The following is a 138,865-nucleotide window of genomic DNA, read 5'->3' as shown; positions in this document are numbered from 1 at the left end:
TCATTGATTCTCTACATGGCAAGTGATGTTTTATTTTGTCTGCAACTATTATTGCTCCAAGTTTTTCTTGTTATTTTAATATTGCATTGCTACAACTAGATGCAATGTCTACTAGGCTTCAAAGAAGAAAAATTACTTGTTACGTACTTATGATTCTCTATTCACCCCATATATTAGGCAACTCTATGGAAAGTAGTCATGAGAAAGAATTCAAATGAATTGAATAGATGCACAAATTGGTGACTATCCTTTGCTGGACTAGTTTAATTAATGTGTTCAGTTCAATTTATCCTTTCAATTTAACACGTCTTTTCCCCATTCTGGGAAAGTATAGCAGCTAACATTAATGTGGTCTAGAGAAAATCCTTGTGCGAGGTAACAAATCCCACTTTTAAACATCCATTGGCGACCTAGAATGTTATTAGAGGGGCTGATAAAGATGGAAGCTTAAATGTCAAAGGCTTAAAACATTATAAACAAACACTTGCTATGAGACTTGCCTAGAGGGTCTAGAGTAGCACCTAAGTATCTTGGTTCCAAATGTTCAAACGTAAATATCACATTCTTGGTACTTGTCTTTCTTTCATTGTAAAATGGAAGAAAAGCCTCTCCACAATGGCTAGACACATAAACAAAGATTCATAAAAATGCAACAAAGGCTACCTTAGTAAGTGGGCAATAGAAAAAAGTTGGAATGGTCACCCCTCTCTTCACAGGGAAGAGTTTCTCTCTCTAAAAGAAACCCTACAAACTTAGGCGCTCATTTAGTATGAGACACTATATTTCAAGACTTGGATAAAGGTGCACCCAATGGAAGCTTAAAATAATCAAAACATTTGGTTATGATTATTACACAAGATCTATACTCCTAATTTTTTTATTTTCCTATTAATCCATCTCACTAACTCAAAGATCAAATCAAATAGAAATATACCCACTTAGCATTGCATTGTTTCCTCTACATATATGCCATTCTCAACTAATGAATTCAACCCCAAGAAGTTAAGCTAGAGTCAGGTATGGGTTTCCATTGGGTGGTCTACAACAAAGAACTTTCTATGTTTTACTTCACAAGGCAAAGTTCTCACAATTGACCAATTTAAAAGGGGGACAAATAGGCTTGTCAATTGCCTTTGTTGTCTCAAAAACTGGTCAATACAAAGCATGTGAATGTCAATATTGAAGCAATGCAATCACCGGACACTAGTTTCTTGTTTATTTGGAAGGAACACAAAGGCGAAGCTTTTAAAAGTGACCTTAATCCTTGGGAAGTAATTGTAAATAAGGTCAGTGTGCATACCATAAGCATTGGTTGGATCTATTTCCATCATTGAGAAGATATAAGAATTATCCACTTTTAATACCTAGGACCGCATAATGATTGGAAAGTGACAAATTCCTTATTAATACAAATTTCATTTCTTCTCCATCTTGCCTAAGATTTGGTGAACCCCTCATTGATGGTTGTATTAAAATCAATTTTGATGGTTTGGCTAAATACAATCCCAAAAAAGAATGAATGCATATGTATGTATGTATGTATGTATGTATGTATGTATGTATGTATCCTTTGTTCTATCGGTGACTGGTATGCCCTTTGCTAAAACTTCTATATACCATGCCATCCTCTAAGGCAAAGAAAGTGTCTTTGAGTTGTAATATTTGAGGGTCAGTTTTTTCTTAAGAGATGCAAGGGTATGGTCATGTCTTATTCCCTTGATCAACAATGATCCTTTGCAATTATTTGAAAAAAATGTGGGGCATTCCTCTAAGCTACTAGTATGCCCTTTTCATTTTTCTATCATGGAGTCAATGTTATCATATATCTTGCTAGAATATGTTGACTTGTATTGTCAAATTATTACCAAATCATTCTCATGATTTGCTTAGGGAAACCCAAAAGATAATCCACACAAACCCAACAATCATCATTTAGAAGAAATGCTTTGACCTTTTAAGTCCCATCTACATTTCATTACTTCCATACACTTCAATGAGTATTGATGAATATGACACTAAATAGCTTTCACACCTTCTCAATTCATATCAAGATGATTGTGTGATGTAAAGTCTTAGAAACTTGATATGGCATTAAAAAAATTAGAACAAATTAAAAAATAAATGATATATTAAAATTTAGGCAAATTAAATTAAATCAAAAATAAATTAATGAAATTTCATAAATTTGAATACTGGCGTGGAGATCTTGAAGATGGCAAAAATTTATATATTCTTAGCCTTAGTGTAGATTTCTTGGATCCACTAAATCTAAAAAATGTGAAGTTTTTGTACCACCAAGTTGAGTGGATGATACATGGTGTTCAAAATGTGTCCATATCTTTCCTTAAGTAATAAACTTGTTGTCTTGCAATTCGTATTGTTTTCTATTATGAATTGAACAACATTGTGAGATCCCATTGGTATAGATCAACAATTGAGAATCCAAAAATGGATTGCCTATTATTGTAGCAAGTTCAAACACTAAACTTGAACTTACAAAACACAAGATTTGTAACAAAATCATGAAAAGGCAACCCATTTATTCATTGTGCACAATACATGAAGTAATCTAATTTAGATACATTATTGAAGATGAATGCTAACACTAGCTACAAGAAACAAGTTCCAATCCAAATCTTGTCTCTAAATATTTTTAAATTCATTGCAAAATCCTCTATAAACATGAAGAAAAGACATCATAAACCAGCTATAGGCAAGAAAATTTTGTTCCATACTCTCTGTAAAAGCTTCTCCTAGCACCCACAATTTAGCTATCTCTCTTCTTCCACAAATCTGCTCTGTTTTTCCAACTTCAAGCTATGGTTTTCTTCTCCAAGTCCAAGCATAAGATTTCTCTCCCCCAAACAGTATGCTTTTTGTTAAAAATTCCTCAACTTGTGCATAGGAATCTCCCAAGTTAGATTGCAATCCTTTTTATTTACTATTTTCCTGGCACCACTATGCATTTTTTGCCAATCTTCCTCATTCTCCACTATCTCCTTCACTTGGTGTCTGGGGTTGTCCTGTCCCAAATTAGATGATGGAATTCCAATTTTCAACTCTCCACAATGTGTAATTAATGCCCAACTTTGCCAGAGCGTCAATTTTTTATTCCACAAGGCTTCAGATAAAAAGTTAAAAACCCAAAGTTTAAAGTAATAAAACTAGATGAATATGTAACATTTAATTTCCATTAGGCTGAAATATGAAGGTGTAACATTTAATTTCCATTAGGCTGAAATATGAAGGGTTACGAGTGGTGAAGAAAAGATTAGGAGATTACAAAACTTTTATCATCAAATTTGAAGAAGGGGAAAAGCTTAAAAGACTACAAAATGGCTATGACAGGTCAAATCTCCCTCATCCCTATGCTCTGGTTAGCTTTCATGTTATGTGTTACTTTAGAGTAGAGGGTAGGTATACCACAGTTCATGGGTATCACTTCCCTATTCTAAACCACATTAGACATAAGGAGTTAATCAATATTCCCTTTTTCCTCTTCTCCTTGTTGTGTCATAACATTAGTATGGGGTATTGCCTCCCCTTCATCAAGGTCTTATGTATGCCCTATATAAGCATGAGCTTGCCAAGAGTTTGCATGGTAACCATTTGCTAACCATTAACCCTAGCAAAACCTACAGCTTGGTTAAAATTGAACTACTCGAGAGTACTTCCCATTCTCCAAAAAAATCCTTTGCTCTCGGTAAGAAAAAAGGCAAACCCTACAAAAATCCCCCTATGCTTAATGAAGATGCTGAAGTGCTCAAACTCACTCCATAGAAGTGTAAATTTTCTATTGCAAAAATAGGTAACCCTAAGGCTAGGAAGTTGAACCTTAAATCTCCCAAACCCAAAAGCCAAGTTATAGATGGTGATGAAGAGTACAACTTGTAGGGTTTTGCTAAGAAAGACACTAGCTTGGGTGAAAGGTGGTTGGCTAGACTCAAGGAAAAAGATAAAGTAAAAGAACAAATAAGATTGTTGATGCCCCATCTTAGGAGGAGCACTTTCTAGAGGAAGAGGAGAATTTTGAAGACTTGGATTATGATGGTATTATTGAACATGAAACTAAATCTAAGTAAGGGGGAGAAGATAATGTTACTGTTGAACCCAACAATGATGCAGAGGAAACACAACCAGAGCAAGATATTGAAACTTTTGAAGAGAAAGAGGAAGATTCAACTAAAGAGTAAATCCAAGTTATTGGTGAGGAGGGAAACAAAAACGAGAATCTGGCCAACAATCTCAAAGTTCAGGTGGCTGACATGCAGGGGTGGCTCAAAGATGTGGAAACTAGGGCTAAGAAGCTCAAAATGGCAAAAAATCCATTGGAAAAAGCTATCAATTCTCTCACCATAATTACTAATGGCATCATGAGGAAATATCTTATGGGTCTAGTCTTGGGTCAGTCCAAATTAAAGAAAAAGTTGAAGAATGTTGGGAATCAAAAGGAGATTGAGTATGATGGCCATGCTTCATCTCAAGATAACAGAAAAAACAATCTATAGAAGTTGTCGAAGACTTGGGGGCTCATCTTTTACCCCCAAAATAAGGATTAATGATGTTATTTCTTTTCAAAGTTGGGTGGAGGTATGCAAGCTTGCTTTATGCTAGTGGTTTAGTTGGTAAAAGTTTGGCTAAGCTTTTTAAGACTTAGAGTTTTAGTATTAACTCTCAAGCTTAAGTGCCAAATTCTCGTTATGTTAAGATGCTACTCTACTATGATGTTGTCTATTATTTTTAGTTATTTGGTTAGTATTGTTAATGTTTTTGGTTGAGTAAAGGGGTTATGTATGTCTAGTTGATTCCATCTGCTTCTTGTTGTTTTGGGTTTAGTTGTTTCTACTCTATGATGCACCACACTATTATGTATTTGAGATTAGGGCCCATATTCCCTACTTAATTAATCAATAACATTTAATTTCCATTTTTTAAACAAAGGAAGGAATTGAAGAAGATAAAAATATGACAAAAACTTTGTCTGCAAGATAAAAGCCAAGAACAAAAAAATTAAAACAAAAGGAGAAAATCATGTTTTTGGATGTGCGGGATTGTGCACCCAGATGCTCATGCATCAAATAACCTAGGTAGGAAAGACTGTTTCATGAGTTGAGAATCTCATGAACATTCAAGAATGTTGTACCCTCCCTTAATCCACCTATTCTTCCTCCCTCTGGTTTTACATTCTACTCTCCTTTCTTTCCTTTCTTTCCCTCATTCTTTCTTTCATGAATTTGACTCCACCATATGCTTCTTACCACTCTATTCCTTCATCCTCAATATCTACATTGATGTCATTATCACAAGCATTGTAGAAATAAAAAAAATTCCATTTGTCATTCCTTACAAAATTCTTCCTCGACTTCTTTCTATACCTCAACAAAGTTAACAATGTCCTTTTGTGGTTTCATTACATTTTCCCATTTCTCCTTCTTCACTTCTTTGTATCATTTCACCCACACAAAAATCAGCCTTCATAGTAACATTGACAAATGTTGATAAACCAATAATTACCTTTGAAATCTCCTCTTTGGCTGCAACATCCTTTTCAAATTTTTCATATCCATTCATGTTATGCACATTAATTTCATCAAGGAAATTACACAATTCAGACTTTACCTCTTCATCCTTTGCTACAATCTCATGTTTGATCTCACCCATGCCTTGAGAAACACATGCTTCAGCTACAACCTCTTTCTTATCTTCTTAAATTTCCTCTCGTGTGAGGATATTTTCTTGTTCTCCAACTAATGCATCTTTCATTTTGCTTTCCTTTTCAATATCTTCAACAAGACAAATTATTGTCCTAACATCTTATGAATCAAGAGTCAAATTAAAACATGCTTCTTCACTTCATTTTTTTTTTTAAGTTTACTTGAAATCATACATATGTGTGCATTCCTTCCTACCTCATCTTGCTTGTCCTTCAGTGGATTCATAGCATACTGTAACACCATAAAACGGTTAGTTCAGGGGTTAGTCAAATCAACATAGAACTAAACCATTAAAAAGCATTATCAAGAAAGATTAAGCATAGAAGCATATGAGGGATAAAAACAAATAAGCATTAAGACTTCACTCATGATGCTCCCTACGCCATTAGCTCTCCCTTGTTCCTCTCCTCTCCAAGTTCCCAAATGAGTGTAGCTCTCAATAGCTTTTTGCACTATTTTTGGATGTCTTATGGAGATTAAAGATAGTTGGATGTGATAAACAAATACTTGCAAGTGTAGATAGTGATGTTATGAAAAAACTCTATGTTAATACCAATATAGCAACAATACTCTAACGCTTCCTTCTTTGCTTGAGAAGGGTTCTATTTATAGAAGAAATGGGGAAATGAAGGGTTAAGATTAAGCAATCTTAACAAGGGTTAGGATTGAAAGGCATTCAATCCATGTGAGACTTTCAACCCAATCCCATGTTGACAAGTGTCACCATGAGGAAGCTTGAGAGGAGAGATAAGGAGCATGCTTGAGGGGACATGATGGTTACCCTGGGGGGTTGGGTTAGGATTAGGTGATTGGTTATTCCTTTTATCCAAGGGATAAATGAATGTGCAAGGGTTAAATGGTTACCTTAGTCAAAGAAATAAATGCTTTGAAGAGACCCATGAGTCAAAAGGATGGTTAAGTTAGAGGAAAGTCTCTAACCAAAGGTAAAAGGTGAGTTAACCATAAATGGTTATGTAAGAGCCTTTAATGGTTTGGAAGACTCTAGAGGTTAACCATTTGAAGACATAAAGCCTTTAATGGTTATTGAAGACTTTGGAGGTTTTTGAGAAGTGACTTCCTTTTATTTAGGAATGTGACAATGATTAGGATAGGATTAGGCTAATTAGAAGGAGTTAGAAGAATCTAGAAGAGATTTAGGCATGCAAGTGGATTTTGTAGGAGAATGCAAGTGGGAGGAATTTTGGGATTTTCAATTGAAATAAAATCATTTATTTCAATTAAATGGTGTAATTTGCATTTAGATAGATATTTAAATAAATGTTAATTTATTTAAATGTGAATGTGAATTTTGGATTTTATTTAAATAAATCTTAATTTATTTACATGAGAAAGAGGAAGATAAAGCATTAAATGCTTGAAGACTTTGAGGGAAACAATAAAAGGCTTAAGAAGACTCTAGAAAGAAGCCATTAAGTTTGAAGACTTTAAGGGAACCCATTAAAGGCTTAAGAAGACTTTAGAAGGAAACCATTGAGGTTGAAGACTTTAAGGAAAACCATTAAAGGCTTGAGAAGACTCTAGAAGGAAGCCATTAAGTTTGAAGACTTTAAGGGAAACCATTAAAGGTTTCAAGTGGGTGAGGATAAATAGGATTTTAAATAAATTATTTATTTATTTAAAATAGTTGTGCAACTTGCATTTGTAGGAAAATGCAAGTGGGTGGAGGATAAAGGTGATTTAAATAAATGTTAATTTATTTAAATGTGAGAGATGAGATTTTGGGGGATTTAAATAAATATTAATTTATTTAAATGTGAGAGAAGATTTAATTAAACAAATATGATTTATTTATTTAATTAATGGTCTGAATATGGTTAAGTGAATTAAATCAAATAAATTGAATAATTTATTTAATTAATAGGAGAAGAGGGTTAGGATGAATTAATTAAATATTAATTTAATTAATTATTGATTGATGGTTAAATAATCAAATAAATACTAAATATTCATTTAATTAAGTGGACAGATTTATGTGACTACACATACATTTTCCTATCCTTGGTTATTGTACAAATATTTCACCATCATGTATAGCTTTGTAATCATATTGCCACAGCCTACCCAAAAGGATATGGTAAGCATCCATGGGCATTGCATCACACATGATTTCATCCTTGTAATTACCAATCTAAAAATTCACCAAACATTGCTCACTTTTTGGCAATTGGTGTCCCTTTTGCAACCAACTCAATATGGCTTTGGATGTTTTATTCTCTCCAACCTTAACTTCTCTACCATCTCTTGAGACACCAAATTTCCTATGCTACCATTGTCTAACAATTATGGTGCAATATTTCCCTTTTGATTTACAAATAGTCTTGAACAAACTCCCCCTTTGTATAGTTCTTTTTTTTTTTCCTTTGGTTTTAAAAGTACTCTCTTCAACATAAGAGTTTATCTATGCTCTGGGTTTATTGGTTCTTTTTCATCTTTAGCCTTTGTAGTGAATGCCTTTCCAATATTAACTTTCCCAACCTCCTAGCGATTGAGGAAACTCAAAATCCTTGTGGCCTATCTCTTCATAGTTGAAACAAACCCCTGAAAATCCCCTTCCTTTCACATATTGTTCTCTCCCTCTTGAATTTTCACCTCTTCCCCTCATATCTGAGCCATGACTTTTTTTGACTTCCCTCTCCCACCATTTACTTGTCATCTACCTCTGAAGTCACCTGAATGTCTTCTTGCTAACTTGTTCTTTGAGAGGATATTGGAAGCTTCTTCTATTGTCCTCATCATAACTAAGCTAAGTTCGTCTTGAAATGAATCTCTTAAACTATTCACACACCTTGCCACTTTTTCCTCAGCATCCTCAACATGTCCAACATGGATGCTAAGCCGATAAAATTCCTATGTGTATTCCATGACACTTGAATCTTTTTTGTTTTAAAGTTTGTAATTTTTTTAACAAACTAATGTGATAATTTACTGGTAAAAACTTAGTCTTCAACTTGGTTACTATTTTATCCCATGACTTGATGTTCTCCTTGTCTTTCCTCCATCTTTTAATTCATGCTTAATCTCACCACAAGGATGCATTTCCTTTCAACCTCGTTGTCTTCAATGGATTCCAAATCAAAATATTTGTCTATCCATACAACCCAATCAATGAGTTCTTCTAGATTTAAGCTCCCACTATAGCTTGATGGATCCATCCTTGGTTTACAACCCAATTTTGATAGCCCTTGGAGGAATCTATCCTCTTATGCAGCTCCTCCCACTTCGGCAACTTTTGGTATTTCCTCGTCTTCACTAACATCTTCTATATGTGCTCCTCTTAGTTGTGATGTTTCTATGGCCTCTAATCATGTCATTATTCTTTTCAACATCTCTACAGTCGTTCTATTATTTTCTCCCAATGGTGCCCTTCCTCTACCACGACCTTTGTGTGTCATGCCTTCTTCAACCCACTCTTTCTCTTTGCAAACCCAACCCGACTTTGATACCAATTGGTGCAAATCAAAAATTGAGAATCCAAGAATGGATTATCAATCATTCCAACAAGTTCAAATACCAAACTGTAACTTACAAAACAAAAGAGTTGCAATTAAATCATGAAAAAGCGAACCATTTATTCATTGTGCACAATACATGAAGAAATCTAACTGAGATGTATTCTTGAAGATGAATGCTAACACTAATGACAAGAAACAAGTTTTAATCCAAACCCTATGTCTGAGTATTTTTAAATTCACTTTGAAATCCTCTATAAACATGAAGAAAATACATCAGAATCCAACTAAAAGCTAGAAATTTTCATTCCATACTCACTGTAAAAGCTTCTCCTAGCATCCACAACTAGCCATCTCTCATCTTCTATCAATCTACTCTCTTTTTCCAACTTCAAGCTCTAATTTTATTCTCCAAGTCTAGTTGTGGGATTTCTCTCACCCTACCAACATACTTCTTGTTTGAAAATCCTCAACATGGGTGTAGGAATCTCCAAGGTTAGATTTCACTCTTGTCCATTCATTAAATTCTTAGCACCACTATGTAATTTTTGTCAATCTTCCTCATTCTCCATTGTCTCCTTCACCTAGTACCTAGGGTTGTCCTACCCCAAATAAAAAAAATGAAATTCCAATTTTCAACTCTCCACAATGTGTAATTAATGCCCAACTTTGCCCAGACATGGGATTATGATTTTGGAGAAAAAGTCAAAGTTTAAAGTAATAAAACTAGATGAATACACAACATTTAACTTCCACTTTTTAAAATGGACAAAGGGAGGAGCTTGAGAAGACAAAAAGGTGAAATAAAATTTTATAGCAAGACAAACACTAAGCACAACAAAAATTAAAAGAAAAGGAGAAAATCATGTTTCTGGATGTGTAGGATTGCACATGCACCCAAATGCTCCTCCATCACCCACCATCCTTTATGAGTATGCTAACAATGATGTTTGCACCATTCACTTGCCCCTTACAAGTTATTTCAACAACATTTCCCTTTACGGCACAGTATAACTACATTAAAGATTTGTTTTTGCAAAGGGTATGTTTATGTAATCTTTCCACCCATTAGAAACAATGGATACTCATTTTTTGGCACATGACTCTCTAAATAGTTTTTGTGATGCCTCTACAAAATATTTTTTTTTGTTAATAAGATGGTGTGTACCTTTGCACACTCAAAAACTATATAACCCATGAGTTTCTAACTAAGAGCCTTCACCAATTTCCACCAATATGGTGATCTCATGAGGACAAAAGAAGCTCATTTGCAACAAGCAACGTGCAATGACCATTGCCCCAATCTAGAGTGTCATTTCTAATGGGATTTCATCCTAATCCACTCTTTTGTAAGTAAGGTTGGTGTTATCTTCTTGGGAAAATAATGTAACAATGCAAGGATGCATGAAAATCACTATTTGGAGAAGTGGAGGATGACCTTGTAGGTGGTTTGCACAATTTGTTCTTGGCTAAAAAATGGGATATTGATCTTACTCATGATCTCTTGTTGCAATGCCTACTCCTTTCTCTTTGATATAATATTGGTCTATAAACTACTTTGAAATTTTAAAAAATAATTAGAATATTTAATGCTATCCTTGCCTTGCAAATGAAAAGTTCATTATTGAGAGAAGGAATTAATATGCTTTAAGCATAATCACACATGAATCAATTTACAATACATGTGGATTTTATCCTATAAAATCCCTAGTGTGGAGGGAAAACAATTTTTTTTGTAGTGACAAAGTGCTTTGCCAGCTCCCTTTATTACTTTGCAAAGAAATGATTACAATAAGTGGGCAATCTTGTCTTCTACTTATTTCTCCTACAAGAACAAAACATACAATAACTCCTAACTTTTCCAAGCATCAATGATTGAATTCTCTCATACAAGCCTTATTCTTATTTTTTTAATGCATAGTTAGAGTTTTCTCATAATAATCATTGGTTTTGGAAAATTTCAATCCAATTTTTTGACATCAAACTATGATACTAATTGGTGAGATAAAGGTTTAGACTACTACAATATAGAAAAATGAAATTTGAATGCAAATATGAAATTAAGTGTTCTTAATCTTAGATTGTACCATGAAGAGATTTAATGGATTTAAATCAACAAACATCATATAGCATAGAATTAGCATGGAGAAACCCTTGTGAGAAAATCCCCACTAAGAAGAGAGGCCAAACATTTATTAACTTTGAAATCAAGATCATAATACAATCATACTTTCATTCTCCTCTTTGCCTCCAATTTGGCAACACTTGTGTCCTTGTGAACAATCTCAAGCATCTAAGTCTCTATTTTTTTCTTGCAAATGTTCTTTCATATTTTAACATGTTTTACATCTTTCCACTATCTTAGGGCTTCAATTCATAAACTTTCATGAAAGGGGAAACTATTTGTGCTTTACAAAACAAGAGGAAGCTCAACAAGAACCAACTAAGCATCCACAAATTACTATTTATGAATTCCCACACCAAAGGTAACTCAATATTCATCATATTTCCTCTCAAACACCCAAACCTCGTGAAAAGCTTCCAAAATACCAAGAGTCTCTCAAGAAAAAACAAAAATATTTGACCTCGACCCCTAAGTGCCTAAATTGGGGAATGCTAAAAGACATTTATGCATAAGTCAAGGGTCATCCTCTACTTTTTCCTATATGCCTCGCTTGGAGGTGGAACTTTAATTAATATATTTTATCTTTATAGTCCCCTTTACCATTACCAATGTAACCCTCCTTTTGAATTTATTGCAAACAATAGGTGGGATCAAACATTACAAATCATTTTCCAATAACATCCTAAGTGTGAAGAGAGACTTTCCAAGGATGTTGGAAACATGTAAAATGGCATAGGATATATGAGGTAGATGACACCTAAATCCTAACAATTGAATATTAAATTGATGCTTTTGTAGTTCAAATTCTAAGTTTTATTGTCATCATGTTGTGGATGCTAATGCACCCAGGTGGTATATACTCTAATGTAATTGTGTTGTCATTTTCTAATCTACGTTGTATGCATCTGGTATAATTTGCAACGTTGTCAAATGCCTTGCTATATGTTTGAAACATGTTCTTTGTTCATGCTTTCTTGTTTCATATTCTTTCCAAATCCTTTTGGATCACAACTCCTTTCTTAGGAAGGCTTTTGGTCCCACAAAATCTTAATGAAACATCAAATGAGGAAATAGTTCTCCAACTCTCTTCGTAGAGGACCACTAGGCTTGTCCTACCTTCTAACCTTTAATTCCAATCTTCTCTATTTTCTAAACTATTTCTTGTTTCTTTTCTTTTCTTTTCTAGTTCCATGTTTGAAGCATGTTCTTTGTTCATGTTTTCTTGTTTCATATGCTTTCCAAATCCTTTTGGATCACAACTCCTTGCTTAGGAAGGTTTTTGGTCCCACAAAATCTTAATGAAACATCAAATGAGGAAATAGTTCTCCTACTCTCTTCGTAGAGGACCACTAGGCTTGTCCTACCTTCTAACCTTTAATTCCAATCTTCTCTATTTTATAAACTATTTCTTATTTATTTTGTTTACTTTTCTAGTTCCATGTCCTCATGAAGAATGTTCATTCCTTCTACACCCTAATCTTCCAAAGAGAATAGTACTAGCTCTTCATCTCCATTGAGCATATCACTCATAAAACTACAAATACTCACAATTTATAACTAAACATATCCTCATGAAAGGAAAAAGATTAAGTTTGAATGTATTTTCACCTTTGGCCTCCAAAAAATATGAAGGGTCTATCTCTTGATGACATAATTTTATTTTCTTATCCTTGAATCTGTCCCCACCCAAAGAAACCTAAACTTTGTCTCCCACTTTGAGTTTGTACCATGTAGATCATGTCTTTCTATATAGATTTGTTGTGTTCTTTTCAAATGTTATTTTATCTTTGAGTTAGATTTGTTTAATCATCTTCACAAATTTATATGCTTTATTCACATCATCCTTGCATCTGTTCATTTTTCTTATCAAAAACTAAATCAAGTGGATTATAAGGAAAAATATCCCAAACATGCTTCAAATTATGACTTGTTAGTAGAATAATGTAGTGTTCTATTATATGAAATGTTGAATATTTAGAAGAGATTCATAACATGTCTTTGGACACTTATTGTTGCACCTTAGATGAGTTACACTAGACTTGTGTTGACAACCTCTATTTGGTCATCTATTTGTGGTTAAAAGGCTTTTTTTTTGTTTAGTTTGGTGCTAATCATGCTCCATGGTGTAGACTAAAACTTATCAACAAACCATGTGTGCATGTCAAACATAATGGACTTAGGTTGCCTAGTTACCATGCATCATTAAATAATAATTCATCTACTTGCTTGTGATAGTCTTTTTGCAAGCCATTGTAATATACATTTTATTAAACCTAGCCTCTACCACAAATAAGTAATCATGTCCATATCTATTTCTACAAAAAACCCCGACAAAATCCTTAAGAGCACTTTCTCATGGTCCTGTACAAATAGGAAAAGACGTATACATTTCTTCTTTTCTTATTTTAGATTTGTTAAAGCAACATAATTTACAACTTTTAACAAGAGTTGCTAATCTCTACTACATTTTGTTAAAAGCTGCTAATCTCTACTACATTTTGTGCCAAAACACATATCCTTTCAAACGACCCATTTTTTTCTTGCAATAAAGTGACTTGCCACATTAGAGGTACACACCTCACTTAGTAGAAACCATTGGGTTCTCAACACACAACTTTTGTACCTTATATAGCTACACATCTTGAAGATATAATTTGTCTTCATTTTTCATAATTTCTTGTAATAGAAGTTTTTCATATTTTCACCTAAATTTTTATCATGTTCATATTCTTTAATATAAGCCTCCTTTGTGAAGGGCTTAAAGTGAATTATTAGTCATTGCTAAAATAGGTGTTTTATTAACATATCTACCACAACATTGTGTCTATTTTTTGTATTTGATTACCAAAAGAAACTAGTGAAGAAAACGCATCCATTTGTTGTATTTTGTTGCTTCTTGTATACACCTAAAAATGGTCTGAAGATCATTGATGCTCTGCAAAAAGGGTTAGAAAATCTGTTCGATGACAACACACACAAAAAGAGCAAAATGTTAGTGTTAGCAACAAAAGATTATTCTAAACAGGCATATCAAAAGAGATACCAAAAGCATGAGAGAATATTTAACTAGGAAGGTAAATATGATGAGACATCTCCAAATGCCTCCTAACATGCTCTTAGCTCCTTCTCCTTTGTTCCTCTCCTCTCCAAGTTCCAAACTAGTGTAGCTCTCAGCAGCTTTTTGCACTATGGATGCTTATGGAGGTTTGAGATTGAAGTATTTATTCTAAATGTGAATAAAAAGCTAATACTAGATGCTATGATGCTAAAATGATTTATTTTAAACCAAAATGACAAGATATTAGTGATTTATGCTAAATGCTCTCTAAAATTCTCTATAACTTAGATGCATACAAGTTTTCAGGATCTGGATTATGAAGAAATGGGCTCTATTTATAGGAAAAATGGAGCAATGGATGGTTGAGATTGAGTAATCTCAACAAGGGTCAGGATTGAATGATATTCAATCCATGTGAGGGCTTTCAACCCAATCCCAGGATGACAAGTGTCCATATGAGATAGGCTGAGAGGAGATGGAATGAGCATTAAATGCTTGATATGACCTGAGAGTTAACTTGGGAGTTAAGGTCAAGGTTAGGTTGAATGAATAAATTCTTTATTCAAAGAATAAAGTTTTTATCCAATGGATAAACTCTTGTGCAAAGGCAAAAGGGATAACCATGGTCAAAGCAATAAATGCTTGAGGAGACACATGAGTGCAAGTTGAAATAACCATAAATGGTTATGTAAGAGCCATAAATGGTCATGTAAGAGCCATTAGTGGTTTTGGAAGACTTTGGAGGTTAAATTGTTGAACACACAAAGCATTTAATGCTTTTCAAAGACTTTGAAGTCTTTGAGAAGTGACTTCAAGTAGGGGATGGATTGGGCTAATTAGGAAGGGGTTAGAAGAATCTAGAAGGGGTTTAGGCTTGCAAGTGGATTTGGTGGGTGAGGGAAAATAGGATTTTTATTTAAAATAAATTAATTTATTTCAATAAATGGGTGCAAGTTGCATTTGTAGGAAAATGCAAGTGGGGGTATAAATGATTTAAATAAATGTTTTATTTAATTTATTTAAAAGAGGAGAAGGGGATTAAAATGAAATAAATATGATTTATTCATTTAATTGATTTTGTGAATTTGGTATAATGAATTAATTAAAATAAATTAAATAATTTATTTAATTAATAGGAGAATGTTTGAAAGTGAATTAATTAAATATTAATTTAATTAACTGATGACTAGTGGATTTTTAATCAAATAAATAGGGAATATTCATATCAATAGCCCCCTTTGATTAATTAATCTGAATTAATTAATCCTCCCCCATTTAATTCATTTCTTCTAATCCCCTAATTAATTAAAATAAATCAATTTATGAATTGTTGAAAGTTAATTAGCCTTTTCATATTATTTGAATTTTTAAATTCAAATTTCCCACATGCCTCCTAACTTCTAACCACCTAACCTAACCATCCCCTAACCTAAACCATTCCACCTAATCTTGGGTTTAGCTAACCCTATCCTATCTTGCACATCCTAACCTCCTATGGGGTGGATATTCTCCCCTTGAGACACATGGCACGTATGTCACATGTCTCCTCCCTTGGACACTTGCCCTCTTATGAGAAAGATTCCTTGACACTTGTCACCACAGAGATGACAAGTGTCCCTCCCTCCAACCTCTTCTCCAACCTCCTCCAATTTGACCCTTGATATCTTCACTCAATCTTGACCGTTGATTCTTGCTACCTCACCCCTAGCCTTGGAAATCCTATAAATATCTCCCATTTTGGAGCACAAAGGATCCCATCTAATTCTCATCTTAAGCATTGTTATTATAGGAAGATCCCATCTCATCACCATCTCAAGCATTGGTATTATAGGCATATCATTTAAGCATTGTTATTATAGGCAATTACATCTTAGATTTAGCTTAATTTGATCATCCTCTAGTATAATTGTTTAATCATATAGAATAATCAATCTCTCGTCTAGCTTAATTGCATCTTCATTTAGCATAATCATGCATATCATTAGCATAATTAGCTTCTTGGATCAATCTAGCTTAATCATGCATTCATCTAGCTTGCACATCATATCATTTTAAATCATCCATCTAGGTATAGTCAAGTCACTGGGATTGCTCATCTACATCTGAGAGAAAATCCACACTCGCATCTCTTAGGAGGCGATAGGTCGCTTTGTCATGGTTTATCTTTCATTTGATTTCAATTTGCTAATGATACTTTTAATGATATATTGAGTGTTTGTGTTGCAGTTGCAGGTATCCTACTTCACACACATGACACTTATAATTTGCTTTTTACTTTTAAATATTGTAGTGTTGGAGTAATTAAGACATTATCAACCTTATTTAATTAATTAGGTTCTTTAATTACTTTGTTCGCTTAAGATAAACTTATGTGCTTTTTATCTTTTATTAGATTAGGCTAATAATATATTAACTTCACTTAGTTGAGCTAATCTTTAGTTCTTTGAGCTAATTTTTGTTTCACAATGTTAGATTAGGTTTCTCTTGCTTTCATTAAAGTGAGTTATTCATTCATTCATTTTGAACTATTCAATCTCATTACAGGTTAATCTAAATATCAAATTCCTATTTGGATCAATCTCTCTCAAGGTTGAATAGCTTTCATCATGGCTTCTTCTCTTTAGATATGATAGGTTTTTTGCTTGGAAGTAATTCATGGGCTTGTGGGGGTTGAACAAATTACTCCAAAATAGTATTAGAGCTTAAGATCTATTAAGTTCCTGTCCATTTTTTGAGAGATTTAACCTTTAGGAGAAAAATTAGCTCATCTTGGAGAGAGAAAAAAATATGGGTTCTCTTCATAGCAATAAAAATTCATATGGGTCACTCTTAATTTGCCAAACTTTGTCACATTTGGCAAGAAAATAAAAAAACATAAAAAGAAGCTAAAAATAGAAAAAATACAAGATTCGATCGTAACTTTTTCTCTAAATTTTTTTTAGGAAAAACGTTTATGGGTCCTCTTCACTTTGCCCCAAAAATTATTTAAGCATTTGTCAGATTTTGCAAAAAGTGCGTAGATTTTTCAGAAATCAAATTGCAAGGGTTGTGTTTGCAGGTTGTCAACTAGCTAAATTTAGCCTATTCTTCTTTCTGCTATAACTTGTATACTGTGTCAAAATTGGGCAAACAAGATATCATTAAAAAGATATTTTTGAGCGCTTTCCATGGTGGTGGTTTCAACATTAGTTTCAACTCTAAATTCCTACTACACTCAGTCAAAGTCCCTTTTTTCTACTTTTGAGCTCATAACTTTTCACCAATATCTCCATTTTTCTGATTCTTGTGGCATTGAAAAGTTAATTCAAATCTCATTAGATTTGTACATGCATTTTTTTCATATTTTTCTCTATGCATAATTTATTTAGATTTTATCATTTTCACTATTTGATTGATTACTTGGCACTTGAAATGGATTTGTTTGTTGGGGAGAGCTTTATTAGATCTTCTTTACATGTACTAAAGTTTTCGGTGTCTGATTATTTTATTTGAGGAGGTATCGTGGATTTTTCTATTCATCCTTATGTTGTCATCCTAACAAAGGGTAATTATAAGTCAGTGAAATTGCATCTTGACACGTCTTAGGTGGCTAGATATTTTTTCTTATTTGTATGGACTCATACATAAATCAATCACTTCAAGAAGTAGATCATCTTGGGGTAATATCATAGACCATTTTGTGATTTGTCCTAGTGTTGATCATGGCACTATGTGTGTTATTTCAAACCTTGAGTGTATACATGCACTTTGGACTAGACTTTGGGAGATGCATGGAGAATCTCATATCTCTCCTTTCTCAATAGATCTTGCAGTATACTATCTTATTTCACTTGCACATGCAAAATTTCATATGCATTGATGATGATACCTTAGAGGAGCTTGAGTATATCACAATTCTTGCATGTTCTAATGGATCAAAGACTTGTATTCATATTCCCACTCCTTCAATTTAGAAACCATCTCCATCCCAATCTACATATTCTATTATTTTTTAATGACCTTGACATTGGCTCATACATTCCCCCTATTGATTTTAGTTTAGCAGGTTGATAGTTCTCTTCTAGTTCCAGTTGTGTGTGATGACTTTTTGTCAGATATTGTAGGGTTATTTGTTGAATCACGCATTGTAGAAATTCGGGGCATATTTAAGGATCTTCACTTCCTCTTTGATGGTAACTTGAGTATCATTTTCATCCCATCATTAGCACCTTTTGAGGTCATTCATCAATTACCTTCATAGTTGTTTGTATTTTCTTTAGTTGATCTAGCACATCATGATCCAAACATGTGAACACTTGAGCAGTCTTCCATGGAACCCATCGTGATATTGTTTCTTCTATATCCTTTCATGGAGTTGCTTCTACCTTGGTCATTGGATTTGTTTCTTCTCAAGGGGAGAAACATTGGTTTTTCGTTCTTGGATCATCTTTAGTGTTCGTCGTTGAGAATTCACCTTCAACATTGGAACTTCTTCATTATGGGGGGGTACATCATCTCTTCCTTTTTCTCCCAGGGGGGGAATTGATTGTACTTTTGTGACCGATTCAATTCTTGGGGGTACATTTGGAGTCCTTTATGCTTAGTCAATAGTATTTTTTTTATTTCTTTTTTTTATATCTTTTGGAAAGGAATTTTCTCCCATTGGGTTTTCCTCCTTTTCTCTATTTGTAAGAGTTTCATTGATTTGTACATGGTTATCTAATCAAGCCTTGTTGTCAAGACTCATTCATGCTTGCATTTTGCAATCATATCTAGCTATTTAGATTATCCCTAAGTTAATCTTAAGGGAGGTGTTGGATTAATTAAGACATTATCTAATTATTTAATTAATTGGGTCATTTAATTACTTTATTCACTTAAGCTAAACTTAGGTGTTTTTAAATCTCTTATTAGATAAGGATAATAATAGATTAAGTTCACTTAGTTGAGATAATATTTAGTTCTCTGGGCTTATTTTAGTTTTCTAATTTTAGATTAGGTTTCTCTTTCTTTCTATAAAGCAAGTCATTCATTCATTGTGAACTATCCAATTTCATTATAGGTTAATCTAAATATCATAATCCTATTTGGATCAATCTCTTGTTAGGATTTAGGTATCATCAACCGTGTAAATCCTTTAATTTTTTTTTCCTAATGTCTTTTATAATTTACCCATAAGAGGTTAAACTGTTTCACCAATTATCGTGAAAGAGACCATGTAAAAGCAAGTTACCGTTACCATTTTGTCTTATGAGAAAAGGATAAAATAGCTAGCATAGCCTCTTGGAATCTCTATTTTGAGGTGTGTGGACACATGTTAGGAGTTTTAAAAGGATCTATAATAGTTATGACAATCAATATTGATCCTATGACAAGCAGTTATGACATTGTTTTCTATATTGGTCCATAGACAGCTGAATTGGCTTGATTCAATATGTCAACTATAAGAGGCTATTTTGGGAGGTAGCTATGGGATTTTCCATGTCATTTTTTGTCTATTGTTTAGTGATACCACAGTTGTTTTTATTCCCACAAACTCCTATAAATTGGGGCCTTGAGCTAGTGGTTTTTCAGTTCAGGTTGTTCATTTCCAGGATAACATAGTTCTACTAGATTCCATAAAGGTCTACAGAGAAGTGTATTGCTGTTGTAATATTATTTCATTATTAATATACTTTCCTCTCTTTTGGTGGTGGAGGTTTTTCCCATAAGGGTTTCTCCACGTAAATATGGTCTCTCATGTGTTTATGCTATGGTGTTCTTGTTTTGTTTTGTTTCTACAATCACTTTGATAAGGGTTAATTTTGTTTCAATATTACAATATTATCCAATTAAGTTCATATTGCAAGCTTTCTTCACCTTGTTTACAACATTTGATATTAAAGCTAATAGTTATGTCGAGATAGGGATGCTTTTCTTTGTTAGTATTGAAGGTTTTTTGTTGTAGTCAGAGCTATTGATTGTGGGTTTTTTGCATATTTAAGAAAGATTGTATAAAATGGCCTCTACCTCTCATCAAGATGTTGAGAAATTAAATGGCACTGGTTACGAGATGTGGAAGTTAAATTTGAGGAGCTCCTAGAAGAAAGATATCAGTGGTTGTTAGTTTTAGTAGATGAGAAACTAGAGAATTCTTCTTTGATAGATGATGAGGGGAAAAAGTTACACAAGAAGGCACGAGAAACCATTCGGTTGTGTCTCTCTGACTTTTTCCTCTTGAATGTCGCTATAGAAGATGTAGACACCTAAAATCAATATTTAATAAATTTAAGCTTGTCAACATAATTAATTGATTTAATTGTGTTATCCTTGTTCCTCTCGGTGTTAATTAAATCTAATTTAATTAATCCTGTCACTATTGTCCAATAATTAATTTATCAAATAAATTAATTATTCTCCTATTCTTCTAATGTTCCTCCAATAATTATTTCCTCTAAACCCACTCAGTTAATTAATTCTAATTAACTAACCTAGTCATGTGATTCCTACAAATCACTTTTCCTAATCCCCATCTAACCTAACTAATCCTTCTAGAATCTCTCATAATCATGCTTATCATTATCCTTCAATTTTATATTCTCACTCATGTCACATTAGCATTGAGCCTCTCAAAGAAATTCAAATTTCTTTGAATCCCTCCATGCATCCTTTATTTTGGAATTTTTAATTCCTCATTTTGAAATTCAAATTTCCTTTTCCCCCTCTTCTCAAGGAATTTTATATTCCTATTTATTTTCCCAAGGCACCCTTGATCCATGCCTTCCATCTTAAATCAATCTCAATCCTCCATAAGCAAATCAATCTTGGTCCTTCATTGGCCTCCTCCAATCTATAAATTGGAGGATCATTTCCTCACAAAAGGATCCACTTACTCTATAGCATTCTCATGTTGCCCATTTCTCTTTTATCTTCTTCCTATCATACCATTTTCATGTTCTCGTAATCCTTCAATCTTCCAATCCAAATACTATCAAATCTTATCAAATCCAATCCCTCTTGTTGAGCAAAGGAGAGCAATCCACATCCCCATCAAGGATCAATCCAATCAAGTGAGGAAGGGGTGCATTCTTCACTTCACTGAAGGTCTAATCCGATCGCAGGTGTCGGAACAACACGAGCGCTATAGACTTTGGCACGTGTGCACGCACTTTAGCGCGTGGGATTGGAGTTTGAAAATTTTAAGCTGCCCTTTTGCAGGTCTGCAGATCAGTGTGAGCGCTGCAGGAACAGCACATCCGCCTGCAATGTCATCTCATTCACTCTCCTCTCTTATATTCTTCCACCTATTTTTATTACAGAATCAATACTTAAAAACACACTAAAAAGGCTAAAAACTTAAAAAGCAAAAAAAAATATTAGTTAGTTTTGCGTCTAACTATCTTTTTTATTCCAGAAGTGTGCTTCAGCGCGAGCTCTCTACGAATAGTGTGGGTGCTCTCGCAGAATCTCGCCCATTTTTTTTTTAATTTTTAAAATTTCAAATTTTTGGTTGTGCTAACTTGCTACAGTGCATCCGCCTCAGGTATATTCTACTCTTTTTTTTAATTTGTACTTTTCTACATTTTCCGTTTTTCTCTTTTCGGACCCCCTGCAATGCGTACGCAGGCATTTCAGTGCCTGTGCAGGCACTTCAACGCGGGTGTCTGCAAAACAGCACAAGCATTGTTTCTGTAAAATTTTGTCTATTAATCAGATTTTTGAGTTTTATAAGTCCTGCCTGAGCGGTCAAAGACATAATAAAAACTACTAATCTGATATTTTGCAGGTTGCCTAAGGAAATCCAACCAAACATTGTGTTTTTCTTAATTTTTTTATTCTAGGCACCTAGATCTAATTAGGGGTAAAAGAACTCTTACTTTTTGTGTTTGAGAAAAGTGTGAAAGTAGGAGAGTATTCTCTTATCTATCTAGACAATCAAAAATCCAGACCTTTGGCACTTTTCTAGCTTTTCGTGTGCTTTCCCTTAGCGGGCTTGCCCTCTCGATTTTCTTAGGAATTGGTGAGAGTGGAATGACCCAAGTGAGTACAACCAGACCTAGGCATTTCGACTCACTATAATAAATAGGCCTCTTGAGACAAAAGTTTTAGAGGATGGATCTATTTGAAAGTTCACTCTCATATTCAACACTTTGTAGGGCCCCTTGATGTCTCATTCACACTTGCGTGACTACATCTTGCTTAATACTTTGTAGGGCTATAGGCCTCAATCGCGCTTGCACAGCTACAAGGAGTAAAGCTCGAACAGAAATCCATACTAAGAACCCTAGGAATAGAAACCACTTGGTTCACCTCCAAAAGGTGGATAATCTTTGTGCAAGGGAGGTAGTAACTTCCCCAAGAGACTTGTCATTTCATGCCACCATTAGCATTTGGAGTCAGCTAATACGGCATTGAGAATCTATTACATGAGACTCAACAGTCATATTCTGATTAGCTATTGGGTGTGTACCTGAGTCAACAAGCAAAGGTTTGTTAGACAGTTCAAATAACTGGAAGACAACTGAGAGGAGGGGTGAATCAGTTGTCATAGATTACCGAAACCTTAAGTAATTAAAACTTTAATACTTAAACCCAAAACATTAATATTGGAATGCTTAAACCAAATACTAGAATAGAAGTTAAACCAATTAATCATAAACAATAATCACATAATAAATATCATCCACATGATACCAAGATTTATATGTGGAAAACCTGGTAAAGGGAAAAACCACAGTGGGAAGCCTACCCACAATTAGATAATACTTCTGCAATAAGTATGAGAATTACAATTGAGGGGCTTGCACTTGCAGGAAGGCCAACAGCCTAGAGCATGCTTCTCATCACAAAAGGAGCCTCACTAACTACATATAAATTCATACTACAATTCAGAGAAGTGTTTGAACTACAAAGATAGCATCTCCTATGCCTTCATACAGCTCTGGTTAAGCTCAATACCAGAGGACTAAATCCTCTTACATAAACCCAATTTGATCACCAATGATCAACCAAATCCAATACCTGAATGATATTACATTATTCGCACATTACATATTCATATCCCATACCATGATTTGATCTACAATGAGATCTTACATCTATATATACAAACCCTAGGCCATAAACAATCAAGTCGGCCACCAGACAATAAACCAATTACATAATTACAAAACATGTCGGCCTTAGACCAAACAAATAATATCCAACATATAAGACATCCTAGAAACACATCAAGAGGTCCAATCCACACATTACATTAAGCCAGCCCATAACCTAGATCAACCGAGACCCAATATAGGTCTACACGCTAAAGAAATGATCCCCATCCACCAAGTCTCAAACATGATCACCAACATCATCCTGAAACTCCACCAAAAGTTGCACCAACACCACTTATGCATATTATTAAAGATCTTCAACAAAATCTATGTCGGTGAAACCCTCATCGAAACCAAAAGCCAAGCTTCTAAGAAAACAGGATAGCATCTGATCACTAGACCAAAACCAACTTACTGAATATGAACATGAGTATCACGAATAAGCCAAATCCATAACCAAACCATATGGAAACCTATTGGATCATGTCGGATCCAAACCAACCAGAAACCACTCAACCTATTGCGACCAGAAGGGTGTCGATAAAGCATCCAAATAGCTAGTGTTGGAATCAATGACAAAACATCAATGCAACACATAATCAATTCCTCCAAATGGCCAATAATCTCCCCCTTTGGCATTGATGGCAACACTAGATGTGAAAAACATCTAAGTACTAAGAATGCCAAACAAGTCTCCCCCAATGGAAAACAACCAACAATCTCCCACTCAAAGATATAGTAAACTCCCCCTGTGAATGATATCTTTGTAAAGAACTGAATTGTACATATATCTCTCTCCCTGATGTGTACAACTCCTTAATTTTTTCTTTTTCACATCAATATCTCTCCCCCTTTGACATAAATGCCAGAAATCTGACAAAAATATCAAAGCAAAAACGTAAACCACTGAAACACAAAGTTGACTACTCCCCCCGAGCAATAGCATCCCCACATCAGTGCCAGAATGAATAGTATCTCTGATAATGCATACCGGACTGATGCCAAACCACATCAATCAAGTCTCTACTAGAGGGGCAGAAAGTCCCAATTTGTCTCTGAAATATTCAAATGATTCCTTAGGCAAAGGTTTAGTGAAGATATCTGCAACCTGCTCTTTACTATTCACATAAACCAATCTAACTTCATTTGCTTCCACCTTTTCCTTCAAAAAGTTGTACTTGATAGATATGTGCTTTGTCTTAGAATGAAATATCAGATTATTTGATATATCAATAGCAACAGAGTTATCATAGTGAATAAATATTGATGCATTACAATCCACCTTTATATCCTTCAACATTTGCTTCATCCATAAAACTTGTGTACAGATAGTAGCAGCAACAACATACTCAGCTTCAGCAGTAGATAAAGAAGTACATGACTGTTTCTTGTTGATCCATTAAACCAACTTTTTTCCAAGAAAGAAAGCTTCACCGAAAGTACTTTTCCAGTCATCAACATCTCCAGCCCAATCAGCATCTGTATATGCATATAAAGTAAAGTCATCATCGTTAGGGTACCACAAACCATATTCTAATGTACCTTGCAAGTATCTAAAAATCCTTTTCACCGCTCTCTCGTGATTTTCTCTAAGATCACTCTCAAATCTTGATACAATACAAACAACATTCATAATGTCAGGCCTACTCTGAGTCAAATAAAGCATACCTCCAATCATAGATTTCTATCTTGTAGGATTTACTGATGCAAAAACATCTTTTCTTGTCAATTTCTCACTTGTAACCATAGGAGTACTTACTGGTTTAGAATCTCCCATACCAAATTTCTTCAACAATTCCTTAGCATACTTAGTTTGACAGATGAAAATACCATTGTCAGTCTGAGTAATTTGTAAACCTAAGAAAAATTTCATCTCACCAATCATAGACATTTCAAATTCTTTCTCCATATTCTTAGAAAATTCTATACATAACTTATCTTCACCTCCAAAAATAATGTCATCAACAAATACTTCAATAATCACTATATCATCATCAGTGATTTTATAGTATAAATTACTGTCAGCATTACCCTTAGTAAAACTTATGTAGGGGAAAAAGTGAGACTAGGCTAACATGTCCTAATCCTACCTTTTGACACACATTGCGGAATACGAAAGAGCCTAGAGGTATCACACAATTGGCTACTTCTTTTTATGAAAGAGAGAGGCACGGGCTACCTATTAGGGTTTCTATTCCTTTGTTGTAATTGAAAGATAAAATGATGCAAGTTCAATTCCTAACCTCAAAGTGCAAGCATGAACTACTAACAAAATTGCAGAATTGAAGTTAAACAATGGAAAGTTGTAAACACAAGGACAAGACAAGAATGCAGATGCGTACCCGGAGTTAAAATCTGAGTGAAAATGTTCGGGACGGGGGCGCAGGCGCCACTGTCCTGATTCTGCTCCTGAAACTGCACCTGAAACTGCTATTTTGCAACTTGGAAAACTGTCGGAAATGTTGTCTGACAGAGGGACCAAGGCGCCCAACGCCCCTGTCCCAGGGACCAGGGTGTCGAGCGCTCCTGTCCCAGGGACCAGGGTGCCTAGCACCCCTGTCCTAGCAGGACCAGGGTGCCCCACACCCCTGTCCTGGTCTTTTGCTCTAAAATTTGGTGTGAAATTCAGTCTCTATCTGCTTCCGTCGGATCTGCAACTTGCGGCGTCATCTGAATCTCGAAACTTGCACTTATATCTGAAAAAGTGTTTTGGGCGGCTATATAGGGTTTTGCCTTAGTCAAACCCCCGCTTTGGTGATTTTCACCTCCACGAATAGCCAAGTTGTATTTTAAAAGTAGTGTGTGTGCAGACCTTGTGTGTGTGCAAGATCCTAAAATGCAAGTAAGCAAACTAGAGCAACCTAGAAAGTAAACCCTAATTGCTTGTAAATGATAATGTAAATGCTCCAAATCAAGATGTAAAGAGATCTAAAGCATGAATACAAGTGATATAATGAGGCTTATGCAAAGACATGAAAACAACATGAAATCATACCCAACCCCAAGGGAGGGGTACAAGCCAATCTTCAGTCGGTGATCCCTTATTGCTCTTCAATGCCTTCAAAGCCCTAAATGGATGAATGAAATTGATGAATTCTTGATAGATGGATGTTGAATGTTGTTGAAGTCTTCAAAGATCTGCTCTTTCATTGCATAGAAGGTCCCTCAAACCAAAATTTTGATCCTTTCAAATGAAGAAAGAGAGCTCTTATATATGAAACCCTAGGTCTTAATTTCAACTTTTGGCCGACCTAGAGATTGAATCTCCCGCCAATTTCTTGGGGTTAAGCTTTATTTTATGATTGGATCGCGCTCCTAAAATTTCGGGAAAAATGTCCGGGACCGTGTGCACTCCGGGCGCCATGGTCCCGACAACTTTTCACCAAATTTTCAGGGCCGTCGGATATGATGATTTTAGAGAGAATCCCGAAGTTACAGGTGATTTCGAGATGTTTTGACCCCCGAAATCAAGCCCCCAAGTTCAAAATAGGACCTAATTAGGGTTTTTGATTAAATAATGTATTGGAGGAATAAAATGAAAGGGGCGCACTTTAATAAAAGGGCCTGACTTTATGATGTGGAAGATGATGAAATAGAACCTTATACTTAATTAATTCGATTAATTAAGTGCTAAAGAGGAAATACAATGCAAAATGCAAAATGCGCCAAGGCGGGTGCTAAACTAGGTGTGAAATTGTACTGCTTTAGCAAGTGCGTACAATTTACGACATTACAAAACTAAGCTTCAAAAGATGTTTATCCAACCTTGCATACCAAGCTCTAGGTCCTTGTTTCAATCCATATAAAGCTTTCCTTAACCTGCAAACCATGTTTGTATCATCTGATAGTGAAAACCCATCAGGTTGCTCAATATAAACTTCCTCATCAAGATCTCCATTCAAAAATGCACACTTAACATCCATCTGATAAACCTTGTAGTTCTTATAAGCAGCATATGCAAGAAATAATCTTACAGCTTCAATCCTAGCTACAGGTGCAAAAGTCTCTCCATAATCAATTCCTTCCTTTTGAGAATATCCTTTACAAACCAATCTAACCTTATTCCTTATAACTTGACCATCCTTATTCAATTTATTCCTAAAAACCCATTTAGTTCCAATAACATTCTTATTTTTAGGCCGGGGAACCAAAGTCCATGTGTTATTTTTCTCAATCTAATCTAATTCTTCTTACATAGGTTTCAACCAATATTCATTTTTACATACCTCAATTACTGATACCGGTTCAAATTGTGAAATTAAACATACCTCATTAGTTGTCAGCCTTCTTCTTGTCATCACTCCATTGTTCTTATCCTCAATGATCTGATCTTCTGAATGATTCAATCTCACATACCTGGGAGTCCTCTGACTCTCTGTTCCTCTTCCTAGATCTTCAGTTCCTATAGAATTTTCTGATACTGCCGAAGTAACTAGTTCAACACTCTGTTTCGGTAAAGGTGCCACTGGTTCAGATATAATCATTTCCACCATCGATTCCTTCTCATAAACTCTTATTTGACTTCAGTTCAGCTCATCTACTTTGACATTAGCACTCTCCACGATTCTCTGCAATCTCTTGTTATAAGATCTATATGCATTTCTTTCATTAGAATAACCAAGAAATATGCCTTCATAACATCTAGGATCAAATTTTCCAATGATATCATCTCTCCTGATATAACATTTACTACCAAAGACTTTGAAATGCTTAACTGTAGGTGTATTGCCAAACCATAATTCATAAGGTGTCTTACCGGTTTCTCCTTTGATATGTACTTTGTTGAATGTATAAACCATTGTGCTTACTGCTTCTCTCTAGTAGATATGAGGTAGACTATCTTCCATCATCATTGTTCTAGCAGCATTCAAGATAGTTATGTTCTTCCTTTCCACAACTCCATTCTGCTAAGGTGTCCGAGGAGCAAAAAAATATCTTATTATACCATGCTTCTCACAAAAGTTATTAAACTCACCGGATGTGAATTCTCCACCATGATCTGACCTCAAACATTTAATCTTCAATAATGTCTCAGTTTCCACTTTAGCCTTAAAGATCTTAAACTTTTCAAATGCCTCAGATTTTTCCTTTACAAAAGTAGCCCACATCATTCTAGAATAATCATCAATGATTGGAATGAAATATCTATCACCTTGAAAACTTTTAACTCTAGCAGGGCCACACAAATCAAAATGAATAAGATCAAGAACATCATTAGATTTATCTTGTGTACTCCTAAAAGAGGTTTTGACCTATTTCCCAATTTGACATTCTTTACAAACCGGATTATAGGGCTTCATAATCTTTACAAACCGGATTATAGGGCTTCATAATCTTAGGTATATCTTTAACTGCCTTAGTTGAACTGATCTTTACAATGCAATCAAAATTCACATGACATAGTCTTTTATGTCATAGCCAACTCTCATTATTTTGTGTAATCAAACATGTCTTCTCACCAGAGTTCAAATGAAATATATTACCTTTTGTCTATGTACTGGTTGCAATCTCCAAACCAAATCTATTAATGATTTTGCATTTGTCATCCTTGAACTGTAATTGAAATCCCTTATATACCAATTGTCCAAGACTCAAAAGATTATGCCTTAAACCTTCAACATAATAAACATTGTCAGTATGTTCTTACCATCCAATGATATAGTTCCTTTTCCCTTGATCATACATGCTTTATCATCTCGAAATCTAACTAGACCACCATCAAATTCTTGTAAAGATAAAAACTTCCCTTTATCTCTAGTCATATGATATGAACAACCACTATCAATTACCCATTCATCCTTGTCTTCAACTTTAGCAGCAAGTGCCTTCTCTTCAAGTACATTCTCTTCCAGTGCTGGAACATCTTCCTTGATAGCTAGGAACACCCATTCCTTCCCATTGCCGGAACCACTAGCAGAGTCTTCTATCAGTTCATCATCGGAGTCAATAATGCCTTCCTCATCCGCTATGTAGCATGATTTGTCTTCATTTTTCCTATACATATACTTGTTCTGATATCCAGGGTTAGGCTTAAAAGATCTTCTAACTCTTTCTTCAAATCTTGAATTCCTTTCAGGACGGCTAGATGCAAAATGACCAATCTTATTACATGCAAAACATTTAAAAGGTTATTTTCCTACATACTTACTTCCTACCGGTCCTTTAGGTACTCTTCTAGCAAATAGGGCTTCAAGTTGCTCAAATTCCTCGTCTTCTCTCTTCATATCATCCAATTCCTTTGCATATAATGCTTTCCAATCTTGCTTATCGGCTGATGATGCAATGCATGAAAAGTAGGTTCAGTCTTCACAGCTCCAGAAGGTCCAAATTCTTCAAGCTCAAAAGCAGATAATTTCCCAACCAAGGTACCTCTATTGATAGATGTATTAGCCATTGTTCAGAATTCATTAATAGCAGTAACCTTCATTTTGTAAACTAGTGGTAGGGCTCTGAAAACTTTAGAAACAATTTCATCTTCACTCAGACTTCCACCATAACATTGAATTCCCATAGCAACCTCATTTACCCTTTCCATGAATGCAGTAATCCTTTCATATTCTTCCATCTTCAGGTTTTCATATCTCACCCGGTAACCATCAAGTTTAGCAATATTCACTATAGGGTCACCTTCATTAAGAGTCTCCAACTTATCCCATATAGCCTTTCTAGATGATTTGTTGGTTAATCCCATTATTTGTTGATCAAAAAGTGCACACAAGAGGGCTTCTCTTTCTCTACAATCATTCTCAAGCTCCTTATCCAGGTCTGTCGGAGGAGGATTGCCAGATGTTGGACTATAAGGTGTGACACCATTTTGTGTGATCTCCTAAATCCCCCTGTCAAGACATCTCAAATGAGTCTCCATCTGAATCTTCCATACTCTGTAATTTTTTCCATCTAGCCTGGGAATATCTCTTTGAAATATAGCTCCAGAAGAACTAGATGAACTTGAATTGTTAGTCGCCATAAGATCTTCCTCAAGCGGTTATGGCCAACAAGGTTTTCCTCCTCATCCAACTTCCTAGGATAGCATATTGTGTTTGGATTCTCTATGTATGTCAGTGGCCAACATGTATTCATTGCTTGATATCTCTTTCCAATTCCATCATTCCTCCAGCCAATCAATCCTCCCTCTTTCCAAATTTCATCTTGTCATCATCAAATCTTTAATCCATTTCTATCCATCCAAATAATTCTTGAATCCCCAATCCACTTTCATCCATTCAAACAATCATCCTTCCTCAACCAATATTTTTGTCCAAATCATTCATCCAACTTGCCTTCCCCTTTCTCCTTCCTATTATCTATTCATTCTTCCATAATCATTCTTCATCTAATCCAATCAATCTCCAAAATTCCAATCAATCAATCAATCCATCTTTATAATTCGGTTATCCAATCCTTCATCAATAAATCATCCAATCCTTTAATCCAATTCATCCTCAATTCCCATCTAAGTCCTAATCTAAAGGCTAAGGTTTAATCCAATCCAATCCAATCTAATCCAATTCAATCCAATCCAATTCAAACCAATTCAATACAATCTAATCTAATCAAATCAAGTCTCGATCCAAGGACCAATCCAATCAAATCAAGTCCCAATCCAAGGACCAATCCAATCAAATCAAGTCCAGTCATAATCAAATCCAATCAAATTTGACCCATCATTATTCGAAGCCAAGTCTTAATCCTCATATTCACCCAATTCCAATCTAATCCTTCATTCTCAACATGGCTACCCAAGATTTTCAAAGCTTGGTATCAGAAGATGCTCATGGAAGTTCACGAACTACCTCAACCTGCCTACCAAGTCAATCCCATAATCTCTCATTCACCTGTCATACCTTCATCCATCCCACCTCAACACATTTCACCTAATCCCAATCCATATCATATCTCTTATCCTTCCTCTACCTTTGACAAGGGAAATCCATCTTATTCCCCATTTGTATCTCCATATTATCCCTCATCCACATATATACCTTCATCTCCCCTCCCATCTACATCCCAATCCCCATCCTTTTACAACACATTCATTACCTCTAATCCCCATCCAAATCCTTTACTTGATATTCCTACAATCATTAATCCTAATTGCCCAATCCATTATCCTAATCCTCCATCCAAACCCAATCCTTCATCTAATCCTAATCCTCCAAAATCTGTATTATCCACATCCTCCAAGTCCATCATCCATAATCTTATCCAAGACATGCTAGAAAAGGAGACAAAATCCCTACCCCAAGACAAAGTTGCCAAATCTCCTCAAGTCCTTCATCCACCTCCATCACCTCCACCTCAAAACAAATCCCAATCCTCTACACTTCATAATACCCCCATCCAGCTACTCACATCGAACCTTCTGTATCTTCCTCCATCACACAATCCCCACAACTCCAAACATGTCAAAAGCTTGTTCCAAATCATGCTAGCATAGAATCCTCTCCATCTCATGATGAATCTCCCTCCACTCCATCTAATCATAGCATTCCCTCCACTTCCTCTCATGATCATATGATTCCTCTATCCAACCCTCTCCCTCCATCGCATGATCCTTTCCCATCTCATGATCCAATCACCCCTCCCACTCCATCTCATGGTACCCTCCCTAATCAAGATCAAAGTATCCCTTCATCTCCATGTCATGATCCCAATCCATCTAAAGATCCCAATCTTCCTTCCACATCTCATCCCCCTCAAAATGGACTCGCATCTTGTTTCCGAAATAATAAATATCCTATTGGGAAAATAAGTGCTCAAGATGTTGGTACATCCTCTATTCCTCCTAAATCCAAAAATCCTTCATGCAAATCGAAATCTCGTCATCCCCCGTCATTCACATCCAATTTGGGACCCTATAATCCAAAGCTAAATCCTCCATTCCTTCCATCTATTTGGGGTCCTTACATCCCTCCATCCACCATCCCATCACCTCAAATAATCCCCAAGCAAGATCAAGAAAGGCACACATCATTGAATGCCTCCCAACACTCTCCTTCCATCATCCCACCATCCATAAAATCCTTAAGTTGTTCATCCTCATGCACCCATCCCATTGATATTGGAAGCAATTTGGATGCCCAATCTAAAAAGCATAAAGCTCAAAATCCCCAAAAATCAAAGGATCAACATGTCCCCTCAAAATGACATGCTCAAAAGAAAAATATGATCCAAAAGAAGGAAAAATAAAAAAGGCCACAAAGGCCCCCCAAAAAAATCAAAAACTATGTGGATTCCCAAACTACTCAAAGAAGCAATGCATCTCAAAGTAAAATCAAAATTGGCATCCAAACTTGCTAATCCAAAAGCTCCATCCATTCATAAATCTAACACTCCTCCATCTTTAAAATCCATCATCCCCCTCTTCTATTTTGGGTCCACATTTCCCAAAATCCACACTTTATCCTCCATCTAATTCAAAACCCTCTCCTCTACTACTCCACCACCCTTCAAGGTATGTGCCAATGTTGATCTTCCAAAATTCTTCAAAACCGCATTCATTATCCACCATTCATTTTTCACAATCCCATTTTGTTAGTCCAATACTTTGCAAATCCTTATCTTCCATCCCTTATCCATTTCATCTTCCCAACTATGGTTACCAACATCTATGTGAATACCTCCAATTCAAAGAAATACTAAGGGATGCCATCCATGGAACTGGATGTTGGAGTCCTCCCTTTCTCCTTCATGCATCCACTATCTTCCATATCCACTCATTATCATCCATATCCATCCAAACTATTCCAAAAATTCAAACAAAAAAAATCAAAAAAATCAAGAAAAATACAAAAAATAAATAAATAAAAGAAAAAAAAAATCAGAAAAAGTAAAGAAAAACCATTTCATCCAATGGTGAAAACCACTTCCTGTGGCGCCTTAGGTACGTACCATGATGAAAACTTGGCAAACAAGCGTCATGTGTAATTCCCTCATCTTCTTGCACTCTACACTTGGGGGCAAGCTCCATCCATGCAATCAGCCCATCCATCTGCATCCTATCTAAGTCCATTCTCCTTTCCTATCTTTGATCTTGACTATCCTATCCATATCCTCCATCCTGTATCCCTCATCCTATCCAAATGCAATCCTTCATTCTTATCTTTGGTCTTGATCATATGGAGGCAAAATAATGTATATGCATGCATGCTTTGGAAAACACAAGCCTTAAATCCTCTACCATCCATATCGATTACACATTATCCTTCCATCTCATACATTATTATCCACCATCTTTCCTATCCTTCATTCCACTACCCTTAGTGGGGCATTTTCCTCCTTTGCAACATAAGTCCTTGGGTCTCCACCATCCTACCCTCAATCCTTTATTCCTACATATCCTATACATATCCATCCATTTGACCCATCTATCTCCTATCCAAGCAATCTCCTCGTCCATTCATTCTTTTACCAATCCTTGGTTCTCCCTTGCCATTGGTTTCAATCCATTTATCCTATAATCCACATATCCACCAATCCACCCCATCCTATCCAATTTCTAATCCAATCATATTCTCCATCTCTTTCAATTCAATCATTAATCCCATCCCCAATCCAATCCTACTCAATCATCCATCCCCCTTTGTCATCCTATATAATCATTTATCCTTCTTCCAATCCTATCCAATCTATCAAACTGAGCTTTTCCCATCTACCTGAGCTTACACTAACTTGTGCCTAATCCAAGTGCATGTGATAATCAAATCCAAGTGGCAATCCTCTCATCTGCAAACCTTGCACATCCAACTTGTCTTTTGTCATCCATAAATCTATCCACACCCTGACCATCGAGATGAATCCTTCCCATGTCTGGCAGTTCATCCATATCCATCACCTACCCATCGAGATGCGTCCTTCCCTAGTCCGACAGTTTACTCAAATCCATATCCTTCTCTTGGCAAGAGATGTCAGTTGGTCATGTGCATGTTGTTTGCATGCTTGATCTTTTCTCTTTAATTTTCATCTTGTGTCCCAGGACTATACTTGTTCGGGACTACCTTGATCATCCTATATCTTGGTATGTCTTGGCTGGTGTATATTGGGGCATAGTTTCCATGGCATGGTGTGTTTGAAGGTTTTCCTTGTACGATCCGCCAACTTTGCATTACTGTTTATCTACACTTGCATGATTGTGTGCAAGGCATACCTATTTGACTGAGCATCAGTCCACACCTCAGATCTTCATATTATCCTGGTTCTTATAATCAGTGGTGTAGATTATCCATGGCAATATCAAAACTAGGTTTCCTCTCTATATTTTCTCAACAATAAATCCAATCCATTTATCATTTCTTTATTTCATTTCATTCACAAAACTCCAATCCATCATCATTCCCTCTTTCTTCATCTTCATTCTTCCATCACCTAGTCCTCTAATCTATTTCGAGAGCACACCCATGTTCTTCGAACCCGCCTAGCCTCTCGAGGGGGCATACAACTACTTCCTCGGCATCCTTCCTCCTTTTCATTCTTTCTCATATTATGACTGGGCATCATGCTACTAGTCCTTATCCTTTTCTTCCACTATGTTTTGTTCTTCTTTGATATAACATCATTTCACAAGACTATATCAAAGAAGGGCAAAATATAGACACCTAAAATCAATATTTAATTAATTTAAGTTTGTCAGCATAATTAATTGGTTTAATTGTGTTATCCTTGTTCCTCCCGGTGTTAATTAAATCTAATTTAATTAATCTTGTCATTATTGTCCAATAATTAATTTATCAAATAAATTGATTATTCCCGTATTCTTCTAATGTCCCTCCAATAATTATTTCCTCTAAACCCACTCAGTTAATTAATTCTAATTAATTAACCTAGTCATGTGATTCTTACAAAACACTTTTCCTAGTCCCCACTTAACCTAATTAATCCTTCTAGAATCTCGCATAATCATGCTTATCATTATCTTTCAATTTTATATTCTCACTTGTTGATTTTCCAGGTTTTATTGGATGTATTTTAATGTATATGTCTGATTCAATTTGATACTTGCATTCTTGGAATTCTATATATTCTCAAATTGAATAACATTATACTATATAAATTCCTTTGGAGAGGCATGTCCTTGAACGGACATGTCTCTCCTTTAATTATAATAATTTAATCAATATTATAATGTTTCATCAATCAATTATTAATTTAGAATAATATAATAGATTAATATTGAATATTAAATTTTATATGATTAATAATAATATAATAATATATTATTATTAATCAACATATATTATATGTATTCTAAATGATCATTAGACTCAAGCTACAAACATTAACACTCCCTCTTAGCTAGGGAGGATGATCAGACAAAATGTGTAGTGATCTCCCATGTCAACACTTATGGCCCTCACCATAGATACACAAAACACTCCCTCTTAGCTAGGGAAGATAAAATCAATGCAAATGCATTAAGTCTAGATTAATTATGGAATTGAAAAAATATTATCTCACTATGATATCAGGAAGTATGGTATAAACAAGAATATCAAGGCACATGATATTCACCCTAACTCAAAAATATCATCTCATGATATTGGGAGTATTTGCATCAACCATATGATGCTCATCACAGGGGACCATAGTCTCAAGGTGTGAATTTGCCTCCATCGGTGATTCTATTCACAAGCTCTTGTGTGGATTGCTTCTGTCGGCGATTCCATCCATAAGCTCTTGTGTGGTTTGCCTCAGTCGACGATTCTATCCATGAGCTCTCACGTGGATTGCCTCAATCGGCGATTCTATCCACAAGCTCTTACGTGGATTGCCTCAATCGGCGATGCTATCCATGAGCTCTCACGTGGATTGCCTCAGTCGGCGATTCTATCCACAAGCTCTTATGTGGATTGCCTCAGTCAGCAATTCTATCCATGATCTCTCACGTGGATTGCCTCAGTCGGCGATTATATCCACAAGCTCTTACGTGGATTGCCTCAATCGTTTGTTGTCAATGCTAACAGCCAATAGTTATTGGTGTGTTAGCCTTGACAACTGATAACTATTAGTGTAAACTAACACACTAATAACTATCAGTGACTAACATAACACTACCCGATATGCAACCCGATCTAATGCAATCCAATAATATATATTAATCGGAGTCATCATTATGTTAGATCGATATTCATCTAGATACAAGATTCATTAGATTGATGAACATGAGAAAGATGCATAGTATGATGTAATCAATAGTTTGGTCATATGCAAATATAGAATGACTATCAAGGATGATTCAATTGCTTGATGGTTTTATCATAGTTATCGATATGATAAATGATTGAATGAGAGACTTCATTTATCTCTCATTCAATCATTTATCTTACCAAAGCTATTATGCATTAACATCCCTCTTAGCTAGGTAAGATGAATATAGACAATATATTCAAGCATCATAATTTAATAGATAGTGATCATTTTAGTCATTCATGAGAATCATACCATCTAATCATTTGGTATGTAGTGTCACCTAAACACGTGATCCTGAAGTTCATCACATCAATCTTGCGATTGATAGGATATCACCTAAGCATGTGATATCAGTATTGCCTACACGCAATACTTAAGGATAATCATATGAGAAAGCTTAATTTCTCACCTTATTCTAGTTGTGATAAGTGCACTAACATTTTATACAAATGTTATATCACCTAATTACATGATATGAAGTATCACCTAGACACATGATACAAATGTCCATCACGTCAATCTTGTGATGACAGGATATCACCTAAGCACGCGATATCAGTATTGCCCAAACATGCAATACTTAAGGATAATCATATGAGAAAGATTAAAATTCTCATCTTATCCAAGTTGTGGTATGTGCATTAACATTTCATATGAATGTTTTACAACAACACAATCATGGCTTCATCCATGATTCACCAGAGATCCACCATGATAACTGGTTTGGACATTATAAGATCGTCACCTTATAATGTCTCCATACAAGTGTTCATTATCTTGAGAGATCGTCACCTCTTAGATATGAACCCAGGGGATAAAATCCAAAAATGTCTTGTCATGACAAAGAAGTTTACACATTAAACATGCAAATAAAAATTGCAAAGAAAATTACCTTTCTATCATATCTAAACCTTTTCTGAAGTGATCAACCTTCACTCTGAAAGAGGTTTTTGGTCAAAATATCTGTAGTTTGATCACCAAGGGAAAACCCCCCTACTCGAGGGAGAAGCACCCAGCATAAAATTTCTTCTTTATATATCAAATATGTCTAGCAATAATGCAAGATACGGGCCCAATATATGTTGCTTCACTCCTTGAAGCAAATTTCACAAGAGCAAATCTAATTGGCCTTCATTAGAGGATCGATCTGCTCTAACTAATATATAAACTGCTCTTCACATAAATTGAATGGATCAGAGAATGAGTTTGCATCTTCTATATATATGAGGGAGGCAACCTTTCACAAGGGGTCGGTCCTCAATGACACCATTTGTCTCTTCACAAGGGTGACCACTACAACATCAACACTCCCTCTTAGCTAGGGAGGAATCCTTGTTAATAATATAGTCATGAAATGACATCCACCATGGCTACTCCTAGAGAGTGGAACACGATTCATCACGGTACTCAACATGATGATATCCATCATGGCTACTCCCATGTATGAGAATGCATATGAAGTATGAACACAAGTGCCCATCACAGAGTTGCTCAATGTGATGTTTTCATCTCATCATGACGTTCACCATGACTACTCCCAAAGGGTGGAACAAGGGTCTTCACCTCAAACTTCTCCCTCACAGAGAAGAGTGTATTAACAAGGGCTTTCTCCTCAAACTTATCTCTCACAGAGAAGAATGCATTAAGCATATTTTCATGATGGTGTGGCTCCCTCTGATATCAACCTTCTAACCTCCTTGTCTACGGTTGCTTCTGATGAAATATTAGACTCCCTCTGAATCTGATATCAACCATCTGACCTCCTTGTCTAAGGTTACTTTTGATGAAATATTAGACTCCCTCTGAATATGATATCAACCATCTGACCTGCTTGTCTAAGGTTACTTCTGATGAAATATTAGACTCCCTCTGAATCTGATATCAACCATCTGACCTCCTTGTCTAAGGTCACTTCTGATGAAATATTAGACTCCCTCTTAATCTGATATCAACCATCTGACCTCCTTGTCTAAGGTTACTTCTGATGAAATATTAGACTCCCTCTGAATCTGGTCTCAATCATCAATTCGTTTATAAGCATCAATTTATTTCTCCCTTTAATTCAATTTTATTGTGCTTTCATCCTGAAGGTATGTCAAAGAGAGATTACAAATAGCTCATAAACTAAATTATCTCGAACAGAGATACCAATGATAGAAGCATACAAGATTTTACTAGCCAATATTATAGCATATATTACAAACTCAATAATTCATGTGCCTTAATAAAACATGGAATACTTATCTTAAGTTTAAAACATTTCCTTTCATAAGGTGATCCCATATAAGAAATATCACGCATGAATCATCTCTCATCATAATTCCCTTTGAATGATGTAGAACATTTTCATAATTTTGATCAACACTTTCATTATGATCTGCCACACACAGTCGTTAATAAATTTTGCAATTTACCAATTTTATCCAATCTCTTTAGTGAGATGTTAGAAAATATAATTACAAACATTTCCTCCAAGTTATAGCCAGATCCAATGGTTAAAACAGAAGTTATGACATTTTTCCCAAAACTGCTAACCCTAGGTAGGGTTTCAAGTGACCTGCACCAAAGTCATCATATCTTGCACAAAACTGAATCAAATTTGATGAGATAAACATATTTGAAAACTAGAAACACAAATATCTCCATCCATATATTATAGTCCTCATTTTGAGGCCAACCAAGGACCGTGCAATGGCATATTTCAGACTGAAATTCTATAAAAAACTGAATTCTCCAACACTCTCCAACCTCCAAATTAAACTTCACAGGTTTGAGCTCTGATACCATGTTGATTTTCCAGGTTTTATTGGATGTATTTTAATGTATATGTCTAATTCAATATGATACTTGCATTCTTGGAATTCTATATGTTCTCAAATTAATATTCCTTTGGAGAGGCATGTCCTTGAACGGACATGTCTCTCCTTTAATTATAATAATTTAATCAATATTATAATGTTTCATCAATCAATTATTAATTTAGAATAATATAATAGATTAATATTGAATATTAAATTTTATATGATTAATAATAATATAATAATATAACATAATAATATATTATTATTAATCAACATATATTATATGTATTCTAAATGATCATTCGACTCAAGCTACAAACATTAACACCACTCATGTCACATCAACATTGAGCCTCTCAATGAAATTCAAATTTCTTTGAATTCCTCCATGCATCCTTTATTTTGGAATTTTTAATTCCTCATTTTGAAATTCAAATTTCTTTTCCCCCCTCTTCTCAAGGAAATTTATATTCCTGTTTATTTTCCCCATACACCCTTGATCCATGCCTTCCATCATAAATCAATCTCAACCCTCCATAATCAAATCAATCTTGGCCCTTCATTGGCCTCCTCCAATCTATAAATTGGAGAATCATTTCCTCACAAAATGATCCACTTCTTCTATAGCATTCTCATGTTGCCCATTTCTCTTCTATCTTCTTCCTATCATACCCTTATCATGTTCTCGTGATCCTTCAATCTCTCAATCTAAATCCTATCAAATCTTATCAAATCCAATCCCTCTTGTTGAGAAAAGGAGAGCAATCCACATCCCTATCAAGGACCAATCCAATCAAGTGAGGAAGGGGCACATTCTTCACTTCACTGAAGGTCTAATCTGAAGGAGAAGGCAAGATAGCAAGGTATAAGTGGTTTATTATATGTTTGAATGTTTTATTTGAATACTAACCATCAATATTACATTGCTCATTTTCTCCTCTTTAGAAGACACTGCATACAAGCTATGGAGGAAAATAGGTGACATCTATCAAACTAAGAGTTTGCCTAACAAGCTTTATCTGAAAAGAAATTTATATTCTTTGAAAATGAAAGAGGTTGATTCTATTATTGAACAACTGAATGCATTATAAGTTAGCTTGCTTCAATAGATGTTAAGATTGAAGACAAAGATAAATGTATCTTATTAATTTTCTCTTTGTCTAATTCTTGGGAAAATTTAGTTGTTGTCATGTGAAGTGGTGGTGCAAAGACAAGGATGGATAGTGTGATCCCCTTACTTATTTCAAAAGAGATCAAGAGAAAAAACATGAAGTCTGGCTCACAAGATGCCTTTCATGTTCAAGGAAGGTCGAAGGAGAAAGGGCCTAAAGGGCATTAAAAGAAGGATAAGTCAAAAGGACATTCCAAGACCCTCAGGAAGAGCAGAGTTAAGTGTTGGAACTATGGTAAAAGATGACATGTGAAAGAGTGTAGGAATAAGAAGGGCAATGATAGCTCCATGAATAAGTCCTCAAAAGACGAAGATTCTAATGCTTTGTTTATTTCTTCTAAAACTATTAGTAATGATGTTTGGCTCATTGATTCGAGTGCTTTCTACCTTATGACTCCTCACATGGAGTGGTTTTCTAAATATAAAGAATATGGAGGAGAAGTTTTTCTTGCTAATAACAGCTTAGTGAAGATTGTTTAAAGGAAAGGTAAAGTTGTGTTCCAGTGATGGGAGGATTATTTTCATTGATCATGTTTTACATATTTCAGATCTTGCTACAAGTTTACTTTCGGTTTCCAAGTTAAATGATTGTGGGATGCATGTGACATTTGATAAGTCTGACTGCGGGTTAGTAAAGGTAAGTTTGGTAGTGGCTAGGATCTTGAATAGGGACTTTGTTTAAGCTACATGCTTCTACTTTCTTATTCAACTTTTGTATCTAGGAGTGAAAATGCACGTATGTTGTGGCACCATAGATTGGGTCACATTAGTGAAAAAGGCCTTAAGACCTTTCTAGACAAGAAACTAGTTTAGGGGAGTTCTGACTATTCTGTTAGTAAGAGTGATTTCTATGAGCACTATGTGTTTGGTAAAAAAAATAGATCTTCATTTCCTAAAGGAGTTAATAAAGCTAAGAGACTTTTAGAGACTATTCATTTGGATGTATACGGTCCAATGGATGTTAACTCTTTGAATAGATGTTGTTATTATGTTTCATTCACTAAACTAGTGTTTAAAGATGTACTTGGTTTTATTTTATGCTTTCAAAATATGATGTTTTCACTAAGTTTAAGGAATTTAAGCATTGGTTGAAGAGAAATTGGATTATAAGATAAAAGTATTGAGATTTGGCCATGGGGGTGAATATTTATCTAGGGAATTCACTGAGTTTTGCAAACATGTAGGAATTGTTAGGTGAAAGACTACACCTTACACTCCCCAACAAAATGGGGTAGCAGAATGAATGAATCGTACATTAATGGAAAAAGCTAAGATCGTAATACTAATCTTAATAATAATAAAAATTGGGCAGAAGTTGTTGGTACTGCTTGTTATCTATTTAATAGGTCTCCTTGTAAGGGTCTTGTTGATAAAACACCTTATGAAATGTGGTTTGGTAAAAAGCCTTTAGTTTCACATTTAAGGGTCTTTGGTTGTGAGGTTTTTGTTCATGTGCCTCAAGAGAAGCGAACGAAATTATAACCAAAAGCTCATAAATGCATCTTTGTAGGATATGGTGAGAATGTAAAAAGTTATAATCTTTAGAATCATCCAACCCGTAAAATGATATTTTCTAGAGATGTGATTTTTCAGGGAATTTAGAGTTGACTCGAGTGAGGAAAAACCAAAGGAAAAGTAAAAAACGATGCATTTTGAAACTCAGCAAGAAGATGCACATGTGGAAGAACAAAGAGATAGACAAGAAGATGGAGAAGAAGAGAGTTCAAGTGAAATTTTTGAAGATTTAATTATGACATAATCAAGTTGAAAATAATAAAGAATAACATGAGGAAGAACCTCTTACTCCACCTTTGAGAAGGTCTACAAAACAACGGAATCTAGTTGACATGTATAAACCATCAGATTTTCGTTGTAAGTTTGCTTTATTAAGTACCAATGATGAAATTAGATCTTATAGGGAAGCACTCTCTTTTGAGGAAAGTGAGTCTTGGATGCAAAAGGAGATGACAACTTTGGGTAGTTGTAACACTTGGAATCTTATTAGTTTGCCCAAAGGAAGAAAGCACACTAGATACAAGTGGGTATTGATGCTCTGCAAAATGTACAAGGTTAGTCTGAGATAAATTACACACACACAAGAAACCGTTAGTGTTAATCAATCAAAAACTAATCTAAACAGGCATATCAAAAGAGATACTAAAAACATGAAAGCATATTTAACTAAAGAAGCAAATATGATGAGGCATCTCCAAATACCTCCTAACATGCTCTTAGCTTCTTCTCCTTTGTTCCTCTGCTCTCCAACTTCCAAAATAGTGTAGCTCTCAGCAGCTTTTTGCACTATGGATGCTTATGGAGGATTGAGATTTGAGTATTTTGCTTCAAATGGGAAATGAAAAACTAAAATACTAGATGCTATTAAAATGATTGATTTTAACTAAAATAACAAAGATATTAGTTCGCTATGCTAAATGCTCTCTAAAATGCCTATAAGTTAAATGCATACAAGTTTTCAGGATCTGGATTATGAAGAAATGGGCTCTATTTATAGGAAAAATGGGGCAATGGATGGTTGAGATTGAGTAATCTCAACAAGGGTTAGGATTGAATGATTTCAAATCCATGTGAGGGCTTTCAACCCAATCCCATGTTGACAAGTGTCACCATGAGGAGGCTTGAAAGGAGAGATAAGGAGCATTAAATGCTTGAGGGGACATGATGGTTACCCTAGTCAAAGAAATAAATGCTTTGAAGAGACACATGGGTTACATGAGGGTTAAGTTAGGGGTCAAAGTCCTTAACCATGGGTGCAAGTGGAATTAACCATTAATAGTCATGTAAGAGCCATAAGTGGTTTGGAAGACTTTAGAGGTTAATTTGTTGAACACACAAAGCATTAATTGCTTTTCAAAGACTTTGGAGTCTTTAAGAAGTGACTTCAATTTGCTTAGGAATGTGACAATATTTAGGGGATGGATTAGGTTAATTAGGAAGGGTTTAGAAGAATCTAGAAGGGGTTTAGGCATGCAAGTGGATTTTGTAGGAAAATGCAAGTGGGAGGAATTTTAGTATTTTCAATTAAAATAAAATCATTTATTTCAATTAAATGGTGTAATTTGCATTTGGGTAAATATTCAAATAAATATTAATTTATTTAAATGAGAAAAAGGAAGATAGAGCATTAAATGCTTAAAGACTTTAAGGGAAACCATTAAAGGTTTGAGAAGACTCTAGAAGGAAGCCATTAAATTTGAAGACTTTAAGGGAAACCATTAAAGTCTTAAGAAGACTTTAAGGGAAACCATTAAAGTCTTAAGAAGACTTTAAGGGAAGCCATTTAGTTTGAAGACTTTAAGGGAAACCATTAAAGGTTTGAGAAGACTCTAGAAGGAAGCCATTAAGTTTGAAGACTTTAAGGGAAACCATTAAAGGTTTGAAGTGGGTGAGGATAAATAGGATTTTAAATAAATAATTTATTTAAAATAGTTGTGCAACTTGCATTTGTAGGAAAATGCAAGTGGGTGGAGGATAAAGGTGATTTAAATAAATGTTAATTTATTTAAATGTGAGAGGTGGGATTTTGGGAGAATTTAAATAAATATTAATTTATTTAAATGTGAGAGAAAATTTAATTAAATAAATATGATTTATTTATTTAATTAATGGTCTGAATTTGGTTAAGTGAATTAAATCAAATAAATCGAATAATTTATTTAATTAATAGGAGAAGAGGGTTAAGATAAATTAATTAAATATATTAATTTAATTAATTATTGATTGATGGTTAAACAATCAAATAAATACTAAATATTCATTTAATTAAGTGGACAGATTTATGTGACTACATTTGCCCCTCTTTGAGACGGTGCAGTTTATCGCGTCGTTTCAAAGAAAGAAAAATAGGTGTGAAGAAATGCCCCATAAAATGTAAATTTAATGGGTGGTATGCCCCCTCGAGAGATGGGCCATTTTTATTTATTTTTTTGAAAAATCGGGCGATCTCTCGAAAAAGAATGAAAAGTGGAGGGGAGGTAGAATAGAAGAAATTAGAACTAATGATGAAAGAATGGGAGAAAATGGAGTGAATATGAAGAAACAACAAGCCAATGAGTACCCTAAGGTAATGCAAGAGATACATAGTAGATGTAGTGTGGGGTTTGGATTGATGCTATACAATTGATCAAAATTGGTTGGACAATCTAGTGCAATCAGTTTAATTGCCCCGGTCAAGTCAAAGCGTGACAGTTGATGTCAGTTGGTCGCTTGGACATGATAAAGTCTGAGTAAGTGAATCAAAGTGACCTGATGTGACTTAGACAATTGATGTAATTGCCCGATGAAGTCAAGGTATATGAAGCAAAATACAAGTTGAGACGTAGACAATTGATGTAATTGTCCGTTGGATTATGTTTGATTGGTTGATCAATTGATAGTGTGTGTGTGTGTGATGGATGGTTGTGGGGAATCATGGCAACCCAGTTGAGACTAGGTCATTATGATAAATGTCTGATGTAGTCTAGGATTACCATGATCAATTACCTGTTGAGACCCGAAGATACTTGATCAAAGTATCTGTTGATAGTCTAGGTGTGTGGGAGTCGATGTATCTGTGTAGACAGAGTAACTGGCTTAATTTTGTGGATGAGTGAGGATGGGAAGCGATGAAGGGATTAGGATGATGTTGATGATCAAGATAGGGAGGGTGAGGGGGGATTTGATGTTAGATAGAAGATATGGAGGACTAAGACCAAGTCCTATGGAAGAAGATGAGTAAAATAGAGTATGCATTATTATGACTATGTATGCATGATATGCAGCTATTATGAATGTATGGATGGGTGGAATGCAACAAAATGCAATATATACATATGCGATGAGATGATCCATAGTGCTCTATTTTCATCATTAAGCTTTAAAATGTTGTAAGAAAATACAAGCAACTTGACATAAAGATTCAAGATGACCTGTGTATTCCTTACATGAATTTTTATATAGCAAGTTAATACAAGCAACTTGATATAATGGATCAAGTTGACCAGAGTGTTGCTTGCGAAACAGACAAGGATTATCTCCTTTCATGCATCACTTGGATCGTCCTCCTTGATCTTAGGCTGATCATATCCTGAGACAAGTGCATACCGTAATAAGAGATAAAACCTTTATCTAGTTTGGATGAGGTAGGAGGAACCAAAGAAAGAGCATTGTACCTGCAAACAAACAGTATATACATAAAGAATAAAGAATAAGAATCCTTGGTAATGGTTCATGTTCATATGGTTGAGGTATACGCTGTATTCAGCAAGTCGTAGTGATCTATGACTGAATTTTGCATAAGATCATGTAGCTTAGTGAACTTCCCATGTAGACACCATTAGTACATGCCCCAAAACTTCATCGAAATAATGCACTGAAGATACACAAACAATGTTGTAGGAACCTGATATATAAATGAATGAATTACTTCACAAATCAACCAAGTATTTGATAGCTTAACACAATTTTCTTGTCAAAGAAAATGTCATTTTGTCTTTGTTTTGGTAAGGAAGGATGCATCCTTGTTGAAGACAGTTTGATTGTTGATGTTGATTGTTTTGGTCAATTTGAGAAGTGATCATTGTGCGAGGATTTTTTCAATGCTTGTTTGGTATTTGCGCGGATGAGTATGTACAATGTGTTGCCATGTTTTTGTGTGATTTTCGATGTTTTTTTATGTTTTTGGATTTTGAATTGTTTTGAATGTTTTTGGATTTTGAAGTGTTTTGGATGTTTTTGGATTTTGTGAGATAGTTTTAAATGAAGAACTTTAATGAATCACAAGACAATGTAGAATCCACTTCCATCAATAGTTTAAGGGAATTGCCCTCAATTTAGACATGACTATAAAAAAGCGAGATGCAGGATGCATGTAGTACTTTCTTGGATTTGTAGATTTATAACAAGCCATGGTTGATGGATGGATGGATGTATGTATGAAGTATAATGTGAGCACAACAAGTCGGAAAAACAATGGAGCCATAGCCTTTACGAGTGGCGCCTGTTTGCCAGGTTTTCACCATCGCACTTACCCAAGGTGCCACCGGAGTGGTTGTTCACCGTTTGGATGCATGATTTTTTTTTTACTTTTTTAGATGTTTTTGTATTTTCTTTAAGTCATTTTATCTAGATGTTTTTGGTATTTTCTGGTATGTAGGGGAGCCTAATGCTCTGTACAGCTTAGATATAAAACCGTTTGAGGTGCATGTTGTTGATTGGATCTGCGAGCGGTTCTCCGTCTAATGTAGCCAATTGATATGCCTCGGACCCGAATATAGCAGTGACAACATATGGGCCTAGCCAGTTTGATTCAAACTTGCCCTGATATTCTCTTTTTGGTTGGTTGCGAGGATTCTCTTGTAGAACAAGATCACCTACCTCAAATGTATGAGGTCTAACTCGGTGATTGTAGCTTCTGCTCATGCGCTGCTGATAGGTTTTGAGATGGTTGTATGCAGCTTGTCGCTTCTCATCTAGTAACTCTAAGTCCTGAAGATGGGATACTCTGTAGGCTACATCATCAATGAGATTATGTAAGGAAACCCATAGTGATGGTATCTCGACCTCAATAGGCAAGATGGCTTCTGCACCATAGACCAATGAATAAGGAGTTGCACCTGTAGGGGTCCGAATGCTAGTTCGATATACCCATAGTGTTGGATTCAATTGAACATGCCAATCACGACCGACATCATTGATTGTCTTCTTGAGGATTCTTAATATGTTTTTATTTGATGCTTCAGCCTGACCATTTCCTTGTGGGTAATAGGGGGTGGATAAGCGGTGTTGGATATGAAATTTCTCACAAAGTTCACGAACATCTTGATTTTTGAAAGGAAGACCGTTATCTGTGATGATGGACATGGGTACACCATACCGGCAGATGATGTAGTTGAGGATGAATGAGGCGATCTGCTTGCCGGTGACTTGGGTAAGTGGAACAGCTTCGATCCACTTTGTGAAATATTCGGTGGCGGTAATAATGAATTTATGGCCATTGGATGAAGATGGGTGAATCTTACCCACAAGGTCAAGGCCCCATTGACAAAAAGGCCATGGTGTTGTGATTGGTTGTAGTTCCTTGGCTGGTGCATGTATCAGGTCGCCATGAACTTGACATTTCTTGCATTTTCTGAAAAAGTAGTAGGAATCATTTTCCATAGATGGCCAATAGTATCCATTGCGTAGGAGTTTCTTGGCTAGTGACGGACCACTTGAGTGAGTCCCGCAAATTCCTTCATGGACTTCTTCCAAAGCCTTTGTTATCTCACCTTGTTCTAGACATCGAAGGAGAGTACCGTCAAGACCGCAGCGGTATAGGGCTTCAGCAATAATGGTATATCGAGCAGTTTGGCAAATGAAGGTTTTACGTTGGTTATTTGATTGGTTGGGAGGAAAGGTGTGATCGCGGAGATAGGTGTAGAACTCACCGTACCATGGAGATTCAGAACCGACAAGGCGACATATCATTTCAGATTCGGGGATATCATAAGTGGGAATCCAAAGCTGTTCTACCAAGAACTCATAGCATGTTGAATTATGTGGAAGATCTAGGAGAGATGTGATGGTAGCCATAGCATCAGCAGCTCGATTCTGATATCTTGATATCTGCTCAAAAGTGATAGTAGTAAATGATGTCTTTAGATTGTCCACCATTTGTTTATATGGCATGAGTTTATCATCCTTGGTTTGATATTCATATGTTGCTTGTCGAATGACTAGTTGTGAGTCGCCATATACTTGCAGTTCTTGTAATTTCCATTGTACGGCTAGCCTGAGTCCTGTTATCAAGGCCTCATACTCTGCTATGTTGTTGGTGCATGGAAATGTGAGCCTGTAAGACTTCGGGATGCTATCACCTTGAGGTGTGATAAACAGAATGCCTGCCCCCGACCCGTGCCTAGTGTATGAACCATCAAAGTATAGTTTCCATGGTTGTGTTGTTGTGATCATGAATATCTCTTCATCTGGAAAATTGGAAATGAGAGGATGATCGCCTATGAGTGGTGCATCAGCCAACTGATCTGCAATAACTTGACCTTTGATAGTTTTACGGTCTACATACTCGATATCAAATTCACTTAGAATCATCACCCATTTGGCCAAGCGGCCTGTCAATGCTGCTTTACTGAGTAAATACTTGAGTGGATCAATCTTTGCAATGAGTTGTACCTTATGTGTTAACAGATAGTGCCTCAATTTAGTGGCTGCTAAAATTACTGCTAGGCAAGCTCGCTCAATAGGTGTGTAATTGAGTTCATAGCCCACCAATGTGCGAGAGATGTAGTAAACAGCACACTCTTTTCCTTCTGTATTATGTTGTGCCAGTAGTACACCCAATGTTGTACTTGTTGCTGAGATATAGAGTAACAACAGTCTACTTGGATCTGGTGGGATTAGCAATGGTGGTTTCATGAGATAGTCTTTAAGTGTCTGAAATGCTTGCTGGCATCGGGCATCCCACTGAAAGCGGATGTTCTTGTGTAGCAGGTGTGTGAATGGGTGACACTTATCAGCCAATTGTGCAATGAATCTTCGGATAGATTGAAGTCATCCTTGTAACATCCTTAGCTGACTGATGTTCTTTGGTGGTGGCATGTCCATTATTGCTTTTACCTTTGTTGGGTCAACAGCAATGCCTTTGCTTGAGACAATGTATCCTAGAAGCTTCCCGGAGGTTACTCCAAAGACACATTTCTTTGTTTGAGTCAAACATGGTATTGTTCCAGTCTATCAAAGATTTTATCTAAGACATGAAGATGCCCTTCTCTGGTGAGTGATTTTGCGAGTAAGTCATCCACATAATCTTCCATCATAGTATGCATCATGTCATGGAAGATGGTGGTCATTGCTCGTTGATAGGTTTCTCCTGCATTCTTGAGACCGAAAGGCATTACATTCCAGCAATATGTGCCCCATGGACATGTGAAGGTTGTCTTATGTTGGTCTTCTGGTGCGATCTTTATCTGATTGTATCTTGAAAAGCCATCCATAAGTGAAAGCATGGCATGTCCTACTGTCAGATCCACTATGATGTCGATATTTGGTAGGGGGAAGTCATCCTTAGGACATGCCTTATTCAAATCTCTGAAGTCAGTACAAATGCGGATGCCCCCTTTTGGTTTGCCGACAGGAACAATGTTGGATATCCAATCCGCATAATCAATGGGTCTAATGAAACCAACATCTAGGAGTTTCTTGAGTTCTGTTTTGACTAGCACTGCAATCTGGGGATGCATCTTGCGAAGCTTCTGCTTGACAGGTTTGGCTCCTTTTGCTACTGTGAGGTGATGCATGACTAAATCAGGATCAAGCCCAAGCATGTCTGCATATGACCATGCAAAGTTGATCTGACGTTTTTGAAAGAACTCTATAAATTTAGGTTGTTCCTCTGGAGTGAGAAGAGATGTCAGATGTATGAGGTGAGGATTTTAGGGAGTCCCCACATTGTATTCTTTGGTTTCCTCGATGAGAATCGTTGATCATTCTTGTTGTGTACTAGCAGGGAGAATGTCAAACCCTTCATCCTCAAGTGCCTCAGAGAGGTTTTCACCGTTGGATACGCTCTTTCTTTTTACTTTTGTTGGATCAAATAGTGCCACAGTGTGGTTTTCATTGGAAGATCCATGTTTTATCGTTATATTTTTGCAGCTAAAAGGTTTGGCATCTGCCCCGAAGTATGTTGCGCTATTAAGTTTTATGGCGAATCCAGCTTTGTGATCCCCGCTTGGTAGGTTATCCCGTAATTCCAAAAAGTCAATGATGGCCTCATCGTTTTGGAAGAGGTCAAGACATGGGGGATTTGGTTGGTTCCATTCGATGAGTTCAGGGTGAATAATGGGCATTACTTCATCGATTAGGTTAAGTGTGTTAGATGTATCGGTGAGGGTTAAGACGTTATGGTGAAGGTAGTTGATGGTACTCTCCCTGTCAGAATCAGGCGTAGGATGAGACGTAGGGTCTATGGAAGATGTTTCCAGTTCAGGAACCCATGTGGTCTTTATCTGTGCTTCTCCTTAAACAGGGATGTCTTTGCGTGGCGGAGGTAGTGATGCATCTTCCTCATCTGAAGTGTTAAGTTGTACAGAATCAAATTCCCACTCATGTGAGTCGGTCTCAGAATCACTTTCCAGCATCCGATTACTATACCATACTAGGATGTCCTTTGAGTTAAATACTGCAGAGCTGATTGGTTGATGTACCTTTGTAGATGAAATGATCGGTGCTGCAAGAAGGATGATGGGGCTCAAAGAATCTGATATGGGGAATATTGGTAGTGTTGGCTCAATTGCTTCTACTGGAACTGCGAGTGTTGTAGATACTGCTATGGGTTCTGATACAGTTGCTGCAATTAATGGTGCTTTTATTGATGTTATTGCTACTGCTGATGGGATTACTGGTTCGCTGGGTGGGATGATTGGCATTGTAGCTGATTGTACTGGGATTTTGAGCCTCGGTGGGGCAGCTGCGATGGTGCTCGATGTTGCTTTGATAATGAAAGGTGTCCTTTTTGTAGTAGGCTGACATAATGGTTTGCTGGGTTTTCCTTTGAATTTGAGTTTAGGAAAGATCTCTTTTTCAAAGCCTAGGCCTGTATTACCTTTGGGCTTTAATTCTGCCAGCAGAGGTTCATGTCATCCTTGTTGGCAATATCCCAAAGCACTCTGACCATCATACCCCATTCTTTGCATAATGAGGAGACCTTTGCCATACTGATCTGTAGGAAGTTTAACTTTCGGTATATCAGTGGTGATGGGATCTTTATAGATCCATTCCGCTAAGTCCTCATCTTGGGTTTCTTCTTCTTGACTTTTTCCAAGGATGAAAGGCATCAAAGCACATGCTGGTATGATTAGTGGTTGTTGGAGAACCTGTTGTGGTTTACCATGTGTTCTAGGAGAAGTGGGCATTTGTCCCACACAAAAGAGTTGACTCAAGTTGTATTCCCCAGGACCTTCCTCTGCTATTTTCATTTTAAGCTTTTCTTGCTTTGGTATAGTGGTGTTCGAACTGGCAAGAGAGGCGGGACTTATATATGACGTGGAGGAAATGGCTTCTCTATTGTTAGGAATGGTAATCTCTGGTTGATGGCTGATATTATGGCAATATGCAAAGGGATTTGCATCACCCAAGATTGTGATCTCTACACCGTTATGTGTGAATTTGATACATTGATGGTAGGTAGATGGAATGGCTTGCATGGCATGTATCCAAGGTCTTCCTAATAATAGATTGTATGGCAGAGGAAGGTCCAAAACTTGACAGATGATGTGTTTTACCACAGGGCCTACTCGGATTGGTAGTACCACAGCTCCTTTGGATGAACGCTTTGCATTGTCATAGGCTTTGATTGTGATCTTCTTACGAGGATCCACTGATTCTATGGCATATCCCAATGCTGTGACCAACTGTAGTGTACAAATATTCAAGCATGCTCCATTATCGATCAAGACTCACTTGATCCTATGCTGGTTGATAAAGCCTTCAATGTGTAGCGAAGCGTTATGAGGTTGCTGGAAAGAAGAGTTGTCACTTTCGGAAAAAGTGAAACAAGGTGATGACTTTAGACTTCCAACCATAGCTTGAAATTGGTCTCTATTCAGGTTTGCAAGGACTGACGCCTCTTGGAGTGCTTGATCCAAGATAGTTTTATGGGATGGCGATAGGCGCAATAGTTCTAAAATGGAGATAAGCGCAAGCGTTTTGTCTAATTGTTCCACAAGATTGTACTGCTTTGGGATGGAGGTGGTGCCTTGTGGAGCTACCTTTATGGTGACCTTGCCACGACGTGTAACAACATTGCAATTTGAGTTGGGATTTTTGAAGGTTATAGTTGCAACTTGTTCACTGGCATCATACAGGTGATTTACAGTATAATTATATGCAGCCTGTGTATAATCCGTGGTATCAGTGCCTCACCTGGAAGTGGAAGGACCCCTTTGATCTTGTGATGGAAGTGGATTTTTGAACATCAGATGATCATTATTGGTTGTTTTTGGGTCATGTCCTTCTATTTCAATTTCTCCCTTGATGGAATTCACAATGTTCAGTATCTCTCCACCATGCCGGTTTGACCTGAGGCTCATAGTTTGATAGTTTAGGTAGAGTGACCAAATTTTGAGAAATGAATTGTCGCAATACTATTTCAATGGGTTCCCCTAAGGGAGTGTATGTTCGTTTTTGTTTTTGCTAACGAGGTCTAGGTTCATCGTGAGATGTGATGCGACCTTGATTTGAAGGGACATTTGTGTTATTCTGAGGTGGAGGATTTTGTCCTGCAAACCGAACCACAGGTTGTGCACTTTGTATAGTCCTGGCATCCACAACCCCATCATTGACGACATTCTTGTTTTTGTTCCAAAAGCTTGGTTTATCGCTATTGAAGCGTGGGCGAGGACTATCCTTTGGTTCATTATAGATTTTGATGAGTCCTTTCTTGATCAGTGCTCGTTCACATTTCAAACCCTTGGTGATCATATCATTAAAAGAGTCTGTGTCTTTGACATCAAGGTGAAATTCCATTTCTTCGTTTAAGTTGGAAATGAATATTTCCACTAGTTCTCGTTCAGGTAACTGAAGAGAACGTCTGCTAGACATTTGTCGCCATCGTTGCAGGAATATTGAGAAAAGTTCACCTGGTTTTTGTTTAGTGTTGCACAGATCAGCCATGGTGATGTCGTGTTCAATGTTATGAGAGTAATGAGCGAGGAATTTATGGATAAGTTCCTCAAATGTTCTAATGCCACCTGATAGTCAGGAAAACCATGATGTGGTTGTTCCTCCCAAGCTTTGGGGAAAAAGGCGCATTAGGTATGTGTCTTCATATGCCACTTTGAGGCAAGCAAAATGAAATTCTCTGATATGATCACGAGGATCTCCCTTTCCTCTATATTTTTTGAATTTGGGTGTTTCGAATCCTCGTGGGAAGGGTGGCATATAAAGATTCCTATCAAAAGGATAGGGGCAGATGTCATTGAATGAGAATTGGTTGGTCTTGACACCACTATGAAGTTGTTGGGTGAGATTCTCGACTTGTTGCCGCAGCATCTCCATTTCAATTGGAGGAGGAGGTGGTGGGTTACCTCGAGGAATGTTATATCTGACGGGATCTCTACCTCTTTCCTCTTCATGGCGACTTTGTCTTTCTGATGCTTGTCTTAATTGGGCAAGATCAAAGTCAAAGGGGAGTTTTGCTCCTTCTTGAGCGAGCTTTAAAAAGTGAGCATTCGCATTGCTCCTGAGTATTTCGTCAAACAGTCTGTTAAAGAGAGGGTTATGTTGAGCCCTTTCTATTATTGCAAGAGTAGGAGTACTTGGGTTTTCGTCATTCGCATTTCCTCCAAGTGCTTCTTGAAACTCATTGAGATTTTCCTCTTCTTCTTCTTTCATTTCTATTTCTCGTTGCCTTGATTGTGATCGGGTTTGGGCCATTTTGCTTGCAAACTTTTGTTGAAGTTGTGTGAAAATGATGATGAGTTTTTGATGAAATGAGAGATCGATGGTTGGTGAATTGCGTTGTATGTGTATCTCTAGCACTTTTAAGGTAGATGTAACTGAATTTCCTTCTTTGAATGGCTTGTTTGTTTTGATAAGATTTGATGTGATAAGGTGTAGAGACATATGAGATGTGTTACAGATTTAACTACCTAGTAATGAGAGGATTCACTCATGAACTAGTTTTAACCTGTGTAGATGTGTCTCTTAGGATGAGCTTATCCTAGATGTAGAAACAATTTAAAAAGTGATGTGATGCGATTGATTCAAGCAATATCTAAAAAGAGAACTTGGGACAAGAACCTCTTAATGTTTTGAGAGTTGGAACGAATTGATGATGAAGTGATGATGTATGAAAAAGATGATGGATGAAAATGTTTTCAACTTCAATAAAAACTTTGTGTCGCAAATGGGACAAACTCTACCTCTTCCCTTTCGGGTGTTGGTGGTATTTCTCGAGCTATGTTGTATGTGATGCAAACGTTTGGGAAGAAATTGGGATTAATTTTGCCTCCTTGGTTTTTGTGATAACTCAAAGCTCGATATTGCATAAAATCTCTGCGGTTCAATGATTCTGAATCGAATTCGTTTGTTTTGCCTTGAAGGTAGAGACGCATGTGATGCAGAAAAAATCTATGGGAGACCAAGATTTGTCTATTTAGATAAAAGAATTTCCTCCTTTTGATCAAAGCCTTTGAGCTAAATGGTCTTCTTTTCAAGTTGATATTCTGATGATGCTTCTTCTTTCGCAAAATGTGAAGAATGGTCATAAAGTTTTGATACTTTTGTTGTTTGCACTTTGTTTTTGATATTTTTGGTTGTTTTGAGAAATGTTTGGTCGGATGAATACTTTTGTTTTTGGAAGTGATTTTTGGATTTTTATGATGTTTCTTTGACAAGAAAACAAAGCAAGCACACAAACACAAGAATGTTGCCTTAGAGGCACAAATGAGTATGGGTCTAGATCAACCCAATCCTTGGACTTGTATATGACCCTTCCTTTAGATGTATTTTAAGGTGTATTTCCAAAGCCTGAAATCGGCTCAATTTGTACTAGGTCTTGACTAACACGAAGACATTTCAAACACTTTTTATCCCTACGGTCAAATGGCCAGTTGTGACAAATTTAACCCACATCTTGATATTTCTTCGACTTTGGTACTACATACCTTATGAATCCCACCTTGGCAGGTAAGGATGTGATATACTAAGTCTTGCACAAGCATAACAAATAGATGATCCCTATGATGGGGGAGTCACCACTTTTATCAAGTCACAAGTGACTTTTCAAAAAGCTATGTTTCTACTCAAGGAAATATGTATGGTGAGTATCTTGGGAGCAAAACCATCTATGCTCTTGCACTAAATTATATCACAAATATCCTCAATCAATAGAACAGGTGCGCTACTACTTAAAGGTGTTTAGTCATGTTCGATGTTTTTGGACATAAGTTCATTCTGCAGTGACTCACTTAAGAGCCTTGTAAGTGGTGGTGGGGCCCATTTGTCCTTTCGGCCAGTTACACTGTAGGAACAGCTATACCCAAGGCTACAGCTTTCGCTCTCACCTGATTTTTATAGCGGCTCGAAGGATTTACCGCGCGAGGTCGTTCCCAAGAGTGATGTGTCTCTTGGCAGGCCTCTCTTAAAAAGATAAAAAATTTGAGTGTTACTAACACTTTTCTCTTGCACCTAGGACCACGAAAACCAAGGGAGAGGATAGTGTGTGTTAGAAGTAGGACCACTCGACCAACCTTTTTGCACAAGTGTGCCAAGCACAAAAAAACACTTGTTCTTTTTAATCTGTCATTGCAATGTGATCTAACTATTTGGAGATGTTGCTCCGACAGTCATGGTGTTAGTTTTAACTTCAATGGCAAAATGTGTTGTAATCTAGAAATGGGAAGTCTTGGTCAACTGAACTTGAAGCACGTATGAAGAAAAATCGTTTTGCAAAAAAAGTTTTAAACAAGTTGATTGTATATTTTATGTGCACCAAAAATAGAAGTGTGGATTGTAAATTCTTTTGATGCAAGAAAAATGGAAGTGTGGATTTTAAGCACCAAATGAAGTGTGTGTCCTAACTTGCAAGAAAACAAATGTTTGCTTTGTTCAGTTTTAATGCACCAAAGAAACAAGTGACCCTAACTAGAAAGCAAGGAAAGTTTGTTTGTTCAAGTTTTAAAACACCAAAATAAATTTTGTGATTTTAAAGACTGAGTTTTTAAACCTGCACAAACAACAACCGGTTAGTAAAATCCATGTCTAAGGGGGGCTTCCACAAGCCTAAAATTTTTCATTTTTTTTCGATTACAAGGTCCTTTATACAACATTTTGTTACAATAGCGCTAGTCTGTATTTGAACAGAAGCGCTATTTAACACAAAAGCGCTAAAAGAAAAAGAAAGAGAGAGAAGGCAAATGCGCTAAAACAGGGTCAATAGCGCCAAAACAGTGTCAAAAGCACTAAAACAGTGTCAAAAGCACTAAACTTGATACAATAGCGCTATTGTAAGAACAATAGCGCTAGAACAACAAATATCAATAGCCCTAAAGCGCAACCTGTTTGACAATTTCAACATGCAAATGTGTTATTGGTTTAAAAAAATGATTTCTTGGGTGTTCGGATTCACGTCGGGTTCACCAAATGATGCTCTGCAAAATGGACAAGGTTAATCTGAGATAAATAACACACACACAAGAAACCGTTAGTGTTAATCAATCAAAAACTAATCTAAACAGGCATATCAAAAGAGATACTAAAAACATGAAAGCATATTTAACTAAAGAAGCAAATATGATGAGGCATCTCCAAATACCTCCTAACATGCTCTTAACTTCTTCTCCTTTGTTCCTCTCCTCTCTAAGTTCCAAAATAGTGTAGCTCTCAGCAGCTTTTTGCACTATGGATGCTTATGGAGAATTGAGATTTGAGTATTTTGCTTCAAATGGGAAATGAAAAACTAAAATACTAGATGCTATTAAAATGATTGATTTTAACTAAAATAATAAAGATATTAGTTCGATATGCTAAATGCTCTCTAAAATGCCTATAGGTTAAATGCATACAAGTTTTCAGGATCTGGATTATGAAGAAATGTGCTCTATTTATAGAAAAAATGGGGCAATGGATGGTTGAGATTGAGTAATCTCAACAAGGGTCGGGATTGAATGATTTCAAATCCATGTGAGGGTTTTCAACCCAATCCCATGTTGACAAGTGTCACCATGAGGAGGCTTGAGAGGAGAGATAAGGAACATTAAATGCTTGAGGGGACATGATGGTTACCCTAGTCAAAGAACTAAATGCTTTGAAGAGACACATGGGTTACATGAGGGTTAAGTTAGGGGTCAAAGTCCTTAACCATGGGTGCAAGTGGAATTAACCATTAATGGTCATGTAAGAGCCATAAGTGGTTTGGAAGACTTTAGAGGTTAATTTGTTGAACACACAAAGCATTAATTGCTTTTCAAAGACTTTGGAGTCTTTGAGAAGTGACTTCAATTTGCTTAGGAATGTGACAATATTTAGGGGATAGATTAGGTTAATTAGGAAGGGTTTAGAAGAATCTAGAAGGGGTTTAGGCATGCAAGTGGATTTTGTAGGAAAATGCAAGTGGGAGGAATTTTAGTATTTTCAATTAAAATAAAATCATTTATTTCAATTAAATGGTGTAATTTGCATTTGGGTAAATATTCAAATAAATATTAATTTATTTAAATGAGAAAAAGGAAGATAGAGCATTAAATGCTTGAAGACTTTAAGGGAAACCATTAAAGGTTTGAGAAGACTCTAGAAGGAAGCCATTAAATTTGAAGACTTTAAGGGAAACCATTAAAGTCTTAAGAAGACTTTAAGAGAAGCCATTAAGTTTGAAGACTTTAAGGGAAACCATTAAAGGTTTGAGAAGACTCTAGAAGGAAGCCATTAAGTTTGAAGACTTTAAGGGAAACCATTAAAGGTTTGAAGTGGGTGAGGATAAATAGGATTTTAAATAAATAATTTATTTAAAAAAGTTGTGCAACTTGCATTTGTAGGAAAATGCAAGTGGGTGGAGGATAAAGGTGATTTAAATAAATGTTAATTTATTTAAATGTGAGAGGTGGGATTTTGGGGGAATTTAAATAAATATTAATGTATTTAAATGTGAGAGAAAATTTAATTAAATAAATATGATTTATTTATTTAATTAATGGTCTGAATTTGGTTAAGTGAATTAAATCAAATAAATTGAATAATTTATTTAATTAATAGGAGAATAGGGTTAAGATGAATTAATTAAATATATTAATTTAATTAATTATTGATTGATGGTTAAACAATCAAATAAATACTAAATATTCATTTAATTAAGTGGACAGATTTATGTGACTACAGGTATTTAAGAAAAAATTTGGTGCAGACGATCAGTTAGAGAGGTACAAGGCTAACTTCTCTTTTGTTGCTAAGCTAACTTCTATTAGATTCCTATTATCAATTGTTGCTACTTGTGATTTTAAGAGAGAAAATTGATGTTAAAACTACTTTCTTGCATGGAGATCTTGAAAAATAGATTTCTATGTGATAGCCTGACGGTTTTTTTGAGAAAGGAAAAGTAACCTAGTTTGCAGGTTAAAACAATTATTGTATGTTTTGAAATAGCACCCAGGATGTGGTACCAAAAGTTAGAAGGTTTTGCATTAAATTTGGGTTATGTTAGAAGTGAAGAGGATCTCGTGTTTATATTAAGGTTATTGATGACCAATTATTAATTATTGTCTTGCATGTTGATGACATGTTTATTGCATCACCTAGATGCAATGAGTGCTAAGTGAACTATTCATTCTCATGAGAGATAGGTTCTTGTGAACCACTACTCATGAAACATGGGTCAATGAGTTTGACTCAAAAACTACACAGTTGAACCCTAATATCATAGTTTGACTTGCTATGGAAAATACCTCCTACTTATCAATTGATGAGTTAAAGGGGTTCTATAATGAATGGTTCATAGGGCAAAAAACTTGCCGAAGGTTTTGCAAATGGGGTTGCAAGCTAAGTGGGTTTAACTTTGGAGGGAACTTCGTGGTTAAGCGCGCTTGAGTTTGAGTAGTACTGGGATGGGTGACCTCCCGGGAAGGCCCAATGCTTCATCCATGTGAGCATCGCCTAGATGCAATGAGTGCTAAGTGGACTATTCATTCTCATGAGAGATGGGTTCTTGTGAACCACTACTCATGAAACATGGATCAATGAGTTTGACTCAAAAACTACACAGTTGAACCCTAATAGCAATCTCATAGTTTGACTTGTTGTGGAAAGTACCTCCTACTTATCAATTGATGAGTTAAAGGGGCTCTATAATGAATGGTTCATAGGGCACAACACTTGCTAAAAGTTTTGCAAATGGGGTTGCAAGCTAAGTGGGTTTAACCTTGGAGGGAATTTCGTGGTTAAGGGCACTTGAGTTGGAATAGTATTGGGATGGGTGACCTCCCAAGAAGGCGCAATGCTTCACCCCTGTGAGCATCACCTAGATGCAATGAGTGCTAAGTGGACTATTCATTCTCATGAGAGATGGGTTCTTGTGAACCACTACTCATGAAACATGGGTCAATGAGTTTAACTCAAAAACTACACAATTGAACCCTGATAGCAATATCATAGTTTGACTTGTTGTGGAAAATACCTCCTACTTATCAATTGATGAGTTAAAGGGGCTCTATAATGAATGGTTCATAGGGTACAACACTTATTGAAGGTTTTGCAAATGGGGTGGGTTTAACCTTGGAGGGAACTTCGTGGTTAAGTGCGCTTGAGTTGGAGTAGTACTAGGATGGGTGACCTCCCAGGAAGGCCCAATGCTTCACCCTTGTGAGCATCACCTAGATGCAATGAGTGCTAAGTGGACTATTCATTCTCATGAGAGTTGGGTTCTTGTGAACCATTACTCATGAAACATGGGTCAATGAGTTTGACTCAAAAACTACACAGTTGAACCCTGATAGAAATATCATAGTTTGACATGCTGTGGAAAATACCTCCTACTTATCAATGTTTATTTGTGATAGCAAGGCAATGATTAGAGAGCTCAAAACTTAGCCTTCTAGCACATTTGATATGAAGGATTTGGAGGCTACTAGATATATTCTTGGGATAGAAATCAGTAGGGATCGGATTCACAGAAAGATTTGGTTAAGTCAAAGTAAGTATGTTGACACCATTTTGTAGAAATTTAAAATGTAGGACTCTAAGCCAGTAAATATTCCATTTCCAATTGGTACTAAGTTGAGTTTAGAAATGTGTCCCAATTTGATGATGATATTGAAGGGATGTCTAATGTTCCTTATGCTAGTGTCTTTAGCAGGTACTTCAATGTATGCAATGGTTTGTACTAGACTATATATAGCCCAAGCAGTGGGAGTTCTAAGCAAACTTATGCCTAACCCAAGTAAAGAGCATTAGACTTTCGTTAAAAGGGTATTAAAATACTTGTGATGCACTTCTAATTACTATTTTGTTTATCATGGTACTAATGATGTGGACACATCATTGGACATATAGGGTGTTGTTGACGCAAATTGGGCAGGTGTCTTGAATAGTCAAAGGTCCACTAGTGGTTGTGTTTACTTTGCTTAGAGCTACAATGAATTGGATGAGTAAAAGACAACCTACAATTGCATTGTCCACCATTGAAACAAAGTATATGGCTACTACACATGCCTCTAAGGAGGTGGTTTGGTTACTGAGACTTGGCAATGGTATTGGTTTTGATTGTACGTTTGGACACCCGGGAGGCTATAGAAATACTTCCACACAATTAGCAGGAATGATGAGAATTGGATGTGATAGTTAGAGTGTCATATGTTTGTGTCATATGTTTGGCCAAAAATCCTATGTATCATGCTCATACTCAACATGTTGATGTTCAGTATCATTTTGTGTGAGAGAAGGTTGAGAGTGGACAAGTCTTGATTGATAAAGTTGAAACTTTGAATAGTGTTGCACATTCTCTTACGAAGCCAATAACCATGGATAAGTTCTCTTGGTGTTGGAAGGTCGTGGGCTTTTGTCACTATATCTGATTTATTTTATGCATCTTTATGGGGTAACAAAGGGGAGATTGTTGATAATATGTTCAACCTATGTTTATATGCTTCTAATATTCATGGTGAAAGTCAAATGTATGTTGATTTGAAAGGTCATGGTTGGATGTCAAAATGTGATGCTTCTAATAGTCATGGTTGAATGTCAAAATGTTCTTGATTGATAGATTGTTGCAAAAAAGACAGTTCAAGTATGTTTTGCCATTATTGATTTGTCTGGCTAAGTAGAATGTACCATATTCCTTTGCAGTTGAAGATACAATCATGTGGTTTGGAAGTAAGACAAAGGAGGATGTTTAGTCTATATGCCTCTAATTTTAGGACACAAAGGTCAATATAGTTATTCCCAATGCATGCAGAATTAAGACGTGTTACTAATTATCAATATAGGTCAAAGGAATGCTTTGCACTTCTCTACATTTCACATTTGGCTCTTGTAGTTTGGAGAACTTCCTCATATTGTTTGTATATTACTTCTCTTCAAGTTTCAGGTATTCAGGTGTGCCGCAAGTATGAACCTAATTGTTGTATCTCAAGCTTGTGTTGTCTGGGATGCATATGATGATTAATCTCAATATCTATTTGTTTGCACTAGCTCAATGGAATGTATTAATGTGAGAGAATGGTACAAGAATGATGGTGTATGTCACATGATGTTTTCATGATCTCTGCATTGTGGTTCCTGATCTTTCTAGAATTGTTTGGTGACTAGAATAGATGTTTGGAAGGTTAAATGGTTGTCTAGTTGACCTAGGAAAATTGCACCAATGCTTTGTGGTTTGTGCCAACATGGAGATGTGTGGTAAGGTGTTTTGGATCCAATCCATCTCTTGGCTTGGTCCGCATTTACTTTCCTTCCACCGCCAAAGTGTTTGGGGCCAACCTCCTTGGGAGGTGCATGTTTCATCTTGGCTGACTTGGAGTGTGTGCCCCATTATTTTGATGTTCTTAAAAGTATGAAGATGCGTTCTAACTTAAATTAGGTTCTGGTCATCCTTTGGATCAAACCATAATTGTTCTCTTTGCTCCGCGAATGTTTTCGGGGCCGACCTCTTTGGCCGATGCATGTTTCGTGTTCACATGCTTCAGCTTGGCCAACTTGAAAAGTTTGTTGATGCTTGCAGAAGATATAAATGGAAGATCAAATCATTGCAAAAAGTGTGGTTGGTGTGCAAAGTACAATGTGTGGTGAAGAAGAGCTTAATCTATACCAAAGGTAATGAGCCAAAAGTAATCTTCTTGAATAAAGCCTGAAAGTGTGCTAGAGGCAATGAGTCGAAAACAGTTGGTGGTGCAGAAGTGTTGCAAGGGGAATTCATCAATTATTCACACTAATTTGAGGTTGAAGCCTCCTTTTGCAAGTGTTGTGATCATCAAGGAGTAGCGAACTTCCTTTAGTTGAAGCCATAAAACTATTATTTGGAAATTTGTAGCTTCCTTGGGTTGTAGCTCTAAAACAAAGTTGTACTCTATTTATATTATTGTGAGGCTGGATTTGGACAATAGATCCAAGTAGCTTGCTCACCGTGGTTTTTTCCTTGTTAATTTTTCCACGTGAATCTGGTATCTTCATGTGCAATGGTGTTGAATGTTTTGTTCTTTTTGTTTTTCATTGCTACTAATCTACTTTAAAAAGTATTTGGTTTTTAGTAATGTGAACTTAAAAAATTAAAAATAATTTTAAATGACAATATTTTTTATTAAGATAAATTGGTTTTGAATGGACCATAAATCCTGTACAGCAACAGCAAATAAAACAGCTCAAAGCATACTCAACAATTTCATAGATGTGAGGAAAACACAACTAGAGCCAAGCAAGAACCAACACAATTGCAGCTAAGCTACCAAGCACAGAAGAGTACTCAGGGATCCTGCCTAAACAGTGCTAGACCCTACCCTATTCAATCTCGGATCCTTCAATCTGATGTACAATAGAGAGGCGTATTTAGAAAGACCTTTCTCCCCCCTTCCATAATTTTAAAGTTTCTCATTAACACCATTTTCAAAGATCTTTAAAGAGATGTATGCCAAGAATTGATATTAAAGGGCTGTTATGAATTAAAAACCTTCTATTTGAAAAATATGGCACTCAAATTGCTCAAGGGTCAAACATACGAAAGTGCTCCCCTAGTACAAGGGAGGTTATGAAATAGCAAACAGACACAGTTATTAATGTAATTGAAGATTTTGAAATGGACTGTGTTTGTAAATACATGAAAGCGTCTTTTTGACGTTTTAAAACAATCTTACTTTCGACTCTTAAAAGTGCTGTTTACAAAGAAACGAAATGAATTCATTAACCAAACAAACGTGTCTTTGTTATGATAATAATGAAATTGGATGGCAAAAAACTATTTGGTTATCTTCCACTAAAGAAATTCATTTTAAAAACTATTGCAAATTTCTACCATCATACAATCCATTGTATTGGAAAAAGTAATTGTTCCTCTGTTATAAGATCAACAACAAAGATTCCCTAGAAAACCCTGGAAAACATGTGAATTTAATAATGAACTCCATTAGTCTAATTTTACAACCCTTTCATTGTAGATCCATCCTCTTTTACATGTTTCTCATCAATCCTTCCTTGGTGCTATATGATTTCCTCCTCTAATGATCTTATATAGGTAGAAGAACGTCATTATGGCACTGCAAAGAAAAAGAAATTCTTCAATTCAATACATTTTCAGTAATAATATATATTTTAGTTGTACACGTCTTTAAAATTCAGTTTAAACAAAAAAGGATTCTCAGGTTTTGTCTTTCAGAAATACTAGAACAATTTAGGGCTGAGAGAAATTAATGATTATTATTAAGACCTGTGAATGCCACATCAACAACATATTTATTAAGATATAGCTAATAAATATCTAATGGAGAACTATTTCATGCATCATCTTATACTACAATCTTGTCATAGAAAATAGTACATGTTACTTAACTTGGCCTTGAAAATAATGTCGATTACTCTGACACTCAAACAAAACAAATCCAGACAAATATAGCATGAAATAAAAACCAGAAAAAAATGTAGGCGAGGAAAGCTATCGATATCAAAAGAACACAGACGACAAAAAAACTATGAGACAGTAAATTTATTTCCATAAATGCATACAATTATGTCACAACAGCTTTTAGGAAACACAGCATATGGACCTCAATTATAGCAAAATACTTGAGACTTTTAAAAGGATCGCAATCAGTGGTAGTGATTGCTAGTCATGTTTTAGGTATTTAAATGACAAAACACTACTTCTCAAAGGCCCAACTAGCTTTCTTAGGAGATTGCAATGAAAAAAACACACCCTTAACTGATTTATGAAAAGTTGATACATTTCAATGTCAATAAGATGTGCTTGATGAAATCAACTTAAGTCCTATATAAGTGTTGAGAAATTACAAGTCAATTAGTGAGTTATGTAGTTGAATTGTTACTGCCTCAATGTCTGTAATTTGCAACAAATCGAAAAATGTTATGGTTTCCAAAACAAACATTTTTTTACAAAATGCATGACACTCGATTCCCTAGAAAGACCCACACCCAACCCCCAGCCCTTTTTGAAAACACAACACCTGATTGCCACATGGGACCTAATGTCAACTTTTGCATCCAACAAATGGGATAGATTGTCAACACTCACGGTCTTATAAAACCTAAAATTAAATTAAAAAAATTTACAAACTTTGCCCCTACATGGTACTTCCCCTCCAGTTGAGCAGATCTAGAGTACTACATAATCCTTTCCACTGAGCAACAAAGAAAGTGAATAAATTATTCTTTATGCATTCCAACTTGTGTCTCCCTGTATTACCCAGGGATGTGTCCTCGCCCTTTTTGATGTGTCCCCGTTTCTGGGACGTTTCGGGGACAAGGGGACACATCGGGGACATCCCCTAGCCATCCCCAAAATTCAGCAGATCTCAGGAAACACCCTGGAAATGCGGGATGTCGAGGACTTTCAAAGGGGACGGCTAGCCGTCCCTGGGACAACCCGGCCAGCCAGCCCCCTTTTTCCAGCACTTGTTTAAAACAAAAAAACACTCAAATGATGAAAAAAAAAAGTTATTTTATTTCTTTTTGGTGGGCCCCCACTCCTCAAGTCACCTTAAATCGGAAAAACAGTCCCTTTTCAATGCATTTGAGTTCATTTTATGTTTGTCAAAAAAATATTGCAGCTTGCAGCAGGGTTTAGTCCAAACAACATTTAATGGTCTTTCTTTTTCTACAGTGATAACCTTGTAAATTAGTTCACTAGAAAGAAATAATCAGGCTTATTGAGAGACGCGTCTCTTGACCCCTGGGATGCATCTCCAGGACCAAGACCTGTCTCCCATCTCCAAGATGTTTTTGGAAGCATCATTTAGAGGCAAGTGCGTGGGAGAGAGTTTCCTCATGTCTCCTGTATTTCCGATTCGACAAAAGTGGAGTCTCTTACTAGAAAAAGGGTTAAAAATGTCGTCTTCTTTATTAAAACACCCAACGCAACTTAAAAATGCCTAACAAAAACCTAAAACCCATGGATATATTCTGTTGACTTAAAATGCCCAACGAAAAATTGTAAAATCTAAATCATTTTTCCCAACATGAAATTGCTGAGACTGAAAGTAAAACAGTGAGACTGGAATTGACTAGCGAGTGGATACTCGATAGTTTCGACTTCTGCAAACTGGTGAGGAATAGACTTCTGCACACCATATTATCTAGGTTTGTATGTTATTGTTTATAAATTATTATTTTTTAAATTAAAATCAAAATTTAATTACATTTGTATAAACTATAAGCTATTAAGCATACATCTGTTTATAAGGTTCACATGTTTATTAATTAAATCTGTTTATAGTTAATAGTTCATTTTAAAATTATAATTAATTAGTTTCACTTTCAATTTTCAAACTTTCCAGAAACGTTTCATTTTGAATGTATTGCAATAGTCCATAAAACAGTAAACTGTAAATTAATAAAAAATGAGATATCATAAAATCATAAATTATAAATGATAAATAAAAAGAAAATCATAAAACTATAATATTCCATAAAATTAATCATACTGTAAATTAACAAACTATCAAAAATCTATCTTGCTATAGAACCAAGTCCATATTCCATCAATTTTGAATTCACTGGGTATTACTTTCATTCCCACCAATTTGTTCTTAGCATGAAAACAAGGTTTACATTGAAAAGTAAAACAATTAGTGCAACAAAAATATGCAACCTGCTGGTAATATGTTTTGAATTTATTTATTTTTTTCGCATATTCCAGAATGTCAGGTAGAGGAAAACAAGGCTTGTACCCCTTGTGTAAGTATGTTGACCATGATCCAAGGTCAAAAGGATTGGGTGGAACAGCCACTATTAAATGTAAATTTTGTCCATTGGCATGGAGAGGTACCTACACAAGGGTGAGGGCTCATTTCCTTCACCTACTAGGAAATAGTGTTGAAGGTTGTACAAATGGGTCAGAATGATATAAGGTTGTGAGGGATCAAAAAGGGGCTGATGGGAAAGTTTATAATATGAACTCTTCTCATGCTTCAACCACAGGGGCAACTAGAGAGGCGGAGGAAGATGTGTGTTCTAGTGTTGTAGCAGCACAACAATCTCACAAGAGACCACATACTAGCAGCTTAAACCCCATCGAAAGGCTATTTGATGTGCAAAGTTGAGAAGCAGTTGATGTTGGTGTTGGAAATAAGCCACACCCGGACCGACGATGGACTGGTCCAAGAGGGGCCAGTAGCTCAGTGGTAGAGCACTCCAGCAACGTATGAAAGGTCCTAGGTTCGAGTCCTAGCTGGTCCATGTCTCAACATGGTATCAAAGCCAGGTCCAGGCTAGGAGCCCCAAGCACACAAGAGGTGTGGCTTAAGGGGGGGTGTTGGTGTTGGAAATAAGCCACAACCGGACCGACGATGGACTGGTCCAAGAGGTTCGAGTCCTAGCTGGTCCATGTCTCAACATGGTATCAAAGCCAGGTCCAGGCTAGGAGCCCCAAGCACACAAGAGGTGTGGCTTAAGGGGGGGTGTTGGTGTTGGAAATAAGCCACAACCGGACCGACGATGGACTGGTCCAAGAGGGGCCAGTAGCTCAGTGGTAGAGCACTCCAGCAACGTATGGAAGGTCCTAGGTTCGAGTCCTAGTTGGTCCATGTCTCAACAGTTGATGCAGCAATTGCATGCTTCTTTTATGCAAATGGAATACTATTTTATGCTGCTCACCTTTCTATGGAGAGATGGTCCAAGCTATCAATAATGGACCAGCTAGGTATAAACCACCTGGATTTGAAAAGCTTGATACAACTCTAATTGACAAAAAAATATATTCAATTAGAACAACAAATTGTACCAAAGAAAAGAGTGTGGTCTACAAAAGGTTGCAGTATAGTGATGGATGGGTGGACAAATGCTAGAAATTGTCCACTATTTAATGTCACGGTGACATGTAACAAAGGGCCCTATTTTTTGAAGGCAACAGACTGTTCAGAGCAAGAAAATAATGCCGATTTTCTTTATAACCAGCTATGCAACAGCATTGAGATGGGGGCATCACAAGTAGTCCAAGTTGTTACTGATGCTGCCCCTATTTGTAAAGCAGCAAGTATGATGGTGTAATGTCCCCATTTTGAGATAGGATTTAATAATAAATTAAAACATAAAATAATAAAAATATAATATAATATAATTAAAATCAAAATGTAATTAAGTTAATGAACGGTCAAAAGGCTTGGACTGAAGAGTTGTGACTCTCAAAAAATGAGATATAAGGAGAAGAGATCATTTGAAAGGGGATGAGGAGGGAAAAAAGGAATGAAGCATGGGAATCAAAGAAGGATTAATGGAGGAAGAAAGGAATGGCAAGTAGATAAGGTTGTGTCTTCATTATGTTGTCCATGCCTTAAATCCTAAATGGCATAATATGGTAGAGACCAACAGGATGGGATCCACGTGAGGATAGAGAGGTAATGAAAGAATTTGGGGCTGCAGTAAAAAAGATTTACGGTCAAGGTGAGGATTCCTCAATTATAAGGAGTCGATGGACTAAGTTTTCACGTGGGCAAGATGATTTTGCTTCAATGGGAGCTTTATATGATATGCAAGCAAAGAAAAACCCTTTAGAGTGGTGGTGGAACCATGGAGGTGAAGCCCCTGAATTGCAATCACTTGCAATCAGATTTCTCTCACAAGTAGGTAGCTCTTCATCTTGTGAGAGGAATTGGAGCACTTATTGTTTTATTCGTTCACAAAAGAGGAACCAATTAGGGTCAAAGAAAGCAAAGAACTTGGTCTACATTCATAGCTCACTTCGTCTTCTCTCTCATGTTGATCTTGGGTACATGTGTTGAACACACAATAGGATTTGGGGGGGGTTGAATCAATCCATATCTCTAACACAACTTAATTTCTGATCTATTAAACTTCAAACCACTACTAACATATTTCTTTAATGAAATCATGAAAGCACAAAACACACTCAACTTATGAACACTAGATTTACATGGAAAACCCAAGAAGGGAAAAACCACAATGAAAATCACACTTTCAATATGGAAATGAAATGATTACAATAATTAAGCCACAGACTAGGGAGCTCACTGCTCCGAACTTCATAGCCAAGGTGCAAAACCTTAGGGCAAGATACAAAGGACTTGCACAACTGAAACTCACTACTTCGGGGCAAGATACAAAGAGCTTCCAAGAGAGATACATTATCTTCCGGCAAGAATAGCTGAACTGAAAATGAATAAGATCTCTTAATCATGAAATTGACCTTGAACCTTTGTGTCAAGTGTCCAATATCATGGCAAATACATCTGACCTCAAACTCTATTACCGAACACTATCAAAGCTCTTCTCAACTGACTGTTGCACACCTTTTCCATCAAATCTGTCTACATATCATTCATATCCACATCGCATCATTTCAAACACATCCCATACATCTGTACATATCAACACACTAATTTATTGATCCTTATATACAAAGATATTCATTAAAACTCTCAACTAGGTCGGCCCAAAATAGAGTATATAAAACTACATAAACTAAACCATCCAAACCAATAAAATCCAATGCGGTCCACTGTAGGAGAAAGAGGGGACCCAAAAACAGCAACATGCATCCCTCTAAGTAGATTCCAATGAACCACATACCCTAACATATCTTCCAAAGTCGGTTCCAAATGAAACGTGTAGATAAACAATAAAACTCAGCAACCAGACAGCCCAAAAGCATCTTACAATACAAATTACCTAATGCGAATCTCCACACACCACGATGAGACCCAAAAAACTATTCCAACTCAACCTCCAATGCATATCTGAACCAAAAAAAGCATGATCCAAATAAGATAATCCATCCAGGCACACTGAGACCCAGCACAGCTTACCATACCAAGCACAAACCAACATAACTCACATGCAGAACAAAAACAACACCAAAGATTCGAATTGGAACATTGCACAAACCAAATAAGCATGTCCTCCAAACTGCAATACTTGAGTTCACATATTTATAAGCCACCAAGCAAATTTTGAACCAGTCTTGTTGACATGTTTTTTATGACTACGTCGAATACAGAATAAAGTTGTCCAAGGCTCACTTCACTCTCTCTTGATCAAAGTGCGATTGCATGCTAAGATTGCAAGAAGTTCAAACAATCGACTCCAAGGTTCCTTTATGCTACGGACGTGACTCAGTTGGCCGATGTGATTGTTGGTAATCCAAGGGGCCTTACGTTTGGATCATTCTTTCACTTCTTTGCTGTGGCGTGGAACTTCATCATCAAATATAGAAATTCTATGATGCTTTTGCTTCAAACGGACTAAAATGAACTGAAAATAAAGAGGAAAAGGGCTTAGAAGGATCTAAATCTACTCCTAAGGGCAATGATATCAACAGTTAATGCTTTGGTGGACAAATTCCAAATAAACCAAGCTCTGCTTCGCCAAGATTAACTACAACTCCGCAAGAACCGGTGCAATCTTCTGAGGATGTTGAAGGATTTTCAAATCAAGAAAGTGCATTTGAATACCCAAAACGGCGCAATCCAAACGACTATCCACAATCAAACTGAGCACAAGTTTAATGGCTCAGGCTAACTTTACATTGCAACTTACAATCAGCAAGATGCAAAAAGTATGAACCATGGAAATTCATCAGACACCCTTACATTTTCCATTGAAATCAAAGCACTTTATCTAACAACTGAGAAAATAAAATTCTACTCTAAGTGAGGAAGGTGAAACCATGCAAGTCTTGAAAAAAAATAACTTAAGTGGACACCATCAGGGAACAATGTTTCACTGTTATTATCTCAAAACTTATCACAACAATTACATACAAATCTCCCTCCTCTTTACAAATGAGGGGGTCACCCCTTTATATAGGCTTCATGCCTTGGCTACATGCAAAACCCTAATTAGGGTTTCCCCAAAAGATTCTCCACTCAAGATGCAACAAGGTGGGAATCAGCAATTAATAACCTATCATGCCCTTATACAATTAATTACATTCCTGCCAAAAATGGCGTCCATTGTGCATTAAATGCACCACTTCTTTCAAATTCGCTCAACATGCATTGAATATTCATCCATGCAAAAATCACCCCATTATGTCATAAATGCTCCATCATTTCCACATGCGACAGTTGTACGCAAAAAGAATCTGCCATAATTCAACATGCAATGACCGGGTTGCCATTTGATCAAATATTCTGGCAATGAATGCGACACCATACTGCCATGGTTCAATAGATCCTCATCATGCAAGTGGACCCCGTCGTCGTATATCCGCTCCCGCACATCTAGAATTGTTGGAGAGAAAATTTGATTTAGGAAGAATGTTCTTGAATTTTTTCGAACTTTCCTTGCTCTGGAGGAGATTTTTGATGATTTTCCACCATCTCTTGTTTTTTAGGGATCTTCCACAAAATTAGGGTTTTGGTCAAGGAGAGAGAAAATTCTCCTACGAATCCAAATCTACAAAAAAATTGAAATTTAGACAAGATTTGGTGTCTAAAAATATTCCCGAGGGGATTTCTACCTTTCATTCCTCCTTGACCCCTTCGATTTTCATGCCTTGGACAATTTTTTGAGTTTTCCCACTTAGGCGTGGAATTCATTCTGCCATGGAATTTCTTCATTCCTTTGATTTTCTTTGACAGTCGTTTCGTCATCTTTTCCTTGGCCAGGGCGTATTCTTCAATTGGAGGAGGAATTTTATCAAGTGTTCATTTTCCATGCAACCCCACTTTGGCGCCCTTCATCATCTTTAGGCGCTATTTCTTCATGAAGGAAGAATTCATCATTATTTGGCTTCTCCATGACTTCTCTTCCCTAGCGCTCTTCCATCCTGCCTAGGCGCAAATCTCCTGAAGGCAAGGATTTTTTACTTTTTTGATGCTTTCCATGGACACCCTTGTTTGGAGCATTCACCTGGCATAGGCGCAATTTCTTTATGAGGGAGGAATTCACTATTTTCCATGAATTCCATGGCTCCTTCTATTTGGCACCATGTGTACTCCTTGGGCACTATTTTTACTAAGGCAAGGAAATCTTGATTTTCCACGTTCTCCATGAACTCTTGACTTTGGCCCCCTTCCAACTCCTAGGGCGGAATTTTGACTTGATTGTGGAATTTCATGCCTTGTTCATTTTCCTTGAGGCCCTTAGTTTGGCGCCATGACTTCTCCTTGGGCGCTAATTCTTCATGAAGGAGGAATTTACAATTTTACTTGAATTCCATGGTGTGAGCATTTTGGCGCCTTCATCCTTAGTTGGGCGTTGGATTGCCTAAGGGAAGGAAATTCATCATTTCTTCCTTCCTTGATGCCAGACTCCTTCACTTGGATGTCAAATTGATTTGTTGAAGGATTTTCACGTTGCTTTCCAGACTTAGTTGATTCTTTGAGCTTTCCACTTCAGGACTTGATGCCAACACTTAGCCATTTTTTGATTGATCCTGTCTGCTTTTTGACTTTCCGGAATTGGAAATATTCATGAATGCTTGATCTTCATCGTTTGCCTGAATGGTTCTATCAAAACAAACTTTCCAAAAATAAAAAACTTTTCAAAACGTCAGTGTTAGACCCCAAGACAGGACGAAAGATGACTTACTATAAATAGAAACTTACTAAAAATAGTAGGTTTGATTTTTGGCCAAATGAAGACATTCTGGGACTCAGTAAAATCCCTAAAAAATAGGAAAGTTGCTTCGTTTTCGCTCAAATTTAACTGGGAAGTTTCTTGAGGGGTCTTGATTCCAGTGATATGTTCAATGTCTCCAAAATCCTAACAAAAGCCCCTAAAATCTAGGACTAAAGGCAGAAACCCTAAAATTGACAGAACAAGCCCTAGACTTCATCAAATTCATTCAAACGAAAAGCAGACAATCAATTCAATCCCCCAAACACCTGCAAAGCAAAGAGACTGGAGAGACTATTGCAAAAAGACCAAAAAAACAAAGCCAAAAGACCGAAGGGGCCTAAAAAGAAGGGGGTCCCCATTTGCAATGGGGCGATGTGTGAAAAGGTCACAAGTCTGACAGACACTCTCACTGTCAGAAAACAACAACTAATCTCATCATTTGAGCAACCAGAGGACCTACAAACCTAATAGTACACTATTCACTAAACATTGACATTATATTTTAGTATGCACACCATACTCTTCACAATCTAGATCAAAACATTCTTTCGTTGGGGCATAGAATACTCTTTCCTACATATAGAAACTTCTGCTACACTGATTTTCCGAAACTCCTCGTGTAAGCACAAGACCTTCACTAGGTAATAGAAAATATCTAAACACTCAATACCATTGAACATCTGCTACAATTTATTGTAACATCAATGACAGCACAACTTCAACTAAGATACCAATCAAACGAAACAGCAACACCAAGCAGCACATATCGATATCATACATCTCTGAGCATCTGCCACAACAAACTTCAATTGAGGTACCAATCAAACTCAACAACAACACCAATTTCTGACACCCTTAATCAATAGTACAAAATAGAGAAACCTTCATATACTTACATGACAACATTTGAACAACTCACCTATCACTAACTGCAGTTTGCACAGCACAAGACTATATCTGGACCAGACCACATTCGGACCAACAAGTTTGACATCAATGACAACATACAAGACTATATCCAGACCAGACCACATCTAGACCATCAAGTTTGACATCAATGACAACATAACTCAAATTTCCAACATGGAGAGTCCTTCAGCAAAATGGGTCCAAATTGCACCTGATGGAGAAGTTGTAGCCACGGGGGATGAAGCGGTTGAACCAAATGGCCTTAATGAATTGCCCCCAATTGTACTACCATCAAAGGAACCTGAGTTAAAGAGTGGTGAGTATTTGGTGTCCGTCCTAGTTGAGGACCTTGATATTCATATGGATGATCCAAACGTAGCAGGGTAGATGATTGATTTCTGATTTTTGTTTTTCATTTGAGTATCAACATCAAACTATCAATATTTTTGGATTTCAATATGTAATGATAATCTAATATGAAATATGTATGTAGTGTGAGTTTTAAACTCTTTGACACAATTACATTTGACATTTGTGTATATAGACTTGAAAGTTAATGTTAATTTGTTAAAACTCTACCACTTGTTCTTGTTTCCAATGTTCTATGTAATGATATTTCTGAGAATTATTAAATTATATTTTTTTTAAATTGCTGTCTCCAAGTACCCCCCGTCTCCCGGTAACCTTGGAAATAATCCATATTCATGGCTAAATAGCTTGAATTTCATGATAATTTAACCTCTATCATATTATTGCTTTGCTTGATGACAATGAGATAGTATCATTTTTTCACATAGTCTGAGTACTTGAAATGAAGAAGTAATGTTATGTGTAGATCATCTTGTCTCCATAACATTTTATTGTTCCCTCAAGTTGTAGTACAAAAACCCTTGGCTGCATAAAAGTATCCTGATGTTTATATGTAACCCAGTATTGCACCAAGATGTCCAATCTTCGTCATTGTGGTTTTGTATGTTTATTTTGATATTATGCATATCTATCCTAAAATGTGTTTTGTGTCTATCTTCTACTTCTACTTTATATGAGTCAGTACTTTGACTAAATTTGAAGGTTTGGTTCAATAGAAAAGCTTTTGAATGTGACTTAATTTTGTACTTTGAATCTTTGAAAATGAATAATTCATGCCCATTTGACTCTACCTATTATGAGAAATGGTTTCACTTTTATCAATTATTAGATTTTTATTTGGATGATATATTCTTTGAAGTTTCTTACTTGAAAATTTTGCAGTGATAAAATATATTTTTTTCTTTCATCCTACTAGAATGCAAACATGTTTATTGTAGTTGTTTTGAGGTCTTACTAAGTTTTCAAAGTTTGTGTCATGTGCCAGCATTAATCCCCCTTTTTATAATCATAATTATGTAATCAGCATTTAATCATGCTAATCAAATATTGTAATATATATATATATATATATATATATATGGCTCATCTATTTTATTAAAGATCAACATTAAGTGTTTATTATGTTTTAAACAGTATATATAATAAATGAATGCATATTCATTATAATTATGTTAGCTGTTAATCAAAAGTTTATTTAAAGGACACCATTGCTATAATAGAGTTATCATTCCAAGTGGGAGTACGTGACTCAATTATAAGTAACGTCTCTCCTAACTATCATGTGTCTTCCTCCACAATAAAGGGGAGACATAACGTAGAAGTGAAGGGATATAGGAGAACGTGGAAAGAAAGGAGAAACTATTGCCAGCAAGGTATCGAATTCAGAAACACATCCAAATTGTTTTCTGCTCTACCACGGACAGATAAGGATTGCGTCCCTGGTTCAGCCAATAACACAGCAACTTCTTCAAATTACTGTATTAATTATTACTGTAGGAACAGTAATTAAATATTAAGGAAACCGGAAATGTTCATGTATATAATTATTTAAAATGTATCAGTTCTGAGATTATATATTACTGTTTGAATATGACTGGGTTAGCATGACTGAGAATATGTACTGTATAAATTCATTAGGATTACTGCTGTGTATCCAATAAGTAGTTTAGAGTGATGTTAATCAATTCCATCTTGGCAAGAGCATTGGAGAGGGTTTCCAGTGGTGACGAGGGGCTTTCATGTGGTCATAGGACCCGTGAGGTCAAGGAGCCAGTTACCATCTCCATGCCAGTCTTACCAAGTTGGAAAGTATCAAATGGGATCCCATCTTAGACTTAGACAATCAAATGAGACAAGGAAGTATGGGCCGCACAAAATCTACAGCCTTAGCCACAAAAGACAAGGGAAGCGCTGGAAAGGAATGGGTCCCAGTAGCACCCAATCAGGAATTTAAATCTGCCCTCACATCCACCATCAGTCAAATCAGTTTATTCAAGCAAAAGCTGAGTTACCAGGTTTGGCCCCCTAGACCCCTAGTACTGGTCCGGTACGGTCCTGGTTCAGGGTTCGGGTCTGGTTCGCCTGTGGTTCGAACAGGGTTCGTGGCTCACAGGCCTGGTTCGAACCAGGGCGAACCCAAGAGGACCCAAGTCGAACCCAGGGGTCTGACAGCCCAAAAATGGATTTTTTTTCGCAAAATTTAATGTTTTTTGAATTCCACCACATAAAAAATTAAAATGACCCTAAAAGTGAGTTTTAAAACATTAACTTGGCTTATTTCACACAAGCAACATGACTACAAGCAAGGGGAAACGAAGATGTGAGATATGGAGCCAAAACATACTGATTTGGATAAATTCACTTCTCAGCTTGTTGCATTTGATGACTCAGATAGCAAGCAAACTTAAAGTGCAAGTGCAAATGTCATTGGCATTAGCATTGATTCATCTAATGTCAATGTCAATGATGAGGAGGAGGAGAATGAGGATGACGAATTAGAGAATCCATTTGATGATCAAACTTTAAATTGTTGAAAGTTGAAACAATGATACTTGAATATTTTATTTTTTTGATATTAAAGTTAATGTATATGATGCTGTTATGGTATGATCATGATGCTATGATTACAAGTTTATGTTGGTTTTGTTGTTTATATAATGCTCTGTGACATGCTAATCTTAATTCATGCTTATAGGCTGCATATATATATAATTTACATGTTTTTGTACTAACGAACCCAAACCCCTTTTCAAAATTTTGCCGTACCGGCATACCAGTTCTTCAAACTCGAACCGGTGCCCGAACCCGAACCAGCAACCTAGAGCAAAAGGTATCTGCTAAGTTTGAAACACACAAAAGAGGTTAAAAGAAAATTTGATCAGATATATTTTTGGGTTTGCAGGATTGCCAGAGCCTTGAATGCTCCTGCATCACTTAAACAAATTTAAGAGAATAATGTTGGGATAACTCCTTTTCTAGCAAGGCAAGCATATTCACAAAAGTAACACTGAACAGAGAAGTTCAGAAATTATAAAAGAATTAATTCAAATGAGAGAAGAAAATATCCTTATAAATAAATAGCAATATTACCTCAAGCAGATATCTGTGATCTGATGAATGGCAACTTTCTACTCTGCAAGCTATCTAACATGCCTGTGGTCATTTGAGTTGGACACAAGGCCTACTTTAACCACTGTGGTCGTAAGTTGATGATGTACAAACCAAATACCTTCAGCATTTGATGACCAACTATACACAAGAAAGATATTTTGGGATTTCTTGACTCATAGCATGTTGGTTTGTATGGATCAATAATCCTCCAAAAATCCAAGTTCCAGAGACATCAAACAAAACATGACACTTAACAGAATTCCTCCGTTCTGTTGTAGCAATTGAAAGATTGGTCCTCCTAGAAATAAGGACTAGTTATTTAACCATATTTTCCCGAGAGAATGACATGATCTATATATACAGTAATCTATATACACTTCCTTTCTCATTTGCCATTGAGATTCACACAGAAACAAAACTTTGATTCATCCTATCTATCTATCTATACAGATAGATGGATGAAGGGTTAAATAGATATGAAAACAAAAGTATGCAGTAGACTTTGTCATATGCTAAATTTACCAGGGTTCGAGTGTAGGTGTGTTTCCAGTGTATGTGTCATTCTAAGCTGTAGTATTATTAAAGTTTTGGTCAGCATGTACATCAGTGCAGCAAATTGCAAATATCTATCGAGAAATCAAATGTACAGAATTTCAATCTAAATATAGAAAACTGTATTTTAAGACATCATAATAACATAAACACATCAAAATTATACATTCACCATTTCCAACTTTAGAAAGCTTTCAAAATTAACAGGAAGCACTAAAAATAGACACAAAATTCAAACTGGCAAATTAGTAATTATAGGTACAGGTAACCAAGTACAAGGTAAAGATGCAGTACGGATGTGTATACCATAAGAATTGGACTGAAATGCAGTAAGCTTACTGTGTACTAAACTCAATCAATTTTTCATAAAAGTGAAATAGGCACCATAAATTCATCAATCCATGTTATACCAATCAATAATCGACAAGGCTTGATTTATATGTAAAATGCATATGCAATAGACAAAAGTCATGGATTAAAAATGGCTAAAGAACAGAAAAAACTGACACCCGATTTCATTTTCTTTGGTTTGATAGTCCCAACAATACAGAAGCTTGATTAGCTTCTAAAGATCAATTAGCAGGCTACAATAAGCAATTATATTATAGACATATTAAAAGAAGATCTATACCTAATAGTAGCGACCACACCACCTGGCATTATCTTTGAAGTCACCAAATATCGTTGTCCCATCACCCATGTTAGAGCAAATGAGCATACTGCATTATAGTACAAATTAGTATGACCATTTGAATATGTATGCAATTTCAACAACTTCTTTGAGTTTAAAATGATTAAAAAATGTACAGGCATTTGATATTTCAACAATGCTCCTGTCCAACATCAAAAAAAAAATGTTTAAACAGCAATACCATCTCCCTTTTTATAAATAGCCACTTGCATTTAAAATAAATTTCTATGCAGAAGCTACAATGTGGCAAAGAAATCAGACCCCAAAAGGATTCCTTTCATTACTCCATTCTTTTAGATTCTAAAATGAAGTTATAAGAACAGCCACACAATGATTGATTTGCTTCAACTAGCACTTAGATAGAAGACCAGAAGGAATACAGAACAGAATAGTTGTCTTAAATCGGTATTAATGGCAACAAAAGAATTTCAAAGACATGCATTATGCATCCTGCTCATCATTAAGATAATTTGGCATTGATATATTAAAGATAATCAGCTATAATCTATTTTTTTGTTTTCCACAGTTTCACAAAAAGTTGATTGTATGTGTACTATTGTTATCTTTTCAAGATAGCTGATAAATCCATTAGATGTATGTCATATTTCAATCTTGATTGTCATTGTGACAAAAAAAGTTGTAGCATGCTAGTCTTCAAAACTTGGAAAATGCATGAGATTTATTTGAAAGAAAATCTAAAATGTGCCTGTAAAAGATTTATGCAAACCTTCTTGGGTTCAGCAAGGCTCCTTAACCCAGCTAATGCCACCAGCAATGCATCCTTCTGTTTCAAATTCTCCAGCTTTTGCACCAACATGGGTGACTCTAAACTCTTCACTGCAGTCACCATCATCTCCCTCCTTACTGTCATCCTAGTATTCAACGGGTTCCCTCACTTTCTTTTCTAAGGAAGTTCACCACTTCTGGTTTATTTGTTCCAACAAGACGAGTGGGTATGCATGTATCCTCCTATAGTATGTCACTATCAAAGGAATGAGGGAAGATCTACCAATGAATATGCACAAGAAGATGAAGCCTCATAGCATTGCTTACTATGTGGTAGATGAAAGCTTCATAGACTAACCTAAATTGGGCTACGTAGTTATATTTACTTGGAAAACTGCTTCCTTCCACATAATAAGCTACTAATTACAGCTTCCAAATCATAACAAGTTCTTGCGGTTCCCCCAGTTCAATCTTACCTCCCTTAGCTCTGCTACAATGGTGACTCATCTCCCATGAATGGACATGCCACAAATATCTCTCCTTATTTTTGAGGATAATACCCAAGCGCTTGTGAAATCCTTCCTGCAGAAACTGGACTTCTCTAAAACTCATCAGAACATCTTAACTTGGGATTTTCTTAAGGTATTTCAAATTCAATGCAGTCTGTTTTTTTTCTCCAGATAATTCAATACAGTTTTATTAGCTACCATAAACATTTCCCTATGAATTTCATCAGTTACCAACCTTGCAATATACCCTTTGGCTGCAAACCTTTGTCCCCAGAGGCAAAACCAATGGCCATAGCCCCCACAAAACAGGACAAGGTATAGATTAGAACAAAGCAATGATAGGGTAAATTGGAATAAGAGTGTGAAGAAATGGCAAAGTCCATATGAATCAATAACTCTTTTACATACATTAACTCAATTATATATATAGGAAAACTTTAAACTAGAGGGCAAGTTTCTAATATTCCTTGGTTTTATTTGGAAACCTCCCTTGTAATGGGTTATGAAGATGATTGTAATAATGCTCATTGCCTTGGCCAATGGACAAGTAAGTACAATTGATAAACATTAATATTTTGAATTATTTGTACCAAATGTAAGAGTCTAAATATGCATTAGAACAAAGCAATGATAGGGTAAAGAGAGTGAAATAATGGCCGAGTCCAAATGAATCTATAGCTCTTTTATAAGCATTAACTCAATTTTATATATATATGTATGAAAACTTTAAATTAGAGGGCAAGTTTCTTACATTCCTTGGTTTTATTTGGAACCCTCCCTTGTAATGGGTTATGAAGATGATTGTAATAATGGCCATTGCCTTGACCAATGGACAAGTAAGTACAATTGATAAAAAATAATTTTTTGAATTATTTGTACCAAATGTAAGGATCTAAATATTGCCTTTACAAACCATTTTGCTAATGGTTGAAGCATCATCTATAAGATTTCATAATATAAAATTGTTGATGTTTGTAGCTATGGTCGGAATTCTTCTATAGCCGACGTAGCCAATATAATTGTCTAATTGGCCTATCGGCCTTAGACAATTATAGAGCCGATTTTATATATCATTATACATTTGATATATGCCGACTTGCATAACCAATTTACTTATTATTAAACAAATACGATTTTCAAAGGGGCTGACTTTTGGCAAAAGTCTGCCACCCCTTATTGGAAGGATATGTTGTGTTATTTTAAACCCTAAGTATGTTAGCCAGATTTATATAATTGATTATGCCCTAGTTTGTATTCAGATTTGCAGTATTTTAGTAACCCAACATAGATTAAATTGTGCCCTAGATTGTAATCAGATTTGCAGTATTTTAGGAAACCAACATAGATTAAATTGTGCCCTAGATTGTAATCAGATTTGCAGTATTTTAGGAAACCAACATAGATTAAATTGTGCCCTAGATTGTAATCTGATTTGCAGTATTTAGTAAGCCAACATAAATCAGAAATAGAACAGAAGACAAACAAGCATACCCTGGGAAAACCTCCAAGGAGGAAAAACCCAGCATGAAAGACCCACAGGTCAGATTATATATTCTCCTCGAAATATAAGTACAATACTTAGCTTGAATCTAATCTTCACATATCAGATCTGTCCTGGTATGCTTCAATGACTTGCATCAAGATCTACTATGTCCCCTTGGACAATTTCGCACCAAGCTGAATAAGTTCGCACTCTTCCTTAAGTTCGCACAGCAGAGCTAAATTGCCTTTTGATGTAATTGAACTTGATTATGATTGACTTGCAAATTGTCATTTACTTATATGCATCTTTTATTCTTTGTAAGTCCGCCTCCTTGTAAGTCGGCCTCCTTGTTATTTTTGGCGCTAATGTTTAGATGGTGTGTATTTAGCATGGCATTGTGAATTAGGATAGGGTCACGTTATTTTAGGGTAGGACCCGGTCCTAAAGGGGGTTCGGATGTTGCCTTAAGGCAATCCGAATCCCTATACCCCTAGTTACAATCAACACTCCCTCTTAACTAGGGAGGAGGAGAATACATAATCTAAACATTTTAAGTTCCATCTAGCACACAAGCATAGAATGGATCTAGCACACAAGCATAGAATTACATCTTCCACCTAGCACACAAGCATAGGAAGTGTAATACACCAGTGGGTCTTTACATTATTACAATTATCCATCTAGCACACAAGCATAGATTGGATGTTATTCATTCTTGCACAGAAGCAAGGAATGATTCAAAGTGCTACAAATAGTCACTGAGATTGAAGCTCCCTCTCAATCAGGGTTCCATTTTCCATGACACCAAGTTTATCTCTGATGTACTCGAACTACACTCTGGATAAAGGTTTGGTAAGGATGTCAGCAATCTGTTCATCTGTGCTAATGTACTTTAGATGAATGGTGCCTCTCTGCACCATATCCCGAATGTAATGATAGTGTGTTTCCACATGTTTGGACCGATCATGAAATACAGGATTTACTGACATCTTTATACAGCTTTGATTATCACAATGAATGGTGGTGGGATCATTGGCTTGACCAAACAATCCAACAAGGAGCTTACGAAGCCACACTGCTTCTCTGGATGCAACAGATGCAGCAATGTACTCAGCTTCTGCAGTGCTTAATGCTACCGAAGATTGCTTTCTGCATGCCCAAGAGATTACTGCGAAGTCCAAGTTCAAGCAGACGCCTGAAGTGCTTTTCCTGTCCTTGACACTTCCTGCCCAATCTGAATCTGAGTAGCCTTTCAGGAGAATTGGGGTATTAAGTGAATACTTCAGCCCATAACCAACCATGCCACGTAGGTATCTTAGAATGTGCTTGGCAGCAACCAGGTGAACATGTTTAGGTGAGCTCATGAACTAGCTGAGAGCATTAACCGCATAACAGATATCTGGCCTAGTATTGACTAGGTACATTAGGGAGCCAATCAACTGCCTGTACTCAAAGGGATCTGCAAAATCAGAGTTAGCTGCAGAAACACTTAACTTCTTTAAGTTAGATTCCATAGGAGTACGCATAGGTTTACAATCTATCATTCTAAATCTTTTCAAAATATCAATAGTGTATTTTCCCTGACTTAGAAAGATTTCATTAGCTCTTTGCCATACCTCTAACCCTAGGAAGTAATGCATTAGACCTAAATCCTTCATTTCAAATTCTGAGGCTAATTCCTTTTTACATCTCATTATTAATTTATTTTCACCCATGAGAAATAAATCATCTACATACAAAACTAAAATAAGCATCTCATCATTATAAACTTTCAAGTAAATGTTAGCATCAACATCATTCTTGGAAAACCCTAAACTTAGTAAGTACTTATCAATTCTTTCATACTAAGCGCGAGGAGCCTGTTTGAGCCCATATAAGGCTTTCTTCAACCTGCAAACATGAGAATCTCTTTTAAGGATTACATAACCTTCTGGTTGCTCAATATACACTTCCTCCTCAATGACACCATTAAGGAAGACTGTCTTAACGTCCATTTGATGCAACTCCCAACCTTTGGCTGCAGCAATAGCTATTATAGACCTAATAGAGGTATATCTAGCAACAGGGGCAAAGGTTTCTTCATAATCTATTCCTTCCTTTTGAGAAAAACCACGTGCTACAAACCTAGCTTTATATTTTTCAATACTACCATCAGCATTATGTTTAATCTTAAACAACCATTTAGAAGAAACGACAGACTTACCTTTGGGTCTGGGTACAATGTCCTAGACATCATTCTTGATGATAGACCCATACTCTTCATCCATGGCTAATTTCCAAGCATGATGGGACATAGCTTCTCCGATATTGTGGGGTTCAGACTCAATTATATTGCACATCACAAAAATGTAGTTGGCGTGATTTTGGACACTCTTGCTTTTTTTGAAGGTTCCTCTGGGAGCAGCAAACCCTTCAACATCATGAATCGTATTTCTAACCCAAAGTGGTCTCTTCTTGCAGACCACAATATCCTGAGGTATATCGGTAGATTGCATGGGTTCTGATGAGTCATTCTGAACTTCCTGATTTGGAAGATCAGTAGACTCCTCCTATAACTTAGGGTTAGCATCAACAATTGAATCTTGATTTTCCATTACCATATCATTATTGTTGGTTAATGAACCTTTAGATCTTTTGAAAGCAATATCTTCTTCAAAAGTTACATCTCTACTTACCTCAACATACCTTTGACCTGAAATGTAGATCCTGAAGGCTTTGGAAGATTCGTTGTATCCTACTAGGATGCCTTTCTTTCCAGATGGATCCAGCTTGGTTCGTTTTCTTTAGGCACATGAACATACACAGGGCTTCCGAATATTCTTAGGTGACTGATGTCTGGTTTGATTCCAGAAAAGGCTTCTTCAGGTGTCACATCCTTTAGGACTCGATGAGGACATCTATTCTGAATATAAACTGCGGTTTTGGATGCTTCTGCCCATAGAAAAGGTTGCAAGTCCTGATCATGTATCATGGCTCTTGCACCTTCAACAATGGTCCTGTTCTTTCTTTCAGCAACTCCATTTTGCTGAGGATTGTAGGGAACACAGAACTCCCTCTTAATTCTTGCTTTGACACAAAAGTCATAGAAGCTACCTGAGGTGTATTCACCTCCATTGTCAGACCTCAAACATTTAATTCGATTTCCTATAGTATTTTCAATTAAGGCTTTGAATTCTTTAAATCTGTTTAGGACTTCTTCAAAATCTTTAGTTTTAAGAAAATAGATCCATGTTTTCCTAGAGAAATCATCTATGAAGATAACATAATATAGGAAACCGCTAGGAGATGCTACAGACATAGGACCACATAAATCTAAATGGATAAGTTCTAACCTTTCTTTAGCCCTACTATTGCATTTATGAAAGGGATTCTTTACATTTTTACCCATTGCACAACCTTTACAAGCATCATCATGAGATAAACTGAGGTTAGGCATACCTTTGACCATTTTACCGAGAGTGGGAAGAGCTTGAAAATGAAGATAACCCAATCTTCTATGCCATAGCTCACATGATTCAGGGGTCTCATGAATGGGAGCTTGAATTGGATTAGCTGCAAGCTTATATAAACTATCACATCTATTTCCAATAATACGAGCAAATTTGAAATTAGATTTCTTAGGCCAAGTGAGTACTTTCCCTTCAGAAAATGCTATTTGCAAACCCTTATCTTCTAAAACCGAAATGGAAATAAGATTTCTTTTAATACCAGGTACAAAGAGAATATCACAGAGTTGTAAGGAAATACCAGAATCTAGTTTTAAAGAGGTAGTGCCAGAACCTTTTACCGAGTATCGAGCATCATCACCGATTACTACATGAAGATTGGTGTCTTTTTCAACCAGATCTGAGCGATGTTCACGAAATCCTGAGATGTGTCTGGAGGCACCACTGTCAAGTATCCACGTATTGCTGTCCGTAGGAACATTGCTGGAAAGAGCAGAGATAAGAAGGTAGTCTTCACTTTGTTCGGCAACTTCATTTAAGTTGGCTTCCCTTTCCTTTGGGTCATTCTGACAATCTCTGGCATAGTGACCATATTTGTCACATCTGAAGCAACGAATGTGAGAGGAATCTCTTGACTTTTTCCTTGGATCATAGGAGGAGGATCTAAAATCTTTGCTTCTCTTCTCTTTCTTCCAATGACCACCTTTCCTAGATTTACATAAGAGAACATGATTATCTTTGAGAGAGTTCTTGAGTTTTCCTCTTACCTCAATTCGAGATTCCTCTTCGATGCAATCAGATTGAAGACGTTCAAAGTTGGGACGATCGGCTCTTCCACCAATGCTACAAATGAATGGTTCCCATTCATCAGAAAGACCATTTAATGCAATCATAACAAGGTCTTTATCTAAGATTTGGCAATCAAGAGTGCTTAGCTTGTCCTTTAGTTCATTGATCTTCATGAAGTAGGCTATGATTGAGTCGTCTTCTTTCATTTTCATGTGTAGAAGTTGCTGTCTTAGGGCAAGAGCTCTGCTGAGATTGTTGACTTCATACATCCCTTCCAAGTGTTTGATCATTTCTCTAGCAAATACAAACTTTGATATGACAGTGACAAGATGATTCTTGACGGATTCAATTATGATCCTTCTAGCTTTGAGGGAATCTTTCTTGAATAGTTTCAGCTCTTCAGCATCTTCTGGAGGAGACAGCCTTTCTTCTTCTACAAATTTCAGTAGGTCATTTTCTTCAAGGACCAATAGAATACGAACTTTCCAAGCAGCAAAATCAATGGCTCCCTCAAGCCTATCTTCAACCTTCAAACCTGACATCTTTAATCTGAACAAAAATAACAGCTATATGCAACAATTGATTTGCTAAAATCAGGAGTTAATGACACCTATAGCTCTGATACCATGTTATTTTAAACCCTAGGTATGTTAACCAGATTTATATAATTGATTATGCCCTAGGTTGTATTCAGATTTGCAGTATTTTAGTAACCCAACATAGATTAAATTGTGCCCTAGATTGTAATCAGATTTGCAGTATTTTAGGAAACCAACATAGATTAAATTGTGCCCTAGATTGTAATCAGATTTGCAGTATTTTAGGAAACCAACATAGATTAAATTGTGCCCTAGATTGTAATTAGATTTGCAGTATTTAGTAAGCCAACATAAATCAGAAATAGAACAGAAGACAAACAAGCATACCCTGGGAAAACCTCCAAGGAGGAAAAACCCAGCATGAAAGACCCACAGGTCAGATTATATATTCTCCTCGAAATATAAGTACAATACTGTTGACGTGTATTTTGTACACCATCATACACAGAATAAAATACCTAAGGGTATCTTATCCTCTCTTGAATAAAGCCTCTAACTGCTGAAGATTCGCATGAAGGATCAGTTAGGATGACTCCAAGGTTCCTTTTGGTAGGGTCTCTACATGTGGATAAGCTCTTCGTGGTACGATGTGATTTGCTGGAATCACAAGGGGACTTACATTGAACTTCCGATCTGCTTTGCTGGACACAGGCTTTGACTAACTTAGATTAAAAAAATGGAAAAAGGATAAGGGCGAAGAGAGGATCTAATCCTAATACTAAGAATGTAGGAGCAATGATTGATTTTTGATGAAACTCTAACTAGATCTTGTTTTGACATCAATGGAACATCTACACAAGGCTAGTGCGATCTTCTAGGGAAGCTTTATGATGTTCAAATCATCACCGCAGGCATAGATACCATCCAAGTTGATGCATATCAATGAAGAGGCGACAAATTGAAATTGAGCCTAGGCTGAACGATTCCAGTTGACTACGCAAGGCAAGTCTGCAATCAACAAACTGCTAGTAGTATGGATATACGAATTTCACCATCAATCAAGCACATTTCCTCCATTCATCTAATTATCTACCATCTAAGATTGAAGACTCAACAAGAAACCATGCAAATTGCAAGAAACGACACACTTCACCATTACTTCAATGAAAATGGAGTTTGTTTACAATCAATGGCAACAATTTCTTGCCTTGTCCTCCTATTCTACTCTAATTACTATTCTATCAACTATATTCTAACTCTTCCAACTATTTACATGCTATCTCTAACTTATTGCTAATTAATCTTTACAAATGAAATGCCTGGGCTTATATAGTGCCCACAATACAATTTGATGGCTTAGATCAATTCAAGATCAATGGCCAAGATTCAACAATGAAAACCCTAATTAGGGTTTGTTACAACCATTACATAACATTTAATGCTTGACCAATGACAAAATTGTATTGCTTAGACACATGTCCCTTCTAGAAAAATCGACCAATGGATAGCCGGGGTAGGTACATCGGAGTTTGTGCCACCTTCCATGAGTTAAGTACATTGAATCTGGACATGCTGAGATGGACCTCACTGATTGGAGACGTGATGACTAGGACGCCACCTCATTTGACACTTGTAACTTGGTAGATATTCAACTTGATGTTGTTGAGAAGCCTGCTTTAATTAATTCATCTGGAACTATTTACTTCTTCAACGAGCCCTTGTTCTAACTCCTTGTGTCCTTGATGTGCAAGATGATGATGTACCTCGCCTTGGAACGCTGGATTGAAAGAGGTCGCCCTTGTCCTGGCTTGATCGTCCTGGCGAAGACCGTCCTTGATCCGGCTTGATTTTCCTTGAAGAGATCTCCATTTGATGCCTACACAACATTTCAAAATTAGTACCATGATTTAGCAATACATAACATAAATTAGAGAGCAATTTTTTTAGGAAACTTAATGATAAGTCCTTTATTAATCATTTCCTAAAAACGATTGAGCTAAGGGAGAACAAAATTTCAAAATTAAGGTAATGACAATCAAAATTCGAAATTAAAACAAGAGATCTTGCCATACCTTACTTGAGAGCTTAACTCTAAAATGCAAAATGAATAAAATCGCCTAGGCAAAATTGAAATTCGATAGTCTTGATGTGATCTTCAAAAGAACGTTCCTCATATCAACTTCGCCACCCTTCAAGTCTTGGACGTGATCTCTAATGCCTTGGCAAATTCGCTCAAATAGATCTTCAAGTATCGCACCACCCTTTGATAGACTAGCGCCACCTTGGATGGAATTCGCACCACACATGAAATACTTCGCACTATCTTCGCTTCTCCTCAAGATCGCATGTAGAGGGTTAAAAATGATTATGTGAAAATGATTGTTTTTCACCCTCCATATATAGCGCTTGCATTGCATTCATCCCTTAGGCCGACTTGAGGATATAAAACAATTTTTTAAATGATTTTTAAATGATTTAGCAAGGCCGACCTCCAAGTATAGCGCTTCAATTCGATTTTTTCTATTAATTAATTAATTAATTAAATGCCTTTCGTTTTTTAATTTGTAAATTTCGATTTTTAATAAAGGCAAAATAATTAATAAATGTCAAACGCCATATTAAATGCTAATTAAATTAGATTTTCAATTTTATCGAACTTAGCATTTAAGGAAAATTTGAAATGTTTATTTGGCGCCAAAATTATAAAAATGAAAGGGACGTACCTCATCGCCCTGGTCCCTTGGAGAGGGACAGGAGCGATTTTGCTCTTATGGGCCTCATTTCACTTCATCACCTTCGAAAATTATATTCAACGGATTCGCAATGCCTCCTTTCATTCAATCATGCCTTGAGATCGGTTGAAATTTGGTGAGAAAATCATCTACAACAAAAATCGCTCTGGTCCCTTCCTGAGGGACAGGAGCGAACTTAAGCATTTTGGTCCTTTGTTGACGTTTGATAATCTTCAATTTGTCTTCAACGGGTTCGATTGACCTCCTTTCTTGCCTTCGAACATAAAATTTGCTTGGTCTTTGTTCAGGACGTACCTTATGAAGAACTTCGCTCTGGTCCTTCAGTGAGGGACAGGAGCGAATTTGACCCTCTAGGCAAAACTTCATCATTTCATTGTTTTTGATCAAGTCTGGATGTTCTATCATGCTCATTTCGTCCTTCACCATGCCTTTGATGTCTCGATTCGTCCAAACAAGGTCAGGAATGGCTCAACTAAGCATTTTCGCTCTGGACCCTTGGTGAGGGACACGAGCGATTCGCCTTGGTCCCTTGGAGAGGGACAGGAGCGTATTTCGCTCTGGACCCTTGGAGAAGGACAGGAGCGAAATTTGACTTTTCGCACTCTTTATCAGGATAATTTTAATGGAATATAACATTTAAGTATAAGTGACATTTCCTTCTATGTTTCTTCTTTCTTATACTTTAAGTTATATTCCATATATACTTTCAGGATGTTTGAGAGTGGTTTCAGACCTCCAGGAGTTATATTGCAAAATCTAGTTTTTGGAGGTTTTTCAGTTTCCAGACTTACTCAAATTTCAGGATCAGGACATTCCAGACTTAGCCAAATTTCAGGATCAGGACCTCACTCAAGCCGGACTTGTTTATCCATGTGATCTCCCCGACAGCACTTCAAGTTATATTCATTTGATAAAATGTACCTCTTTGGACCTTTTCACATCGTCAAGACGTTAAAATCCTGCAAGGACAAAGCAATATTGGATTTGTAGCTCCGGTCCTTCACTGAGGGACAGGAGCGATTTTTCCCCTGGAGGCATTTCTGTGCTCATGAAAATCTTCAATTTATATTCAATGGAAAGATCTCGCCTTTCTCCATCACTTCCAATTCGTAATTCATCTTGACCCTGCAGGAATAGTAAAATATTTGAAAACGAGCTCCCGTCCTTCACTAAGGGACAGGAGCGATTTTGCTCCTACAGGCCAAAATAACATGATTTTACACATTTTAACACTTCACAAGGCGAAAACAAATCATTTGAAATGCCTAGGATCAAAAATCAAAAATGTCAAAATTTGGTCAAAAATATTCAATTGGACAAAAATTCACATTTCATCTTCAACACTTAGACAAATTTAAGCTCTGCATCAACATTCCAATTGAAAATTAGACCATTCTGGCGAATTCATTGCATTCAAAATTTGCATTCTAGAAAAGGAAAATCAAAAGCTCCCAAAACCAACTGGATTCAAACCAAAACCCTAAAAAGCAAAGCGAAAACGAGCAAAAAACATGGGTCCCCATTTGCAATGGGGCGATGTGTGAAAACGTCACAACATCTAGCGCCACCTTGAATAAATGTTGAAAAACATTTCAGAGATAAAGACTCAATCGACACCTAGAACCTCTGGAAAATTCAACCTAGCTCATCAAGAGATTAGAAAATGCACTCAAAGTAGAAGGAGAATCCGTAACCATATCTAGACACTTAGTCTTTGATTACCCAAGTGTGTGCAAGTGTATTTATTCCTCTCGACAAGACAACTATGACTTTCAGGTTCCCCTGTGATTAGCTACGTAGTTTATCTAAACTTCAAAAGCATCCTAGATAGAGCCTCGCTGCCAATCAGACGTCCATAGTCCCGACGAGGTTATCGCCGCAAGCTCACGAACATTGCTCCATTGCCAGCCAGGCGTCTATAGCCCCGATGGAGTTACTCGCATATTCCCTTTAGCCAAATTTGATATTTCTTTTTAGCTCATCTCTTTCTTTTGATTTTTCTCTTTCATTTTCTCATTTTTCTCATTTTTTTCTTTTGATATTGCTTTTTCTCTTCGTCAATTCCTTTTGGCTCGTAAGCAGTGAAGCTTACTAGGGTTTGAGGATTGCGGTGGCGCTGAAGCCAGATTTTAGATTTTTCACCAATCACAGCTTTGCCTGAAAACCATAATGACTCGGAGTCTATTAATGTGTGAAGATATAGTAATCAACAGATGTCAGCATCAAGACACAGAAAATGATTCCCTTCCAAGTCAAATACAGGTCCTGATCAGATGATAAAGCTGAAGAGGAACAACCTCGGATTCCAAACACTTCATGAATAGATATCTAAGAAATGAGTCTAACATAAGATCCAGGATGTTGCCAGTGTGTGAGCAACAACACAAACACCCTTCTCACAAGATGGAGGCTCCTACTCAAGACACCTAAACTAAAGCAAACCGACCGACAAACCGACCCAAAACAAACTAAACTAAAACGCACACCAAAAGCAAACTACTAAACTACCTGAGCCACGCTAGATCATGAGTCAAATGACTCAAGGCAAATTAAGAACAAGGCTCAAAAGACCTCTAATCTAAAAACTCGAAAAGAAAACCTACTCTAAACCTATATACAAGAGTCCTAGACTCGACACGACTCAAAGAAGCAAAATATATACATGACTTTACATGATTTCTCAGGTTGTGCAACAGGAGCATGGCAAACGTGATGGTTCTCAGTCGGGCAAATTCATCCTTGAATACAGAAAGGCAAACTCTCACCATGCATCTCTCATACTCAGGCAAGTTGTCACTCAAAATGATCAACTGAGGTAATTCATTAGGACCATGATCAATCCAAATACAAGTTGTTTTCCCAAAATCCCCATAATCAAAATCATAATAACTTTCAAAGCTAGGATTAAGGAAAGAGACAACCTGGCATATTTTAGGCTCAAGCGGCACTGCATTGTTGCAAGCGAGGTCACCAGCTGCTTCAGGAGGTCGCCATTGGTGATGAATCATTCCACGAGCATCCACAACATGTTGATCTTGATTAGGAAGTTCTTGAAACAAGCTCAGCGCCCCTTCGAATAGCTCAAGATTTTCTGTTTTCACTGAGATATCTTGCATAAACCAAGCATCTTCATGAAATTTCGTTAGCATATCCTCAAAAATGAGAGTCTCCTTGATAGATTGAGCTTCAAACATCTCCTCTAGTTGATCAAATGTAATCTCAGGTGGCCTTTCTTCTTCAAGTATAGTCTCGGGAGGTCGGAGCTGATGGTGGATCATATCACTCACAATAACTTGCTTATCTAGAAAAAAATTTGGCAGTAATTCCATTTGCGTTTCCTTTACAAGATCCTTCAATGTTTCCTCAAATAGCATAATGGGGATGAAATCTTCAAGCGCCCCTTTGAATTGTTCTTCATATCTGGGCTTACTTAAGATGTCAACTTGTATCTCTTTGTTCAACATCTCAACTTGATTGTCTTCTTCAATGAGGCCATTTGAAAACTCCTGCAATTCAATCTCAAGGATCTCCTTTTGTAGCATAAGTGAGAATTCTTCAAGGAATGAGTCATCTTCTCCTTTGATTGCTTGTTCAACTCCTGGATCTTCCTTTATTACTGCTGGGGTATCTTCAACTGATTCTTCAACTTTTGTTTCATGGTATTCTTTTTCAGGTGCAAGGCATGGCGAGCTATCCATTGTAATACATTGATCATCAGGTGCATTAGTATCGTCAACGTACACTTGATCCTTCTCACATTCAGATGTTGGAGCAATGTCCTGTTCATAGGTTCTCCTGAATTCGGCTGCGAGATGTGCACCCCAAGATTTGTTCATGATACACTCTTCCTCGGACAAAGTTGGCATTCCAAACTGGTTTCTGACTTGATTGATAGCCATTTCACATACTGAGCAAGTAAATTCAGAGTGAGGTGAGTTGTGAATTCTACACCACAATGGTAGCAATATGTTTTCAAGACGCATTTCACCATCCACAATGAGCTGACTCTCGATCATCCACATGAAGCTTAGAAGAGGATCTTTGCTCTCTGGGACACTGAAATTGCCTTCTTCTGTTTCTGGCCTTGGGACATCCCAAAAGAAGATTTTTCCCTGCGCTGCCGATTCCATCCTTGATAAGTACTTCAAGCAATGCATCTCATCATGTTCCTCTGTCTCATGAACTCGACACTGCCCTGGTCTTGCAAACTCGGACAATCTGCGTGGATAAAGTTGTGTATCTAATCTCCACCAAAGTTCAGGAAAATCAACTTGTTGCTCTTCGTGAAACTGTTGTTGCTCCATGAGAAATCTTTTCTTTTTGACTTTTTGATTTTTTGATTTTTTTGGATTTTCTATTTTTCACTTTTTTTGGATTTTCTGGAATAAGAGAGATCTTGAATATCTCGGATTCAACTTGAAAGCTCAACTGGTTCCAGCTTGATTTCTTCTCGCATAAGTCCAACTGACGATCCAGCGACCACCTTCCTTCTTTGTTTGAGAAAAAGCTTTCCACTGATCTTCCTTGGATTCAAGAGTTCGTGTTCACTGTCAGGCTCAATTTCAATTTGTCGCCTCTTCATTGATATGCATCAACTTGGATGGTATCTATGCCTGCGGTGATGATTTGAACATCATAAAGCTTCCCTAGAAGATCGCACTAGCCTTGTGTAGATGTTCCATTGATGTCAAAACAAGATCTAGTTAGAGTTTCATCAAAAATCAATCATTGCTCCTACATTCTTAGTATTAGGATTAGATCCTCTCTTCGCCCTTATCCTTTTTCCATTTTTTTAATCTAAGTTAGTCAGAGCCTGTGTCCAACAAAGCAGATCGGAAGTTCAATGTAAGTCCCCTTGTGATTCCAGCAAATCACATCGTACCACGAAGAGCTTATCCACATGTAGAGACCCTACCAAAAGGAACCTTGGAGTCATCCTAACTGATCCTTCATGCGAATCTTCGGCAGTTAGAGGCTTTATTCAAGAGAGGATAAGATACCCTTAGGTATTTTATTCTGTGTATGATGGCGTACAAAATACACGTCAACAAATACTTAGCTTGAATCTAATCTTCACATATCAGATCTGTCCTTGTATGCTTCAATGACTTGCATCAAGATCTACTATGTCCCCTTGGACAATTTCGCACCAAGCTGAATAAGTTCGCACTCTTCCTTAAGTTTGCACAGCAGAGCTAAATTGCCTTTTGATGTAATTGAACTTGATTATGATTGACTAGCAAATTGTCATTTACTTATATGCATTTTTTATTCTTTGCAAGTCCGCCTCCTTGTAAGTCGGCCTCCTTGTTATTTTTGGCGCTAATGTTTAGATGGTGTGTATTTAGCGTGGCATTGTGAATTAGGATAGGGTCACGTTATTTTAGGGTAGGACCCGGTCCTAAAGGGGGTTCGGATGTTGCCTTAAGGCAATCCGAACCCTATACCCCTAGTTACAATCAGCATGTTGCATCATGTAAAGTCATGTCTCTGTGAAGGGAGCCAACTCTTGGAGTATAGCTTCTATCAGCAGTTATAAATGAAGACTATACCTCCCTTCCTTGGTATCGATAATTCAATTTAACATAGCTGTTTGAATATTCAAGTGCTCGGGGGAGACAATCGTGCATTGTCTATGGTTGGGAGGGCAAATCATTGCCCGTGGTTAAACGAGCACATAAATGTAATGTCCCCTACCTGATTAACATAATTAATCTATTTCAATATACTTGTGACTTAAACTAAATTGATTAGGAGACCAATCTGTTTTAACATGAATCAAATCTGTGCTATCCATAGTTCAATTAATTTATTATTATTAAGTGAATTGTTCATCAACCATTTTAGATAATTAAGTTTGTCTTCCATAACTCTTAATGCAAGTATCAACCCTTGTTACTACTTCAGCTTTAAGGAAGGAGGATATGTATGTTACCAAAGTGCTTAGAGACCAACTACAATAGGTTCCCTCAAAGTTTACAGATCCAATCCCTTACCTCTCTTGGGTCTATACCCTCAAGGCTTACGGATCGCTAATCCCCACCCTATCTTGGGACTTAACCTATTGCTTGGATTTAGACTGCCCCTCTCTGGAACATCTCATTCCCACCTTTTCAAATACTGACAGTAGTAACAAGAATTAGACTATAAGTATACTAACTTCTCATGTATTATGAATATATATGAAAGTAAGTACGACTGTCCTACATATTGCAGTCCATATTAATAATACTATTAAATTCTGCATAAGAACATTATATTCATATATTAAGCATACATATCAACTTATCAAGCAAATCCCCATGCATACCACCAAGAACAAAGATGTTACTGTCTGTAACTTAATGACAGTTCTGATCTAATCTGATCTGATCGGTGGTGCCCCCCTACAAATGAATCTCTCCCCTATTTATCCCTTCATGATGGGAGAGTCACAACTCTTTCACTTTAAATCACACCTTTTGGATATAATAAAGTACTTATTATTTGTAACTTATATCTGAATTATCATCATACTTTATATATTTTCTTAATTAAACTGTGTGTTACATCAACCCTAGACTCGCACCCATTTAGAGTATTTAATTATTATTTGTTCGACTAGCCATTATCATTGTTTACGTCTTGACTGCTATTTGCCCATTTTGATTGATCACTGCCTTCTAATTTTAATTAACCGCTCCCAGCGATATTAATTGAACCTTTGTTAAATGCTGATAAGGCTTCACGTATCATGTATGACAGTTTAGAGGAGAAGCCAGACAACTTTCTTGTGTCAGAAACTGTGTCAGACATTGTCTCCTATACCAATTGATACCACTCTGCAGCTATTGGATATAATGTTCTCAAATGAATAATGTTGGAGTAATATATTGTTCACTTGGTAAATGTCATCGATTATAATATAATTTCTGCAGAAGCAACTTTACCCAGCAGCACTATATATATATATGGATATGTCCTTAAAACAAACTCTAAAAGTTCATACATAACGATGAAATTTAGAAATCTCTATTTCGTGTCCTTTGACCATTCATATTTTAATTATGTTATATTTTAATTTAAATTATATTTTTATTTTTATTATACTTAAATTTATTATTAATATTAAATCCTATTTTAGAAAGGGGATATTACAATAAACCAACAAAAATGAGCTACCACAGTAATTTTTCTACTACCACCAATATCGAATTATGTCTATGAGGCGTCACTGGTAAGTGGCAACCCTTGTATAAAACTCATACTAATAACTTGCCACTTTTGATGTGGTATATCATGGAGATATACTAATATAGTGTGGTGACTATGTTCTACTTCAACTCTTTTACACTAAACACTTTGCCACAAAGAGCACCATAACCTTCTTCATTCTTGACCAAAAGTATAGCTTCCTAAGATCTGATAACATCTTATTCACCCTTGGATCTCCTGAACATGGAGTATTGTGAGCTTCAATTAGAATTAGAGTTATAAGTTCTCTAGAACTAGGAACATATGGAAATCTTATTACAATGTTACTAGAAACAACAAGAATCTCCTGGTATGGGGCAGAATGGAAGCGAGGAGAGAATGGACAAGGTATGCCCCTACTGCCTCAGGTACCCTAGCCATCCTATGACATACCTGGGCACTCCCAACCTCACCCAAAGCCCAATCCACATTTTTCAATAAAAAGGTTTTTTTAACTCCAAAAATGCACTTTAAAAGCATACAGAACCTAAAACATGTATGACAACCCTAGAAGTGACCAATATCATTCATTTCACAATCACAAATCACAAAAACAACCAATATCATTCCACTTTGCCATTTTTGCATTTGTGAAGCTAGCTAGTGTTTCTGAAATGTAAAGGATTGCAACAGTACCAAAGACATTTGCTAAATAGCTTGCACAAATGACATTTATAGATCAAAGGTAGGTATTTTATGAGATTATTTCAAGTTTTTAAAAATAATAATATTCTTTTAACAAAAAAATTAATTTTTTTAATTATGTTTATACATATTGTGAGGGTCAAAATTTCAATATTTAAAAAAAAATCTTATAACAGCAACCTATTCAAAATGGCTACTAGTTCAAGTTCAATAGCCCTAAAGATAAGTAGAAACTTAAAATATGATCAAGCACCACCCCTCTACAAAAATATGTTACAATGATTGAACAACTTCCAGGAGGTGGGGTTTGTTTTTGGCATTGTATTCGCTACGGGATCAAGTATAAGAGCCTATATAGTTGAGTGAAAGCTCACCTTTGTGTTATGACCTGCCCAGGAATTAGACTTTGTCAAGGGGCAAACAAGAAAAGGTTGTCAAAGGAACAGATTATATCATATATTAAAGCACAAAAAGAAGTTGATGTTATGAATGAGAGAGCCAAATTAAAATCTCATCCTTTAGTGAGGAAAAGATCAAGGAAGCCACCTACAAGGTCTCCTTCAATATTGGCTATCCCACATCCTTTATTGGAGACATCATCTACCGAAGACAAAGATCCCTCCATTTCTTCCCACAAATGAGCTCCATTGGAAAAAGCATTTCAAAATGAGGCTCATTGGAGAAAGCATTTCAAAATGAGGTGAGGGGCAATACAGATGAACACATTGTGAGTTGCATTTACACTAATGGTCATCCTTTCAACCCAATGAGATCATTACATTGGCAAGAAATAGTGATGGCAATCAATCAAAACCCTCTAGTTACATAGGTCTTGGGTATGAGAAGGTGCACACCACCTTATTTGCAAAAGAAAAAAATTGTAGACATCATTAAAATCAATTAAGGATTCACCGGATGAACCAAGAGTGTCCATTTTTTATGAATGAAAAGATCGTAAAAAACAGCCTTTAATAAATGTCATTGTAATGTCCCCTAAAAGGGCAATGTTTTTGAAGGCAGTTGATAGTGAGGGCAAGTGAAAGATGCAAACTTCATTTCCAAAATCCTTATTAAGTCCATAGAGATTGTGAGTGCTAAGAACATTGTCCAAGTCACAACAGTCAATTCAAAAAATTGCAAGGCAGCATAGATTTTAGTTGAGGAAAGACGCAAGCACATTTTTTGGACACCATGTACCATCCACTCCCTCATCTCGGTGATGCAAAAGATTGGCACTCTGATAGAGTGAATGAAAAAAATATACCAAGGGTGAGGAGATTCAGATGTTTGTGACAAACCATCATGTCATAAGGCATCTACAAAACTTTCTCCAGTTTGGAATTGTTGAAGGCAAATTTATGAAATTTTAATATTTATTTTAAATTTAATTCATATGACATATTTACTTATTTAAAATTTTAATTTGTTATCAACTTATTTTTCAAACTACATTAGGTTGTTGAGAGACATTTTACATTGTACACAATTGTTTTGAGATGACTTGTGGAGGTGCAAGAGGTGTTGATCAACATGGTCATTAGCAACCAATGGAGTATGTGAGGGCAATCAAATTGAAAGAGGGCCCAAAAGGTCAAATCATTGATCCTAGATGATGATTGGTGGGATCGTGTGGACTATGTCTTGAGTTTCACCAAGCCCATCATGAGTATGATCAGGTTTGTTGATATGCATTGGTTGTGTTTGGGAGAAATCTATGATGGCATAGACTCCCCGATAGTAAAAATAAGTCCATAATAACAAAGGAGGAGAATGACCTCAAAGAAATAGTTTTGCTGTGTAAAAAGATCATTCTTGACCACTAGAACAAGATGACCACATCCTTACATATGCATTCTCTCCCAAATATTACAACACAGAAATACTTTCTTTGCCTAGGAGAACAGCACCATATCAAGACAATGAAGTTGTTGATGGGTTATATGAATGCATTTTGAAGAATATACTTAGATCCAAAAGTGGTGGATAAGGTTAGGACTGAAATTGGTAGATTCATCACAGAATGAGATCATATTATTTGTGCTCTTTGAGAAAAGTGCAAGATGTATGCTCATGCATGGTGGTACCTCCATGGGCAAAGTTATATGTTCCTCCACCTCTTGCAGCCAAAATTCTATCATACATAAGCATTTTTTATTTTAACAGAATCCAAGCACATACTCCTTTATCCACTCGGTTAAGCACAAACCATTGGATGTAAAATAAAAAAAGCAAAAGAATTGGTCTACATCCATTCCAACTTGTGCCTCCTATCACATAAGGAAGTTGACCACAAGGGGCAATGAAAGTTTGGGATATAGCTCCCAAGTGTGCCAACTTAGATGTATCTATTTTAGAGCTTGCCAGAGTCAGTATAGATGACAATGAGGCTCCAACACAAGATGTTCATGTGTCTAGTGGGAATGTCATTGGAATTGCTTGTGGTTCAAATGAATTTTAACCAACTGATGACTTACATCTAGATGCTTTCGATGGAAAGAAAGATATAAAAATTTATTTATATGCTATTTTTCAGGCTCCTACACATGATGTTCATGTCTCTAGTGGGAGTGTCATTGAGGTTGCTTGTGGTTCAAATGAAGTTTAACATGACTTAAATCTAGATGCTTTCGAAGGAAAGGAAGATATAATTTTTTTATTTATATGATATTTTTCAATTTTCAACTATGTTATTTAAACTATGTTTAGCATAAGTATCAAATATATTACATATTTTAAATTTTATATATATGCAGCCATACCCATACCCAATCAAGTTCTATGAAGCTCAACTTAGTAATATTACACCAATATTAACAAGACATTTGCAACTTTATTCACCTCATGTAAGCAGAGAACCCAATGGACGACCTCAAAGTGATTCACTTAGGGAACTATGTATCTTCCAACTAGGTAACTGCATTTCTTCATAACTCCAACATAAATTTGAGAAGAAATTTCATACAATTAATCTACTTATTTCCCCTATATTATCGGACTCTATACACATGTAAAGAAACTGCAAAAAATTCATCTCACCTAGATGACTCAAAAAGACACCTAACCCCTACAACACCTAAGTTACTTCTTGAAGCCCACTAAAACTAGCTTTTAAGACTCCATGTAGGGGAGGGAAAGGTTGTCCTATATCATTATGTTATTCTCATCTTCTTAGATGGATTCATTCACAAAAATTTGCATTCCAAATATTGTAAGGTCCCCACAACATCCATTTCACTATATTAAGTGCATATTGATGTGTTGATTAAGTTTTTTAGAAAGCCCATAGAATTTGCACTATCTCATGCAAAGGATCTTACTAGTCAAATACTAGCAAGTTCACTTATGAATTAATTTAGCTCAATATGATGAGTATTATGTACCTTGGTTTTAAATATATTATCACCCAATTAAAGTAACCTAGCAATTTTCTTTTCTCTTCATTTTTATATATAATTTTAATTTTTTCTACATGTATTTTTCTCTTAATAACATGGTAGTTAAAAAACATTACAATGCGATGGGATAAACAAGGTGCATTTGTGGATTCCCACAAGGCCCCTCTCTTGAAACTCAAATAGGGTTTCCAAAGCTAAACTTAAAAGGGCTAGTTTTGTCATGCTCATTCCTAAATGAATCTAAATCCAATGGAAAGTTGAGAGACAAGTTCTTCAAGCATACTAACCAAGCTTCAAACATAGAGTTGAGGACTTGGTAATCAAATAATGAATCTTTAGAGCCACAAAAATATCCATCACAAACTTATGACTCAACAAAGTTACAAACCCACAACCTTCCCCTATAGCTATTGGCCCTTAAATTGTGTAGTAATCCTTAAAAAATTGGTACTAAAATTGAATAATATAACATTCCGACAAGTACGCAAATAAGCCAATGCACATCAACAATACATTGACAAATCTAAGCCCTTTTCAAAATATTTGAACACTTGTGCTGTTGAGTTACCAAGGCATAAAATAACCCACTTAACATTATCTTTAGTATATTACTAAAGAACATCATAAATAATTAAAAGATTGTGTTTAGAGTTAATCCTAGAGCACTCCTTGCCCTTAGGTTTCATAAACATAAGATACAATGTGAAAGGGAGGACCAAGAACTACCAAGTCAATTCATATCAAATGGGAGACTACTAATGGAAAACTGCAGTAGGAAGAGCAATTGTCAATTCTCCCTATGGTTAAAAGGCAATCATTGGAACAGCTAGCCACATGACACTCTTCACCATGTCCAAATCATGAGATATGGATAATAGATGACAATGACATACCTAGATAATGCAAGGGATCTTGAAAGGAATCTCAACTCCCACCCCCATATTTAGCTCAAACCTTGTATTTAGCATCTTGGCTGTCATATTCATGTTGTCAACCATGAGTGATAGCTCGTTCAATTCACAACTTTTGCATATCTCTACAACACACTATATGTATGGTCTAGTTTTATTTCCTTTTAGTTTTCATTCTTTTTTGGAGGATGCTGTACTTTGTCCTTTTACAAGCATTCAAGCATTAGACCTCACTTGCATGTTGCAATTGCCAACAAATGTCTCCATTGTTCATCATCATCAACAATTGCAGATGTGACAAATTCTAGCTTAATGTTACATTTTATCTCTAGGCACTTCACAATCTTTATCTTTTGTTGGAGTCAATTGCTTTATCTTTCTATTTATCAACACCCCATAATGCCTTAGACTAGTCTAATATTCTTTTTGCCCAGCTTCTAACCTTTCAAGGGATCTCAAGTGTCTTTGCAACCTAGGTCACAGCTTTTCTAAAAAAGCAATGTCCTGGTCATGTGATATTGGAAAATGACCATTTGAGATGATTGCTTGGCCTCTCTAAAGGCCACAAACAACTAGTTTGCCCCACTCATTGAACAACATTGAAAATTTGTAATAATATGCTATCTAATTGGAATCTGAAATCACTCTATTACCATTTTTTTGGCCCTCCATTATGTTTTTTGCTCCAAGATCTTTTGGTGGAAATGATCCCCCTCCCTATTCTGCTCAACCTCCCTTCTTTTGGCAGAAACTTGTACTTGAGCATTTAGAGGACTTGTGGAGAGTGTTGCTTCATCTATTGGATTGCACACCCTTCTTCGTCTTCCACACATTAGCTAAAATAAAAGATAAAAGATAATATAATTATAAAATAAAAAATTAAAATATTAAACATTATTTTAAATAATAATAATTTCTCTCAAAGGTCATAAAGGAATGTGAAGAGGAGAAAAAAGGTATTTAAAGAGAAACCAAGCAAGGAGAAGGGCATGATTGAGAAACATTTTTATTATCTGATTTTCTACTCCTTGTTAATGCATTGGACTTTGGTTCAATTAACCGGAGGACAAAACCCCTCTAGGTCTGGAATTAGTGGACGAAAACCCCTGATTCAAATTTGGGAAATCTCACCTAGGGATTGCATATGAGCTTCATATAGACAGACAAAATTGGTGTCATTGTGAAATCTTCTTTATATCTATATTGAAGATTATATTTGGTATTTTAAGAGTTGATTGTACAAAGCAATTTGCAAATCAAAATATATTTAATTATCTCAGTTCAGGATTGGTAAATAAGTGCTAGATAGGTTAACCATGTGGTATGATGACTTTGTGTGTCTGTAAGATTCAGCGATTTATCTATAACTTAGATTGTTTGCAGTGATATATTTATCCCTAACATATGCACTCCATATCAACAATTCTCCATTGCAACTTTATGACTTTGCTTTATATCAATCAGCATAATTATTAACAACAATCTGGCCACTACATAAAGCATTATCTATCATTTGAGAGATAGCTGAAACTTTTGATTGGCATAATATTACTTTCTTGCAGAATTGCTGAATAGGGGACGGGCCTGGGTATTGTGTTGAGAGATTAATTGTGTTATAAACTGGGCGACAATCTCTGACATCTGCAGTTTATGTATTTTTGTGAACCGTAACTTATTTGAAGGGAATTTGAGATTGCCTTAGCATTTTAAAGTGAAGACCTCTTTGTGATGCTGCTGCCATAAGAAACAAATTCTGACATATTCTTGTTTTGAGCTGCTATTCCAATTTATAAAGGGGTCCATACTAATTTCAAAGTTTGACCATCTTCCCTGTCTTATATTATACGCTACATTGTGCAGGTTGATTTTAAATAAAAAAGGAGTGGTAGGCCTTTTAGGGGATTGGAGTTAGAGAGGAAAATTTAATATCAACTGAACAAGGTTTTTAATGCATGCTGATTACTATATTTAAACCAGCCGCAGCCATGTGATGGAGATTCTCACATATTCTTGTTTTGAGCTGCTATTCCAATTTATAAAGGGGTCCATACTAATTTCAAAGTTTGACCATCTTCCGTGTCTTATATTATACGCTACATTGTGAAGATTGATTTTAAATAAGAAAGGAATAGTAGGCCTTTTAAGGGAATTGCAGTTAGAGAGGAAAATTTGATGTCAACTGAACAAGGTTTTTAATGCACGCTGATTATTATATTTGAACAAGCCACAGCCATAAAAGAGGGTTCCTTTTGATGTGCCTATAATTAGTAGTCAGTTACAGCTTGTAAGAGAATTCAGGACACTACGTTGTTGCACTTGTTTCTTGGTAGTTATGAAGGCTCCTTGATAGCAAGGACAAATATTATTTTATGTATGCTAGAATAGCTTCTATTTACTTTGATTTCATTTCAAGCAAAAATCTTATTTTTAAGTTGTTAGATTTCTTTATTGCCTATAGTATAGCTTTCTATTTTGAACATTGCCATGAGATTAGTTGTAAAATTCATTGTAAAATAATTAAAAAAAAGATCAGTTTAAAACCTAATCTCAACAAAGAATGTATGCCAACGAACTAGAAAAGTCCTTATCGGTTATGGTGAACCCTCTAAGAAGTGATTGTTTGATCCCCCCACCTGTCTAGCTACAAACACACACCATAGGGGTTTTCCCATTTTTAGGTACACGTTTCATATAATACAACAGTGTGAGACAGACTTAAACAAAGGTTTGTCATTGATATCAGATGGGGGATGGACCTTATATGTATCATCCATTAACCATGTGCTTGTTGGTGTCCTCACTAGAAATCATATAAAACGAAGTTAGAGACATTTCTCCAATTCATAGTTGATATAATTATAAGTGCTTCCACTGTCAATCAACACAACTACCTTCTGTGCTTTGTATTAACTTATCAAGGGAGAATGTTGATACATAATTCAAAAACTTTGATAATGCTGCCATGTTAAGTTCTTTGATTCTAGACTAATGTTTATTATTTCCTTGAGGAGCCTGTAATGTCCCCTCTTGGAATCTCCCGTATTCAAGCCCTAGAATAACAATTTCAGCTTAAGTCTTAAGGGGGTAATTTATTTTTAACTTATATTATCAAATATAATACATGTTTCAAAGTAATCCTAGTTTAGGTCCTAATAATATTAATAAGCATTGAACTTATAATTATTAACATTAAACCCCAATTTCCATGATTCTATATAACAATGTAATGCCCTAGATAGAGTAGTATGAGATTAGGGATACCTAGTATTCTGAATGAAGCCCTGTGGGCAAGTTAGAAGATATATAATTATAAAATGCATGATTATAACAGATCCTAAGAACTTATTTGAGTAGAGCATGAATTCACTTTAAAAGAACTTAGTCATAAATAGGAATACGATAGGATGACCAAGTGTGGTGCCCAAGAAACCCTCTATCCTAGGCTCAAGGGCGGCTTAACCCCCTTCACCTCATGTGGCCCATACCATCAATGAGGTGGCCTACCTAGTGAGGCGTCCTATCACTGTTTTCCTCCACTTGTCATACCTGTCCTAAAACCCATGGTTTACATATTCATTCAGCATGACAGAAGGTATGAGGGCTGTTACAGTAAGTTATCCAGGAAGTCTATTCTTCATAGGCCCAAGGGCAGCATATTTGTACCCCCTTGGCCACATGGGACTCCCCAGTCTTAAACCATGAGGTGGCCTGCCTACAAGATAACCTCAACACCGTTTTCCTGACTGTAACTTCTCTCCTTCTATAATGTTCAGTAATACGTAGAATAAACCCTCAGAAATCTATCATATTTCAGATTTATCATAATAGGTATGAACATATTGTATTATCTATCATGGATCTCAGAATCTCAACAGTATACAGTACAGATATGCAGAACATAGGTATAAAGGGTATGCAAAAATATATACATATTTACATGCAGAAATAGTTATAACATTGTTGCAGAGTCTAAACGTATGTGCACGGGAATTCATACCAGAATATCATCCTAACTTAACAGTAGCTGCAGATTTGATCTTTATTCTGTTCTCTCCTTCCAAGATTGTTCCATCTTCTATCCTTCAATGCCTGTTGTACCTGAAATGGCTTTATGTATCTGTAATGTCCCCTTTTTTAGGTGACATGAGATGAGCAGGGGTTGACCTACCATTCGAGTTCCCGTAGGTCAACAACATGGTTAGGGGACTCATTCTGAGGGTCACGGAGCTTTGCAGGGGTTCTATGAAACGTTTCGGACTTCAGACGAGGTCTCCTATTTTTTAGGGAGAATTGGCAGTTGACTGAATGACCACCTGGGGGACCAAGGAGTAGAGCAGGATCCTTTTGAGCAGTTACAGGTGTTTGGAGAGAGCTTCCTACTTTTTAGGGAGATTCCCTACTTTTTAGGAGGTTGTGGCAGTTTCCATATTGGAGCTGACAGTGGTGGATAGAGACTCAGTGAGGATATTCAGTGTTTGGGATTTGGTGTTCTGGCAGTAGTAGACCAGTTTGGAGCAGTTCCTTAATTTTAGGAGGCAGTTCCTACATTTGTGGAGGCTATTCCTACTATTTAGGAGGTTATGACAGTATCCAGGGTTGGGTTTCCATGAGACTATTCCTTGGTTTCAGTTTCAAAAGATTTGGGTATGTTTCCTAGTTTCTAGGAGCATCCCTAGATTTTAGGGATAAGACTGCCAGTGGATCCATGATTTCCGACTTCAGTCACAGACAAGTGGCAGGTTCCGTTTCAAGCTTTTGGAGTCATTTGAGCCTTCTGCAGCTATTTGCGTTATATTTTTAATATATTTAAATATTTCCTAAGTTAGCGTTTAATTAATTAAATAAGGCTATGTTTATAGCCATTTTGGAGTAATAAGGGGTTTTTGGCTTCATCTGGATGCATATGCCCATGTGTTATAGCTCGTTGGAAAGGTCTTCAACTTTTCTAAATGTTTCCCATTTGTCAGGGACCCTTTTGATGAACGGAATTCTTTTATATTAAAAAAGTAGCGTTTTCTCTATACTTGGCGACTAAAAAATGAGAAATAAGACTTTATAAGCCTAAGCGCACTTTTCATACACTTTTAGGGTTCGAGCTAGAGGGAAGGAGTTATAAGGAGATGGTAACCTAATTATCAAGCATCATTTACACATTTTCATCTTTGATTTGGAGAATTTGCTCTGGAAAGCGATTCAGCATCTGGGACGAAAACCCCAGGGTCTTGCCTGTCTGGGACGTAGCCCCCCAGCACAGTGGTTATTTGGTTCTTGCATTCAGTTTTCAGTGCCTTAGAGTTGGTACGACATCTTTTCAAAAGGATTCAGTGGACAGAGTTAGGGTTCAGCATGGAGATTGGGGTTTCCAGCTTGGCATCACCTAACAGCCGTACGGCTGTACTTTGCAGCCATTTCTCTTCCCACCTGGAGCTATGTAAGAGCTTTGGACGTTTGCGGCAGCCTCCTTATTTATTACAGTATTCACTCTTCATCCAGGTTGGACTCATTGCTTATTGTAATCTTCTTGGAATTGTTTGGAATCACTATCTGGATAATTATTTGATTTAAATAATCAGAAATCTGCTTGGTACGATTCTGATTTAGCTGTGTATGAACAATTATTTCCAGTACTCTTTTCATGTACTTGTTCTTCAACTATTACTTGCTGAAAAACTATCAAAACATAAAAAGAATTCAACCTTCTGCAACTTCTGTCTATTTCTGGAAGATTATAGTAATAAACAGGAAATTCGATTAAAAATAATTAAAAACTACAGCAGATCAGCAAGGGGATCCATCAAGGATCTTTCAGTATCTTTCATAGGCGGTGAGGAGACGTGCCTCTCCATTTGGTCACAACTGTTTTGGGAGACATGACCCTTCTTAATTGCTGTCAACCATAACTAATGACTTGCTTCTTTAATTTGTGCTAACTGATCCTCCTTGCTAATAATATTAATAATGCATTAATTAATTAATTGTTTCCACTAAACATAAGATCACTCTCCCTAGAAGGAGAGGGACGAACTTGTAAGATAGTTTTCTTGCTAGAAGGAATTCCGATCAGGGGTATGACACTGTCATACATAAGTGCAGTCTATATTAATATTACTATTAAATTCTGCATAAGAATGTTACCCGGCTTCATATGTTAAGCATACGCATCCCCATTTACTGCCTGTAGCTTAATAACAGTTCTGATCTGATCTGATCGATGGTGATCTCCCTGGATGCTTTTAATTCCTTTCCTTTATATCTCTCAATGTGAGGGAGGAGTCACACCTCTTCATCATGTATGCCCTTTGGCAAGAGACGTGCCCTTTCCACCATTAGCACCCTTTGAAAGAGTGCAATTCTTCATTATATCTGCCCTTTGAAAGGGACACAACCTTTCATGATCAGATCTGCACTTCAGATTCCCAAATTATCCCCCTCAAATGAGGTTCTCTTCTCCCTTTTATATGTCATGTTCGAGGGAGTCACAACTTTTCATTTCACGTTTTTGACCATTCATTAACTTAATTAAAATTTAATTATATTTAATTATATTCTTCTATATTTTTATTTTTATTTTATTATTATTATTATTGTCGTTTTGTAACTAGTTTGGAAAATATTTATAATGGATTCGATTTGCCAAAGGCAACATTCGAATCCATTAGGATTAAATAGGGTTGGGCCCTATCTCAATCTAATATGTAAAACAAATAGGGTTGGGCCCTATTCCAATGTTGTTCGGATCATTATAGGGCTGGGCCCTACTTCCCTTATATTCCTAACATATAATGTTCAAAACGCATGGACCTATTTACCAAACATGTGGACCCATCCTCATTATGTGGCGTGTGAATTAAAATGAGTTTAGGCGCCAAAATGTATTGGGCCGACCCTATATGCATTCCCTCTACCTTGTATAAATACAGATTCATTTTGGAAGGAAACTATTCAAGCAAGTTCACAAAATACCTCTGCTCCAAAAGTGCGATTCAGATCTGCTCTAGGTGCGAAATCTCCAGCTGTGCAAATTATCCTTGAAGGTCTGCAAACTCAGTTAGGAGGACAGCGAATTGTCATTGTATGGTGCAAATTACATCTGCTGGGTGAAATCCATCTGCTGTGCATTTATTGTATGAAGACAGTGAACATCATTGATGGGCAGCACAGCATATCATCATAGAAGCACAGTGAACCATCATCGAAGGAAAGCGAATTCATTGTCTTGTGATTTCCTTGCATCCGAAGGACTGAGATAAGTCGGTTTCTATCTATTGTCATCTGCTGTTATTGTGCCTTAGCTGGGTCAGACTTGTAACTATAATTTCTGCCTATTATAATCAGATCTGAAGATCTGTTGTTGTTGGGTTTTTCCTCCAAGGGGGAGGTTTTCCCAAGGTAGTCTTGTGTTGTGTGCATCTCTATTTACATGCTTTATTTTTGTTACTGTACATTATCTACTTCTGCACCTATATGTTAAGCGATTGCAAATCTGATTGCTAAAATCTAACATGGTATCAGAGCCCTAGGTCTGTACAAAGGCTGTAATCAGATTTGTGCTTCCTTCTAACCTGCTGTTCAAAATTTAGTCCCCATGGCTTCTTATATCAGGTCTGAAGATAGGTTGGAAGGTCACACAAATTTCTCTTCTTGGAAGGTCAGGATAATGATGGCATTGAATGATCTTGCTGAATATGTTAGCAAGAATGCTAAGGAACCCGAGGGTGCAAGTGAGAAAGAAGATTGGAAGAAGAAGGACTTCCAAGCTCAAAGGATAATAATAGAGTCTGTCAAAAATCATTTGGTGCCATCCATCTCGATGAAGAAGTCGGCCAGGGAGATGTTCTCTACATTGGAAAAGATGTACAAAGTCAACAATACCAACTACATCCTTGCTTTAAGGAATCAGCTCTCCTACATCAAATTAGCGAAAGAAGAACCTGTTGCTGCTTACTTCATGAGAATCTCTGAGCTGAGAGATCAGCTTGCCACCGTTGGGAAGAGCATTGAAGACAATGACTTATCTATGACTGCCCTAAATGGTCTTCCTCCCTCTTGGGAACCATTTGTTCAAGGAATCTGTGCCAAAGTTGAGCTTCCTAAATTTGATCAATTAATGGGAGTTTGCATTCAAGAAGAGTCTCGACTGGCTGCAAAAGGAAAAATTAAGAACCCTTATGATGAGCAACATGTCCTCTTGGCTAAGAAGGAAGGCAGCCATTGGAAGAAGAATGATTTCAAGAGAAACAGAGATTTCAGCTCTTCCACCCCTCCTTCAAAGAAAAGACCAAGAGACTTATCCCACATTCGATGCCTCCGATGCAACAAGCATGGCCACTTTGCAAGGGACTGTCAAATTCAGGATGAGCAAGAAGATGCAAACATAAATGAAGTATCAAATCCTCACAATTGTGAAGATTTCCTCCTTTGATCTATTGGTTTGTTGATCCATCCTTTAGTTAAATTTTGTTTTAGATTTAAGGTTGGTTCCAACTTTAAGTCAGAAATTTGTTGTGGATTTATCTTCTAGATAGGGTTTTAGAGGGAGTCTCGTGATATACTCTTTATCTCAATAAAATCTTATTGCTGGTTTCTAATCATTGTGATCTTTTGCTCTAATGATGGAATTGATAAATGTGTTACTTGATTATTGCAAATGTTTTCCTTTATTCTATCTTGAAACTAACAAGTGTTCTGGTTATATTCTATGATACACTGGGTGTCTCGTCCACCCTCTGCGGAATGCAAGGTGACAATTCTTTCCACCCTCTGCGGAGTGCAAGGTGGCAGTTATTTCTCACCCTCTACGGAGTGCAAGGTGAGTTCACCCTCTACAGTGTACAAGGTGATAGGTTGTTTTTCTCAGTAAAGAAGCTTATGTATCCTCTGCGGTTGTGCATGATTTATGGTTATATCTATCTTTGAGTATTAATTATTGCAGGTGCGCATATGGAAAGGTCTATGTCATCCTCTGCGGATGTGCATGATGAAAGATCATGGTGTTACATGCAGGTCCCCAGGAAAGTGTAAAGTTATTAAGCGTTGGATTCATCCTCTGCAAGCATTGCAAGAGAAGATCATGTAAAGGTTCATTGTAATTGCATATTGATTGTACTATTAGGGCTGGGCCCTAATCTTAAACATTGTAATTATTCATGTCATGATAATGTCCATGAAAATCAGATTATGTAATTATTTTCCTCCCTAGTTAAGAGGGAGTGTTGTTTTGTAACTAGTTTGGAAAATATTTATAATGGATTCGAATTGCCAAAGGCAACATTCAAATCCATTAGGATTAAATAGGGTTGGGCCCTATCTCAATCTAATATGTAAAACAAATAGGGTTGGGCCCTATTCCAATGTTGTTCGGATCATTATAGGGCTGGGCCCTACTTCCCTTATATTCCTAACATATAATGTTCAAAATGCATGGACCTATTTACCAAACGTGTGGACCCATCCTCATTATGTGGCGTGTGAATTAAAATGAGTTTAGGCGCCAAAATGTATTGGGCCGACCCTATATGTATTCCCTCTACCTTGTATAAATACAGATTCATTTTGGAAGGAAACTATTCAAGCAAGTTCACAAAATACCTCTGCTCCAAAAGTGCGATTCAGATCTGCTCTAGGTGCGAAATCTCCAGCTGTGCAAATTATCCTTGAAGGTCTGCAAAGTCAGTTAGGAGGACAGCGAATTGTCATTGTATGGTGCAAATTACATCTGCTGGTGAAATCCATCTGCTGTGCATTTATTGTATGAAGACAGCGAACATCATTGATGGGCAGCGCAGCATATCATCATAGAAGCACAGTGAACCATCATCGAAGGAAAGCGAATTCATTGTCTTGTGATTTCCTTGCATCCGAAGGATTGAGATAAGTCGGTTTCTATCTATTGTCATCTGCTGTTATTGTGCTTTAGCTGGGTCAGACTTGTAACTATAATTTCTGCCTATTATAATCAGATCTGAAGATCTGTTGTTGCTGGATTTTTCCTCCAAGGGGGAGGTTTTCCCAGGGTAGTCTTGTGTTGTGTGCATCTCTATTTATGTGCTTTATTTCTGTTACTGTACATTATCTACTTCTGCACCTATATGTTAAGCGATTGCAAATCTGATTACTAAAATCTAACAATTATTTACTCTTAAATTCTATTTCAAAGTGGGGAAATTACAGAGCCAACTCTTATCATTGATTTCAGGTGTCTTGTTAGTGGACCAATTTTAGGTACACCCATTATTTACTTTGAGTCCATTAATATAAGTCCTACCTTATAGTGCTAGTACATTGAAGCTGATTCACCTTGTGTATAATAAGGAGGAGAACGTGAGATAAAGTTAATATAAAGTTAGGCATTCATATTGCATAAATAGATGGGGATTATGCCCTATATATAGCATTCTTAAGCATGTGCTAGTGTGATTAATCGTAAAGTCATTATACCATCATATCTTATTATTCTGCATGTCTATGTTGAATGCAGTGGAATGCTAACAGAATAGAGTAGTTGTCAATCTTGTCTTAGTAATATTCGAACGGGTTAAGTAGATAATCTAAGGACAATATTATCTGTTCTAGAATGAAGGAGATGAATGGAAAGCAGGCTTCTATACCAAGTATGTCCTATATGAATGGATCGAGATGCCAGCTGGTCTTGTTATTAGACCCAAAACTTTCACAGCTTGTGAATGAAGCAGGCAGATGATGCAGATAAGACTTCTGCCCTACAATTCAGCTCTAACAGATTTGCAAAGAACCAAAACAAAAAACATAGTCCAGCTGAATTCAGAAATTTATTTATATCATCCATCTCTCCAGTTCAACAATACAAAATTAATACTGTTGGTGTAATTAAGGTATTTTACTTTGGTTCATTCTTTCCTAGGTCCTAATTACACTTTACTTAAGCTTACTTAGGGAATTGCATAGGAGTAGTTGGAGCATCTCCACTTTAGGTGGACTTATCACTCTATCACATTATCATTTCCACCATTCACAGTTGCACTTTTCCACCTTTGGTGGATGATCCACTTTCAGTGGTATTATGTGATCACTTTTCCACTTTAGGCTGGATGATAGCTTTTCGCTCTTCTTATCATGTCATTGGACAACAACACTTGTCATTGTCTCATTCACTCACCTTGGCTATATAACCAAGGGGCCCCCCTATGTATATTAGTACAGCTTATTGCATCATTGATGAGAATACAGTTTGTTCTTGTCTCTATTGTTCTCTCTTGTTATTATGCTATTCATTTGGCCTCTAGATCTTGGGTGTCTATCTCCATAGCCAATTCTTACAAATATAAAACAAAAACTCTGAGAAAAAATTCTTGAACTCCTTGCATAAGTCTACACCTCCAAAGCCAAAAAACACCTAGCTTACACGAGGATGTGTCCCCCGCTCCGGAACCTGACATCCCCGTCCCCTAGCCATTTTGGGGACGGGGGGTGCCAAGGGGACGTCCTCTTGCCATCCCCGCTACACCAAAAACTCTAGGAAACACTAGGAAATGTCCCCAGCCATTTGGGGACATTTCACCGTCCTCGAGACAGCAAGGGGAAGTCCCCTTGGCGTCTCCCCGTCCCCAAAATGGCTAGCTGTCCCCTATGGCTGGAAATGATTCCAAGCTTACAAAAACAAAAAACAAAAAGTTTTTTATTTAATTTTCCTTGCTTCTATTGGTTTGTGGGGGGGGAAGGGGGGATGCACAAGGATTTCTAAACCACAAAGGAACCCTAAAATGACATAAAGAGTTAAAACCAAACAAAACATTAACCCAGCAACCAGGACAGGTCAGGGTAAAATTAGATGATCCACTTGTGCTGGAGGGTGATAGTGACTCAAATGGTTCGAAGAATTTGCTTATTGATGGCCCTAATGAGGCTTAGTTTCATAAAGTAGTGTATTTTTTATGTTTGAGAATTTTGGATACATGTTTGAGACTTTGGGTATTGATAGACCATGGTTTTTTTTATGTTTGAGACTGCTGTTATAATTACATAATGATATTGTTGTTATCAATTATTGACATATCTCTCTCTTTCCCTCTCTATAATATATTATATTTTGAAAAAAAAATTATATATTTGATGTTTGAGACTGCTGTTATAATTACATAATGATATTGTTGTTATCAATTATTGACATATGATCTCTCTCTTTCCCTCTCTATAATATATTATATTTTGAAAAAAAAATTATATATATCTCTCTCTTTTCCTCTCTATAATATATTATATTTTGAAAAAAAAAATTATATATATATTATTATTTTTTCAAAATATAATATATTATAGAGAGGGAAAGAGAGAGATCATATGTCAATAATTGATAACAACAATATCATTATGTAATTATAACAGCAGTCTCAAACATCAAATATATAAAAAAAATTTCAAAATATAATATATTATAGAGAGGGAAAGAGAGAGATATGTCAATAATTGATAACAACAATATCATTATGTAATTATAACAGCAGTCTCAAACATAAAAAAAACCATGGTCTGTCAATACCCAAAGTCTCAAACATGTATCCAAAATTCTCAAACATAAAAAATACACTAGTTTATGAAACTAAGCCTCATTAGGGCCATCAATATGCAAATTCTTCGAACCATTTGAGTCACTCTATATATATATATATATATATATATATATATATATATGTCGTCGTGCCCTACCATCCCCTAAAAATGGCCCTCTAGGGGACATCGTGGAAACGCGTCCCCCAATCCCCATCCCTAAAACAGCATGGAACATACCAAAAACCCTATAAGTAACTAGACCACCACCTCACCACTAACACCACAACACACCAAAAATAGGATTGACACCTCAAAAAAAGGTGGCAACAAAAACAAACCAAAATAGGGAGCACTAAAAAAAAAGAAATGCCTCCTTGCAAGAAACTAAGTAAGAGATGTCAATCTGGAGAACCTTTGGTTACATTATCTTCCCCATCTTTTTGAAAAGTTTAAAACTCCGGGTTCAAAAGAACTAGACAACATTGCCACCAATATGAGGGAACAAATCTATCAATAACCCTGTCAACAAGGTAGTCTATTGGGATTCCTTGACACAATTTTGAGCCATTACCAAAATTTCCAACCTTAAGTCTTCTTGGAGTGAGGAGCCCAATGCTCATTCCACCATTCAATTGGAACAATAACGTTATGCAAAATCCCAAATGTAGAATCCACAAAATAATCACTAATAGACTTGAAATCTTTTCCTTCATACTTCACATCATTGTTGTCAAATTGAGTTAGGCAATCACTTTTAACCAATTTTTTTATCACATCCATCGAAGATATTTTATGATCATGCTCATATATCCACAATTCACTATTCCCTTCAACCCCATTACAATCAACTAAAATTACAACAGCCACCTTTTGAGGCTCACCTATGATCTTGTCAATTGAATCTTGTTGCAACTCTACATCAAATTTTTGATTGCACCTCTCTCTTCAAATCATTTGTCTCTCTTTCTCCCAAATTTGCCTTCAACTTCTTTCTTGCTTGATCTCGACTTTCATTTTTCTCTTCAAGCTCAGATCTAGCTTCCACTAGAAGAGACAAAGATACCACTTCAAATGCTCCTTCCTCTTTCCATGGCTTAAAGATAGTTTTCCTTCCTTCATGTTGAACCTCAGATATTCTCTCTACCTCGATGGATTGCATTTCAATCATATTGCCAAGGCCTACCCAACAACAAATGATGTGCATATATCGATACCACATCACAAAGCACTTCATCCTCATATGGACCAATTTTGAAATCAACAAGACACAACTTATCCACAAGCACACTATGACTCTTCTTTAACCAAGAAACCTTGTGGGGGTTAGCTTTTGGAATGCAAGCAAGCTGTAACTTATCAACCATTTCTATACTAACCAGATTGTCAATAGATCCACCATCTATGATACCTTACACACCTTGTCCTTACATTTGCATTTTGTTCAAAAGACGCTCTTCCTCTTCCAATCGGCTTCAAGGATTTCTTTGTCCCCAAATATTAAGGTTCTTCTCAACATCAAGTTCTCTCTTGACCAACTTCAACTTTTTCTAACCAAGGTGTTTCTTCTTCTTGGGCAACCATCAGTATTTTAGAGTTTTGAGGGTATTCTATGGCCTTATGAGCTTCATCACAAATAAAACACTTCAATGGCTTCCACTCTTCAGAAGGTAGTCATCCTAATCCTCTACCTTTGAAGTTTCCCCTTCCTCCAAAGCCAACCTTCACGTTCTTGCCCTCTTCTAGCTCTTCGCTCATGGTAAGTTCTAAAGAAACCCTTATTTTGACTGCTATCACCCCTTTTACTCACTATTTTGTTTTTCCAATTTAGTTTCTCTACGGCCGTTAACTCATCTACAATAGGAACTTTCACCAATGCAAGCTCATCTTGAAGTTAAAACTTAATTCGATTCAAAAATCAAGCTGCTACTTGCTCTTCACTTTCTTGTATGTTTGTCCGAATTTTAAGCCTCAAAAACTATGCCATTTAAGTTTGTACTGACTAATCTCTTTGTTTTAAATTCCAAAATTCCTTAAACATTTTTTGTCGGTGATCTAAGGGCAATAATCAAGTTCTCAGATGTTTCAAATTTCAACATCTTAGGCCAAAGTCATTTTTTTTCTTTTCCCTGTCTCTTTCTTGAACTGCACGTTTTCCCACCATAGGGTTGCATGTAACTTCAACTTGGAAGCAGCAATCTTTACTCTTTTTGGTTCATCTTAATCCATGTTTTCCATCTCAAAGTACTTCTCTAACTCCCAGATCCAGACTATAAAAATATCAGGGTCAAGCTCATCTTTAAAATCAGAAATGTCAATGCTTCAATAAGCCTCTCCATAGGGTCTAATACACTAGTACCATTCTCCAAGTTCTCTTGTTCCTCTTCGGATTCATCCAATTGTAATCTGGCCTCAAGAGCCTCTAATCTTCTGACACTTCCTTAGTGTTCCTTTAAGGGCATACGTTTCTCCTGCCCATCCTTCCACAATCGACACAGACTCCCCTCTAGGCCATCGTGGATTGCTCTGATACCAAAAACTGATGCAGATAAAGCCTCTGCCCTGCAAGTTAGCTCTACCAGAATTGCAAAGAACAAAACGAAACACAAAAAAATAATCCAGCAAAATTCAGAAATTCATTTATATCATCCATCTCTCCAGTTCAGCAATACAAAGTAATACAGAGCAAAAACTATGTGAAAAACTTCTTGAACTCCTTTCATGAGTCTGCACCTCTAAAGCCAAAAACACATATAAGTAACTAGACCACCGCCTCACCACTAACACCATAGCACACCAAAAAAACGTCTGACGCCTCAGAAAAAGGCAGCAACAAAAACAAACCAAAAATAGGGAGCACTAAAAAATAGAAACACCTCCCTACAGGAAACTGATCACTCAGAGATGTCAGTCTGCAGAATCTTTGGTTACATTAGCATCCATTTCTTAGCAAGTTTCTTGTTTACTTGGATGGCATAATTCTTCAAAGTAAAACTCAAGAACATTTCCTGCAGTTACAAACATTGTTTGATAAATTGGAAAAAAGAACATTTATGGGAATTTAGCGAAAAATACAAGTTAGTATAACTTTAGATGTCATTTATAGATGGTTTAGAATTGAATTGGATAAAATAAAGGCTATTATGGAATGGCCAACTCTAAACAGCACAACCGAACCTCTGTATTATCATAAATTACAATTGGACTTTCAGCCAAATTTTTAGTAAGAGAGTGGCCCATATAAAATAAGTCATGGAATTTTTTTAAAAAACATGAAGGAACTTTTTGTGGGCAAAGGTGGCAGGTGCAATTTTCTGACCTCTCAAAAAATGTGGTAGAAACTTTGCTTTTAGCTCTTCTTGTTTAAAAAGTTTTGAGAACTAAATTAAAATACCATGCATCAGATTTGGCTATTGGAACAGTGGCTCATAAAGGAGGTAAACCCATAACATAACAAAAATAAAAATTTAGTAAAGCAGAATCAAACTGCTTCAGATATGATCAGGAGATGTATACAATTAAACAAGCATATGTTGTTGGAGGAATAATTTGATGCCTAAGGAATTTCTTCTATATACGGAACATTCAGGTTCAATGTCTTTTCAAATCCCCAACATGGTACACACTCCCCACCTCAGCCAGCTAAACTATTTTTAAGCTAAACGTTTATCATCAAACAAAATAGTCAAACAAAATGAAATTCTGGATTCACTCAGCTGATGGATAACAAAGTGGTAACCAGGACTAACGTGGCAGTCAAGTTTGAGCATCTCACAATGCTTACAATAATAACCTATGCTTCGGAGCAGCTTATGGATCTCTGTGGGTGACACCACTAAGCTCCAAAAGGCCTCTCAAAAATTCAACCTCTAAAGATACATCAGGGAGGGGATTCGAAATGTGGAAAACTTTAAACTTGCACATGATAATCCCAGAAGCACACCATGGGGGCTCTAGGAGAAAATGAAATCTACCCCAATAAAACTTGCACGAGTCTGCAAATCTAGAGTGTAGAGTAGACTTGCCAAGCCTGAGTTGGACTTGAACACAAAAGTCTTTGCCAAGACTCCCTGAACCTCAAAAGACTGATATTACCACCGTCAAACAGATATGCCATTACATTAAGTGAATTTAAAGCACTGTCAAAAAATATAATTTATTGGAACTGCACAAAGATGAAATTAAAGGGATTGGCGAAATTCAAACCAAAACAAAATACAGGCAAACTTAAACAGAAAAATAAAACAAGATGCTTTCTTATCAATCACCCTTAATCTTTCTAAATGTCCCCAAAATACCCATGAAAACCGATCTCATACATCTGTTCCAGAATAAATAACTTTCTGCAATTTTAAAGGATTAACCTCAACTCATAGGCATCACTTACTCCACAAAAATTATGGATAGCAACCACAATGAGAAGATGACCTTGTATTTATGACCCCATCCTAGAATGGAATGAGCTCAAGTGGTCAAAAGAATTGGGCTTTGAAAGTGGAGAGTTAGGTTCAAATCCACATAAGACATGATATAATATTGAAATTGGATAAATTATTGGGTGAATTTGTAAAAAGTATTGGAATGTTTATCCTCCCAACAACAAAAAAAATTGGGTGAACTACCCCATCCAACGCGCTGAATGTACCGTACAAGATCAGGTGCAAGTCCCTGGTTAAATTGAGGGATAAATACTTATTAACCCTAGCAACCAAGCCCGTGACGAATCTCGTAATTCAAAAATAATTTACTCTCGATGATGTCCAGCTTATTGAAACGTAAAATGATGAAATATAAATATCACATTAATGCAAATGAAAGAAACGACCGTTTCCGGTTGTAATAATAATCCTCGAAAAGAAATTTGAATTGCATTGCCAAATAGACTAGCCAAAAGAGCTTCGACAACAAATGTCAACAGTAATCAAGTCAACGCATCAGGGTTGCTGTAGATTTTATGCATTTTCGTGAAAGGAATCCAGCGATTGGATCCCACGACCGTTTAAATTCAATCTTGATGCACTATTGGTAGATCAAACCGAACAAAGTGTGTATTCGATGAATATTTACATGATAAATGATTTGAAATAAAAACGGAAGAGTGGAAGAGAGAAGAAATGATACCTGTCTGAATAAAGAGGGCAAGATAGGAATTGCGGCGCTGGTTAAAGGCGTTGAGACTCATTTGGGCAGCAAGGAGGAGGAAGAAGCCCGCTCCAAGGCCTCCAGCCAAGGAGGTGACGCTTCCCTTTCTCATGAACCCCACCAGTCCTCCAATTGCAACCAGAGCCCCATAGGGAAATGTAAAGCAAAAGTCGTGCATCCTCTCTGCCTGTCCTTTACTCGTTCCTCGTATTCCTCTGCCTCTTCCCGCAATTAATCCTTTTATATATGTGCCATCCCCCTTCTCTGTGGCTGACACAATCAAGTCAACACCGTCTTTTCGCTCGTTGTATCATTTGTGCAGCTTGTTTTCTGCGGAAACAATTGGATTACATAGATTAAGACAAATTATTGTTACTAACAGTCTTTGTGCACATAGTATTGTAATCATAATTATTATTATGTTTTATTAAATTAATTTTAAAAAATTAATTATATTTTAAATATGAATAAATATAAAAAAGTATATTATTTTATTAAGTTTAAAAATTGTTGGCTGAATCTTTTTCTTTCTTTTACATAAACAAGATAAAGATTGTGAAATGAGAATTATTTTTTTTTTGGATAAAAGAGTTAAAATATATCTAGTTGTGAACATATGATTTTTGGATCAACAATTGTATTTTTTTCATACTAGTGATTTGATAGTTGACATTTTATAATTGGAATCAAGGTTAGTGGCTCTTAGATTATTTAAATTCTTGTCGGTCATTTTTTATGTACTCAACCAATATTATGATTTTTTTTTGTGTGTGGGGGAAGATAGAGAAAAAATAATTTGTATTCAAGAACATTATAAAAACATATACAAACCTCAAGGAAATCCATATGACTATCACCAAAACAAAATGTTATAGGAAAGTTTAAAGTGGGTAGAAATTTTAAAGTTTTTGATACTGGAAAGTTTTCGGAGGCTGTGATTTTGTTGTTTCTCTGCTAACAATTGCTCGTATGTTGTTAATGTGATTGTATCTGGGTCAGCCCCCTTGCTTTGGTTGCTTTTAATATCAAAAACAAAATGCTATATAAACATAATCCACCAACGAATCCTAGAAAACCACCAAACTATGGTCAAGGAAAGATCAAAGATCCTCTTACTACCTAACTTCAACCTATTGAATCTACTCTTCTTGGTCATTGTTAATGAGTTTAAGGAGCCACTAAGCTTTGTCATGATCTAAATCCCCCCAATCATTAACATTCTATCTTTGATTCCCTTTGGAAGCCCATTTTGTTGAACGATCTACCACCCTATTCCATTCTCTCAATATATGCACAAAAATATCAACTCAATTTATGATCAGTTGCAAAATATACTTGGCAATTGTCGCCAACCTTTAGGAAGCTTCTTGAAATTTCCTTTTGTTCGGCAAGGAAACAAGAATCATGGAGTCTATTTCAAATGGTACATTTCTCCATCTCATTGCATAAGCCATTTTCAATGCCTTTATAATTGCCAATCATGCATTTGATTATTAGAGTGTAAACCCATACAGGTAAAAATAAAATGAACCAAGCCCTCACTATCGTAGCCTATTCCACCAATATCTACAATGTTTGAATCGCCCCTAGAAGAACCATTAGTACTAATTTTGAGAATATCACTAGGGGGTGAATTCCAATTTCTAGATCTATTCACTCTCTTAAAACCTTGAACTTTGTTACAAGATCTAATCTTAGAGGATGAAGATAAAGATATCTCCAAGGATTTGATAAGTTGCATACCCGAAGTAGTGAGAGAATCTTCCATATTGAATTTGGATTCTATAGTCTCTTTAATCACCCTTTTGATTTCCAACCAAACATGTAGGACTTTTCTCTAATACTCCTAAAAAATCTTTCAATTTATGCTCCAACCAAATCTACCAAAAAATAAAAGAGGGACCAATATCCCAAGTAGTTAGAAGAAAAGAAGCCAAGGCAAAAAGGGCAATGCAAACTATTCCAAAAATCCAAACAAGGAAGTAGCATGAATAGCATATATTTTTCAAAAGGCTTCTCCATAGATTCTAAATTTCGTTAAAACAAGGACATTGGAAGAAAAGATGAGTAATACATGTTGAATATTGATGTTGTTAGGATATGTTGTTGTCATTGATGTCAACATATTCATGTGTTTTGGTATTCTGGTGATTGCAGAGAGTTGATCTAATTGGTTTATTTGTTTGATATGTTGAATCAACTTGATTCGGTGTTGTTTTCATGATGTTATGTGGTGATTTGATCGAGTTATGGATTTCAATATGAGGATTGGTTTTTCAGTGTTCAGTGTTGCAGTGTTCTGGTATTTGATCTCTTGTTCTCCAGAATGATTATTTCTTGAGTTGCGGATTTAGGAGAGTGTTTGGGAAATTCATGTGTATCCTCAATTCAGATAGTTCGTGATTTGGTGCTCCGCAAGTTACCTTTCTAGTCTCAGTTGTTGTTATTGAGTGTTCTTGAGTATCAGCGTGTTGATCGATGAAGATTTGATTAAGTGGTGTTGGTACAACTATTGTGGATGGTTCTAACATGCTTGTTGGTGTTTCCTAATCATGACCTAATTTTTTTGTCGGTCTGCATTGATCATTGTGTGTGTTATTGAGGATCTTATGGGTCTGGTGATGTTCTTCGTGTTATGTGACATTTTCGGTGGTGTAGTGTGTTGTGAATGATTTTGGCGAGATTTTTGGTGGCATTGCATGTTCATGGATTTGATTTGGGTCCATGCTATGTCGTCATGGCATTGTATTGGTCTGGTGGTTGATCTATGCATCGTGTGATGTAATTTTGTAATCAGGTCTTAAGGATTGAGTCGACCTTGTAGTCAAGGTTGATGATTTGTATAAATAGGTGTTATATTCATGTAATTTGGATATGGATGTTGTGTTTGCAATAACCTTCCTTGAGGGTTGTAGCCTTCTAGGTTATTATATTCTGAGCATTGAGCTCTAAGCAGTGTGCCTGAATGCATGTGCATTCCCCATTGTAATATTTTTACATACTACTACAGAATATCATCTTATTGTGGGTAGGTTCCCACCATGGTTTTTCTATTAACTGGGTTTTCCATGTCAAAATCTTGGTGGTATGTGTGTTGTTGTTATTATGCTTATATTTGTTCTTGTTGCAATTGATCAGATATAAAGTTGTGCTTAAATTGTTAGATCCGGTGAAAACTGATTCACTCCCCCCCCCTATCAGCTTTCCTCCATTGTTGTTGCCAACAATAGATTCTTCACTCCTACTACAAAGAAAACATATAAAGAGCCCCTGGAAACCTCTCTTACAAATGCTATCCCAAGTAAGACATTTATTTTGGCTTAGAAGCCATATTTCAACCATCCAAACCAATTCCAAATACTCTTCCACCAAGGAAAGTTAGCATCCCCTCTTCTCTACAAATCTAGAATTTGACACCCAAGAGAAATAGTATAGATAGAGTCATGAATGCAAGCAAGAATATCCACACCCTCCAAAGGAATACAAGGTTTTGTAGCTAAAATGGCAAGCAAGGTGTCTCGATCCTCTAAAGAGCCTCCCTTAGGCTATCTCCAAGGCACATACTCCTAATGAATTAAGGATCTTCCCAAAGACACTCAATAATTAAAGTTACCAACCTTAAACCACCCTGCATTTAGAAATATGCCACTCAAAGTTTGAAGTTGGGGTAAAGATGAGAGGATAATTATTTCCCTTATTTATTATCCAAAAAAGCCCCCTTCTAATAAGTTTGGAACCTTGTTTTATTGTGTTCCAAATCATGAAACCTTTTCCAACCAAATTCATTCACAAAATATCATCCTAAATACTTATAGTCAAGAATTTTCGCAAACTTATTATTAGTACTTATTTTTAGCATTGTAATCGTAATTATTATTATGTTATATTAAATCAATTAAAATTTATTTGTTTATTTATTTTTCTAATCTTAATAAATATAAGAAACATATGAATGAAAATAATATAAGGTTGTTTATCTTTAAATTTATAGATAAAAGTTTTAGAATTTTAAAAATTGTTGGTTGAATTTATTTTTTCTAGTTGATTAGTTTGTATATTCATTGAAAATAAAGATTGTGAAATAGTAATTATTTTTGCATTGGACAATATAGTTAAGAATATATCAAATTTGAATTTAAATATTTCATATTAGAGTCATGGTTTGACTTTTAGATAAATGTGGAAGTAATAATATGATATTAGACAATAGCACGCTATTTCAATAAGTCTAGATCAATTTTTACAAATATAAAAAAATATACTTAAGCTTATTTAATTTTAAAAATAAAAAAATAAAAAATTTAAAATTCAACAATGTAATTTTATTGAGGCACCATTAATTTTCATATTAGATTATCCTACTCTCACAATACAAAAGGACTATCCATGCCTATAATAGTATTCAATGATTCAAACAACATCAAAATATTGATAGAGTTCAAATTTGAGCCTTCTATAATATTTTGATAAGACTTGCATTAATATTACCTTGAAGAAGAATTGAAATAAGTTGACTAGATTTTTTAATGTATATTTTTTTTTAAATTAATTTCAAAATATTAAATTGTTTTATCTATCATGTGACGTAAGCTATTAAATTCATAATTAATTGTATTTTCTTTCCTATTCATTTTTTATATTTCATAATGATATGATTTGATAAGCATGTTTGTAGTCAATGTAAACATTATTTTCTAATCTGAATTGAACTTTGACACATTCATTCGAAATGGAAAGTGGTTTTCATAAGCCTCAATATAAGAGGTATGTATATTTTAGTTGGCAATAATGTTGATGTAATAAAGTGATTTTTCCCTATTTTGTTACATGTTTGTAATTGATGTAAACATTATTTTCTACTTAGATTGAATTTTTTCACTTTCATTTAATAATCTATATTTGCATAGTATATATTCAATCTAAATGGAAGTTCATATAAGCTTCAATTTAAGAGATATAATAGGATCTTATTTATATATATTTGTTGCTAATAATATTGATGTTATGAATTGACTTTTCACAAACTTTTTCAATAATCTATTTGTATAGTATCCATCCAATCTAAATGAAAGGTCATATAAGCTTTAGTATAAGAGATATAATAAGATCTTATTTATATGTTTTTGTTGCTTATAATATTGATGTAATGAATTGACTTTTTCATATTTTATTGTATGCTTGTAGTCAATGTAAACAATACTCTCTTCTAGAGATTAGACTTTGACATTGATATTTTTAATAATGTATTTGTATGGTCCATTTATTTTGGTTATATCATATTAAAAAATAGAATTTTAAAAAGTCACTTTGTAAAATCATATAACTCACATAAAAGTCATATTTAATAATTAAAAAAAGAGAATGGTCATGATAGTAACCTCAAACTTTTACAATTCAATTTAATCGAGTATACAATATTATAGAATACAACTTTTCTACAATTGCATGCATTTACTTTAGACTAAATTTTAAAAGTAAAATTCAAACTTTCAATTTCAACAATTTTAATTTTGGCATATAATGATTTTCTCAAAAATCACAAAACTCATTAATCTAACAATATTATTTTAACTAACAAAAACATTACACATCTCACCAACAAAAAGAATTTAATGTACATGATTATTTTCAAGAAGAACCAAAAGAAAAATAAACAAATGATATTTCAAAATTATTAAATAAAAAAATAATTATAAAATTGTTCAAAATAATTCCATGTTAATAAAAAAAAAATGGGGGAGGAAGCCTGCGACAAGCAGAGCGGTTTACAGGAGGACGCCTTCGACAAGCAGAGCAATGTTGGGAAGGCTACGAGCCCAAGAAGACATGTCAAATGGCGTACCCTTGAGGTAGACTGGGATGACTATGGCATCAAACAAATTGGGTCAGAGGAAAGTGATGGCAACATCGACCGAGAGACGAACCATCGCACAAAAGCAGGAAGGGGCTCTACAAATGGCATTATGGAAATTGATCTATCTGAATATATTGAGAATGAGAAGGGGATTTTCGACCAACATGCCATCATAGCAAAATTTTAGGGCCTAAACTGTCAAGAAAGGACATTCATGCATGGGTATTGGAAAATTGGGGGAGTCACATTAGGGTTAAATTTCTTCTGAAGGGTTTCTTTGTGGTGGTTTTTCCCTGCAAAGAAGATTGAGAACACACCATTACACTCAAAAATTGGTTCCGAAAAGAACATCCCATGTACATTCAGTTGTGGACTCCGAATTTTGACCCTACTGCGATGGCAACATATGACAAACCAATGTGGATTCACTTATATAACTTGTCGATTGAATATTGGAGTGAGGTCTGCCTAGAGATGATTGGAAGGTCCCTTGGCACGCTATTAGAAATTGATGAAGAAATTGTGGAAGGAGACCTTTACACATATGCCAGACTCAAAGTTGCAGCCATAAGAACAATTCCTTCTTTAGTTATGCTCCTCACCATAGACAGGAATTGAAAGCAACAAATTGAAATTGAAAAAGAGATAGAGGTTTGTTCCCGATGTGGAAGCAAATTCCACAACACTGCCAATTGCAGAATGTTTGTAAAAAAAGCTTTTAAGCGCATCGAGAAAAAGACATAGCAAGTTTGGAGGGCTAAAGAGAAAACACAAGTACAGGAAATCCTTTTTCTGGAAGGTCCTAAAACCAGTAATTGCAAGGAGAAATAGAATGATTATTCGAATACTCCCACCGAAAACACTCCATTAGGCAATGAACAAATCTCGAACAATGACACCGTGGTGTATCCAATTGAGGAACCGGTGGTGGAGGAAGATTTGCATATCTCATAATCGGACACTACTGAACAGGGGAGTGATGATGACGACCTAAACATCATGGAACCAAGGCACATCAGCCAATATGTGAATATCATACTCGAAAGAGCAAAAGCCACAAGAGGAAGGAAGAGTCACAAAATAGTTAGGGAGCAGATGGCAAAAGAAAAAGGCATTGTTAGCATGATGAAATTCTTGAACTCGGACAAGGGAGGCAAGGCCTCCCTTGGGGGAAGATGAGGATGACCTCATGGAATGTCAGGGGCCTCTCGGCCCCTAACAAAAAATGCCTAGTTAAGAGAACCATGGCCAGGTTAGACTCAAATGTTTATATACTTCAGGAGACTAAACTGAACAGGGATAAGGCGTGTGAATTCATCAAATACTGCTATAAGTGGGAAGGTTTATTTCAGGATGCCAAGGGTTTGGCTGGGGGCTTGGGAATCTTTTGGAATGCTGCCAAAGTGGAGGTACATCCCATTGCTTCCTATGATCACTGGATGACATGCATTATTACCTAAAAATAGTCCAAAATATCATTTCCATTGTTTAATATATACGGCCCCTATAAAACGGAGGAGAAGTTAAGAGTCTAGAATGAGGTCTATAATCAAACAAGCCAAATGAATGGTGATAATGTCATTATTGTTGGGGACTTCAACGCCATTTTAGACATTGATGCTGGAAGCCCACCAAAGTGATGGAGGGTTTTAGGGATTTTATAGCGAATTGTAAATTGGTGGATATCCATCCAAAGAATGGTAGATTCACTTGGACAAACAGAAGACTGAATTTTGCCAATATATCAAAAAGGTTGGATTGGTTCTTGGCTGGGGAGTGGTGGATTAACGAAAACTATTCTTTAGAAACCGAGATTGTGCCTCAAGTTGGATCAAATCATCTACCTCTATCCCTTTCCATTGTACAAGAGGTGCGTAGTCAGAAAAAATACTTTAAGTTCCAAAGCATGTGGTGGAGAGATGAAGCATTCCTGGACAACCTGAAGATTTGGTGGCTGGAAGGTAACATATACTCTAGCTCCCCCGGTTTTAAATTCATCAAGAGATTACAACACTTAAAAAATCGGATAAAGGATTAGAATAAGAACACATTTAAAAACATCTTTGCGGAGAAAGGTAGAATTGAGGAAAAACTGGAAGAAATTGGCAGAAATGTAATGCAATTTGGCATGACAAATAAGGAGTATGAAATGGAAAAGGGCTTAAAAATGCAATATATGGAAATTCTAAAGAGGGAGGAACTTTGTTGGAAGGATAGGGAGCTATGTATTTATGAGGGGGATCTCAATACAAAATTCTTCCATGCACCGTCAAAAGCAAGAAGGATTAATAATAGAATTTGCTCAATCAAGGATAAGAATGGGATACAAAAAATAGTGGATACAAACATGGAACGAATTGCCCTTGAATACTTTGAAGACATGTTGGGCAGCTCCAAGGAAGGAAACATGGGGACACAAACAATCATAGAAGAAGTCATAAAACCCTTGATTTCCAGCTCTGATAGAGACATGCTCGTGGCTCCTTTTTCTTTGGAGGAAATCAAATTGGCTACTTTTGCACTTCACCCACACAAAGCACTTGGACCAGATGGCTGCACGACGGAACTTTTTCAAAAAGGTTGGGAATTTATGGGAAAATATATATGGGCTATGGTGGAAGAATTTCAGAAAAAACACAAGTTTGTTAAAGAAATGAATCATACTATTATCTGCCTCATTCCCAAAAATAGCGACTCCATGTCTGACTATAGGCCAATATATTTGTGCAATACTATCTACAAGATAATCTCTAAGGCTATGGCTGAAAGATTGAAGAAAGTGCTCCCTAAGTTAGTCTCAGAAAACCAGAATGGGTTTACTTCAGATAGAGAAATCGCGAAAAGCATAATATTGGTGTTGGAAGTCATTCATTCACTTCATAAAGGAAGACTAAGAGGTATGATCATTAAACTTTATGTAGCTAAAGCTTATGATAAAGTAATTTGGAGCTTCTTGTGCCAAGTTCTTATCAAATCTGGGTTTCTCGATAAATGGATTGAATGCATAAAATTTTGCATTAGTACTGTTAAATTTTTAATACTAATCAATGGGAATGTAAGCGGGTTCTTTGAAGCCACGAATGGCCTATGACAAGGAGATCCATTGTCTCCTTCATTATTTGTGCTTGTGGCAGAGGTGTTGGGGAGATTAATCAAAATGAGGCACCATGAAGGCATTTGGAAAGGAATCAAAGTCCATGATCAGTTTGAGGCAATCACACACTCACAGTTTGTTGATGCTACTATCATATTCGGTGAGGCTACCATACGGGAAGCTACGAGCATTAGGAACACATTGGAGGAATACACTTTGGCTTCGGGACAAGTTATGAACAAAGGGAAATCCCAGCTGTTCTTTTTCAATACCAACAAACAAACGTAGGGCAGAATTGTACAACTTCTGGACATAAACATTGCGGAGATTCCAATCAAGTACTTGGGGGTGTGGATTAACAAAGGGTGTAGGCAAACACAAATTTGGGAAGATGTTACCAAGTCTTGTCAAGCCAAATCAGAGAATTGGAAAAATAGATGGCTGACTCAAGCTGGTCGAATTACCATGATCAAGTCAGTTCTATCAGCAATACCTGTATATAGCATGTCATGCTTCAAAATGTCATTTGTGGCTGGCAAAAGTCTGAACAACCTACTAAAGAAATTTGTGCGGGTTGGAGCCAAAGACAATAGGAAAATTCCACTTATCAATTGGGACACTCTATGCCTTGTTAAGGAAGAGAGGGGTGCTGATCTTAGAAAAATGGAAGTGTAGAATTGTGCTCTTGGTGTGAAGCTAGCTTGGAAAATATGTAAGGAACCTCATAAATTGTGGTACAAACTGTTCCAAAAGAAGTATCTGGATACAGACAACACCAATAGAATCCTCACAATGGCTAATTCGGAGAGAGGGTTGGCAACCTGGAATTTTATATGGGATAGTAGACACATTATCACATATCATATTTCATGGCAAATTGGTAATGGTTGCACCGCGTTGTTTTGGAGAGACTCATGGGATGGGTATCCTGCATTAACAGATGCATTTGAAGACAACAGATGGGTGGACATGGTGGAGAATTGTATAGGACGACATGTGTGAGATTACATGGAAAGTCAAGTTGATCAAAATGGCATAAGAATATGGAGGAAAATCGACATTGGGAGTGTTTCATTATACGAACAACTCTGGAAAGCAATTAAAGATGGGAAAATACCAGAGACTAGGGAAGAAGATATCATAATTTGGTGTGCAGCAAAATCTGGAAGGTACAACGTCAAACTCGGATATGAAGTCCAGAGACAAAGAGGATCCATCAACAGTTGGCCACATAAACTATGTTGGAGTCGTAAAGTTCTACCAAAAGTCAGGCCTTTCTTGTGGGTCGCACTGCATAACAAAATTCTAACTAGGGACAGACTCAAAAATATAGGTATCTCAGGCCCTAGTCATTGTGTTATGTGCTATGCGGAGGACGAATCAGTAAATCGTCTACTTTTTTGGTGTCCGATTGTAGAATTTTGTTGGAATTGGTTTCTTGAAAGTATTAATTGGGTGGGTGTAAAAAACAAAAGACTCTTTGAATTCATTCTTTCATGGCCAGATAAGCAGAAGACAAAATGGTGTGATATATGGTTAATTGGACCTTCCTTAATTGTATGACATATTTGGAAAGAAAGGAACAGAAGGATTTTCAAGGAGACATCATTGTCATAGGGCATGTTGGTGGAAAAGATCAAAACTGCAATAGTAGAAGTAACGAATGGGCAGAAAATAATAGGAAGGGCTAAGATATACACTAATTGGGATGCACAAATGGAGAATAAATGGGTCCTCAAAGAGCCACATATAAATGTGATCCCTGCAAAGTGTCATGATAGAAATACCATCAGATGGGCAACCCCTTCGAGGAGTTGGACAAAATTGAACTTTGACGGTGCCAATAAGGGGAATCCGGGGGTATCAGGTATTGGAGCCATAATCTAGGATGAACAGGGCAATATCCCTCATGGGTTGTTTGGTGGCATTGGAGTTGCCACAAACAACGAAGCAGCGATTCATGCATTAGAGGCAGGATTATGTCTCTGTGTCAAGAAAGGAATTTCTAGAATCATAATTGAGGGCGACTCACAAATTATAATAACCGGGATCAGTTGATCAAGTTTTCATAGCTGACAGCTTAATAAATGGGTCCCCATGATAAAAGAGCACCTGGAGAGAATTGGGAGCTACGAGATTGGGTATGTCTATAGAGAGGGGAATCAGGTGGTTGATTACCTTGCAAACCTCGGTGTGGGAGACTATGATGTTCCTGTTTACTTTTGCCAGACATCTGCAGCAGAGGATATCAAAGGACAATGCTTGAAGGACTGCCGAAGATATCCTCGATAGGGGATCGGGTAGCATGTCTACGATCTTTTGGACCCTATCGATTGTCAGGACATTGTGGTGGCACCTTGATAAACACTGGCAAAGTACGAATCTGAGGCTACGAGCAGGAAATTGTCTCTTTAGCGGCTGGATCACATGGCCCCTGAGCATCTCATCACGACACTTAGAAATTGCTACTACATCGATAATGGCATTTTTGCAGAATGAGAGATCCTAACAAGATATGGACAGAGCACATTTGATTGACATCACAAATCACAACTTTATATGGCAAATTTGTAGGGCAAAGGTAAAACAGGAAACTGCGAGTGTTGTTTTGGGAGCTTTGTAGAGAAATTTTTGGCAATGGCATACTTTGGAAGGGTTAGTTGTGTGAACTGTGAAAACGCATTAAATATGCAATTGAGAAACCTGTTTTGCACTAAAGATTTCATGTATGACTATGTGTGGGGGCTCGTGGGCATCACTCTAAATTATGATAGACATTGGTGTGATGTTATGGTGTTGTAAGTCGTTCTCCTGCCACCAGTGGATATCATTGATTCAAAGGAGTGTGTGGTTGAACTGTTAGCAGGGTTCATAAAACCATTTATCACAAATAGTGTTGCCAACACCATTATGAGTTTGGAGGAAGAAGTCAAAGTGAACATTCTAAAGATATACTTCCAGTTTGATAACTACTTACCCTCATACTCGGTGGATGATGACGATGGTGATGAAGATGGCAATGAGGAAGGGGAAGATCGTGAGGAGTGTGCAGAGGATGAGGAATCTATAGACAGTGATACCATCTGTGAGATGGCCCGCAGGGAAGTATGGAAGGAAGAGCGGGAGAGATTAAAGACATTCGAGGAGAATGCTTGGGAGATATTTAGGTGTGCATTATTCAATGGAAATATGGAACCCTTTCGAAGGGTAACCAAGTCTAATGATTGGTGGCTTTCGGAGAACTCCACCCGCAACACAATCAACATTGGTGAATTCACTGCTATGATATATCAAGCCATTGGGGGGCAGGTGTAATTTCAGGGTAGTGTCGGAATAGTATTGGGGTATACTTGGATAAGTGTGGGACGATAAGTTTTTGGATCTTTATGTAATTTTGGGTATATTTGTATAAAAAGGAGTTGGGTGTGCATAGACAAGTGGATTTCTCTTGTCTAAAAGTATATGTAATTTTTCATAGTCTCAAGTAATATAGGGAGCTATCCCCATTAATGATAACACTTATCTTAAAAATAAAAATAAAATAAAAAATCCATGTTAATTAACTAAATTAAGTAAAAAAAAATACATGTGATTGATAAATTAAAATTATGTACAATACTAACTTATAATGTAACCAAATATTTTAATTAAAAAAAAAAAACTGGTCATGATTTAATCAAATTAGATATTGACATAGATGATCTAATTGAATAGTTAATGTGCAAGTTGATGTGAATTTGTTCATAATGTAATCAAATTGGATTTTAACATAGATGATCTAATTGAATAGTTAATGCGTGAGTTGGTGTGCCCATGCCTAAGAAATGAGGATAAATTTGGAGCTTAAATTTTCCAAATATATATGGTGAAGACTCATTAGGTGCCACTAAAGTGTTTTAAATCCATCTCATGACAAATTTCAATGAAAAAAGCACTATAGACAAAATTGCTAGATGATTATTGTTGTACCTATAGTAAACTAAATTTTGCACACAAATCAATACTAATACCATTCAGTACAAAAATAAACAAGAGATGCAATGCGTCAAGTTCTTGTCAATTGTATCATGTTTTGGATTAGTCTTAAGATTTGGTAGCTTACTTCAAAATTTGTATTAGAATCATGTGAGAACAAAAAAGCAAAGCAAAAATATTGTTTCTCTACATGAATCGTGAATTTTAAATGCTTCTACTAGGTGTCATGCAAAAGTCAAGTATGGAAATAATTTTATTATGAGCACAAATTGTAATGCAAAGAGCAGATGACAAAATTGTCATGCGTGGAGGCATTTAAAATATATGTAAATGTTTGGCTTGGGCAAAGAAATGATTTAGATTTTTCCTTAGTACCATTCCATGCAAATATATATGTAAGTGCATTAGTCATGATGTGCAAGCTTGTGGAGACAATTCAACTGAAATAAGATCAAGCTATAACTGCATTTCAATTAAATGGCAAATCTACCAAATTAATAAGAAGAAATGATTGAATCAATTAATTCACAAATATGTTGTATAACATTTTCTTTTTTGCATGAATGGGGATTGTTTTACAGTCTATAGAGGCAAAAGTAAACTGGGAAACTTGAAGGTTAACAAATAAACTTTAGTAAATCATAGACATACTATGTTAGGCAACCTTTTACTTTGGAAGCCATGTGAGTGGATGCTTAGCATGCCAATATGTTGAATTCCACACAAATGTCATGGATCAACCACAACAATTTAGTGGAGATATGCAATGCCAAAAACACTTCATATGCTAAATATTTGTGTTGTTGTGAAGTGTACATTCATTTGAAATGCATAATAAAGAAGGTTAAAATCAATTAATTATTAGTAACCAAAATTGTAATAGAAATAAAAATAATAAGATAAGAAATTGATGTAGGATGGAATGACAATTGAATGTCAATATATACTTTCTACAATTCATTGTTAGAATTATTGTAATGGTAAGGTACTTGATATTGAATTGCATTCTAATTTGTTTAAATGGCTTTAGTAGTTTTAATTTCACTTACAAATTTGGGAAGTTACAAAGTTCGGATCTCATTAAAATGGCATGTTCAATACTTACATTAATATATAAAACATTCTAAATAAGTTGAAGAAAACTTAGCAAGCAATGCTAAAAAAACAAACCAAATTTATTTACAGACTAGAACTACAACACTTGAAGGTTTTTGTACATTAATCTAATTCCTTGAAGTGAAGTGAAGTTCTTCAAATGGAAAAAACTTGAAACACGCATGCAAATTTGAGGATCAAGAAAGATGAGAGCTGATTTCATTTCTAGCAACATGAAAAAATCTCTAATTTCATGTTAGAATTTGTTTCATGGTGCAAATGTTATGACCCCTAGGTTTTTTAAACTAATTAACCAATTTCAAGTAAATTTCATAACATCAGCTATAATGCCCTACCAAGGAACCCTAGAGGATAAGAACTAAATACACATGAAATGCATAGAATTTTTTTTTTTGGAAGTAATAAAGTGTCATCATGCATAACATGTATAACTATAATGATCAAACTCATGGGAAGTTTAATTAACCGTTAACCAAATACACACGTGGAAGGCTAAACTCTCAAACTTATTTTGACAAACTCAAGTCGCTTATAAGGGTTCCCTTACGTCGCTAACTAGTCTCCACTATATCCATTGAGTTGGTGTAGTTACCATACACATGATCCAATTGAGGTATTCAATGGGGCAGCCCTATGACCTATGTGAAGGCTCATTTAATCATCAACCAAGGATGTATCTTCAAAGATGGCACTGGCATTGAATGTGTAACAAGGATCCTAAGTTTTATATAATTGCATGAAAAGAATGTATTGATCTACCGAGAACATAAACAGTAATCATGAACAATCCTAAATGGAAAATTAGCAAACAAAATTGTTGTTGTGGGTAAATTTATGAGTACCTTAGTAGTGTTTGCAGGTACAACTTTTAATGTAACTAATCAAACTATAAGTTGGTTGCAACTAGAACACTAACTACTCAAATTTACCAAACATACATTAACAACTGAAAATTAAAAAATAACTATTTCAGAACAACAGTAAATAACAAAAAGAAAGAAGCAGTCTCATATTACCTCAAGTGGCCCTTACTTGAGGAATGCAATCTTTATAAAGAGTAACAGTACGATTGAATTCACAAAATAGTGATCATATTTATTATCATTAATTCATGTACAAAATAACTAGATAGTGATTATGTATAAAATCTAGCCAGCACACAAAATCTATGTTATCTACATCATATATTCAACTTATAGATACACGAGCAAAAAATTGTGTTAATAGAAAGAGAAGATTCCAACTGTAATGACACTTTTTTCTCTTTAATGCATACATAGAATGCAAGAAATTAACTCATTTTAACTATCTCTAGCCAAATGTTGCTTCTCCCTAATACTAAAGTGACTTATTCTTAAGAAGAAAAAATGACTAATAAATCAACACTACGAGAATTTGTTTCATAATCAATTCTTTTATTAAACAGTAACATGAAACTAGGAGCATGACTATTGCATCGATTAAATATTAATGATCCACAACTTCGTCAGTTTCCATGATGTATTATTTCCTCAATGTCTTCTGAAAAGATAGAATCAAGAGGAACTCTTCTTCAATTGAGACTTTGTACCTTCACATTGTTGTCGCCACGCAAGCTGAAAGGGTTCCTCCTTTCTTAGTTGCGGATATAATTGGGACATACCGACCATAGTTAGCTCATGCTTTTTACTGCATGTTAGTTCTAGTAATGATAATAATCCACATAAATCAACATTCATGACTTTTAACAACATAATACCCATTAAAATGCATCACATATCTCATATACATTATGGTTATAAAGATGGCTAAAACATATATAATCAGTCTAATGATAAGCTAATAAAAGTCGTTAAAGTAGCAAGAAAGTAAGAAAACTCAAGGCATTAATGGGACTCATCACACCCCTCAACTTTAACCCCTGCTTGTCCTCAAGCAAACCATTCTCTAAGATTAAGACCTAAAACATCTAGTTAATAATATATTTTCTGGGTTACCCTAGAAGTCTAATTGGAGTAGAAACCTTTGTCATCAGTAATATTAATCCATCACTCTCTTTCTCTTTCTATATTTATTACTTGATTTCTTGTCCAATGTGGTGCTGGGTAAAGAAGGAATGGAGGATGAAACTTAAGTTGCAACCATTGGATCCATTTGTCTTCTTAAGCTCTCATGTATCTTTTAGCTGTGAGTTATAGGGAAATAAAATTGTATAGTGAATGGGGTTCTCTTTGTTCATGTTATTGGGGGTAATTCCATCCATCTATGTTGAATATGCCCCAAGGTCTTTTCCTTGATTGTTTTATGCACAAGTTCCCTGAATCTCTCATAATATTGTCCTTTGAGTTCATAAATCTTTTCTATCACCTCTAGTCTATTAACTACTATGAACCATTCCACTGCTATTTTATTTAGCTCTTCACACTTAGCTCTAATTTTCAATGGATGCGTCTTCTCTCGATCTTGATATTGTTGATATAATTCCCCATGCTCTTACTCATTCCTAAGATAGGATGTGAGCACCTTGAGTTATAGGTTTCCCACATAGTATAAAGGATTCCATGTGATGTTAAAGGGAACAATCATATTCTGTAGGTAATACTCACACATTTGGTCTTGTGTGTTTGAATCAACCTTAGAATAAGCAGCTAAAAATGATTGTGGTGATACAATAGAAATTGGCAAATTATTTTAAAACTGTCTAATTTGAAAACACAAAAATTTCTCTTGCAAATATAGAGCATATACCCGGGTAGGAGGGAAAGAAATTCTCAATTGGTTGGAAAAATCATCCGTTTGAGTCAAATCGAGGGTTAATTTATTGGCCTCTACATTTTTTATCCTCTAATTTTGCCTCATACCTTTCATGGAGCAACTATTTTTCCATCTTCCATTGTTTTTTATGTCATTCAAACTTCAGTTGTTGCTTCCATAGGGCATATCCAAGTGTTAATGTGGTCATTGATGTAGTTGCATCCTTACCTTGCATAGGAGGGTGTCTCTTTCTTTGTAGCTCAATGAAAGCCATGTTGGCTAGGTTCTATAATATAGCCCCTTCTTGTTGTTGCAAGGCCAACTGTGTTTCTAATTTCTGCACTTTGCCTTTCAATCCAATTTCACGCTCTCTAAACTCAATCAATTTTTCTTCCAAGAATTTTATTTTCTCGAGAGCTACATGTAGCTCTAATTTTTCTATTCCTTCTAGGTTGTACTCAGGGCCAATAGAAATGTCTGGTCCTAGTTCCACAAGACTCTAGGCATTCTTTTACGTATTTTTCTAGGATCAAAAGGATCCTTATTCTCCATTTTTGGGTTAGAATCGTGCTAACCAAGTCCTCCTTGTTCATTCTCAATCACAACATCTGATTTGGGATTCCCTACATCCCTATTATGATCTCCTTCTTTTCTAAACATATATTCTTTCTTAGAGTTAGTTTCTTCCACATGTACAATCACTTGCATTAGATCTCTTTATTCTGCTATAGATTTATGTTTACTGAGAAGATTGGAATGCTTCCTTGAATCTTGCTTCTCCATTGTCCCATTATTCTTTAATTTTTGTTGGTTACATTGCTTCTCAGGTTTTGAGGTTTCAGATTCTCCCTCTACCATCCTCTTCTCTTCTTTACCTTTGGATTATTTCCAAGATTCCTCCAAAACCCTTTGTCTTTTTGTCACACATTCTTCTCTTGACAATTCAACCCTTGATCCCTTTTGTCTCAAGGTAGATAAAGAGATAGGTCCCTTCCTTTTATTTGTAGAAGATTTTTCTTTTAGGCTTGAGGAGGTAAATTTTTTGCAAGATGCGTGTGCATTTTGTGATATTGCGGGTGAAGCCACTAGCTCCATTCCAATAGCAATTCCTTATGCCAAGTTCTCTTCTTGACACACATTAGGGTTTTGAAGGGATGAGGAAGGAATATCCAATTTTTCCTTATCAACCCCTGAGATTTCCCCTGATAGGGTTTCATTTTTTTTATCCTCGAGTACTTGTTCTCCGGCAATGCCAACAAGTTCTTCCTCACTATCCCTTTTTATCTCTCGAACATTTCTTAATAGCCTACTATGAATATTATCTCATATTAAAATCTTCCCATGTTACATTTTGAAAAATGCAAAGATAAACTTCCCTTGGCTAACAAAACAACCGGACAATGATGGGACAAAGAGGTAGGTTTCATTTTCTCCATATATTATATTGTCATGGTAGTCAACATGTGATGCAAATAGTTGGGAACATTAACCAGTCTATTGTGCCTCAAATGATTTAGCATCTTAAAATTAATAATATATAACATGGAATATCTCCCATCATAGGAAAAATACATGATAACTTGTATAGTGATAGCTCACCAGAATGGTGGAAGAGACAGTTGAGTGCTACCTTGACTGGTTGAGTTGAAAGCCTCATTTGGGTAAGCAAATTTTACCCTTGTTGTCCTAGGATCTAAAGATATTGGAAAATCTTCCCCTATTCTTGGTAGGCCATTGACTTGAGCTATAGTAGCTTTAGATGCTCCCACCCTTAGTCCTTTGACGGTTGCTTCATTATTCCAAAAGATTGCTTCAAACCCTTTCGTCATTTCATCATTATATTTAATTAGCCACGAATAATAATGTATCCATCCTGAATTTTCAAACAATGGAAGAGAATCTACATCATTCAATAATAGGGTATAACTTGAAGGTTCTTGTCTTATTGGGTCACCACCCATTCTTCTCGTGTTCTTGCTTCCTCTTCATGTTGTCAACAAGTTGTGTTATACCCTACTTAAAGCTCAAAATTCAAATTACGTTATTCAAAAGTCGCCAATTCCTGCTCAACTTCCTTGGTTTCTTTCATTTCTAGATAATCACTAAAAAAATGACAACCCTCTAACCACTCTAACAGTTCATTTTGTCAACTTATTTGAGTAACAGGGGTAACTATGTACGACTTCAATTTTAAACAAAGATCAATTTCTTTGGTTCTTGAAATTTTAGCTAAGATAACAAACTTACTAGACGGATGTTTCTCGATTTTCAAAACAAATATGTATCATTAGTCACTCTCACCTACCCCTTAACAAGTAATTAATGACAATAAAACACTTTTCACATAAAAATGTAATGATGACAAAATCACAATACCCCTCCCCCAACTAAAATATTGATTTGCCAGCAAATTTGCACAAGGGAGGTAAATAGGTGTGACAAAAAGAATTAGAAATTATATATAGGAGAAGAGCACCAATAGTTGAGCATGTACCAATTGTTGTGAGGGTTGTTGATACCGTTTGTTCCAAAAATTGAACAAAAAAAACCTATTGTTTGAAACATAAAATATCATTTTTTGTTAGGAAATGTACCAATAGTTGTTAGGAAATGTACTAATATTATAAAAAGTAACCAATCAGGTGATGCCATATCAGCTGCACAACTATTGGGGCCTCTTTTGCACGTATATTGGTCTCACTTTTTGGGGGGGCTATTTTGGACACCTTGGCAAAAAGCATGTTGATGTGGTGCTGAAAGCTTAGTTATAAGTAGGGGACTTGCCAAGTAAGCTACTGTAAACAATTGGGAGTGATTTGGAGTTTCCACATAAGATTTTGAGAAGCGCAAAGTTAGGGTGCTCAACTACTAGTGCTCTTCCCCTAGTAATGCCATATATTGGTATAAATATATGATGTGAATCAAAAAATGAAATTATTGCTAAATAAGTCATAAATGCTATTTTATGTTGGATCATACCTGATGTGACAAAATGCGAAAGAAATTTGCATGGCAGGTGAAAAGATTTGAAATGAGTGTGATGTGACAAATATGATAGCGATAACGACGACAAGGTGATCACGGGGAAAGAAAACTAGAGTGTGAGGTCAATAGAGAAGGTGAATGTATATAGAATAAAATTATCAAGTACAATTTTATGCAATATAATGGTTACATGTAAATCTTGGCATATCATGGTTGCATGTAACTAAAGAAACAAGTTATGCATAAAAAGAAGTGCAGTCAAAACTGGATTAATGAGTCAAGTCCTGCTAGAAGTTAGCACATCAGGTCTCAACCATTTGTTCTTGTGTCACTAAAAAAGAGAAAGATAACATAGAACTTGTAAATATGTGTAGTGTGTGCATGATGTCGATATAGTAAACTATACGAAGGTAGAGATTGTTGGTGAAGTAAATGATTCATTTGCAAAAAGTGAAGAAGCCTTTGCAGTTATTGATGGTGGTGGAATGGATTCAGGAGGTGAATTTGATGAAGTGGAAGGTGATGGAAAATCAAATGGACTAGATGAAGATGGTGACATGAATTGTTCATGGAGTGTTAGAAAAAACTCATCCTCATCCATTGGTTTCTCTTACAGCTTTAATGGATGTCCATTGACCATGAGCTTAAATATGACTGAATCAATTGTATTGACTTGAAGATCACCATTAGAAAATACTTGTTGAATATTGCAGGGGCCCAACTAGTGTGTTTGGATTTTTCTTTTGTTATCCTTATATTTGGATTTATATAGAAAAGCCTAGTTTCCTTTGTCTTAATATACTAGTCATGCCATTTACACCTCTGTCATTGAACAAGCTTAGTGTATTGAAGTGTCACCATACACGTTTCATCTAATGTGTTAAATTAATGTAACCTTTCCTATTGAGCTAGGTCAAGATTCATCTCTAATCTTAGAAATGTTCTTAATGTTTTGTATTCAAATTCAATAGGAGGGATTGATTTGATTCCATCGACAAGCTCATAGGGTGTGAACCCTATGGTCATCTTCCATGTAATTCTATACACCTAAACTACTTCAAGTAATCTAGCTACCTAATATTTC

At 36.1% G+C, this 138,865-nt stretch overlaps 1 protein-coding gene across 1 annotated transcript; it reads right to left on the bottom strand.

The window, feature by feature from the left end:
• Window positions 1–63,494: 63,494 nt before the first annotated feature.
• Window positions 63,495–118,349, bottom strand: LOC131043548 (protein FATTY ACID EXPORT 5). Its single transcript, XM_057976764.2, has 3 exons — window positions 118,004–118,349; window positions 77,872–77,959; window positions 63,495–63,802 (listed from the first exon to the last, which is right to left on the bottom strand). The coding sequence occupies exons 1-3, from the start codon at window positions 118,200–118,202 to the stop codon at window positions 63,730–63,732; spliced, it is 360 nt and encodes a 119-aa protein (XP_057832747.1). The 5' UTR covers window positions 118,203–118,349; the 3' UTR covers window positions 63,495–63,729.
• Between the last annotated feature and the right edge of the window lie 20,516 nt (window positions 118,350–138,865).

Source organism: Cryptomeria japonica, chromosome 2 (genome assembly GCF_030272615.1).
Source record: "Cryptomeria japonica chromosome 2, Sugi_1.0, whole genome shotgun sequence".
Classification (NCBI taxonomy): domain Eukaryota; kingdom Viridiplantae; phylum Streptophyta; class Pinopsida; order Cupressales; family Cupressaceae; genus Cryptomeria; species Cryptomeria japonica.
Note: the sequence above shows the minus strand (reverse complement) of the source record. Positions and strands in the feature narration are given on the sequence as shown.

Excerpts from the sequence above, each read along its gene's own strand:
- LOC131043548 (XM_057976764.2), bottom strand. The coding sequence starts at position 118,202 with ATGCACGACTTTTGCTTTACATTTCCCTATGGGGCTCTGGTTGCAATT. Across the intron at positions 77,960-118,003 it reads TGCCCTCTTTATTCAGACAG|TATGCTCATTTGCTCTAACA; the intron begins GTATCATTTCTT and ends ACTATAATGCAG. Across the intron at positions 63,803-77,871 it reads GGTGTGGTCGCTACTATTAG|TGCCATAATGACGTTCTTCT; the intron begins GTATAGATCTTC and ends TTTTCTTTGCAG.